Source organism: Thunnus albacares, chromosome 23, assembly GCF_914725855.1.
Source record: "Thunnus albacares chromosome 23, fThuAlb1.1, whole genome shotgun sequence".
Lineage (NCBI taxonomy): Eukaryota > Metazoa > Chordata > Actinopteri > Scombriformes > Scombridae > Thunnus > Thunnus albacares.
Genome location: NC_058128.1, coordinates 25,387,874 through 25,532,052, shown reverse-complemented (window position 1 = coordinate 25,532,052; position 144,179 = coordinate 25,387,874). Strand labels below are relative to the sequence as shown.

The 144,179-nt window shown below is 38.8% G+C and overlaps 1 protein-coding gene across 1 annotated transcript; it reads left to right on the top strand.

The window, feature by feature from the left end:
* The first annotated feature begins 27,229 nt into the window (after nt 1-27,229).
* On the top strand, nt 27,230-134,115 carry arhgef39 (Rho guanine nucleotide exchange factor (GEF) 39). The gene is made up of 12 exons (XM_044343815.1): nt 27,230-27,333; nt 33,655-33,826; nt 36,648-36,742; nt 62,090-62,210; nt 71,577-71,695; nt 86,736-86,806; nt 101,703-101,831; nt 116,953-117,182; nt 125,078-125,166; nt 131,002-131,140; nt 132,071-132,168; nt 132,358-134,115. Exons 2-12 carry the CDS (start codon nt 33,677-33,679, stop codon nt 132,392-132,394), a joined length of 1,278 nt encoding a protein of 425 aa, XP_044199750.1. The 5' UTR covers nt 27,230-27,333; nt 33,655-33,676; the 3' UTR covers nt 132,395-134,115.
* The last annotated feature ends 10,064 nt before the right edge of the window (nt 134,116-144,179 follow it).

The window sequence follows — 144,179 nt, the reverse complement described above, 5'->3', positions numbered from 1 at the left end:
TAGTTATCTTCTATCTAGCCAGCAGTCCAAGTTGCAGAAATGCTCAGTTTACAGTCACATAACAGAAATGCTAACAAATGAGAAACACCATTCTGTCTTCCGACATCTTTTTCATTGAGCCAGCAGTCCAAAATACTCAGCTTGCAGTGATATAGAAACAGGCAGCAGCACATGCTAACAAAGAGCAAATATTTGCCAGTTTTGTTTGAGGGATGACAATTATGATAAAAAGTCTATCAGTACCCTGTTTTTAGACATTGTCTTTAGTCTAGAAAGCAGTCCAAAGTCTGAATATGTTGAGTTTTCTGTGACTTAACATTAGCAAATGCTCAAAACTTAAACAGCTGTTGAAATTGCTTTTTGGTCCAAATTTTGAGTTTTTTTGCCACATTTCTAAGATGATTCACCACCTCCACCTTCTGAATTATGACACCAACTTCCTCAGGGTAAGTGTTGGCTCTGCTCTATCATGTCAAATGACAGATTCTGAAGACAATTTACTCCATTTCTCTCCTTGCACCAGGATGATTAATATCCTCAAAATGGAAGAAAAACAATGTATTAATTAAAATTTGTTTATAACAACTAGGACTGCAGCTGTCATTTTCAATATGAATTACTCTAATTGATTTCTCAAATGTCTATAAATTGTCAGACTATAGTAAAGTGGCCATAAGAATTTCCCAAAGCCCAATGAGGCATTTCGACAAAACAAAATTCGAAGACCACAATCTAAAACCCAAAGATGTTGAATTTATGATATCAAAACAAAAAAGGAGCAAATTTGAGAAGCTGTAAACAAGTAACATTTGGTATTTCTGCTTGCAAATCTGAAGAAACTTCTTTATTCTGAGATTGTGCAGGCAAAAACAAATATAGTCTGATCTGAGGAAAACAGAATACAGGATGAGCAGATCAAAATGAACAAGCGGAACAAAGGATCCAACAAAGACTGAAATGAAAACCAGGGCTAAAATACAAACTGAACTAATGAGGGAATGGGGAACAGGTGACTGGACAGGGGAACAGGGAACCAATTGGCTGGGGAAAACACAGAGAGTAGGGTAGGGCTGACGAGGTTGATACAGGGCAGGTATGGGGAAAACACAGAGCAGGGCAGGGCTAATGAGGCTAGATGCAGGGCAGATGTGTAGATAGGCAGAGGAAGGAAAATCCACAGCAGAAAACACAAAACCTCTTAATAAACCAGCATACATCAACCAGTCCAAGAATATACATGAATATAAACTTAAGTACACAACACAAGTAAGTGAAATAATCATGCAAGACAGTCCTTTAAAGATACAACTCAAATTGTATGACCAAGCAAAAAAGGACTGAACAACAGAAGTGTAAAACAGGAAACCAAGAGTCCAAAAATCATGAGTCCATGACACTTATAAACAATATTATCAAAATAGTTGCCAATTACTTTGGTCAATGGACTAATCCAATGAATCAACTTATTGTTTCATCTCTGACTAGAACATGGAAGATTTGGACTTGCACCGTCAACATTGGCCAAATCAATTGAGCACAATCTGTATAATACAATAGGGATGCATGATATTGGATTTTTGCCAATATCTGATATGCAGATATTTTCTGACTCATTTTGGCCGATTGCCAATGCCGATACCAATATATGCACATATTTTTTTCCACCTAATTGCAGAGAACGTCAAGTCTCTCCTGTAGTGGAATTAACATATTATTATGCCTCCTCTTATCGTGATGGCCCACTGGCAGATGCAGACATAAAATAGAATTACAGTTACATGTAAAATATACCATATTTATTTTTATGTAATATTTTCAAACAAAACTGTAACATTCATCCTACTTTAACAGGCTTGGATGATACTCTGCCTGAGACAATCCTGACAATAGCCACAACAAGGAAAAATCTGACCTATTTCACAAATTGCAAAACAAGTAAAGTAATGTAATCTCTGTCCACAGGGATCATGTGAAAGTAAGTACATTGTACAGCTGTACAGCAATTGGAGCCAACTGAAAGAGCAATGGTTACAATATTGTAACCCTAATTCTATAAGCACAGGTTGAGCCCTCTACTGGACTCTATGGGTAATACTCTCATCCAGTCACATGCAAGCTGAAATTTGTATGTATGTAGCCGGCCAATCGACATGTGTCTCACACAGTATATAAGGCAACACTTCACTGCTGCTCTCATCCTGAACCATTTCAGCAGATGGCATAGAACCAGCAGGGCTTCGCCTGTACTTATAGAGCTAGGGTTATATTATCGTAACCATCATTCTATCTCACACAGGCTCCACTCTCTGCTGGACTCTATGGGTACATGTCCAAGAGATAGAACCTTATGAATGGACAAGGCGTGCATATGTCCTCAACACTCGCCCCACTGAATAAGGCCATCAACACTGCTACACCATGTGTGGAATGTGCTCGGACCATAGTGGTGGGTCCTTACCCATCTGTCTGTAGGCTTGGGAGATGCACTCACAAAGCCAACTAGCTAGGTGCTTCTTGGATAGGGCTTTACCGGCCACTCCCTCTATATAGCACACAAACAGCTATTCAGTGCGCCAAAAGGGGGCTGTGCATTCAACATTACATGCCAACGCACGTACAGGGCATAATACATGCAATTTTGCCTCCCTGATGTCCCCATGGGGTGAAGGACAAAATGCTTTTAGCTGAATACTTCTCGACTTAAATTAACTCCTGATGTTCTTGGGAACAAAAAAGAGGCTCGGTCTGAGAGTGGTACCACTGTTGTCACTACGGAGCAGCAAACAGCTGGGGTGAACTAACTGGGCGTACAGCTCACTCACTCTCTTAGCTGAAGTCAGCACAAGCAGCAAAGCTGTCTTGAATGACAACACCTTCAGAGAGGAGTGCTCCAGAGGGTCATGGGAATCAATTACTAGGGCCTCAAGCACTAAAGGTAGTTCCCCCCAGGGGGCAGAGACACACGTCACCAGGCGTTGTCTCCTAACCCCCTTTAAGAAACCTTTCACGAGGGGGTGGAGAAAGACAGGTCTGTCGCAAAAACCCTCATGATAGGAGGAAATAGCTGCTGCATACACTTTAACAGTGGCATGAGACAGCCCCTTGTCCACCAAATATTGTAAAAAGAACCTCTCCCATTGCACATGTCTGGGGATCTAATCTCCTTTCCTTGCACCAGCATTGGAATACCAACCACTTTGCTTTGTAGCAGGCAATGGTGGATCCTGCTCTCAGGATCCCACCTGGATGGTCTGCACCACCTGTGCAGACAGTCAAGCCTGCATCAGCCTATCCCTCTCAGTAGCCAAGCCTGAGGAGGTTGGCCCAACATGGGCAGTGTGCCTATCAAGCCCACCTCCTGGGAAAGGGCCCCCGCAGACTTGGGGGATGGACCAGGGCCGACCGCCAATATCTGGGTCATCTGTGTAACACAGCATCAAATCACGGTCCGGGGCTATCAGGATGACCAACACTTGCTTCATTCTCTCCAACAGTAGGGCAATGAGACACAGAGGAGGAGAGGTGTAAAGCAGCTTCCTTAGCCATGACATGTGTGCAAATGCGTCCACCCCCAGGGGTGGATCGTCTAGGGAGAACCAGAGTAGGCAGTGGGTGTTGTTCCAACTAGTAAACAGGTCCACTTCTGATTTCCCAAACTGGTTCCAAATCTGCTGCACCACCTCGGGGTGCAGCCTCCACTCATCTGCCAGAGGGCTGCCTCTTATTTGAGGTCAGTGTCCCTGTTTTCCAAACCCAGAATGTGAAGAGCTCTCAGAGAGAGAAGGTGTTCTGAAGACCACTACCACAGGTTCTCCACCATCTTCAAAAGGGCTGCAGATCAGACTCTGCCCTGCCTGTTGATGTAGGCTACCATGGTGCAGTTGTCTGTTCTCACCAACACGTCTCCCCTGAACCAGAGTCAGGAACACAGGAGTCACAATTTTTGTAAATACTGGGTACCTACATGGTATTCTATCTCTGTAATATTGTGACTGGACATAAATATATTATATAGCAGTTTTCATAAGAAAGACAACAGATTTTCTGTTGGGGGCAAATTTGACTATGTAATAACAGCCATGAGCATGGGCAAAGAGCGAAAGCATTTGTTTTTATTGTTTCATCCATTACCATAAGGAAGAGGACCCACACTGTAGTAAATACAAAAAACATAAGCTGGTAGGCTACATAGTTTATGCAGTAGGCTAGCTTTTAACCTGTTAAGTCTCCTATAGGGTTTACAATGTTTTCATACAATGTTTTTCATCCATACAATGAAATTACACTGTAAATTGTGGGCTTATGTAACCGGTTGATTCTGCGTTGTGTTGTAAGGAAGAGGCTCAGATGAGTGTTTCGTTGGAGGCCACCGTTTATTCCGGCAACTGACAGGCTGAGTAAATGAAAAGAAAATATCCTCCAGTCAATCGTGACGCTAACTCAGGCTCCTCTCCCATAAAGTATGACAACAAAAGGGCAGCCATGTTGCAACAAACACACCAAAAACACAGAAAAAGTACCTGACAGAAGTAAATGAAAAGAAAATATCCTCTGGTCAATTGTGACGCTATCTCAGGCTCCTACACAAATTAAATAACAGAATTGTGTTACCATACTGTACAATAAGTCCAAACTGATAAACAAACTTCAAAAAAAAGGAGTGTACAATGTCGCTTACCTCTCCCATGAAGTATGACAACAAAAGGGGAGAGGTAAAGGCGGGGGACATCATTTATAGGGGGGGGCATCCACAAAAGTGAATGTAGGGGTACAGTGAACTGAGCCTTAAATGTTCCACAAATTTTGTGTAATTATAATACATATGCTGCACAGTTGACCCTGTTACACTTAGTGTCCAAACATTAATGGTTATTGTCTTGAACACTCGCCAGCCCTTTACAGGTGGCTCTTTTTTTGTTGTTTGTTTGTTTGTTTTTGACCCCAAACATTAGGTCAATTAGTATCTTTTCATGTTGTGAGTGGATTGATCCACCATATCTATCTTGGACAAAGGGCAAGGCTCACTTTTACTTCACATTCATGTGGTTATTTGGTGCTCATTTAAAGGAGCACAGTACAAAGAGGGCCTCCAACAGTGTGCCATAATATCCTGGAGTCTTTCTCCAGCCCACAGACCATGTCTGTGTGATAATTCAATACAAGCCAATTTTGCAGTTTGACGCTTGAACGACAGCTTTTGAGTGAGTTAGTGTCCCTGACCGTCAATTAGGAGCAGACCTCATTGACACATAAAAAAGCCTGCCATCCAGTGCTTTCAGTAATTGTGGCCATGACAGTTTATCATTACCCATAAAAACTGCTGGGTTTTGCAAACACATGGCTGTTTTGATGGTCCTCCACCATTCAAGTGTCACCTAATTTTGTGCAGCTGTTTGTTTCCATGTGATTATTTTTTTCTCTCCCAAGGCCAAATGGTCATTTTGCTTTAATGAGCTCACCGTTCTACAAAACACAAAGTAGCAGTGGGGTGTGGAGTGCCTGGTTCTAAAGGCTGATTGAGAGTTTTAACCAAGGTTACTAAAGGCAAACAATGGGCAATTACAACTAATTGCTTTTGAACAATTCTTAAAAAAAAACACTTGTTTTGTATTTGTCTTGTTTTGTATTTGTTCTCCTCACATCTTTTGTGATATTTTGTTTATTCAACATGTTGGAATTTAATTTCCATGCTAATGCTTTATTCAGGCTTCTCCAACCCAAGATTTAGCAATCATTAAATCTCTACAACTGGAAAACTCTAAGGTTTGTTTAAGATAAGACTTAGAGTTATTCTCTAAATGATTATCCTCATTTAGAGTTTTGCCTTCTCATGACAAGAGTTCTCAAAAAATTAGAGAAAAAACACAAGCACATTACAATTATGTACTTCTGAGCAGCCCAGAAGTCTGACTCAAGTGTCAACACTTGACGCCATGATTACCATTTGACAAAAACATTGTTAATTATAACTCAGAAGTTAGGTGAAGAGCCGGCGCTGAAGCATTAAAACATAAATTAAGCCTTATCCCCCCTTCAGCAAAGGTAGATAATGGGATTCCACATCAATAAACACTTAAGAGATTTTTCACATCAAGTGCCAGCATCCTGCAGAAAAAGTACTATTTGACAGTAATATTTCCCATGTATTCACTTAAGAGATTTCTGTCCAACAGTGCTCCTATTTATTTTGATGTGACTTTTATTTATTGTGGGGGTTTTTTATGTTGTTGTTTTTTTTGTTTTCATTTAGAGCCAACTCATTTCATATCTCTTGGTCTTGCAACCTTGTTTCATATAACATCTTCCAGCTAAGGTAGCCTTGCCTCCTATGTGTTGAATAATTCATGACTTGCAATCCAATACTATTGGATTGGGGAGAGGGGGACTCAAAAGTTGAATTACTAAACATCACATTCTTTCATCTCATGAAGTTTTTTTGCAAAGTGCAGAGGTCAATTATGAGTCCTCTGGCAATAGCTGGTATGAATAATACACTGAAGGGCTCCAGAACCTTGGGAGAGTTCCTCCACTTGTGTAGATTATTGACGCTTTTACTTTTTTTTCCTTCCTATCCTCAGGTAAAAAAAATGGACCCTTTGTCTGTGGTCTCCTGCACTGTTCATGCCTCCATTGCCTCGAGGCAAAAGAGGCCTAATTTACACCGGTCTGTTTTGGGGCCAATTATTATAATACCAAATGTACTGGAAACACAATAAAATTGAAAACAATAAAGGGCTGGCCTACAAATATCATGCATTTTAATAATCCTCTCATTAAAGATGCATTTTATCTGTTCAGCAATTTGCAGACTTTTGCTTTATTCTCTTTAGACTTTGCACACATTACCTGCAGAACATGGATATCCTGCTCCTGGTGTGCAGAGAGCTGCTGGGAGGCCATCATTTCTGCTTCAGTGTAAGTCCCCTTACAGAAAATTCACAATTAGAAAATACCTTGTGGAAAGGAATTGTTTTTCACAACTGACAAAATAACGTGATTAAGTAACGTGACAATAGAAATGTTAAAATTGATTACGTTCAATTTTAATAACCCAGTGACCTCCTCTCAGTCTTTCTCTGAGTGATGAATGACAGATCTTTTTGCATTTTTACATGTGAAACTGTAATAACATGTAATGATATTCCATTCAAATTCTTTTTTCATATGTAAAACTTCATAGGTGAAATGTGCATCTTTACATATGACGATGCAAATTTTCAGTGAGGAGTCTCAGACATATTTTATGTTAGCCATATCTTAAAAATTCTGAGATCATTATAATAAACATAGTATCATGTTGATTTTTTTTTTTTTACAAATCCTCCAATCAAACGTCAAAATACTATGTTAGTCCATGCACTCCAAAATGACACACTGAAGTATTTTTTCATCTGATGCCCCTATCAGAAGGAAATGGCTGATGACATTTGTCTGTGCCTTCCAAAACCATTTTATGATGTGCAACGCTATGGTTAAGATCTGGTTAGAGTTAGGCACAAAAAACACTTGGTTAGGTTGAGGGAAAGATCATGGTTTGGGTTAAATAAGTACTTTGTTAAGGTTAGGGAAACATTGTGGTTTGCATTAAAATTACTACTTCCTTATGATTAAGAGACCTTTGTTGTCATGGTTATAGTAATACTCATGTGGTTATAGTTAGGGGACGATCATGATTGTCATTTTCAAAAAAACAGAATTCAAATGAGCAGCAGTCTCCTGTGTTAAAGTCTAATGTTTTGATGACCCATCCACCCCAACCCGCTATCTGTGCTGTGCTTTGTTGCGATATAAAAATGTCAGTTGATTTCCTCCTTTGCTCCTGTCATAGTTATTACAGCTGCTGGAGGGCTTCTGTCACTTGAACATAAAAACTGTATAATAAGTGTAGGGCTGTAGTCTCCCAGTCGACTGGTCAATTAGTTGGTCGATATGCTCTCATCCAACCAAATTCTCATCGGTCGAATAATCTCTGTGTTCCTTTCCTAATCGATTAGTTGAAGATTATGTGCGATTTCAGTTGACCAAGGTTTTCTTTGGTTGAACAGCCCTTATATGTTGTTTTGGGGCACTTGCATAAACAACTGATCATGTCTCGTTTTTATATTCCCTTTACATGGCTTTGTGTCTTTGTATATGGCAATGATGGTTCACTGTCACTGCACAGGTATGGTAAAATGTGTTGTTGTTAGGTCTAGGGGATTTAATTACCATTAAGCCTTATGGCTGTACCAACTTCAAACACACCAAAACATACATTAAATACCTTCAGTTGCCAATCAACAAGAAAAGGATGCCGACCTTTCCGCTGTCTCTCCACTCATCGCATAGTTGGGACTGACCCACTCTCATCCTCCTCTCGTGTTGCCAGACTTTCACTGATCACGCTGTAGGTTTCAGTTAATCTTTTCAGACTGAAGCTACAGCTTATTGTGCCAACCCTTTTTACGACACATCCTATTTAAAATCAAGAGGTAACATCAAACAACAATAATCACACACAAAAACAACTAGGGACAAAAAACAACTTACATATCCTGTACCCTATCCTGCTATGCCAATGTTCCTTTCTGATCATCCACTTTTATATCTGTTCAGTAAAATATTTTTAAGCATTTTTGTAAATTTCCTTAGTGTTCTACATGTTTTAAGTTCTTTACTGCAGCTGCTCCAAAAAATCACCCTTTTAACTGAACTACAATGATTTTTTACATTGGTCTTCAAAATTAGTCTTTTAAATGTAAATACTTCTCGAATCATATTGGTTTTCTTTCATTTTAAACAATTTTTGGATACATTTAGAGAATAATTGATTTTTAGCTTTATAAATAATTTGAATTTTAAAGTCAACCAAATCTTTACCTTTTAGAGCTTTTAGTTTAATAAACAGTGAGTCTGTTGGTTCTTTATAAGTAGCTTTGTTTGCAATTCTCATGGCTCTCTTTTGAGAATGAAAATTGAATTTGTATTTGTTTTATATGTATTTCTCCACACTTCCATACAATTAATTACAGTATGCAGTATATGGGACTATAAGGGAACAGCGTAAGGTATATATTGTAGCTTGGTTTAGAAAATCTTAGTATTGCAATTGGCATTGAAATTTCTACTTTGATATCATTTATATGTGGCTTCCAGCATAATGTATTATGTGTTATCACTCCAAGAAATGTAATTTCAATTTCAACATCATTTATCATGAAAATCATGCTTTGTAAATTTGTTGACTGATTTCCAAAGATGATAAATTTTGTCTTACAATACTATTGAATTAAAGTTATTTATTTGGACATATTGATACCTATTCTCCAGGTAACTTGACTAGGAGTGTGCTACCCTTCTAATTATATATCTTTGTAATTTCTTCAATTATAAGTCAGAGTCATCAGTATCAAATGATTTTCTGTGATACAGCAATACTCCCATGGTATTATTTTTGTGATGAAAAATAATATAAAATAGTAACATAAAAAGTGTGTCTTTTATAGAATATTTTTTCAATATTTTAGAGATAATGCAAGAACAAAGAAAAAGGTCTGTAATTAGAGAATGCCTGTCTATCTCCAGCCTTATATGTATATAGGTATGACATAAGCTGTGTTCATTTTGCCAGCAAAAATGTCAGCTTGTAGAGACAGATTACAACTATATGTGTGTCAGTGGTTTCAACCCACACAGTGTTTTTTTTTTTTTTTAATTATTCCTCATTATCATTTTTAGCCATAGACATGTCAGCTCCACTCCAGTCTGTAGACTTTTTACTCTTTTACCTTTTTTAATCTGTTCCCTTTATAAACATGCAATATTTATTTACATCAATAGTATTGTGGGGCCTCATTCTCCATGTGCATGAGACAAAGGCAGGCCTGCATGCAGTCACAAAGCCTGATAACAAAGAAGGGTGCCCAGTAAGACAAAGGGAGTCCAAAACGGACTCCATGTCCCAACATGCTTTGCTCAGTTTGCACCTTGGTGTTAAATCTGGAAACTCTTGTCTGTCATTGGCAGAGATGCTCCAACACCAGAGGAAGTCATGGTGACACAGCCGTGACGTCACTGCCCCTGTAAGAACCAGCTGCAGACAGACATCTTTGCCTGTCCATTGTAACTGCACTGGGGGGAAGCTCTGTTCTACCGTGAGCCAATTTACTAAAGGAGGTAACCCTGTGCATGTGTACTCTTTCCCCACCGTCTGGAAGTTTGTCCTTCACTGGACGAGAAAAGACTTCACCCATGTTCGCCCGAAAACAATCACCAGATCTGAGAGAGACCGCTGCTGCTGCAACCCAGCACTCTAAATGTATGCAGAAGGAAGAAAAGGTTTTCTTCATGAAGACGCAGATAACTTCTCTGCCCCGCTTTATTTTAACTAAGTCAAATTTGCTGTTTTTCTCCGCCACGCTGCTGAGGATCAGCTTGCCATGAAACTCACCGACAGAGCGCAAGGACGGCACCATCATCATCCGAGCTGAGGAACCTAGCCGGACCAAAATACGGGCTGACGCACACACCTACTCGCTTCCTGAAGCGACCAAGTAAGCGGCTTAAGTCTGGGATGGGGATAGATTATATTGTTTGTTATTTTCAGCCTCAGTGCTGTTGTTTGTTGTGTGAATTGACAGGCCGCTGAGTCCCTTTGTTCTGCTCCACTCTGAGAAGTATTTGAAGTTTGCTGCCTGTTTAGTTGTTTTCCACACTAGACTGTTTGTGTTTGTCCCACATGGGACTGCTGTGTTTTTGCCACTGTGAGTGAGAAAGTAAGTTGCTTTGTTGATCGGAAACCAGACAACGTACGTTACAGACTGCCGTCCATACGCGCACTCTCTGTGGACAAAGCAACTGCTTCCCCCCCACCCCCCAGTCGCTTTCCTTCCTATTTCTTGTCTCTCTCATTACTAATCCACACACACATGCACACATCCAAACACACACACACGCATCTTCCTTACACATCTGACGGTCAGATAACGTGGGACATAGCGCTGCTCTGGCCCTCGCTATCCACCATCAGACACGTGTTTTACACCAAATTTGGTGAGAGCAGAGACGCCAGGCGGCGCCATCTTGCTATTGTTCTAACCAAGACACCATGGTCACATCTACCATTTGGCTCTCGCGTGATGTGACTTCCTCTCATAGTCACATCTGTAGGAGGACAACCACTTGTTCTTTAACTGTGTTAACTAATCTTTGATTCTTAAGGAAAATAAGAGTCAGACTCCTTGGATTCCTAAGTTGGTAAGAGCGAACCCTCGGCCTGCAGAACTGACCTTTGTAACCCTCTAAGTGGGGGTTGATCAGTGAGACCCAACAGACTCAGAAAGACCTCCTAAGAAACCATTTCAATAAGTTGAATTATGACACGAACTAAAAGCACAAACCGACCCTAAAGGCCACTCAGACCAGAGAAAACAACTCCCACCTTAGATGGAGCACCGACTCTTATCACCAAAGCCATAAAACTAACCCACATTCCTGAGGACTTTGTGAAGCCTCCCTGCAAACCTGAGGCAAACCTGAAATTCATGTAAATGAAATGTCTAATCATTATGCAACTTATATCATGTTATTTGTCATGTAAATACAAGAAGAATGGTATAACTTTCATAGGTGTATGACTGTCTACTAAAGAGAAATAAGACTTGATTTTATTAACCTTTTATACTACAGGTAACAATACTGCCCTCTATTGACAATAGTTAAATTCCCTTATGTGAAGAGTTAATGAATGTTTGATAACCATGTATTTTTATTTTAAAACCACCCAAGTGTTTAACTTGTCAGCAGCTGTCATTTTCCAGTCCCGCACCCACGTTGTTTAAATAGCAAATGCACTTGCGCCTATCAGAGTGCCCATGGGCATGTTGGTCTTAAAATGAGGTGTGGTCAGGCGCATTTTTTGTGCATTGCTATCTTGAGGCAGCAGAAAGGGATTGCGATATTGACCAACAAAAACCTGGTCTGATGTCAATGTTGCATTATCAAGACAGTATGCGCCTACATAGGTGGGTGCACAACGTGCATAACTCTGCTTGTTACACACACAGGACATGCAGCAGTGCACAAACATGCAAAAGATTACAAATAAAAGGATTACAATATGAAACAATATTATTGTCTATATCAGCATATTTTAAAAAATACATGTCATCATGGTTAGGCATAATATTTATCAGTAAGTAAATAAGTTTTTATTTATATAGCACTTTTTAAAATGCACAGTTACAAAGCACTTCAGACACATACACATGCAAAATTGAAACAGATAGATTAATAAAGAAGACAAACATGTAGACAAAGTAGACAAAGTAGCAAACATGACACAGAGAGAAATCAACCAGAATGAAATAAAACAGGACATGGGAACAAGAAGGGAGGTCTATAGAAAGACTTGACGATATAAATGAGTTTTGAGGCGTTGTTTAAAACATCCAAGGATTCAGCAGATCTAACAGATAGTGGAAGATGGTTCCACAGAGTTGGGGATTAGGAATGCAAATGCGTGGCCACCTTTTGATTTGCGGTTTGTGCAGAGGATAGATAGAAGGCCAAGATTTGTGGATCGGAGAAGTCGTGTAGTGGAATGAGGAACAAGGAGCTCAGGGCGAGGTCATGGGGTGCTTTATAAGTAATCAACAGGATCTTGTAGTTTATTCTGAATTTTACCAGAAGCCAGAAACCAGAAGGGATGCAAGAACGGGGGGAATGTGGGACCTACGACTAGTTCTGGTCAGAAGTCTAGCTGCTGTATTTTGGATTAACTGTAAGCATTTTAGAGAAGACTGACTGAGGCAGATGTAAAGGGAGTTACAGTAGTCTAACCGGGAGAAAATGAATGTGTGGATTAATTGTTCAAGAATAGTAGGGGGCAATATAGGTCGTATTTTAGCAATATTTCTTAACTGAAGAAAACAGGACTTGACAAGCTTATTAACATGATGGTCAAATGTCATATACTGGTCGAAGATGATACCGAGATTCTTAGCAGTGGATTTAATGTTCGGGTGAAGTGGGCCGATAAACTGAGTAGCAGCAATGACAAAGATTTCAAGACCAATTAAAAAAACTTCAGTTTTGTCAGGGTTAAGATGGAGAAAATTTCAGGTCATCCACTCTTTGGTAGCAGCTAAACACTCATGGAGGGAGGACAGTTGGTTCAAGTTATTGGGTTTGGCAGAGAAATAGATCTGAGTATCATCGGCATAACAGTGATATGACATTTCATGAAAGCGGCTGAACAAATGACCCAGAGGGAGCATGTACAATGAAAACAAGATTGGCCCAAGAACGGAACCCTGAGGAACTCCGCACCGGAGGGGAGCTAAGGAGGATACATAATTATTAACACAGACATTAAAAAACTATTTGTTAAGTAAGAATGAAACCAGTTTAAAGCTGTACCAGAAATGCCCATCAAATGCAGAATGACCAAATCAGAATGAACTAATCACAGTAATGATGGATAAAACTTATTTAAAAATTATTTGACCAAATCGTGGCAATACACGGAGGTATTTAAACGGACGGACAATGATGGATCAGACACAGATCGACTTTCCTGTTGCATCAATACATGATGACATGAGGAACACATGGGGAAATAAATGAGGTGAAAACAATGATTAAACTAACAAAGGAAATAAATCTGCACAGCTTCTAGCTGCTACCAGCAGCAGGATCAGCACCTTGTAGAGCTGATCAAGTCCTGATAACTGTGTTAATCATTCTTTACATGATTAAAATTAATGATTTAATTTTTGAACAATATTTAACAAATATTCTTTAACATTTTTGAGAGTACAGTGATCAGGTTTCCATACTTTCAGCAATTAAAACACCGCTGATTTGACCTGTTACTCCATGACTGAACAAAACGATTTTTAAGACACCAAAGCTGTAATTAAAAAAATAAACCTTTTCAAAAACCAAACGAAAATACATTTGCAACAAATGAATGAACAGGATCTAAACTGGTGGTCTGGGGCTGACCACGGGAGGGTTCAGGAGCAGCAGGGGCCAGTGTGCTCCTTATGGATTGTGCGCTTTCACTTTGTGCAGGAGCAGATCTGTTTCCTCTGCAGAGAAGTGTCCCTTCTGGCAAATGTGCCATCATAATAGCGATCTGCCAAGGTGCAAGCGCACCTGGCTCTTAAAGGAAATGGGAGATGCCACTCTGATTGAATTATTGCATGTTATGCCGAAAACACACCCATGATTAATTAGGAGACTATGGACAACCCCTTTGAACCATGCCATCAACCACCATCAACCATTTTTCCGCAATTAAAATAGCAAAAGTGGATTTGGACACACCCTAAATGCACCTACGCCATGTGCTTCAGACTGTGCGCTTTAGATCATTAAAATAGGGCCCATTATGTTTGAAGGATTTCGGTTTAAAGTTTTCTTTTATTGTTAAACAATAGTCACATTGAATGCTTTTATATTATGAAGTAAGGGTTATGTTCAACTTATATTTAAATATGTTTCTGACAGTAATCTAATCACACAAGTGTTGCCTAACTTTATTTCATTTCACTATAATTTCAAACATTATTTTAGTAGATGGTTTGAGATGTGTAAATAGTTTGAGAAAGTTGAAAAACGCAGGTTGTATGCTTAGACATCATGAAGTGTTAATATGAAGGTTAATGTTTGTTATTAGAAGAACTGACTTATCATGAATCATGTAAACTGCTTAACTGTTTCTTGAATGATTTTACAAATATGATACAAGCTGATAGAACTGTTATTAATCAGAAATATCATGAGTGCTTGGACATTATGAAAAGAATGTGTTTACAGCTTTAATGTGAAATAATAGGCAACAGTGACTTGAAGTGTGAGTTTTTGCATGTAAAAACTCAGAATTAGATTTCCCCAAATTCCTTTACTTCAGGAGGCGCAGGCTGCAAACCACCAGCCACACCTAAATCCCCTAGAACAAAGAAATTGAATATTCATCAATAATTTGGTGCAAAACCCTTTAGAACACATCCAAATTCCTCCCATTTTATCCGTTTTAACTTATAAAAACAGCCTCAAGAGATTCCTCCTCCCTTAAGACATTTACTCTTTTGTTTTTCAACCAAATATATCCATATTTAATCTTTTACTGCAACAAGTTGATTTGTTTTTGTTTTATAAGTAACATTAAGTCTTGTATTTCCACGTATAGTAATTTAATTTTGAAGTAAACACGTACAGTATTTTATTTTGAAGTAGACACCGCTGAAGACCCACACACACACACACACATACACACACACACACACACACACACACACACACACATATACATGCTCCCGCTTGTACGTGTCTTCATTGTACATAGCTGTATGTTGCTTAGGTAGAATTAGATTTTAGAAAGTGATTTATTGCTCAAAGCATTGGCTAACTTTGTTAACTTTGCTATTGTTAAATAAACACTGTTATATCTTTAAAGAGAAGTCTTTTGTCATTACTGTTTTTATATTGTGAAAAGTGGCTGATTGAGAGAGTCAGAGCTTGAATTCATACCATCTTTGTTCACCCTTGAATGTTGATATCCCTCACATATTAGCATTCTAGGTGAACTCTTTTATAAGACTACCTTATTGTTGGGTTATCGGTCCCAGATTCTGGGTAGTGCCCTATAATTATTAATTCATATTCATATTTTTTATTAATTTTATAATTGATAATTATTATATATTATATTATATTATATTATGCTTCCAAACTAAGTGTTGTCATATAACCAACAGTTGACTATTCATGTGTGAAGTGAATGTGGGGACACCACACCATATAAGAGTGAAGTTATTCCCTATGCACAGTGCATGATGCGTGTGTACGTAGCAGCAGCACTGCATTAAATTCATCTGCAACCAAATCCATATTACTAATAGTAGCTAGGGGTGTGCCCGAATACAACTACATTATTCGGCAAAGCACAAATAGTGGGTTTTATACGAATATTTGTTTCATACAAATATTTAAAAAATTATTTGTTGGGGGTATTCGCCAGATAAAGCAGAGCTACTGACACAAGCAAAGTGCTCCCAAGGGACTCTCAATAACCTGTTGTTCCCCTTCTCCTTTCCACAAAGTTAGGTTGTAAAAAATAGGCAATAAATGAAAAGTGCAAAGCAATAATTGCCTTTGAAGTTCCTCCCTACACATTACATGATTTGCTGTCTCTGATGTGGAGACCTCTATTGTAAGGTAGTTTATTCATGAACACTTATTGTAACACTTTAATTTTCTAAAACTGAAAGTGTCATAAAACAAAAACAGGATTTTTAAACCTCTTTCTACTTTTATTTGAATACAAATACAGATACAAATAATTTTGCTGCCTCAACAAATACAGATACAAATACAAATACTGGGATCTCTGCACATCCCTAATAGTAGCATTATATTTGTCAGGAAATAGGTTGAGTAACCCTCTTTTTTAGTTCCATTTTTAATAATGTCATTCACTACTCTCCATGTGTTTTTAATATGATTTCTATTGTCCTTCACTAATTTATAATAATCCTCTTTGCTGTACCTTATTTGTCAGTTTGTTTTATATGTCTAAATATGTTCTACTTCTCTTGTTCTTTTCTTTAAAAAATCTTTATAATATGTATACAGTGTATATTTTTATAATATATTTTCTTTTTACATGCATTTTGTAAGCCCTTAGTTAACCACAGCTTTTCAGCAAATTTCTGTTTTATTATTCTGGGCTGGGCTGGACTGGTCCATTGGGTCTACAGGGTGGGCACCTGGGGTGGATGGGGTCCGGGCCCCTTGTGGATGCCATGTGGCCTGAATAGCCTACAGCCTAAGCAGTGTTATTATCAGTAGTATTACAAAAGTTAAAAACAACTTGATATTTTAATTCTGTATATGATGAGCGAGATTTGCATAGCCAGTTATAACTGCAATGGTTTGGTTGATAAGAAAAGAAGAGAGGTTTTTTCAGGGCTAAAAGATAAAAACTATGACATTTATTGCCTAAAAGAAATGCATTTCACACCTGAAGTTGAAAAATAATGGGCTGATGAATGGGGAGGTGATACTTTTTACTCACATGGTCAAAGGACTGCTAAAAGGGTCATGATAATGGTTAATAATTTAAATAATACTACTTTTAACACCCTACAAGTAGACTCAGATGGGAGATGGATTATTTAGACATGAAAAACAACCACAAACAAACATTGCTAGTTAATCTTTATGCTCCTAACACAGGTTGCTTTGAGGTTTTGTTGCAAAATATACAGACATATGTTACTATGAATGATCAAGTTATTATGGTAGGAGACTTAAACATAGTTTTAGATAATAAAACGGAAAGAAAAGGATCCCACGATAAAAACTATCATCCAAAAGCTCATTGTGCTATAAAGAATCTGATGGCCTTATTAGACCTTGTAGATATATGGAGTATGAACAATCCACTAGGGATGTGCATTTGTATTTGTATCTGTATTTGTTGAGGCAGCAAATTATTTGCATTTGTATTCTAATAAAAGTGGAAAGAGGCTTAAAATCCTGTTTTTGTTTTCATTTTTATTGCACTTTTAATTTTAAAAAATTAAAGTGTTACAATAAGTGTTTATGAATAAACTACCTTACGAAGGAGGTCCCCACACTGGTTCTTGAAACTGGAGTCTCCCAGATCATAGACAACTGCGCTGACTACTGAGCTAAAACTCAACGCCTTGGTGCAAATAGACCTCTATCTATTTATACACAAATAACACAGCAGAGACAGCACACTGTGTAATGTGTAGGGAAGACCTTCAAAGGCAATTATTGGTTTGCACTTTTCATTTATTGCCTATTTATTACAACCTAACTTTGTGGAAAGGGGAGGGGGAACAACAGGTTATGGAGAGTCACTTTGGGAGCACTTTGTGTGTGTCAGTATATCAGCTTTATCTCTGGGGAACAAACCAGACTCTGGGAGTGATGTCCAAATTAGGAAATGTGCACCATGTAGCAGGTGGATGTGACTCCCCTCGTTGAGACCTGCTGATAGATGTAACAGCGGAGCAGAGGAGAGAGACTGAGATAGCGACGTAACCAACCTGCAAGCTGGTATTTGACATGTTTTTTTCCAGAAAACAAATATTTTTAAAAATATTTGTATGAAATAAATATTTGTAAAAACCCACGATTTGTGCTTTGCCGAATAATGTATTTGTATTCTGGCACACCTGGCAAAGATTAAACCACGCAAAGTTAGACTACTTTTTGGTTTCCTTTAGCTGATCACTTTAGTCACAAAAACTAGTTAGTAATAAAAATGCATTCAGATCATAACCTTACTGAAATAAATATGATTACTTCTGAACATAATAGAGGTCCTGGATATTGGAAATTTAATCAGTTATTCTTGGAAGATAAGGTTTTTATTGAGGCCACTAAGATTTTTATAGAAGATTTTTTTCGCCGAAATGTAGGAACAGCAAACCCTTTGGTTGTATGGGATCATCAAATTAAATGCATAATTTCAATGACCAGTTTTATTTTAAATGAACGATATGTTATTTCTGCCACTGGGGGTCTCTCAATCAAAAAAATAACAAAAGACGTGTGAATCAGTGTGGGATTATGGGAGTTATTGTCTTCATTGTCAAACAACCAGTTTCTCCGGCATAGAATTACTTCGTTGTTCATCATTCAAGATGTTTTTACCGGGAGGCAAATTATCCACAGTGATCCGGTGATTAAAACAGATAAAAACACTGAATAAAGCAGTTTCGTATTATAAATCAGTGTTTGTACAACACTGTTCAATGGACACAGGATGTCCAGTAGGGGCTGCGAGCCAAGCTGCTGTTAATGTTTGCTTAGCTTGTCTGATAACTTAAGATACAGACGTTCAGCAGGTTTTTACCGTGAGCTGAATTATCCGCAGAGGTCTCCTCCTCTCCAAAACAAACGTACATGGTGAATAAAACTGTAAAAACAGTGAGTAAAGCAGTTTCATGTTAAAAATTGGTGATTCTCCGCCACTGTTCAGCATAAAGAGGACGTCCGGGAGGGGCTGCTATCCAAGCTGCTGTTAACTTTTGCTCAGCTTGTTCCTCTGATAACTTAAGATCAAGATGTCCAATGATTAGAACCCTTCATCCGGTTAAAAGATACAGTTAAAAACTACAAAGATCTAAAAAGCTTATCATAAAAATGTGGCTTAAAACTGAATAAAACTCAAATTATGGCGGGCAACCACAACGCCAACATATCATCTTGTATGTATCATATACTCTTTGGTAGACGCTATTGTGGCAAATAGCCACAACACCAATGTATTATCTTGTATGCATGTATACTCTCTGGTAGACGCCAACATGACAGACAACCACAATGCTGCCAATGTATTATCTTGTATGTATATACTCTTTGGTAGAGGCCATTGTAGCAGACAACCACGAAGCATGCATCTTGTGCACGTATACTCTTTGGTAGAGGGGGTATGATGCCACTGACAGGTGACCAAATGAAACAGACTCTTACTTTGATTTAAATTACTGATTTCACTGTGTTTGAAAAAAATCTAATTTCTGTTGCCTTTCACCACCACCTATTTATGTGAGTCAGGGTTTTCCATTGTGACTGTCACAAAATCAAAGGTAAGGAACAAACTGAAAGCAACTTGGAATGTTACTCTGCATGTCAACCCCTCACCCATCCCACCATGACTTCATCTCATTTTTCCCAGAAGCAAGCCCAAGTGTCTTACTGAGGGTAAACAGAATATTTATTTTGGTCATTACAGCTGACAGGTGGCATAACACATATTTACAGCCCAGTTTTTTTTGTCATATTATTATTTTTTTTTGTTGTTTTGAAATTTTTTAACAACCAGAAATGTTAAGTTTCAAAAGGTTTGTTACAGTTGGTACAGTTTGAGGAAAAATAAAAAACACTGTCTGAAAGAACAGGATATAATACAACAAATCGAACGATTATCTGAACTTGTAGATGATAATTACAATAAAGAAACATTAAACTTTCTTAAACAAGAGGAAAAAAGAATTAGAACTTATCTATGAAGAAAAATCAAGCTAAAACTTTTTCAAAAATAAAGTGGAATGGATGGAAAAAGAAGAACAATTAACTAAAATCTTCATGAACCTACAGCACAGGAATGCAGCAAAAAAAAAAAAAAAATCACAAAACTCATAATAAATAACACCACATTTATAGGGCCCAAAGATATTATCAAAGAAAAACATAAATATTTTTCTAAAATATTTTCATTTCAAAATCCCCCAGTCCCACTTTAAAGTACCAGCACATTCTTTTTTCCCATCAATGGGCCTTATTTACTAACACATGCGTAGAAATGTTCTTCTTCTTCTTTGCTCACAAAATAAGTGCGCACACAAATTACCATCAGATTCATGACATATGCACACTGACCAATTTTGTTCTTACCATTGTGCATATGTTAGTGAAGCAGAATCATTCTAAATTGACAGGCGCATGCCCGCTATCAGTACTTACAGTACATACTATCACACCCCCATTTCTTTGTATAAGGAAAACTCTGTTGGAGTGGTGCAGCAGTGGAGAGAGCTGTCACTCTTTGCAAAGAGGGCTGTGATACTAAAACTGTAGAGAAGCTTTACTGGAAGTGAAACCAAACAACAGTTTCAGAAGTAGAAGCCAGAAAAGGCAGATATGGCTGGTAAACATGTCATTGGCATAACTGTTTGGAGCCCAATTGTGAATCCTGTATATAGCTTGCATACTTGCACCACTTCCACACAGTACGTTCTTAACAAAATAAAAACTTGGTAAATGTGTAGATCTGTGAATTGATCTAACTACATCCCATCACATCGTGTTTCATCTCTGGCCCCAAAAGGCCATGATGTACTGAAAGCTGAGCCCCCTCTCTGTGCCACTACTGAACTGTCAGGCTGTGAGGAACACTGAACATGCTGCTGGTTAACCAGCTGCATATATCACAGCCAAATCTGATGGGGGAAATGAATTGGTGTCACATTGCAATATGGAAATTCTGATATATAAGGTATTGTCATCTAAAAGAGAGAACAGGACAATTTTAATATATTAATTATATTATATTATATTAATTACATTTATAGTAATGATTTTGATGATGAATATTAGGAATTTCACACTTTTGAATGTTGTATATTTAGGCCCAATCATTTTTTAAAGAATTGTGGTTCTAATATACTGTTTACATTGAATAAATATTGACTATATCATTTTTTAAGACCATGAGACATTTATGACTTGTTTGTACACATGGTCTAAGGCGGTTCAAATTTTGTTCGCAGAGTAAGAACAAATTCAGGTAAGAATATATTGATGAATCTTGGATTTGTCCTTAAAACATTCCTATTCACAGTTGAAGCACAGATTTGTGCGTACGCACTGTTTGTGAATGAATGGATTAACATCTGAAGAGAAAGCCTTATGTGAGGGACCGATACACAGAGGATGAACTGTCCATGGCCTTTAATTCCTCTAAAGCCTTTAAGAGCTGTAGGCCTGGATAGAATACCAGTTGAATTCTATCAAACCTTTTATAACCTTTTTTAGTAGTGCATATATGGAAAGGAGACTATCAGGAACTCAACAAGAAGGGCTGATTTCACTAATTTTAAAACAAATCTCAAAAACTGATGGCCTATTACATTACTGTGTTATGGTGCAAAAATACTTGCCAAATGTCTTGCCATTTGGATAAAAATGGTATTACCTGGGATCATTCATCCAGATCAATCAGAATTCATGAAAGGGAGAAGTATAAATGATAACATTAGACAGATTTTTAGAAATAATAGAGTTTTATGATAGAGTACAAGAACCTGGTATAGTTTTTATTGCAGATCTCGAAAAGGCCTTTGATAATCTATGATTAGACTTTATGTACAAATGTCTGCATTATTTCAATTTTGGTCCATCCATAATTAATTGGATGAAAACACTCTATAGCAATTCAAAATGTAAAATAATTCATTATGATGAACTCTTAGAAACAACATATTTGAAAAGAGGTTTGAAACAAGGCCGTCCCCTGTCCCCCTACTTATTTATTTTATCTATTGAAATTTTAGGACAAAAAGTGTGAAATAGCAGTAACATAAAGGGTCTTTTTGTAAATAATATAGAATCCAAAGTAACAATGTATGCGGATGACACAAATTTTACATTAATACTGACTGTGAACTCAATGCTGGCCTTAAATGAAGACTTGGATCAGTTTTCAAAGACATCAGGCTTGAAACCAAACTTTGATAAATGCACAATCAGGTGTATGGATTCCTGGAAATTATATAATTACCTACAAATTTTACTATCAGATGGACTTATGGACTTATCTATCTATCTATCTATCTATCTATCTATCTATCTATATATGTATATATATATATATATATATATATATATATATATATATATATATATATATATATATATATATATATACATTGAGGAGCACGCAAAAATGCGTCAGCAATAACATTGTCTGTACCTTTAATATGTAAGCAAGAAACAATGCCCACCTCATTAGCCTCTGGTTTTGACACCTTAGGGAATGCAAAAAAGTCAGAGGATTGTGGTCTGTGTAGACCACCATTGGTCCTCCTGCTCCTACATATACACTAAAATGCTGTAAAGCCCAAATAAATGACAAAGCCTCTTTCTCAATAACAGAATAATTGTGCTGGTAATTATTAAACTTTTTTGAGAAGAAACTGACTGGCCTCACCACCCCTTGGTGCTCACTCTGGAGCAAGACAGCACCTGCTCCCACCTGGCTGGCATCTACTTGGAGCATGAATGCTCAATCAAAACAAGGAGCAGCTAGAACAGGAGAAGAGCACAAGACAGATTTCACACTTTCAAAAGCTGACTGACACACAGAAGACCAAACAAATTTCACCTTGGCCTTAAGCAGTTCCATGGGGGGGAAATGACAATGGAGAAGTTTTTACAGAAACTCCTATAATAACCCACTAAACCCAAGAACTTTTGAAGTTCCTTCTTTGTCTACAGCCACGACCTTGGCCTTGACTAGAGCCACACAACCTAGTCTCACCACACAGCCGAGGTATGTCACTGTAGCCATAGCAAAATCGCATTTAGCCAAATTAACAGTAAGCCACACTTCAGCCAAGTGATCAAACAGCGCCCGAATGCACTGAAGATGTGAGTGCCAAGAAAAGAGGCCAGACGGAGTGATGAATGCTTAAATTTCTTGTGCACGCTTAGACAGAGGCACTTGCCAATATCCTTTAAGCAAATCAAATTTGCTCACAAACTTCGCAGACCCCACCTGATCGATACAGTCATCCATACATGGTAATGGAAATGAGTCAGATTTTGTGACAGCATTTACTTTCTGTAAATCGATGCAAAACCTCCCGGATACATCCCGCTTGACATGCGGCCAAAAGTAGTGTTTAAGGATGTTAAGGTATGTTTTGCGCACACCAAAATGTCCATACTCGTCATGTGCCACTTTCAAGACAAGAGGATAGAACTTAGCTGGCACCACTATCTGGAAAACATCAGCATTCACACAGTTTTCACCCACAGGAATCCACTTTCTGAACAGCAAACCATTATGCAAGAAGTATTCGTTGGCAGCACTATTTATCTCAGAGGCCGACAAAACCCGCTCAAATATGTCTGTCAGAGAAGAATCATTACTTTCCTCCTGCACTACCTCACTGTGCGACAGCAACACAGGAAACTCAGACAGCGACGGGACCTCCAACACCACATCACTGTTACTGTCAGGTGATTACTTTTGTTTATGGTTCATTTTACCCACTGGCTCGATTTACCCCGTTCTCCCCTACTTATGCACTAAAGACCCGCTGGATCAGGAGAGCAACTTGTGGACTAGCAACCCTCCCGAAACCACGGACATGCTCCCAAGCAAAGCTTCACCCATGTTCGCATCAGAGGGGTGTTCCATCAACGCAGCTGAAGAAAGCTGCGCTTACTTTAAAAAGCCTGGCTAGAATTAACATCAACTTTCACTTGAGGCTCAAGCCATTCCACTAACGCAGTTTAGCTGCCTCTAGTCAGCGCTAAATCTAGCTAGGCTGGAATAAGCTTGAAATGCACAGAGTACATAAGCAGCCCAGAACAGTCGATTATAGAAAAGACGATACTATGTCGCAAAAAGAAGAGAAAACTAGAGCGGTGTTCTTCTCCGCAGCAAAGCAAACCTGCTAATGAAATTATATGAAGAATATAAAGGGGTTTTCATCAAAAAGGCCAATACTGCTACAATTAAAAAGGTGAAGGAGATGGCTTGGCACAAAATTGATGACAGATTAAATGCATACCTGTAGGTAAGTAGTGATAGCCTAAAGGCTAGCGGAGTGAACTTATCTCCAGAATGGTTGACACAATCCCTGCATCCGGCTTGATGAGTCTGTGTGGGAAAGCGAAGAGCAGCGCTTGTCCCTGTTTATGGTTTCATCTTTATTTGTTAATAAATGAGCATTCAGTAGTATTGCCCTTCAGATCAGTGTGGTTATATTATCACTGGCTAGATAATATCAGATGTATAATTAAAATGACAGTGTCAGCAACTTAAGAGAACCAACTTCCCAACATTATCATACTCTTTGACACATTTTCACTTCCACAAAATGTCCATTAACAAGCGTCAATGAAAGTTAAAAATTAAGTTGCAGTTGGAGATAAGGAAACTGGAGTGGGATATAAGTACAGGGGAAACCGCTTAGTGATCACGTCTGTTCGGGTCAAATATCACTATAATATCATAACCTTTTTTTTTTCTTTATTTCTTATGCAGAATACCATCTTATTGATGTTTGTATATTTATTGCCCTACATGAATATAGAGTTACTGAATTTTATTGACTGTTTCAAAACACAGTACAGCTGTTTCAAACGCATTGTGAGCATTTTTGAAGCAGCAGGTTCTGACTTTTGCCAGTGACAAGTTCCTTCTTTTCCTCGGCGGCAGAAAAGGCGAAGAGAGCGGTGAATTTTGCTTACTATAAGCAGTTAATACTGTATAGCCTACATTTAAACACAGCAGAAGGACATGTTTTGACCTTTATTTAATTTTCTTTTTGTCTTCACAGCTTGAACAAAATGAGTGAATGAATAAATAAATAAATAACTTCTTAACTAAACGCTAAGCTTTTAAATAAAAGAGTTCAGTCCAATACAGGAGTGACCATGAATAAAATGGGGATTTACTTCAGTATTTTTTGTAAAAGTCCCTCACAGTTCTGCTATTTTATGTTTCCTGAACACATACAAGTGATGCGAGTGTGAAAAGACACTTGATGGAACCGTCTTTTGAGAGTCTGTTTCCGTCTGTTGGACATTCTTTGACATGCAGCTGAGTTAAGCTTGACAGTTAGCCTGCCATGGAGCAGGCTAGTTCTGCTGACTACGTTACCATGGTTACTGAGCTGGGACTCATATAAGCCGCAGTGATAGAACGGAACTCTCACTTAAATTAGCGAGGTTTAACGAAATAAGCCAGACTACCCCGTTAGCCAGCTTGATGGAACACCCCCCAACAACCAGCAAACAAGCTAGACTCTCCGTAAAATCCAGGTAAGAAATAACACAACAAAACGTTTCACAAAAGTAAAACCATGCACAAATTGTTCAATTTACCCTGCAAAGCCATCCCAAATGTATTGTCCTTTCCCTCAAATCCACATACAGTCACACGAGCAGACGATAGTTTACCTGCACAGGTAAACAAAGGAACAAAGGCTCAGAGCGCGCCACAAGCGCTCCAAACTTTACACATATGGCATTAATAAGGTTCAAAATTATCTTACACTGACTTAAATAAACATGTAATAATGTCCAAAACATATACATTTTAATTAAGATACAAGACTGACTTTAGCAACATGATAAATTCACTTGGCATGACAAAAATCTTTTTTTTTTTGCTCTGGTTTGCTTACTCTCTCTCCATGTGCATGAGTCCAAGATGGATTGAGTAATGTGAACTATAGTTTCTTAATTGTGGTCACGTGATTACTTTTGTTTATGGTTACCTAGATAAAAGGGGTGGCTCATTTTACCCACTGGTTCGACTTACCCTGTCCTCCCTTACTGTAACTCAGTTACAGTAAAATACAGTGTATCGTGTGATTTGATTATATGAGTGGATGTGGTATTCATATTACATATATTGAATCAACTGAGATACCACAGGCTATCCAGTGCCACATGTACATCTCTACAAGTAGAGATGAGATATTGGATTCCAGCAGTCCTCCTCCTGACTTGTATCCTGTCTTGCAGCAGGACTTGACCTCTATCAGCACTAGATGTCAGTGTTCTCACTGCTCTGTAGAGCTGCAAGCAACATGAACTGCAGCCTGGGATACACTCCAGAAAAATGCATCTTATTTTTTCACTTGAAAGTCTTCTGTCCTTGTGGATTTCATGCTATAGCCTCTTGCATCACGGCCTGATTACTGAGGGCATCACTTTTATCTCATAATGAGCTGCAAACTGCTGTGCAGCGTTTTCTTATATCAACCAGTGCACCATTTCTAACCACTTGTTGCCAGTTCTGTTGTATCTTTAATTAGTAGTAAAGAGTAAAATTTATTGAAGAATAAGTTAGAGAAGGAAACAGAAAGAAAACAACAAAAAATGAAAAACAAAAGGTTATTCAACTGTTTTAATCTCAAGCAGAGCTGATTTACCAGAATCCAAGGGCCCCCAAAAGATCCACTGTGTCTGTGAATCAACTGGGTCGTGCTGATTTAATTGAAAATTGGACAAAATATAAGGAACAATGCACTCCAGTACAACCAACACCCACTGTGACCTCAATAATAAACATAAAGTAGAATTATCACCTTTCTGACCATGTCAACAAAAACTAAAATATACGAGCTTTGTAAAAGTAGAATTTATGGCAGAGCTGTTGTATTGGATTCCATTAGATTGCACAGGAGTTCCTAATAAAGTGCGCTGCTCACTGAGTGTACATGGCAAATAAAACAACTATAGTGGGTGGGGTTGTGCTGGGGAATATGGACTCTATCTGGACTATTTCCAAACTCCTGTCTGACAAAGAACTTTGCTGAAGGAAATGTAACATAGTTGAGTGTCTGTTACTGAGAGGTTTATTCCAGTTATCAATAGGCTATCTGCTGTGTATGTCGGCATGTTAAACGGAGGTCAGGGTGTCGCTGTATCAGTCCAGGGAGGTATTTCCTGTTAATGTTTTGGTGTGGAGCAGCCAATCAGCCTGCGCGTCAACATCGCAGCCCGGAAGAAGGAAGCTGAATCCGAAAAGAGCGCCTTGATTAAAAGTGGAGACGTTACCTGAAGGTAAGCTTCTTATCACAGCAACACACGGTTTAAAACATTTTATGTAAATACAAGAGCGCTTTCCTTCTTACAGGGAAAAGCGTTACTGTAACTTTTCAGAGGTTTTGTTAGTGTAGGATTCAAGCGACAAAAATATAACGTTAATAGTTACTTTTTGCTGCGACATTGTTACATACACTATGTAGCATGAAAGTATTTTATTAAAAGTTTTTTATTCTCTTAACGTTAGTAGTGCTGCAGCTGTAGCCTTATTCTGGGCATGATAAGCGGGTTAGACAGATAAATGTTACTGGAAAATGTCAGTAACCTAATGTTAAAATGTCGACGTAAACAGTTACTAGCAGGTTGTGGGACTGTAGCGTAACTATAACCTGGGACCGTCCTGTCATGAAAAATATGATGGCTACAGTGTACACTGGAAGGACCCTGAACGTTTTACCTGAACATTAAAGTGAAACGTAGAAGTAAGCCTAATCAATGGCAAAACAACTGAATATGATCCCTAATTTACCAAAGCCACGCCTTAAATGCTGCTCATGCTTTTTGAACTGTCCCTGCATTCATTGTTACGGTGTTTAACCCCTGAATGAAGTAGGCTATGTAAAACTGTTTTTTAAAAATATTTTCCATGTTACCTTAAAATTCTGTCAGACCTGTCAATCAATTTGTGAGAGTGACAGAAGTTCCAAGTCTGTGATTCAAGTTAAATTGCTGGAGGATTCCATAACTGTATTATGGCTTGTGCTTTTAAGTATGCTTATAATCAATGGTGGCAAAATTACTAATATCTTTGACTTAAGTAAATGTAGCAATACCATAATGAACATGAATACTCATTATTGTGGACACGTAAGCATAATTTTAATGTGGTCAAGGTGGAGCTAATTTTAACAATTTATGTCTGCTAGTCTAATCTATAACAATGCATATTTTATAAATTGATCATATGTTTTACATATAAAATATTGATCAGAAAAATAAGTTGCACTATAGCTGTGCAATAAATGTAGTGGTGTAAGGACAATATTTATCTCTGAAATGTAGTGGAAAAGAAGCACAAGGTAGCATAAAATGGAAATACTAAAGTGAAGAATCAAATCTAATCTAATACAGTATATAGTAATGATAATAATAATAAAGACTATAAATATATCATGAAAAGTGACCCTAATGGTGTAATATTTGCAAGACAAACTCAACGCAAGATTTATTTAGTAGCTATTCTGGACCTTTTGATCATCCTCCTCCAGTTTAGTTTTAATAAATATCAACCAGAGCGAAGTAGCTATGTTTCCAGCTAAATGTTAGTCCTGTATCCGACAAGGATGAATTCCACACTCAAATCCTGCAATTGAAACAGAGTATCTTAGTATCTAGTTGTATTAGCTTAAACAACCACTCCACACCATCTTGTTTTTAGTTCATCTTAAAATGACACTTTATGAGAATGGTGTTAAATCATGGAAGCAGTAACATGTTTCCATGCTACAGTAACCTGTGTTTAATATGGGAGTCAGCCAGGCATCTTAGGAAGGTTTCTATTGATTGAATGAGTATGGCATGCCTGCCGTAACCCAGATGTAATGTTTACACATGTTGAACAAAAGCCATTGAGTTGAGGTGAAGAATTCTTTCAGCATACACACAGGGGCAGTGGAGTTTTCATCTTAAGACACAGGCTTTATGTGAAACTCCAGCAGTGTGTAGTTTGTTGGGTGGTAGCTCAGCCCATCATCCAGTCACAGTCAGGCTCATCCTGTGAGTGTGTCCCTGTGGGAGAGGTGTACCCTGGTTGCCCACTATAGGGGTTAATTGCTGATAAAGCTCTGCTCTCTGCCCACTCCTCACTCCGTTAATGCAAAGGAGATAACACCAATGAGGGACTGCAGGGAGGACACTTTATGACCGTAGGCCAGCTGGGGGAGGGTTTGATGATAGTAGTAGGGAGTGACCAGTGACTGGTGTAAGACTGCATCTAATGGTTATTTTCATTATGGATTTTATTTTATATAAAGATAGACATAAAGCTGTAGAATTGGAAAAAAGACAAATGTTTATCAAACTTTACCAGAGCCCAAAGTGACATCTTTTGCTTATTTTGTCTGACCAACAGTCCAAAACCCCAAACATATTCAATCAAGAATCAGATTCTGTAGGGCTGTAGTCTCCTGGTCGACTGGTTGATTAGTTGGTCGATATGCCCTTGTCTGACCAATTTCTGATTGGTCGGACGAGAGCATATGCCCCCCCCATAAATCGATTAGTTGACGATTATGTACGATTTCAGTCGACCAAGATTTTCTTTGGTTGACTACAGCCCTAAAATTCTCACATTTGAGTGTTCCAGTTTTGAAGAGCTACAAACACTTTTATCTTCCGATGCAGTCAGGCAACATGACATACAAACAAATTCTTATGTCCAGAAAGAATAACTAAAAGTTATAATTTAATCACTGATTTATCGGATCACAACCTAACCCTACATGTGAGAAAACTGACTAAAAATAGATTTAAGCTAGTGATCCTCCAGTGCATACCCCAAGCTAAGCAAGAAGAATTTGTCAGTGAAATTAACATCTTGACATATTATAATGCTCTGTTCCCTTCTTGAAACTAAACTTTGTGCTTATAAAAGAGTCAAAACAAGTGCTATAGTGGAGTAGCAGTTCATATAAAAAGTAAATCACAGCAAACTATTTATATTTACATAATTTCTAGGGCTGTAGTCTCCTGGTCGACTGGTCGATTAGTTGGTCGATATGCTCTCATCCGACTAAATTCTCATTGATTGAATAACTGCTGTGTTACTTTCATAAGGAGAAAAGTGCTACATCAGCAGCCTTCCAGGATTAATCCATTATGTCCTGCAGCAGGAGGAACAGACTAACAATTACCTGTGAAAACGGGTGTGTATTCAGAACATCCCGCGACTAATCGATTAGTTGATGATTATGTACGATTTCAGTCGACCAAGATTTTCTTTGGTTGACTACAGACCTAGAAATTAACAGCTTGAACTGGGATGATGCACTGTCCTCTGATGATCTGGACTATGGCTGTGATACTTTCACTCACAGAATCAACTCTGTGAGGGAAATATTTAATGTTAGGATACAGATAAAATCTAAAAATAAAAACCACTGTGGTTTAATGGTTTACCATGGTTTAATGAAAATTTGTGGGAACTAATGAAATCTAGAGATGCTGCACTAAGGAAGGCAGTTAAAACTAGAAGAGACACTGACATGCTGAATGGTTTAAGGAACAAAGTTATCCAAGAGCTAAGAGAAGCTAAATCTTGTTTTTATCTCAAGATACTGTATGAGGCAAAAGGCAACAGTAAATTGATCTGGAAAAACACTGATAATCTCATAGGTATGGAGCCAAAATTTTTATATTTTTATATTTTAAACTCAAAGTACAGGGAAAGTTAATTGAAGATCATCTTACTGTTGCTTCTGTTTTTAATATTTTTTTCTTGAGTCTGTACATGAGCTAGGAAAAAAATGACGAAAAAGAAACCGCATATTGTTCCTATAGATGCTACAGTCCAGGTTTTTGAGCTGGTAGAGGCTAATGAGTTACAAGTAAACAAAATCATCAGCTCTTTAAAAAGCTCCAAAAGTAGAGATGCTTTCCAATTCGACACCATGTTTGTCAAATCACACAAAGATATTTTAACTCCCCCCATTGCTCATTTAATTAACTTAATTAACTTGTCTTTTAAATACAGCTCCTTTGCTGATGACTGGACATGTGCCATTGTCACGTCTGTTTTTAAATCTGGAGACCGCGTTGAAGCCAGTAACTACAGACCAATAAGTACACTGCCAGTTCTCTCAAAGGTTGCTGAGAAAGTTGTCATTGAACAACTGACAGCATTTCTTAATACAAGCAATTTTGGTCTACATTAGGCTTGCCACGGTGGTCGATGTTACCGGTGTTGGGACATACACCGATTACATTACTTGCCCACCGCCCATACCATAGTTTTGCTTTTTTCTATAGAAACAAACCCATTTATATAATTTTTGCTTATCAGCGCCCACGTTCATCAAATAAAAAAACTCCAATTTGAAAAGTATCAAGTGTGTTATCAATACTTAGTCAGACGAGGGAAGCTACAATTGTAAACTGACAGTGTCTTCTCCAGGAGCATCTGCAGCAGCAGCAGAGTCGCGGGACAGAGTGTTCTCCGTCCCGCTGATGTAAACAAATGTAACATTAGCTGTTAGCGAGCAGCTGCTCTCATGTCTCTCTGGGTCTCGGTGCTTGTTTTTGGCAGCAACTCTTCTGCTCTCTGCCTGCTCAGCCTGCTCTTGGTGTGTCTCTCTCCGGCTGGCAGGCGACTTGCTCTGGTTCTGGTTCTGGTTCTAAGTGGTAGTCGTCCTCTGGCTTGTCCCTGTCTGGGTGCACCGCAGCCCGGCTGTACACGGAGGACAGAGGACAACCTGCTGACAGCAGCCTGAAGCCAGCTGTCACTAACTCACAAACAAAGGACAGCAGCTACACTGAACAAAAAATCTAATGTTAAAGATCAAAGTAAGGGCTCTACAGATGAGCGTCATTGACGAATATCTTATTTTGTAAAGTGTCTGATGTAACTGATAACACTGGTGTTGTCACGAATTTCTTAGTCGGTGGGAAAATTTCCTCAATGTGGCATCCCTAGTCTACACTGTATGCAATTTGGCTTCAGAGCAAATCATTCCACTGAAACTGCTACCTTGCACTTAATAGAGCAAATTAAATCAAGACTTGATAAAGGAGGAGTAGTTGGTGCTGTATTTTTAGATCTGCATAAAGCATTCGACACAATCATGATGTTAATATCGAAACTCTATAAATGTAACTTCTCATCTAGAGCACTGGCATGGATGTCTTCATATTTATCTAATAGGAGACAATGTGTTAAAGTTTGTGACGCACTGTCCAATAACAGGAAGTGCACAATGGGTGTTCCACAAGGGTCAGTGTTAGGTCCCCTGTTATTTAGCCTAAATATTAATGATCTCCCTCAGCAGTGTGATGATATAGAACTGCAAATGTATGCAGATGGCACTGTTGTGTACACACATGCAAAAGCTGCAACAGCTGAGTTAGCAGCAGGTAAGCTAACAATTAGCCTACGTTGGAAAGCATCACACATCAGCTTCATCAACCATGTCTGAGTGCAAATGTAAACAAGACAAAAGGTATGTTTTTCTCTAAAATCATGGTACAACCTTCTAAAGTGGATATTCTCAACATAGTCACTGGTTAAATATCTTGGTGTGACACTGGATCCAAATTAGAACTTTAAGAACACACTTTTAAGCACACTGCATAAAAGCCACAACTCAGGGGAATGCCCTACCTGATGATATGAGGAGCTGCAGTTCCATCAGTACATTTAAAACCAAATTAAAAAGTCTGCTAAAAGCTACTCAGCTCTGTAACCACTGACTCTACATTTATCTCATGGTCTTCTCATGAACACAAATAATCTTGCTTTTAATTTGACAAACTTACATTATCAATTTATAGTTGACATTGTGGTGTATGTGATGTGCTATTGTGTGTAGCTTTGTATTTTGTATTATGTGTCCCGTGTGTTTTTTGCTTTGTACTGTTTATATGTTTTAATTGTGACCTGCCGAAGGGACTGTAGATGAAAATTAGCTAACTCTGGTACAGTACATCAAATGATAACATTTATGTTTAACACTGTACATGGTCCCAATAAATAAATAAGACATTATCTTACATAATCTGACCCTTAGTGTAAACCATAGGCTGTTTAAAAATATGGACATAATTACTGACGTCACTCGTTGGTTTCTGAGGAGCGGTTTTGAAGCTCAAAGTGAGCCGCTCCGGCCTTCGCCATCTTAGCAGTGCATGACGCTGCCTAACTCCCAGCCAATCAAAAATGGGCAAAGAGGCGGGCCGAATGGCTGAAACAAGTCACCTAGCGGCTGGTGGACCTGTCACTCAAAGCAGCCACGTCTTTCATTATGCATAACTTTACGGCTTAATAAAACTTAAATGGGTGAGTTATATAAAAATTCACCCCCCGCACAGTTGTCATGAAAGGGAAAATTATCTATAGAGACCAAAACCGTTTTTTGTACCAGGCTGTAAACATGTTTATCTCTGCTGTAAAGTTGGGCATTTTAACATGGGGGTCTATGGGGAATGACTTGCTTTTGGAGCCTCAAGTGGGTATTCAAGGAACTGCAGTTTTTGGCACTTCTTCCTCGGCTTCATTTTACAGCCCCAGAGGTTGCCGCTTGGTGTAAACCTGTCTGTAACCTGGTCTGTTTGCTTATGTCTCTGCAGTGATCTCCTCGATACTTTGACCATGAGTTTCTCCCCTTGTCCATCCGGCCCACTTGGGTGTAGCAGTATCCAGGAGCAGAGGGAACGCTGGGAGAGAAAACGCAGCCGAACTGCAAGAGAGTTGGTGCAGACGGAACAACGTTACTGCCAACAGCTGGAGCTAGTCACCACTGTACGTACTGTAGCAGTCAGGAACACTGATTTAACCTGGTGGACACTCAAAGAAGTTACAATGTATGAACTAAAGGCCTAAAAAGTGTCAGTGTCATAAATCCAACACTGAGAGACAGTGTTAATGGCATGCAGTGTTTCCCCTATGATTTTTTTTCAGCAGCGGTGCTGTTGTGCAAACGCAGAGCCCACGGTGCCAGGAACTGTATGTGCACACACCACCAGTGGCTACCGTAGAATTGTTCCACATAGGTTTATTCTTGTTCAGAGAGTCATGTGTGTTAATTTATGAGGAGCTTTTGACACCAGAAAGGCTCTGGAGGCCCAGATAGCTTTAATTGTAATAAATAGAATTAAAAAAAAAATAGAATAAATAAACAGAATGAAATGGCTCAACACATGAAGTGTACACTATTTTTATTGAATATAGATATAAATAGATAATATCACTAACTAACACATTAGATAACAAAACATAGAATATAATAACTGTCACTACACTACAACAACACTAAGAAGCCTCAGTGGCATAGGTAACATCCTAGTTTCCGTTTGTCATGATTATTATGTACAGTGAAATTTCACCAGCAGGCGTTCATCATTAAGCAGCGCCGCTATTGAAAACATATAGGGATAACACTGGCATGCCTTCCCCTCCTCTGGCTAGAAGTGATTGAGAATAAATGTAGACTAGGCAGGGTTAACAGTGACACTCTCTGTCATTCCATCACTACTGCTATTGCTGGGTTTCAGACATTAGTCTGCTTGTCTTTGGATATTAAATTAATCCCTAAATGTTACATCCTGCAGCTAGAAGAACCATTCCTTGTGGTCTGGGTTTACCTCTTCTGAAGGGCTTGGTTCATTACAAAAAAATTTCTCACACCATTTACATCTAGCCATGCAGATAACTGTGGCTCTATTTGTCCAGGTTTTCACATATCTGTAGAGATTGCCACAATGTATTGTGGCATACACATGGTGTACAGGCTTGCTTGAAATAAAGAGTGTCACTAGTAACACCAGAAGAATTTATTACACTTTTATGGAATGAAACATTCAGCTTCAAGAAAAACAACTAGTGCTGTGACATCAAACAAAAGTCCATGTATTTAATGTGTTAGGAAATTGCTTAAGCTCAGTGTTTCCCCTATAATAGTACAGGCCTGATGGGCCGCCAGGCCAACGAGAACCTCTGCCAGGCCAAAAAATATTTTTTTAAATGCCAAAAATAACGCCAAGTATCCATTCATTCGGAAATCAATAGTGTTTGGGAGCCTCTGAGCAGCGCTGTTTCGAAATGCGAGTCAACGTCTGTGTCGTTGCCATGGAAACCGTAGCTCCTTTTAAGTAAAAGGGCAGTACGTAAGCGAGTGAGTGGTTAAGCAAGAGAGCGAGCGTCAGAAAAGTGACGGTGAATGTGAGCGGAGCAGAGGAAAAAGTTAGCAGTGAGGCTGTATTCATACCAAATCTTGTGGTGCGGCGTTCAGCCGCGGGGTCAAGTGGAGGTGTGTGGAGGTGTGGGCGTGTTTATTTGTCCTCCGGAACGTAACTGCTGTGAAACAATCAGAAAATAATGTTTTATTGATCTGATTCACCGGCATTCTCGCTACCAGCTCTCCCTCTCTTCATTCATTCTCTAGCTTGCTCGACCACTGCTCTCTCTCTCTCTCTCTCTCTCTCTCTCTCTCTCTCTCTCTCTCTCTCTCTCTCTCTCTCTCTCTCTATATATATATATATATATATATATATATATATATATATATATATATATATATATATATATATATATAATAAAAAAAGCTGCAGACCATTTATCTTATATATCAGTTATGTTTCATATTGTATTTCAGTGGAGTAAGGACAACAGTGAATAGTCTGGCACACAGTACAGTGTTTCCCCTAGGTTGACTGCTTTGGCCTGTTTCACACATTTTTCCGTTCTCTATCTCTCTGTTTAGTGTCTGCAGGTTAGGCATTCACCATAACTGCCCCCCTATGCACTGCCCCCTAGGCAACGACACAAAAGTTAACTCACGTTTCAGAACAGTGCTACACAGAGGCTCCCAATGCTGTTGATTTCCGAATGAATGGATATTTGGTGTTATTTTTGGCATTAAAAAAATATTTTTTTGGCCTGGTGGGGTTTCTCGTTGGCCTGATGGCCCGCCAAGCTTGTACAATTATAGGTGCAAAAATATAGTGCAGTATATTGGAGCAAGAGACTGAAAATTGTACCCCTTTTTCTATTCATTCAATCTAGAATTGGGTCTGAATCAAGAATTGATTCTCAATCAAATTGGACACCAAAGAATCCAAATTGAATTTTGAAATCCCCAAAGATTCCACCTCCAACTGCAGCCCAATTTCTGCACAGTTACTCACCCTCCACCCGTTCACTCCAATTAGGAGACATTTTAGGCCTAATGCACATTCAATTTGCTAATCCCATTTTCACTTCAAATAACTTGAGACCAGCACAGCTGTTGCTTTATTGTGATAACAACATCCCTCTGTACTTGTGTCTCATGTGAGCCATGCAGAGCTACAGTGCCATGTAATGCTTACAGTCAGTCTGGGCTGTACGGCAAAAACCATCAACCTCTGTCCCTGATGTGTGATCTTGTATGTTTAGTACAGTCTGGTGTTGGTATTTCAATTGCCATCAGTGTTGGAGAATAATTTAGATGTCAGTAGTAAAAGCACTTCCACTTTGCATTCATCAAAGGCATATCCAATCAGAGACAGAACAGATTTAGCTTGATTATATATGCTAAGAAAAAATTTAATTTTGTCTCCTTCTGCTCTCTTGTTTCTCATAGTACTTTGTGGAGATCTTGAAGGCCAAAGCAACCCTGAGGCAGGACATTAGAGAAAGCATCTTCAGTTCAATTAAAGCCATTCATTCAGTAAACCAGTAAGTATCCTCTGAATAATTGAAAGAATATCTGTGCTTTGAAGAGGATGGTGAGAGACTGTAAAAGGGATGAGGATTGGTAGTTTGTCTCTTACATAAGAATGCAGTCAAGATAAACTCCTAGTTTATTTAAGTCTAGTCCTTATCTTCACCATTAGCGGGAGTCAACGATTTTGTGTTGCAGTGTAGATGTTCTGTTTCCCTCATGGAAACAGAACAGAACATTGTATATCAAGTATAATTACTCCAGGTGATATTGCCCATGAATAGCATTCTTTTTACCATGGAAAATTCATGAATTCTCATTGCCTACCTGAGCTGCTGTTTATGAGCTCAGGGAACACGGTGAAGTCAGGGCTGAGAGAAGCTGATCTCTCCACATGTCTATATGTCAGATTAGGGCTGTGCGATTAATTGAATTTTACGTTACATTATGATTTTGGCTTCCAACGATTATGACAATAAGATAATTGAGATAAAACGATTATTGTTTATTATTGTCATTTTGTAATGATGCTCTCGTTTTGTCTTGTGTTGCAAACCTAGCCAACCTCTTTCCTTACCAGCGGTGCGCTTTCGCCCCTAAATGTGTCCGACAGGTGTTGAGCATCTCTGTCCACAGACTAACCTGCCTTCACCAGGCTAACTGACAGCTGAAATTTACTGAACCAAAATAGTTTGCATGTTGGCTCCACGTGAAGAAACCAACAGCGTTTGTACTTATTGATTCATTGGTTTTATTTCCTCGCCCACTGTAGTGAGTGAATCTGCCTGTAGTGAAACTGGGACTAAGCGGTGCTTCATCCGCATGCTCCACTTCACTCAGCTGCCTGACAGACCTGCTGCTTCTTCCCACATTAACCTGACTAACAAACCGGGGCTTGGTGCTCCGGTTGGATCCAAACGGAGAGCCGGGGCTAACGTTACCTGGGAGGCTAGCAGAGGCTAACTTGCTGTGCTTTCCTCTGGTCATGCTGCTGCTAACGCTCCGCTAGCCTTCCAGGTAGCCCTGGCCCTCCGTTTGGTTCCAACTGGTGCACCGAGCCCCAGTTTGTTTTTCAGTTTAAAGTGGGAAGAAGCAGCGAGTCTGTCGTTCAGCTGAGTGAAGCGAAGCCTGCGGAGGAAACACTGAGACCGTCAGCATGTAATAGTCCGTGGAGGTGCTGCGGTGTTCAGCTGCACAGATAGGAAACCTTTCGGCTGACTGGATGTACCACTCTGTTTGAAAAAAACCTTTTCTTCTTCTTCTTTTTGGTTTATAACAGTGGTTGGAAACCAGTGTATTAGGTGCATTACTGCCACCCTCTTCTTTGGACTGTGGACCAAAGATTAAATCCTACACATTAAACCTATCTGTCTAATAAACTCTAGGGCTGTAGTCTCCTGGTTGCCTGGTCGATTAGTTGGTCGATATGCTCTTGTCCGACCAAATCCTCATTGGTCGAATAATTGCCATGTTACTTTCATAAGGAGAAAAGTGCTACATCAACAGCCTTCCAGGATTAATCCATTATTTCCTGCGGCAGGAGGGACAGACTAACAAATTACCTGTGTATTCAAAACACCCACGTTGTTTTCAGAACTTTGAGCTCGCCCAACCTAACGGAGACTGCTAGGTCTAACTGTACTCAATGTTTACCGCGCGTTTACTGAATGTACTGAACGTTTTCTGAATCAGTGTTTCTCCTAAAGAAGAACAAGAACAACAAGAACTCCTGCCAGGCCAAAAAATAATTTTTTATGTCAAAAATAAAGCCAAATATGCATTCGGAAATCAATAGCCTTTGGGAGTCTCTATGCGGCGCTGTTCCGGTACATGAGTCAACCTCTGTGTCGTTGCCTGGGAAACTATTGGTAGCGTAACTCTGTTAAGGAGTAAGGCATTGTATAGTATGTTTGCGTAGCATGTGGAAAAGAGTGAGCTGCAGGAAAGTGACTATGGATGCGAGTGAAGCAGAGGAAAAGGTTAGTAGTAAGTTGTCAGTCTGGCAGTAAATGTACAGTACTCCAGTGTAACAGTTAATAAATTCTAAAAAGTCAAGTCTGTTGTTTCCCCAAGTGCTGGAAAACTAATCAATTAGTTGATGATTATGTACGATTTCAGTCGACCAAGATTTTCTTTGGTTGACTATAGCCCTAATAAACTACTGCTGCACCCACTTGGCAGGTTCATTAAAGTTTTAATGCTGAGCTCCTGAACTCCAGTCTTCCTAAGTTTTTCCCTCAAATATTTTCTTTCTTGATCATTAGCACAATCTATGATTGCATGTGTAATAGTCTCCTCAGCCAGGTGGAAAAAAATATGTGCAAATATTGGCATTGGCATTCAGCAAAAATGAGTCAAAAAGTAATCATGTTAAATAATTGTGATCTCAATATTGACAAAAATAATCTTGATAATGATTTTTGCCATAATCGAGCAGCCCTATGTCAGATTGATCTGGCTGTTGAGATGCTACAAAATCTCAACTGATTGTTTTTTTTTAAAGCTGATACCAAAACTGATACTTCTGTTTTTGAGTGTTAAGTGTGTTTAAGTGTCCAAACTTTGATTATTTCTGTGTTAAAAACAACTATATTTAGTCCTCCCTGGATTATGTTCTGGCAAATTTAAATCCTCATTGACATCCACTATTCTGTCACTCTGCATTGTCTCCACTGCATTGCTTAACTAGTATATCAAATTACTGTGAGGTACCATCTGGCATGTCAGTGAACGTGGACTTTTGGGGGAGACTGAAGTCACTGTTAGCGGAGATTCAGACTGAAAACAGCCCTGCGTTAAAATAATGCAAATGGTGGGGGCACTAGTGAGCCAGCAGTGGAGTAGGACTCGTTGTGCCAAGCTCCTGCCTAACTTTCCTAAAACTATATTTTCATTGCAAATATAATTTTTTAACATAAATGAGATACCCTGGAGCAAGTAAATTGAACTATATATGGTACTTCAGTGGTGACGAAGATCCTTAAATATAAGTACAATGTTCCCTCAAGCATTAGGCCTAATGCCTCCATGGCATAACAGTTTGCTGTGACCAGCCGCCCATTCCATGGCTAGAGTTGAACTTAAAATAGAGGTGGCTAATTTGAGAGAGACGAATGAAGACATGAAAGGGAGGATGTGGAAATGCAGTGTTCATATTGTGGGTGTCGCAGAAGAACCCACTTCAAGCTCCACAGCTTCAATCTCTAAACTACTACTACGGGTCATTGTTGGCAAACACTCCCCAATGTTTTATATTATTACTGTTAGGCCAACATCAGGGCATTGGCATAATGGATGAGTGACATAGACAACTCCGATACCCCTAAATGGCTAATCCTGAAGAATACATCCTGTGGGTCTACCTCCTTACCAACTCTATTGTGCTTTGAACTCCAACTGGTAAAGGCCATTTCCCATTGTACACTAACCCTAATGTTGCATGGTCGATTTGGAACCAATTTAGGAGGACATTTGCTGTCTGTAGTGTCTCCCATTCTGCTCCGATAGTTAAAGGCCACAAGTTTACCCCTTCAATACTAGAGGGAGCCTTTGGCATCTGGCTTGAGAGTGGGATCAAATCATTGCAGGACCTCCATGTAGATAATAATTTTGCATCTTTTGAGCAACTGATAAACAAATTTGGTATCCCAAGGTCTCATTTTTATAGATATCTACAACTGCGGAACCTTATAGCCTCACACTCCGATTGCTTGCCTTTATATCCTCCTACATCTCTGTTAGATTCTATTCAATTCAATTCAATTTCATGACAGACAAAAAGACAAAAACAAATTATAGGTAGGATATATAACCTTCTCAATCTACATTATTTGATGACTTTAGGTCATCTTAAAAACAAATGCGAGGAATCCATTTTCCCAATGGCATGCTGTTGTACAATTCAAGATAGTACACCGACTTCATTGGTGGAAAGCTAGGCTGTGCAGAATTAGACCAGACCTGGACCCTACATGTCATAGATGCAAGCAAGCTCCTGCAGATCTACTACATATGTTCTGGACATGTCCAAGATTACATAATTTCTGGCAGTCTATCTTAGATACTTTCTCTAAAATGTTAGAGGATCCAATGAATCCATCTTCTTTCATTGCTTAATTTGGTGTTGCACAATGGGATGTGCATCTGAGAAATTACAAGTGCTACATGCTGACCTTTTGCACTTTGTTAGCCAGGCGACTTATACTTTCCAGGAGGAAAGACCCTCTCCCCCCTACGCATTCTCATTGGGTCAAAGAGGTTATACAATATCTCAAGCTAGATAAGATAAGATACTTTCTCCAAGGATCTGTTCTGAGATGTTGACAGCCTTTCCTGACATTTGTAGAAAAAAAAGGATGCAGAGAATGTAACCCGAAAATATGTAAGAATTTCTGACTCGTTCTGTTGGTGTGTGTCTTTTTTTGCTTGTATGTTTCTTCTCTTAGGCAAGTGAGTAAAATGACTGACTTTAAGTTAGTGGCGCAGGTCTGGTGGGTGGGTATTTAGGCGGGTGGGCTGGATGGATACTTGGGATTAGACTGGTTACAGTGTACTGTTTGTACTTTGTATACTGTGAAAATTTGCAATAAAAAGACTGATCAAAAAAAAATTGCAAAGGGTGAGAGTGGTTTAAGGTACTGATGGGACAATAAAATATGATACAGGAAGTCCAGTCGGAGGTACAGATTCATGGATTTAAAGGCTTATCATGCGTCAAAGTACTACACAGAGGTTTGTAACACACATAGACAGGATTTTACAAGTCTGAAAAGTTATCACAGCGTCAAGTATGTATTTTTGCATTTTTGCTGGACAACCCTGCGTTTGCACCCTCGCTTTGTCGATGGACTCCCCTCATTCAAATGAATGAGAAGGCCGCGTTTTTTCACCCAGGGCTAATGCTGGTCTGAAAGCTGCCTTGCACTAAAAAAGACTCTTCACGTCATGTGAGTGAAATGCTAGCCATTACAAGGTAATAGATGTTAAAACAAGAGTTACATATGTAACAACAGTTCTATGAATTCTGGATGACCTCCAGATGTACTGTATATTAATTATATTATATTAAATATATTATATTCCACAGTGCATGGTAGTGCTCTGACTTTTTGATGGATGAAACATAATTTTAAACACATAGTGTAATGATATTCACATTTTACATAATTGGGAGAAATTAAGTTGAAGATAGAAATTGTAACAATGGAACATTCTGGCTTAATTTTGTAAGTTGTAGTCCTCCAAATGTTGTCATGTCACCTTCATTTGGTCATTGTGTGGTTCATTTGCCAAGAGTCAGTTCACCATTCGGAGACATTCATTCATACATTCTAGTTATTCTTTCCTAAACTGTTACAAAATTGATTTATCATAATATATATATTGACATTGTGATATGAAATTACATATACCATGATAAAACATTTTATCCATATTGTCCACTCCTATATCCAACCGTACAGGTAGTCCTTTTGCTCTGTATGAGTCTGCATTTATTATGTTTCTCCATTCATTTATTCATCCTTTTCAATATCAGAAAAATATTCTATTATGATGCTAATTTCAGCCATATAGGTTTGTTGTAACTGTAGAAATGCAGTTCAAACACAATCAGTCTGGACAGTTGTCCTCAAGATTTGATGAACCCCTCAGATTTGCAATCTACAGTTTGAACACAGTGTAAAAGACTTAAACAGTTCAGTATCAGACTGCACAGCCAACCCAGTCTCACATCAAAATGTGTTATAGCTACATTGGACCATAGTGCAAAACATTAGTCTCACAATAACAGCTCTAAATTGTGAGATGCCTATGTTTTTTTTGTTTGTTTTTTGGCCTATTCTTTTCTATTGGCCTGCGTCCACAACATTTTATTTTATTTTATTTTTTTATTTGATAGGGACGATGCAATTTAACATAGTTCCGACACAGAGCATGAAACTGATGTACTGCACAGAGAGTTTATAGCTATTGCTAATTTTCAACTCTTGCCCCTAGTTTGGCTTTACATATATAGTGTAATTAAAATATACAGCTTTCATCATCATAAAAACCACAGTGCACTACAGATATGGGAGTACAATAAAATACACTTACTGAATTACATTGATTGTGATGTACAGTTTGAAAAAAAAAGAACAATACAATACAATTACCCTAAAAATGCTACAGCTCTGGTTTGCTTTTAGCCAGCACTTAACCTTTGTTGTAAAAGATATTATATCTTAAATTAATTTGATTTCAGTTGGTAATGTGTTCCAGAGTTGACAGCCCTGTATGGAGAAGGCTGATTGTCCAAATTTAGATCTACGATATGGTATTTTACAGTTGCCATTCACCTTGCTCCTAGTTACTCTGGTACTGTCTTGTCTTTGGATATATCTAGAAAGAGGCTCGGGGGCTAAACTATTGATACATTTGAAAACTAATTTAAGAAAACAAAAATGAGTAAAGCTCTCAAAACTAAGTAGATTGTGTTTTTTCAGTATGTGACAGTGATGCCACAGCACAGGCTTTTTGTCCATTATTTTTAGTGCCTGATTGTATCAGGATGTGAGGTGTCTGATTGTGGATGGTGATGTTTGAGTCCATACTGTCATACAATACAAAAAATGAGAGAAAATCACAGCGTCCATAAATAACTGAGCTGCCTGAGTTGGTATGTAGTGCCCGATTAGTTTGAAACAATTGTCAACTGTCAAGTTTCAGTCTGCGAAAACCATGGATGTATAAAGAGAACTGGATACAAGAACAGCACCAGGCTTTGAAGCAAATTTGACACAGCAGCCAAACTGTCTAATTGCAACATCCCGTGATGCACACTGAGACTTTTTCCCATAGCCTTACATTGTGAAAGAGACGATAGTAAATTAGCAGATTAATTTTTTTGAGCGTCACAACCCCCGCGAAATGACTGGTCTCACTATAAGATCAATTTAGTCCAATCACATTTCAAAAATCTAGAAAAGCCGCACAATTGAATTGTTTTATCCTCATTCAAGTTAGCTGCAGGGCTAAACTGGAAGTTAGCTGATTAAGTTGGCAGAAGTCTCTAGTGAGCATGAGTGATGGGCGTAATAGAACATGCACAGTATTTTCATCCGGGTAATTTCTTTACAGCGGGAAGTGGCTTTTTTGGTTTCATGTGCCACTGAGCACCTTTCATAGGAATAAACCGAACCATGCCTCCAATGCTGTATCCAGTTCTCTTTATACAGCCATGGTGAAAACAAAAAAAAAAGCTGACATTCCTTTTATTCTCAGCGGAAAATGCAATATTTTACCGTAGTTTGGGCATTAACATGCTTTTTGATAACATGTCTAGCAAGAAATGTGCATTTTATTTTCATAATCTTCGTTCAGTGATTGTGTATGAATTTTAGTTTGTCAGTTATTATGGCGATTTATTCAGGCATCGTTGCTATGGTGGTTGCTATGGACACTGATATCGCTGAAACCACGTAGTGTCGTGGTGTTTGAATCATTTCTTTGGGTTGTGTCAGTATCTGAGCTGTTAAATAAAATGAAATGAAATAGTGACCAAAACGAGTCATCTTCAGAGATTACAATAGTGCTGACAATCCAGGGCGTTACTACAGGCTTTGAGGAAGGCTTGAAGTGCTTGGGTTAGGGTTAGGATTAGGGCTGAAAAGACAAACCCGTTCTCATTCCCAGGTTATCAAATACAGATGTTTTTTTGTATCTTTATGATTCGTGGTTTTGGGATTTTATGTCAGCACGACAGCCCATCAATCAGAATCTGTTTTATGACCCAATGCAAGCGTACAAAGAATGTGTCCTGGTGTGTGCTCCCAAAAAATGCATCACAGAAGAATCAAAATGTACAAAAATAAAGTAATAATTAAAGCTGCAAACAGTTATGATCGGGCCCTTGCACCTTCGTGCATGCAGGGGCGTGCTGCAGTTGAAGGGCTTTTATTGCGGGCATGTCTTCAGGCCTGGACTCTTATGTTTGTCACATAAGGCTGACTTCCGGTTGTCAGTAGGTGGTGCTATGACTATGACTCAGTATTGACATGTAGATATGTTCAGGCCTGGAAATTAGAAATTTGGCAGAGATTGGACAATGTTCATTAGAGTTACAACAGTTTCGTGTTTCATGGCGAAACATCAAAATTCACTGTGTCGCCACGGCAACAGTGTTCCATGAAAACTCCAAAGCTTTGCAATTTAGCATTGCAAAGGTCTTTAGATGACACATTTGAAGTTGCTCTGGTTAATTCTTTTGGAGGAATTTGTTAGACTACGACAACTGTAAACGGCAATAACTGCACAAAAATTGCACAGTAAATTCAAAATGGCTGACTTCCCGTTGGACTTTGGTTCGCTTTTCTGTACATCTGCAGATGTTACATCTGCCTACCAAATTTCTTCAATCTACATCAAATTTAAAGGTGGGGGCTTTGACTCTGAAAATTGTTAGGGGGTGCTATCCAGCCAACTTGCCACGCCCAAGCCCAAGACCAAGACCAGACTGTAAAAAATAATGGACATAGGCACCGTGACGCCACCCGTTTGTTTGTGGACTCCTGTTTTGAAGCCTCGAGTTTGACATTTTGACGATCGCCATCTTGGATTTTTGGAGCCAGAAGTGAGCATATTTGGACGAGAGGATGGAGCTGACCCTAACGCTATCTGCTACCTGCTATCTGCTATCTGCTAGCTTGGTTGGCATGGTGCATTTACAGTCTATGGTTTACTGTGATAAAACTAATGCTAATGCTAATTTTTGCTACAAAAAAACATTAAAACAAATATACCTACTGGAAAAAACTGAACATCTGACTCCTTAGAGCAGTGGTTCCGGTGGAATGTAAACAGCAACAACAAACAAAATGTCGACCATATTATCTAGTCAGAGAATTCACCAGCGTAATATCAAAAACTCAACATCTGGTAAACATTGTCCATCCACTCTGACTGCGTTTGAGCACCAAGCATCATTGATGTAAACACAGAGTCTGCCTCCTCTTCTCTCACAAGAGTCTTGTGTTCTGTTGGTCCTCCCATCAAGTGCAATAGCTTGATCCGGGATGTCGGGATGGAGCCAGGTCTCTGTAAAGATGTGAACACAACAATCTCTGATTTCCCGTTGCTGAGTTAGCCTGAGTCTTATTTCATCCATTTATTTTCCTGTGAGCGGACATTAGCTAGAAGTAGGTTGGGTAGAGGAATCGCCTTAGGTTAAAGCTATATTAGCTTGGCTCTGATCCCAGCTCTCTTCCCGGCTCTCTTCCCTCTCTTCCTGGGGTGATCACACTGCTTGTGGTGACATTTGGTGTGGCTGATCCAGCTGGGTGTTCGGGAGAAGCCAATGGCACTGATCATTTAAGTCCAATCCCCACACTTCCTTTTCCAACACTGATGAGTGTATTTCTGGCTAAGTAATACATGCTTCAGTAATAAAGGCGAAAAAAAGGAAATTAAAACAAAAATGTAGCAAAGTTTTAGGGAGCTACTGGCTGCTGCATCTGCATGCGCCACCATTGACATGGTATTTTTTGACTAAAAACTATGCATTTTCACATAATTTTGGACTATTATCATTACAATTATTTATTAAAAAAACGCACTGTGTGCCATTAAAAAAAAAAATTTAAAAAATCACGAAACAAGCTTATAGTGAATGGATTTGAACTGTGATTTTTCTCATCCTCCCATAGTCAGGCTGTAGCCACTAGCCAGCTCTAGGGACAGGTATAGTTTACCTGTTTACCTTTACCTTAATCCATAGGCCTGCACTTATCAGTCTGGTTCTTTATCAAAACTCTTAACAGTTCTTTTCAATTACTAAAGATTGTTTTCTTTAAAATTATATATACATATACATATATCTTTTTTTTAAAGAATAAATTCAGAATAGGATTAGAATAGATTTCTATTTTAAATATGACAAAATATTGTTTCTACAGCAGCAACAACAGTAATGTTTCCATCAGCTGGTCACTATATAAATCCAATAATATCTCACTGGAAAGAAATAAAAAATCTTAGTAAAATAGAAAATATTCCTGACATGAAAATACTGAATGAAGTTCAGAAAGAATGAAGAACACAGATATCAGTCACTGTCAGTCTTTCCTCCTGTTTTTCTCCCTCTGCTGCTGATTGAGAGAAAAGGCTGGTTTGAGCCAGTAGCTAAGTCTAGGCAGTAGCTAAGTTTACAAGAATTTGCCGAATTTTAATACGTTACCAACTAAGCTAAACACAAACACTGACAAATAGAGCAGAGTAGAGGACAGAGAAGAGCTAGCGCGACCATAAATGACAGCAAAATGTGGTAGAGGCTCAGCATAGTTTCCCTGCATCTACACAGAAAGTAGAGCATGTTTAGCAGAGCAGCATCAGCGAGAGCTCTCGGCGTCTACACAGGAGGTGTTCAGATACAGTGTTAAACGTAGGTCACCTGCATTTTGGAATCAGTCAGAGCCAAATACACAAATTTGACTGTAGTTATGTGTGTAAAACAGAGGAAAATACACTGGACAGCACTGTGAAAAAAGGGAAAACCCTGAAGTCTGATGATAAAATTGTGAAAATGTGCATTTGAATGTAGGACTAAACTGACATTAAAAACAGACACATACAAACGCCCCCCAAGAACACCTCAACACTCCCCTTTCAAAAATATGGCTTCCAGCTCCCCCCAATGTTCTCTGAACGCTTGCCCTCAGAAAGGAAGTAGACGTCCAGTTTCAAGTGTTGTTGTTGTTCTTCAGGAGTTTAAGTTGAGGATTCAGGCTTTTGGTTGGCTTGTAGTAACTTGAGTTGCGTGCCAAATAAAGTTTAATCTGACTACGCTAAAATCTTCAGCGGCGTCTACTTCAAAATAAAATACTATACATTTTCATTTCAAAATTAAATGACTGTACGTGGAAATACGAGACTTAATGTTACTAATAAAACAAAAACAAACTAACTTGTTGCAATAAAATTAAATATGGATATATTTGGTTGAAAAACAAATAAAAGTAAGTAAATGAGTAAGTAAACTTTATTTATAAAGCGCCTTTCAAAACCAGAGTTACAAGGTGCTGTACAATGCAACAACTGAGAAAAAATAAAAACAGAGACCTTTTAAGAATTTTCTCTCTATATATAAAGAAAACCTTAACACAATGACAGTGTGGAAAATACTTGCGGGTGGATCCTCTGGTCAGCCCATCACAAAAATTCAAATTCTGGATTTCAATTTCAATTTTCCTTCTAAGAGTGCTCTAAAATCCACACTTATTATTGAAAGAACATCAAACAGTTAAAACATCATCACACAGTTGCATAAAATAACAAATAACATAACAGCTCAGATAACTACACAATGCAAAAACAATGATTCAAACAGCATGCAACTATGTGGTTTCGGCGATAGCATCGTCCATAGCAACCATCATAGCAACGACAGAAAGAATGAAAAAATCTTTGTAATGACTGACAAACTAAACATCACAGTCACTGAATGAAGATTATAAAAATAAAATGCACATCTCTCGCTAAAAATGTTATCAAAACACTTTTTAATAGAGAAACTATCTTTTCCTCTGTGAATAAAAGGAATGTCAGCCTTTTTTTTTTTTTTTTTTTTTCCTTTTTTTGCAGACAGAAGCCTGGCAGTCACATGACATGGACACAGGTCAATAGAAAGGAATAGGCCAACAAAAACATAGGCATCACAATTTTAGAGCCGTTATTGTGAAACCAATACGTTTTGCGCTGTGGACCAACATAGCTATTACACATTTTGATGTGAGACTGGGTTGGCACAGCATGACAAACAGTGCAGTGAGTGTGTGGGATACCTTTGATTGGGGATTCCATTTCCAGACTAAATAATGAGTGGTGTGAGTTCCCTCAGGCCCTCATCCTCAGCAGAGTGACAAGCTTTCTTGTTGAGAGTGCTACAATGAAGACTGAAGTATGAATTACACAGCCTGATGTATTGGATAAATGGTTCCGTGGTTCCCATACATCTTCATTATGAGCCCCTTATTGAATCAATGGTTGAAACATAATGGCAAGCACTCCATTTAAGAAACAGTCCATGGAGAGACAGTTTGTTAGTGCTAGACTGATTTACCACTGCTAAGGGATTGATTCTATATTTTCCCATAGTGTCTTCACTTTCTTTCACTCTGACATTTGGTATATCTGTGTGAAGGTGCCAAGAATAATTGATATCAACAGCGGTGATAATTAGCTCTCGTAGATGGATATATGAGTGACTTTCTCATCTGTCTGTCACACATGAAACATCAAGTATTATACTGTCAGTATCTTAATGTATCAAACAGGTTCTATGTGATAAGTGGGCCTGTAAAGAGCTTGCTGCTGCTTCTGTCAACGAGTTCACTGTCTCTGTCAAATAGAGGGCTGGGTACTGGGTCAGTACTTTTTTGGTACCAACCCAAATGTGTTCGTAGCAATGGGTATTGAATGGCTGGTCAGATTCTAAATCTTGTTTTCATATTCTTTAATCAGATTGCTCCTGATTAAAATAAAAAGTTCATATGCTTTTTATATTTAGCCAAAGTTCTTGTAGCTGTATGTGTTTAGACAATATTTAACATTTGACACTAGGGCTGTCATGATATCAGATTTTCACAACATGATTATCGTGGCCAAAAGAATTCACAATCATGATATTTTCGTGATATCTATCGAAAAATTGAAAAAAAATGCTATCAGTCAAATCATCTTTAACTTTGTTTATTGTGTGTTTTGCCTCTTCTCTGGTAAAAGAATTACATTCAAATTTTGAGTGTAGGGAGGTGGAAGGAGAGTCGGTAACCATAACTGTACATACTAAAGAAAATGAATATTTTACATGTTTTTCTAAGGGTATGTCAAGCCATCTTCCAAAAAAAGGCCATTGAGAGGCACCAAATAACCCCTGCTTCAGAGTAACTGAAGCATAAACATATTGTAGTGCTCTGTTCCCTTCTTGAAACTAAACTTTGTGCATATAAAAGAGTCAAAACAAGTGCTATGGTGGAGTAGCAGTTCATATAAAAAGTAAATGACAGCAAACTATTTATATTTACATAATTTCTAGGGCTGTAGTCTCCTGGTCGACTGGTCGATTAGTGGGTCAATATTGCTCTCATCCGACCAAATTCTCATTGGTTGAATAACTGCTGTGTTACTTTCACAAGGAGAAAAGTGCTACATCATCATTATTTCCTGCGGCAGGAGGAACAGACTAACAAATTACCTGTGAAAACAAGGGTGTATTCAAAACATCCCACAACTAATCGATTAGTTGATGATTATGTAAGATTTCAGTCGACCAAGATTTTCTTTGGTTGACTACAGCCCTAATAATTTCCATGTTGTGCCTTTATAAAAAGCAATAAAGCAGCATATGATAATTTTTGGAATTTCATTAGCTATTTGAAGTGCCAGTCCATCGGCAGAATCTCTTCCTATTGGCTCAGTCCTTACATGAAAGAAGAGGGGCAGGCACCTCCTTTCAGCATGGACTCTTGTTGGCTATTGTAGGCTGTGGACAGGACATGGAAATTCCTATTAGGTCAAGTGAGGTGTCAGTCGAAAGGTCAAGGAAGGAAAGGTCAGAGTGCAGGTGCCATTTTGATACTGAGATGTGGCTCATGTTTACATGCAAATGCGAGTTATGACGGAGAATATGCGAGAAGATTAGGAAATTGCCTACTAATTTAAAATTAGATGTGATATTAATTGATGTAATAATATGTTTTGGACTGTTTTTGTCCGAGTTGTATCAGTCAGTGGAATAATATGAGGCTTCATAGGTGAATAGCGTGAATTTTATAGTTGTTGGCATTGATTGTACCATGCTGAAATGGTTTGCATCAATCGAATCACAAGAATCTTAGCTTTCCAAAAGTGTGTCAAATGAGTACCCTTCTAAAGACAAGAGTTGTGTATATAGCATAGTTGTGCACTTAACAGTGTGACAGCCTGTGGACGGGCCGTTGGAACATTAAGGGGTTTTAAGAGGTACCGGATTATTTACACGATATTATCATATGTGTATTATTAACATGATATCAATATTTCATTATCTAAATATCACGGTTATCATCAATACCAGTATATTGCGACACTGCTATTTGACCCTTTGGTTTCTTTTGTCAAATGCAAAAAAAAGGAAAACAAATTATAATTGTACTGTTTTTCTTTCATTAGCATGAAAAAAATTCAAACAGTTCCCGGCCCTGGTAAAATGTAAATCATTCATTTTACTTTGGATGGTAAACCTAGGACACAATGGTCAATACAGTACATCATAAAAGTAACACAACTTTTTTTTGTAGTTGTTGGTAGGTGTGTTTTTATGTTTGACAGAGCAAGGTTTGCAGGCTTCCCCCTGCTTCCAGTCTTTGTGTTCAGCTTGGCTAAAATCGTCTGGGACATGATGGTTGTTCATATTACCCTGGCTCCAAAAACTCTTAATTTATAAAATATTACGTGTTATCAATACTTACTCAGATGACGGATGCCATGATTATAAACAGAAAGTCCAGTGTTTCCCCTGGGGGTGGGGGGTTGGATTAGCAGCTGCACATTTCTTCATTCTCTGTTTAGTGTTGTCAGGTTAGGCTAACTCATTGTTGCTAACTTCGGAGCTAACGCCCGTCACTTTTCCAGCGGTTGAGGAAACAACAGATGTGATTTTTCATGGTCTTGACAAGCTGCAGCATTTATTAACTGGCACACTGTAGTCTGTACTGTACATTTACTGTCAGATTGACAACTTACTGCTAACCTTTTCCTCTGCTCCGCTCACATTCACAGTCATTTTTCTGACGCTCGCTCGCTCACTGAACCTCTCACTCGCTAATGCACTGCCCTATTCCTTGAAAGAAGTTATGCTACCTGGAGTTTCCCAGGGAACGACTCAGACGTTGACTCACGTTTCAAAACAGCGCTGCTCAGATGCTCCCAACAGCTATTGATTTCCGAATAAATGGATATTTGGTGTTATTTTTGGCATTTAAAAAATTTTTCTTTGGCCTTTATAGGGGAAACACTGAAGTGTCTGCTTCATGACTGTCAGCAGCAGCAGAGTCGCAGCACAGAGTACTGGAGTGAGACGTATATCCTCCCTCCTGCTCTCTGCTGTAAACACACCTAGCTGTTAGCGAGCAGCTACTCTCATGTCTTACTGGGTGTCGGTGCTTGTTTTTGGCACAAACAAGCAAGACACGGGAACTTGGCTTGGGTCTTGAGGAGTTGTAATATTTATTCACTGACAAATAGCCTAAACTGTACACACATTGCACTGTTCACAGCTATACTGCTAACTTCATCTTGTCTGCTCCGGTTGCTGCAAGCCTCTTTGTCACAGACATGCGCTCTCTTGCTCTCTCTCTCGACCACACACTCACTCCGTGTGAAGCTATTCCTTAAAGGAGCTATGCTACAGTTCAGAAAACATCTTTAAATACTTTTTTTTTTTAAATTCCCTGATGCTTGGGCCCAGCAGCATGGAAACCCTGGCTCACATTTATTTAGAGGTGGACATTGCATGGAGCATAGAACTGAAGGATCCTACAATGGCTTGTGAATCCACACAGGTTCTTATGAGAATTGCTAAGAGAAATATTTTTACTGACCTTGTCAGTTGTTGATCTTCACAAAGACAGGGACATCATTTTCATGTGATGTCCCTGTCTTCATTTACTTAACTCCAGAGTGCAGTGGGAATAGTTAATGAATTCTGCCTTTATTAAGTATCGGCAAATTACATAAGAAAAGGAGATGTGAATATATTGATATGCCATGCCATTCATTCTGCTTCTGACTGTTTATGGAGAAAAGAGAGCAGGCAGCACAAGCAGCAAACTAAGCTGCTAACATGACACACATGAATAAGCAACTTGAAAGAGCTGTCAGTGGATCTGCTAATGCAGAGATCACACTACATGATTATAACCCTGATTTTCCACTCGCCAACAGTTTTTGGAGATTGCTGGTGAAAGCTTCAAACCAGAGGCAAAAAGGTGTTCGCTTGGTGCTCGATGTGTGGGATGATGTGGGAACTGTTTAAAGACACGGTCCGTGAGACCGCTGATGCACCGCAGACGCCTGAAAGATATCAAGCAGGCTAAATATCTGGACCTGTCTGTGAGTCCAAATCCTTTAGTTTGAAATGTGTTGTGACTGGCAATGTGGGTGGTGACAAGGTATAGCCAATCGCAAGACACGGGGTGAGGGGAAACCAGGGGGAGGAGTTGTAACACCTGCAACACGACAACATCAACAAGCATGGCTACAAGAAAAGTTTTGTGATCTGCTTGGACCTGAGAAGTGGAGAAAAATTTAGTTGAACTTTGGCAGGAGCACTAATGCCTTTTCAGTGTGTCCAATGAGCTGTACCACCTCCGGGTTGAGAAGGAAAAGAGTTGGAAAGAAATTGCCAATTCTCTTCAACAGTCAGGTGAGCAAAATAGGTTGATTTTTCATTAGTCCAGTAGGAACTAGTTTATGATACTGTAATGACGAGAGATAGACTGCATGATGACTACATGATGTGGGAAGAAACTCTTGAAACCTAGGCAAATGTGGCTCCTCAGGCTCATGGATTTCATAAAACAACACATTGTTCACCATCCATGTGAGACCAGTAAGTTATACAGTCTACGAACATATGTAGCAACAGACTACAAACACTACTATTATTTTAATTTCTTGTCTTCTTCGCTAGGTTTTTAATATATTTCTAATATATCTCTCAATTCTGCTTTATTCAGTTTTTTACATTGAGAAAGAATCTAATAAACTCAATCTCACTGTGCATCATCTACAGTACGAGTATACAGTACTATAAAATACATACTGTATATGTAATGGTGGGGTGCACTCCTGACTTTTGCATATAGCTTTTATGCAAAGTACTATAGAAATGAATTAGTATGAGGTACACAAAGTATAAAATGTAAGTGCACATGTGAGGAGGATGACACAGAAGATCAGGTCAATCTTTCAGAATCACTTGAACAGTCGCAGATACCACTGTCGAGACCTGTCACATCATCAGCTAGTATATTATGTACATCCCCCTTTGAATGGTTAGATGAAGGAGTCAAGTACAGGGGGAGTCAAGCGCAAGGGGAGGTCAGAATCTGACATTGGGCTGCAGAAGCTTGTTGTTTTAAAGCAAATGCCAGCAAAAGTTGGTGCTGACCCAACTCCTGATGCATTCAATACATTTGAAAACCAGTTAGCATCTGAATTAGGACAAATACGAGACCCAGTCAATCTAACTAGATTGAAAAGGAACATCGTGAATATGGTATATGGTATAAGATGCTGAAAGGAATAGATCCTCCTCCTCATAGGCACCACCAGCACCGTAAACATTCCACCTTCGCTACCAATACAGTCCCATCCTCAGTACATGTCAAATGAGGGTTCTCGACCTCAAAGCTTTTTGCAAACACCGCAAAATTACAATCCGAGTGAAAGCCTGTGAAAAGCTATGCTCCTTCAATTTTGTTTACATTAACAATCTTTGATTTACTTGGTTTTATACAGCTATTTTTTATACTATATGTGGATTGTTCTTTATTTTTCAGTTTTTACCTTGTGGCGAAATTGCTATACTGTTGCTTTTTTGATTGTGTGAACACAATTTTGTATTTATTTTACTGTTGTAAAAGAAATAAAAGCAATGTTGACATTGCAGTGTTAAAAAACAGTTTTGACACTGGTTGGAACCTGTAAAGTAATGTGCAGATTGTTATTTTATACACTTTATGTTATTTTATATACCTTTTCAATAAATGTTTGAAACAAAGGTTACAAAATAGTCTGTCTAAACATGCAATTGAAACAGTTACATCAATAAATATATGCAACTTGTATATATATATCTTTAAACTATACAAGACATTCTGTATCAAGGGTGTTGAATCAATAACAGAACCACAATAATACTAATAATAATAATATTTATTTGTATAGTACTTTTCAAAATACAAACTCCTTAGAAGGTAATGCAGTAAAAAATGTGAAAAATGTATATAAACACACACATAACAAGAAAAACATACTTAATTTACAAAAATAACTACTGTGACATCCCTACAATACTAAATGTGTTCCTCCTGCCGAGGAATGCAACCTGTAGGTGAGACAAAATAATCACACAGTAGGTTTCATGTTTGGTTTCACTCCCCTCTATGTTGACTGTAAAGCCCACATCCCTTGATTCCTCCAGGCTTCATCAGCTATGTTGTGGTCAGCATTTTCCCAGTCTGCAAAGGCTGGAGGTGTATATGCTTCAGACCTGCGCTTGTGGAGGAAATTATGAATGCATAGAAAGGCTATAGTTATCTTAATCACATTGTCTGGCTTCAAGCATATGGTGGACCTGAAAACCCTCAACCTGTTTGCAAGAATGCCAAATGCATTTTCTACAACTCTCTGTTCCCTAGAGAGACGGTAGTTTAGTACCCTTTGACTATGGTCCATTTGCCTGATATGGCTTCATGAGGTCATGCCTTAAAGGATATGCATCATCACCCACAAACATGCATGGCGTTATTATGTTGGGCAAAGGCTCAGGCAGGGGAAAGTTCAGCGGGCCCTAGTCCATCACTCGCCCTTGTCTGCCCTTGCATGCGGTCCAGTCCTCTCCACATGACTGACTGTTTACACTTCACACACCTCCCCTGGAACCTCCCTCTTTTTCTCCGGTTTTGTCTCAGGCCACTCTTTCTAGCGCTAGCCCCCCTACTGTCCTCTCCTGGGATTAACAACTTCACTGGTCCAATTCCTGGCGGATCAGAGCCTAGTTACCTGCACCCCTTGGCTTGGGCCTCTGCTGTTGCCAGCTTTGGGTCTGTTCCCCTTAGAATGGCGCTGATAAATACTTGCTCCATTGCAAATAAGTCCTTCTTATTGAATGATTTTTTTTTCATCTCAAGGAGCTTGGATTTTCTGTTTCTGACCGAGACTTGGCAGAGGAGCTTGGATACAGCCCTCAAATTGAACTGTGCCCACCAGACTGTATTTTATCAGCACTACTAGGACCTCAGGTGGGGGTGGAGGACTTGTCGTGGTTTTCAGGAAATGCTTTCAAAGTCAAGTCAAATCAATTTATTTATATAGCACCAAATCATAACAGAAGTTATGTCAGGGCACTTTTCACATAGAGCAGGTCTAGACTGTACTCTAGAACTGCCTGACGGTGAGCACTGGGACTTTCTCCTTGTTTGAACTGCAGATGACCAAAGTAGGGAGTTCAAATCCATTTTATTGTATTTTACTTTACTGACTCCCTGGTTATAATAGTTCTTTTATGTCTGAATTCAGTGACTTTTTGTCATTTATCATTAGTGATCATTAGTAGTTGATTTTAATATTCATTTATTTCATTCATTTTCTTAATGTTACTGAGTCTTTTAATTTTATTCAACATGTCTCTAGTTCTACACACATTAGGGGTCACACCCTGGACCTGGTTTTTACATTTGGTTTAAATATTGATTCTATTTGCTTTGAGCAGCTGCATGTTACTGACCATGAATGTGTTATGTTCAACCTGTCTTGTAATTTAGATTCTCTGCCCAGTAAATGTGTAAAGTGCTCTCACATCTTAAATTACCTCTCAGCTGAGAAATTTTCTGTAGTTTTTGACCCAGGACCAGTGTTGTCTTCTCATGATGATGGTCCTTGTCTGGTCCAAGTAAATGACAATATTTGTTATTTCCAGTATAAACGTTGGAGGGTGTGACTATGGAAATCCACCAAGCTCCATGTGCACCGTCTCCATCACAAAGACCTTTTAACTGAGTTTAACAACATGGTTAAAGATGTGAGGGCTACTTTGCCAACCTAATTTCCTCCAGTAAACGCAACCCTAAAGTCCTGTTTGATACCATCAGCAACACTGTCACTCCTGCACCTCCTGATGTGCCTGTTTTTTCAAATAAGGATCGCAGCAACTTTCTCTCTTTCTTTGTGGATAAGATTAGAGGTTTCAGTGCTAGCATCATCTCCTCCTCTACCCCCTTTTATGCCTATCCAACCCAACTGTCAATTTTGGATTTCTTCTCTCCTATTTCCCTGCCAGACCGTACTGATTTGGTGGGCAGCATGAAACCTTCCTCCAGTCCTGTAGATCTTTTATCAACATCCATGTTTAAAAATGTACTTGGGTCTATTGGTCCATGCTTGGTCTCTATTATAAACAGCTCCCTGCAATCTGGTTGTGTCCCAGTTTATTTTAAACATGTGGTTGTTCAGCCTCTTCTAAAAAAACTAACCTTGACCCATCCCTTCCCAAAAACTACAGGCCTTTATCTAAGCTGCCTTTTATCTCAAAAGTTTTAGAAAAAGTTGTTGCCAAACAGCTCACCGCTGTCTTGACTGCACACAACATTTTAGATAAATTCCAATCTGGTTTCTGTCAGAAGCTTTCCACTGAAACAGCTCTTCTCAGTGCCTCCAATGACATAATGATGTCTTGTGATGTGGGTGTATGCTCTGTTTTGGTACTGCTGGATCTTAGTGCAGCTTTTGATACTGTAGATCACAGCATCCTGATTGAAAGGCTTAGGTAGTGGGTGGTTGTCTCTGGGAGCGCCCTGGACTGGTTCTTGGACTAGACTGGTTTTTGGTCCCTACATATCTGAAACTGCTGCGCCAGAGTTCTCTCTTGAGTCCTATAATATTAGCAAATTTAAACGCATTTCATATCACCGTTATGCTGATGATATTCAGCTGCATGTATCTCTTAAGCCTGGTGAGACTGACAATCTGTTTTGCGCAATTGTCTGACTGCTATAAAGGATTGGATGGCTAACAAGTTCTAACAACTAAACACAGATAAGACTGAGGTCCTTATCATTGCCTCAGATAGCATAGCTTCCAAGGTTGCTCAGTATATTGGGTCCCTTTCTTCAGCTGTGCTCTAATCTTAGAAATCTCTGTGTTATATTTGATCAGCCTATGCACTTCAATCAACACACCGTATCGTTAACCTGTTCATGTTTCTTCCATTTAAGAAATGCTGCCAAACCCAGGTCTGTTGTATCATAATCTAAACTAGAGATGATTATTCAGGCTTTTATATCATCCCGGCTGTAAGGCTGTTGACCAGGCTCAACAGGACAACTTGCATCACATCCATCTTACCATCTTTACATTGACTTCCCATCAAGTTAAGGATTCATTTTAAAGTTCTTGTTTTCACATATAGAGCCATGAATGGTCAGGCACCTGTATATATCTCTGACCTGCTTCACCCTTACATCACCAGTAGGTCACTTAGGTCTTCTCAGCAGAGCTTACTGGTTGTCCCTACCACTGGAGGTGCTCGTGCCTTTGAAGTGGTGGCTCCAACACTCTGGAATGCTCTTCCTATAGATATATGTTCTGCAGTCTGATACCTGTTGATACCAAGCTAGCCTTTGTCTTGCCTCAATATCTAGTGCTTGCTTTTTTTGTGTGTTTTTAAGTTATGTTGTTGCTTATGTTTTATTGTCTGTTTCTTTTATTATATCTTATACTATCTTTATGGTCTTATTTATTAATTAATAATTTTACTCTTGTGAAGCACTTTGTGACCTTGCTCTGTGAAAGGTGCTATATTAAATAAACATAACTTACTTACTTACTTACTTGTAATTATGGTAAAAGCTGCCACTTTTTGCTGAAGGTTGTATGTGGATTTGTTTTCCATCAAGCACACCAAGGAAATGTGGAATTCAATTCAAAGTCTTGGGCTATGGTTGATGGTGTCTAGCAATGTAAGAAAAGAACAGTTAAGGCTAAGAGTTAAACTTCATTTAGTACACTGATTCTTATATTTGCCAAAGATGGTAAAAGTAATACATTTCTGCAGTACTGTTAATATTAATTCATGACTTAAGACTGTGACTCTTACATTACAATTTAAATACATAAAAAAATCAATAATAGCAGTATCCTGTCAAAATACAAATATTGTGGGATGAGATTTTAGCCATATTACTTAACAGAGCATATTATCTTTCTGTCTACAGTAGTCTAATATGTGGCTGTAACCAGAGCCTACCTTCCGGATGTCTTTTTTTCATGACCTGGTACAGAGCGGCACGTCTCCATAACCATCTGTGAAACAGTACTAGTCCTAATCCTGTACTGGGACCTGAAAGAGTTGAATGTTTCACCTACATGAGAAATTAGATAATTACAAAATATACAGAAACAGACATATAAAATGAATAATAGCTAAATCAGTGTGATATTACTTTGATATGGCTCTGGCAGACCCATCTGTTGCCAAAAAACGTGCGGTCAAAGATAGATACTCTCTCAGGGATATTGCCAGTCAGGTCGCTGTGAACAGTACAGTGATATGACAACTTTGAAAGCCATGTAGTGTGTGCTTGGCATAAGGAGAATATAATATTCAATGTATTTGAAAGTGAGGGGTGAGGGGGTCATAACGAGAAGAGGTATAGTATGAGAGGTAAGTCAGACATGGAGTGACACGAGTCACTCTGTCTCAACATGTGATCAGGAAAATGCTGCTTTATTGCTTTCTTATTATTGATTCTTGGGTATATATGTTTTTTTCATTAATTAGTCATTTATGTTTGCTCACATTGTGGCCTAACAGTTAGTTTCCCTCTGTTCAAGCCCTCCCCAAATGAAGGTGCCTCAGTGTGAATTGTTTGGTCGAGGCAGTATCCACCCCAGATGTCGCAACTGCTTGGAATTAATGTGGATTAACATGACACACATGGAATGCTAATGTTATCTCCATCCTGCTGCTGATGGCCAGACAATTTAATTGCTGTAAAAAAAAAGTATAAAAAATGTAATCCATAATTTCATATTTATCATAATAGCCTCTGGCAGTAAGAGTGGAAAAAAACGGAAACACAGTTTTTCCCGCCCTTTGCCCTCGTTAGAACTCTCTCGGCTGCTCCTGCATCTTCTTATTATGAACAGAGGCTACCTTGGTGTGTAACTTCATTAAAATCTATTTAAATCAACTTCAACGGCAAAGTGCTCCTTCTTACAGCATGTACGAACAGAAGTCTCTGGCAACATCATTAGAGAGTAGGATTCTGTGTGTTTGTGTGTTTGTGTGTATGTGTGCATGTGTGGTACTACCTCTAAGTTTGGATAACAAGCTCCTTCACAAGTGTCAACACCCCCAACCAATTGCATCCGTGTTACTGTAATATGCCTGACAGGGTGAACGACTGCTTTGCCTCTGCCTTGATCCCCTTCTTTTGTTCCTGAGTTCAGCGGGCGTATTCTCACTACAAAGTGGCCCTTGGTGCCCTGAAGGGAGACCCAATGTCTGAGTCCCAGTAAATACGTCACCCACTGGGAGAGGCCTTCAAATGACACACAGAGCCTCCTTTGCTAAACCTCCCATTAACGGGGAATCAATCCTCTGAACTTTGCTCAACCGCCACACTTTCTCTAAACATGTTTGCCTTTGCTGAAAATGATGCTTCAGATGTGATCTCGCCTTATTTGAGCTCCTCCTTTCCACTGATGCAGAGCAGCAGTGCATTCTCAGGCAGTAATGTGCACTAACTCAAAGTCCAATATTGTTTGACTGGAGGCTAAATGCGCACTAGGGGAGCACTTTGAAATGAATGCGTCAAAGGTCTGTGATGCACAAAATATATGCAGCACATATTGAAATAGTTACTTCCGCCATGTCCTGTGTTGGAGGTAAGGATGTTGTTGTGACTCAGTAATGATGTCTGCCTGCTTGTTTGTGTATCCTAAAAAATGAGTGACAGAGACCTGATAAATTATGTTGGCTAGAGTAGCATGATATACAAGTGTATGGTATATTTGATTTAGGGCTGAACCATTTGAGGAAAATATCTAATAAATTTTTTTCTGCCTAACATTGAAAATTAAATTGCAATCATTTTCAGTATTTTAAACAGGCCTCTGTTTGTAGCTAAGATACTGGGGCTGCAACTACCAGTTATTTTCATTATCAGTGAATCTGTTCATAATTCTTTAGACTGTGAAATGTCAGAAAATAGTTTTAAAATCTAGCCAGTCACAATTTCCCATAGCCTGAGGTGATGTTCAAATTAGATTTTTTAATTAAATTAGATTTTCTGTTAGCACAACAGTCCAAAATACAAAAGTTTTCAATCTACTGCTATACAAGACAACGAAAACCTGATCCACTGAACAAATAGCTCCATATGTTGTTGTTTCGACCGTTTTTTAGCGCCGCTAACAAAGCTCTGCTAACTCAGTGAGGAACATGTTTTTACTTCCTGTAAATTCTTCACAATAAAACTTAATTTATTTATAGAGACTGTTAGTCATTTAAAAACTTTTAATTTGAAACAGTAAAGCAGGAAATGTTTGTTTTACATTGGGCTCATCGGGAGGGGGCCTTAAAGAGACAGGAGCTAAAACGAGTGTAAGAGAAACTGTGTATATTGAGGGGCTGCATAAAGGGCCAGTATAAGATAAATAAAGAGTTTTTTGAACTGTAAACCATGCAGAGCTACTCTAGTGGAGTCCAAAAATAAAAATTTAGAGCTGAAATGAGCATAATAGGTCCTCTTTAACTAAGACTTACTAACAACCTGCTAGATACCTAAAATTGACACTGAGTGATCACCAAGATTGTTGTGTGGAAAAAGACTCCAGGTCGACTAAAGGTAATTTTGTCAAAAAACATGTCATCAAAATTCATCAAAGCCATCTTTGGTCAAGCTTAAACAGTACAATGGTAATGGGCAGAGAGCATATTAAAACAACAGCCTTATATAATCTTTTAATTTTTTGGCCAACTCACACAGTTAAGTACAGCTGTGTAAATTTGCCTGCCACTGTTGTCAGTGCCAGTAGCCAGTGAAATCAACGGTTGCTGACTTTTTGCTGTTTAATATGTAAGTCATAATTAAAATCATGGCACTTGCAGTTTTGAAAATTTCACTATTTGTGCTAAAATTATTAATCGGTAAGTCCATCAACAACAACAACAAAAAATTAACCAGCAACTATTTTTTATAAGCAATTAAATGTCTGAATAATTTTTCTAATAATAGTGTCACATATTTGCAGCTTCTCTAACTGTGACAAATTCCTGCTTTTCCTTGTTTGGTGTGTTTGTTATATCTGTGGGTTTTTGGGAAAAAATGACATTTGAAAATATTACTCATTGGCAAAATTTTGGAAATTTTGATGGGCATATTTTATTATTGTCTTACATTTATAGAAAAACAATGAATCGAGTATTTAGGGATCTAACCAGCAGATAAATCAATAATGAAAAATGTTTGATGAAATGAAAAATGATTCATTGTACTGCTCTTATTTGATTATATGTATGGTGTATTTGATTATATAACAATTAACTTTTGTTTTTTTAGATCTCTTCTGGTCCATTTAGAGAATGGATACTTCGGCCGAGGCTTTGACCAGTTCTGTCCACATCTGCACCACTACAACATGTATGTGGACAACATCTACAATGCCAGCAAAGTGCTCAGGGTAGGACTGCACACCCAGTACTTCAAAGGTTTACCACATGTCTGTGTCCTACTGCACTTAGGAATGTTTTATAAGCTGTTCATTATATTAGATTTTAATCATCCCTCTGGGGAAATTGACCAATATATGCCTGAGTTATTGGGCTGAATACATAACAAATGCGTATGTGGTTATTGGAATCTTTGTTTCCGACATCCCACTGCTCAATTCCACCGCTGCCAGTGATGCAAGTGTTGCCATGGAAATACCTTCATTGATATATAGCATGACAAAACTAGTATTTCAACAGGCAAATGCAAATTAATTGCTTATGTGGTTTTATTATGAACTGCAAATGACTTCTGATTTTATCCATGTTAGAAGTGGCCATTTATACATGCAGTGAGCATGAATCTTTATCTGGTAGCAGATGTTTCTGTGGATGAACCATTCCAACTGAACTTCCACATATTCCTCAGAGAAAGGTATATAAACAAGAGTTGTGTTTCCATTTACCTGTTCTTATTCGCTTTAACAGTATGTGCACTGAAAAAAAAAACCTGAGTTGCAACACAAATTTGAAAAAATCTCAAAAATATCTGTTATCTAAGTTTTGACATTTGGTTGAGGAGGAAAGATTAGTGTATTAATACAAGCATGCAACTAGGTGCAATGGAAATTTAGTGAATAAATCAAGATAAAAAAAATAAATAAATCACTACTGTTACTACTACTTACTTCTGTACAGGTTATGTAACCTGAGGAGAATGTATCTATAAATGCTCCCTGCCAGTCAAAAGCCAGAGTTTCAACCTCTGTTTTTTTTGGACCTTTGCTGACAAGCCCATTCTGTAGCCTTGGTTGCTAAAGTTTGATGCTAAGGTTTTTCCACGTGTTGTTTGCATTTTTCACTCTCAAATTTTGGATCAGACATCGGCTCCAACATAAACATACACCATTAGACATCGGTTAGCCTTTTGGCATTTTGCCTTTATTTGATAGTGATAGCTAGGGATGTGCAGGTATCAAATTTTCATGCTACGATTATGATAGGTAAAAATATCATGATAAACAGTATTATCATGATAATCATTAAAGTTTCCTGAAATCCATCTATTACTGCTAAAATATAGTTTAATTACAGCATGATCACCTTGGATTGTATTCTCTAAATACTGATCTGTATATTGCACATTTGTTGGACTTTGTTGAAGAAATTACATCAAAAAATACAATACAATACAAAAAAGGTCCCTGGATGCCACATTCACATAACATGCTTCACAACCACTTGGTTACTGGACGCCTCGTCTAAGATTTTAAAAACGATACCCTCCACAAATTCCACATTTAGTTGACCTTTTTGATCCAGTGTCAATGATCCTAGTCCACAGGCACATGATTCTATGTCAACATGTTTTTCAGGAAATAAATTTCTGACTGGAGGCTAAAAGGGTCTAACTATGTCAGAGAAGTGGTTCTGGACTGGCCTGCTGGGAGATAGCAGCATTGACATACCTTTACTAGTTTTGCTATCTGCAAAGATAATATTATTTTAATTAAGAGTAAGAACGTGTCTGCAGAACATTGACTAATGGCATTGATTATGGACTGAGCACTGTAAGTTTGCATTGATTTTCCTCCAGATCACATCCCTTATAATTGACTGAACAGTGGAGCGTGTCCTAGTGTCAGATGTGCAGGTTTACTCAGGTGATTGGTGATCAGTCTCCTAAACAGTATAATTAATGAGAGTAACCTGTAAACCACATCTGTCTTATTATGTTTTCAAAATAACTTGAATATTAAATGCTTCTGCATGAATGCTGTGTAGACCAATTCTGACTAGAAAATGCATTTCTGAAAGCTGAAATAAAGCAAAGCAGTGCTGAAAATGCTACAGACTTGTTCAGCATCCCCATTTGTACAACTTTGGTTACCATGGAATATTACATTTATGACATATAGCAGTAAATAAGTAGTATAGTGGTGTTTCACTAATGGCCAGAAGGTGGGGCTGTTGATGCAGTGAATCATTATGTTGTGCAGATTTTCATGGAGAACTTGTTTACCAAGTTTCATTTTATTAAAGACAACAAAATTGCAGAAATATCATGTTAGAATGTTACTTTAGCGCCCCCTGTGGGTAGAATTGTATGAAATGTAGCACACTTGTGCAATGGGACTGTATGTACAACATTTGGTTGCAATCCAATGTAGAATTGAATAGTTATGGCGCGTTAAGTGCATCAGGCCATGCCTTCAAAATTTTGGTAACCAATTTCAGACAAACAGTAAGTGATACCCAAAAACGAACTCTTAAGTTTTTTGGGGGGTAATCTAAATATGGTATGTACCAAGATTGGTCAAGATTAAGTTGAATTGACTGTGCAAATATTGTTTTGATAGGCCTCACTGTTCATGAGTGATGTTTGGCTAATAACTCATGAACGTGATTAGTGTTTTACATTAGATGTAAACACGTAAAAACTGACCACATGGTGGCGCTATAGGTATCATGTTTTAATATGTTGAGCATTTCCACATGGGACACCTGTCCATGAAGTGTGATTACTTCAGCACTTTTAGTTTTTGAGATATCAACCTTCAAACAGTCCTCCCATAGACTTTCCATTATATATTTTAATACTTTAAAAATTATATTAAAAAAGAATGAAAGTTATAACAAAAACTGAATGACAACAGCTGAACGTTTTGATATTTGAATGGTTTCTGTTGCTGAAAGTATGCAGAAGTAGTTAGCAACCGAAAAACATACAGGAGAATGATAATAAAGAGCAAAGATAAGAGTGTGAGAGCTGTGTTCCAGCACTCACACTAATTAGACTAGAGCATTTGCATTTTCAATTGCCATCTGCTGCCAACTGCTGCTGCCACTGCAAGCTGCTGATCCAGCAGCAATTTTTTAAAATCTTATAGCACCACCTACAGGTGAAATTGTATCAAATTCTACAGACTTGTTCAGCATCGCCATCTGTACAACTTTGCTTAACTTTGGTTACCATGGAATATTGCAAGACATATGGCAGTTAATAAGTAGTATGGTGGTGTTTCACTAATGACCACTGTTGGATTTGTGAAGAGCACAGCTGATTATTAGCAATAATTCATAATTATCAGAAATAATTATCAATTATTAAAGTGAATACAATAATTAATATTAATTAATGATAATGCACCACCCGGAAACTGGGACCAATAACCAGACAATAAGGTAGTCTCATAAAAGAGTTCACCAAGAATGCTAATATCTGAGGGATATCAACATTCATGGGTGCACAAAGAAGGTTTTAGTTCAAGCTCTGACTCTCTCAATCAGCCACTTTTCACAATATATAAACAAAATAATGACAAATGACTTCTCTTTAAATATATTATAGCGTTTATTAAACAATAACAAAGTTAACAAAGTTAGCCTATGCCTTGATCAATAAATCACCATCCTAAAATCTAAGTCTACCTAAGGAAACATACACAATAGCCATGTACAGTGAAAACACATGTAAGCGGGAGTGTGTGTGTGTTTGGGAGTGTAGATGGGTAGGGGTCTGTCTGTCTGTGGGTAAGATGACGTCGCGTAAGATGGAGGACGTATCTTGTGACATCTCGGGAGATGACGTCATGTCACGTGAGAACCAAATGGCGGAAGTGACCGCGGTGTCTTAGTTAGAACATGGCAAGATGGTGCTTCCTCTCCGCACTCACCCAATTCAGTGTATCAAACAAACGTGTCTGATGGTAGCTAATTTATCGTTATCTAACTGTCAGATGTGTAAGAGAGGTGTGTGTGTGTTATGTACACGTGATTGTGTGTCTGTGTGTGGGTTAGTAGCAAGAGAGGGAAAGAAAGAGGAGGGAAAGTGACCGTGTGGGGGAGAGAAGTGGTTGCTTTGTCCACAGAGAGTGCGCGTATGGTTGGCAGTCTGTAATGCATTTTGTCTGATTTTCAATCGACAACTTACTTTCTTACTCATGGTGGCACAAACACAGCAGTTCTGAGTGGGACAAACACAAGACAGTCTAGCGTGGTGAACAGAAACTAAACAGGCAGGAAACTTTAACTACTCTTCAGAGTATAGCAGGTAAAAGGACTCAGCAGTCCATTAATTCAAACAACAAAAACACAAGCAATAAAGCTTAATAAGTTAAAAGCTAATAACACTATATAACACTGCCTCTGCACAGACTCAAGCCTCTTACTTGGTTGCTTCAGAAAGCGAGGAGCATGTGTGTTTCAGTACGTCCTTCGGATCCGGTTGACTCCTCCATCCATGGTCACTTGGACGCTGTCAAGCCGTCTTCACACTGTCGGCGGTTTTGACGGCAAGCTGATCCTCAGCGGCGTGGCGGAGAAAACAGCGGAGTTGACGTACTTGAAGAAGAGTGGGGCAGAAAAGTTATCCATGTCTTCGTGAGGAAATCCTTTTTCTTCCTTCTGCAGACAGTGAGAGCGCTGGGTTGCAGCAGTGGTCTGTCTCTCTCTTGGATCCACTGATTATGTTCAGGCAAACATGGGCGAAGTCTTGTCTCGTCCAGTGAGGGGAGAATCTTCCCGTTGGTGGGGGAAAAGCACACGTGCACGGGGTTACCTCCTTTAGTAAGGTGGCTCATGGAGAAAAGAAAGCTTCCTCCAAGGCAGTTACAATGGACAGGCGATGGGTGTTGGTATGCAGCCAGTATTTAAAGCTGCAGTGATACTACAGCTGCATTGCCATGACTCCCGGTGGTATTGGTGCATCTCTGCAAATGGGAGTCTCAGGCTTCCCACAAAATTCACACCAAGGTGCGAACTGAGCAAAGCCTTCTGGGAGATTGTTTGACTTGGTGCCCTTCCTTGTTATAAGCTTTGTGACTGCATACAGGCCTGCCTTTGTCTCATGCACATGGAGTATGAGGCACAACACCACAAGGTGTGGTTATTGGTGCCATGCTTCAATATGTCATGCACATTATCATGGAGAACTTGTGTACCAAGTTTCATTTCATCAAAGACAACACAGTTGTAGAAATATCATGTTATAATATTACAGTAGTTCTCCCTGTGGGTAGAATTGTATCAAATGTTACATACTTGTGCAGTGTGGTTATATGTACAACATTTCCAAATTTGGTTGCAGTCCAATTTAGCATTTAAGAGTTATGGCCTGTTAAGTGCATCAGGCCACGCCTTTAAAAGTTTGGTAACCGATTACAGTCAATATAAGTCACAAGTTTTGTTTGGGGTCATCTAAATATGGTATGTAGCAAGTTTGGTGAAGATTAGATGAAATATGTGCCAAAAGAAGCAAAACATGTTTTACCAAAAAAAAAAAAAATCAAAAATGGCACAAAATTTTTCTAGGTGCAAATGGGTGTGGCCTATATACACTGAGGAACACACTGTGCAAATATTGTTCTGCCACGCCTCACGTTTCATGTGTTATTGCGGAATTGCAGAAATATCATGTTTTAATATTACTCTAGCGCCCCCTGGAAGCTCATAGTATAGAAAATCTACCAAAAGTAATTGCACACTTTGGAAATATCGAACCTGCAACCTCATGTTTGCAAAACAGCCATGCCAAGCACTTAGCAAACATGTCACACAGCAAATAGAAAACAAAATAGTTTGACTTTTAATTGCATAAACATATTCTCACTTTCAACTCTACTGAGGACTGACCTTACACAAGTTCGAACTCACAAGCTTTGGATCTAAAAGCGGCACAGACGTGACAAGATCTTGAACCACTGGACCATTCAGATATAGTGTTACCTCATGACAAAAGATGACAGTTTTTTAACATGCATATCAATCTATATATTAAATATTAAAGAGCGCTGGAGTTGCATAGAATGATGGTACATGATAAACATCTAAAACAGCTTTGTTCATAAGAGCAATGTTATGAGGAGTACTACCATGAGTTGGTATCAAATCCTGAATGTTGTAATCTAACATGAAAGCTGACCATGACCAGGGCTTAACCACAGAGCCAGCGGAGGATCCCTGAAACACAGAGAACGGCAAATCTCCTACTTAGCTGTTTTCATGGCTAATGAAAATTAATATTCTACTAATGTTCCTGTTTACATGCGGAGGGTTTCTCTCTGCTCCAGTGGGAACAGGAATCACAAGATCTCCGCAGGCAGAGAAGTAAAGCAGCAAGGTGGAAAACATTAGTGAGCTGCTGCCTGATATTTATAAGTGATATTGATATGACTGAGATTTTAAATTTATAGTGTTTAGTGTTTTTTGGTGCATCACACCGAGTTGTCACCGTCAGTCAAGATAATAACCAAACCCCTCCGTCCCCGTCATTGGAGAAGGTGCATTCTGCTTTATCAGCCCACCCTGAACAGTTCTCCACTAGGGGACTGCATGGGGATTAACGCAAATCTTGAAAGAGCGGGCGATCAAAAAATAAATTGCGGGTCCCAGGATTTAGCCAGCGCTGCAGGCCGACTCTCACAGAGCTGGGCTGAGTGCTGAGTGCTCAGTCAGCGCTCCTTCTGGTGCCACTCCTCCTCACAGACACGAACGCACACCACCGGCTGCTGCAACCTGCCAATTTCACATGAACAAGCAAAGAACAGCATATTGCATTATGAGATACAGCAGGTTATTACTACATTTGTGCTCATTTGAGGTAACGGAGGAGTTGTAAGGTTGCATCAAGTTGCATACCATCATCATTAGGAGCGCTACTCCTGATTAGTGTGTTGAAAGACAAAGGGAAACTAAACAATCACAGCCAGCAACATGTTCTAAAATAATAAATAGACTAAAATTAATAAAGACAAAGTAATTTTGCCCTAGAACAAGTGTACTTACTGCACTAGAATAAATGTAATTATTGCACTAGTCTGAATGTTATTATGCACTAGAACGTAATTTTGCTCTGTTATTATCGACAGGAATGTATCTCTTTATTAGTATTATACAGTAAAATAATGTGTTTTCCCTGCGGGACTGGAGTAGACACAAAGTCAATGCAACTATATTGTGCGGCCGTGAATGGTCAGAATGTTTGCAGGTGTGGGTGGGAGTGGACACACACATTGCAGGAGCGGGCAGTAATGGTCAGAAATCTGGCGGGAGCGGAATTAAGAAAACAGTCCTGCGCAGGGCTCTACTCTCCACTCTCCTCTCAATCCTCTCGTCTGTCTGCCTTCCTGCTCTAGTATATGTCATTTTGCTTGCGCAGGGTAAACAGGCCAGAGGGCCATGTGTCGCAAACTGCTGCGGCAAAAAACCCCGATTGAAACACGTATTCCGAATGCGCTGTATACATGTCAAAGAATGCTCCTGAAACCAGAATAATACCAGCATCTCCCACATGTCTTAATCGGAAGATGCTACACTTGGAATGAGGCCTAATTCGGAATAACCAAATGGAATATGCTGTTTACATGAACTGTATCAAATTCAGAATATTGTCATATTCGGAACAATAATGGAATATTAGTGTTGAAGAAGAATACCTTTTGGGAGCAGACTTAATCATCAAAGGAGAACACACATTTAGTTTGGAGACCTGATAATCAAATGACGTCTGAGACAACTCTTTGATTAAACATATGCCAATTTTGTGTCCTTTCCACCTCCTGACCCCTGCTGATGTGACCTCTCCTGTATTGCCCCTGGATTTGATGTAAATGCCCTCCCCTTCTACCTCTTTGTTTACCATTTGTTAGTCACCCTCCTGACCTCTACTGATCTGACCCCTCCCGACTTGCCCCTGGCAAACCTTGATCTTGTATGTAAATGCCCTCACCTCCTATCTTTGGTTCACCAATTGTTGGTCACTACTTTGATCCATACTGTAGCTTTTGTTCACCATTTGGTGCTTTGATCTTTACTGTATAAAGTCTCTCCACTTCTTCTGCTCTGGGTCAGTCTACTGTATCAGACCAGCTCTGTGTCAGTATGCTCACCGCATTTCCGGAATGCTATTAAACCACTTCCACCACAGCAAACTTTGAACAAGGACTTAAGTGAATTTTCTTCAACAGTGTGCATGTAAATGTACCCAGTGTTCCTACACCTGTAGTGGCCACTGGAAGTCTTCTAATGGTAGGGAATACATTGTTCATGATAATGAAGGAACATGTCACTCAGTGCAACATTGTGGCTCATTGGTGTGTTTTTAATAGTTTTTGGACAACAACAGAGCTCTATATCACAGAGTAATAAGATATATCAGGCTTTGGAAATACAGACGATACTGTTTTAGCAGAATCCATTGATTATTGGTTTGTGTCTGCCCACAAGATTTGTTAACAATAAAAAAAATGAATTGAATTTAACCAGATTTATTATTCAATACACATTTTTTTCATGTTACAATTTCAGATTTTTTTTTATTGTTGGCCTCTTGCCTTTATTTGAGAGTCAGTGTAGACAGACAAGAAACATAGAGAGAGAGAGAGAGAGAGGGTTTCAACACTAAATCCAAACTGTCACCTCTTTAAGGTGTCTGATTTCCTTCAACTACACCTCTTCAACTTAATAAGTGATTCCTCTCACATTGCCCCCATCATTTTACTGACTCACCACTTGACTGCTACACTGTGTGCAACTCCAGCTGCCATAGGCATAATGACCAGCTAAACTAAGCTGTATGTGTTAGCGGCACATACACACACATATACACACACACCAGAGATGGCATCTGAAGTCAAGTGGCATACAGTGATATTTTTAAAGCTATGAAATAGGATAGAGCTGTTCTCAGGTCTATTTAAATATAGCAGCTATGTTTATTTTAATGATTGACGAGAATGACAAGATAAGGCTTTTTGTCATCCAAATGTTGACACATACTCATGCTGACATGATGTGCAAATGCATATTTAATGACATCTACAGCCTCCCTCCTCCCTCCACCTGCTCATACCTCAGCCGCTGCAGCCCAGCATAATGAGTGACAACAAGATGATTTTTGGGGTTTGTCAGGGGGAGTGTGCACATGAGACATGACATGAGATTCAGGGATCGTCACTGCTTGTGTCATGTCCATCACTGGTTTTACAAGCTGCATGCAAATGCTATTAGCAGAAAAAACATATAGATGGATAGCTGACAGTGAAGTCAGATGCAGAGTACAAGATACAAAGAACATTAAATGTTGTCCAGACTACAGAGAGGTGTAGAGGATGTTTTCCTTTTATATTTGTATGGTGGGAACAGGGCAAATGTATCATCCGGAGCCTTCTTGGATAGGGAGGGTAGTTTTAATATTGCATGTGCTAATCATGCCCCGATAAAAACACGCTTTACTGCACCTTTATAAAATATCACTTTGCAAAGCACAAAGCTGTGTCTTGTAAATGTGCATGTGTGGCTCTGAGAATAACTTAACAGTGTCTTGTCTGTTGTCCTAGATCCAGCTGAAGAAAAACAAGGCCTTCAGACGTTTTAAGAAACTCCAGGAAGCCCGATCAGAGTTCAACAACCATAAGCTTGAGGACTTACTTCATCTTCCCATCCAGCGGATTGATCAGTAAGATTTCTGCCTTCTGTTGAAATGAAAATGCTAGGTGTTACTTTTCTTTTTCTCAGGCTACATAAACTTTGTGTTACACCAAAAGTTGGGTCATGAGTTAATTTCACTGTGGAATACTCCCTGACATTGACTAACAGAGTGGTACAAGGCATTTTGCTGCCCTCTACTACCCAGTACCCTTGTCTGAGACGTATGTGCACCGACAAACAAAATTAGCTGTGTTCTGTGTTGAAGCGGGCATCTGTTTCTTGTTGCTGCTATAGAAAGATGACTGGGCTCTTGCACAGGGAAGGATGGCTCTGCTGGAATAGTATGAGCCTCTAGCACATTACGCTTTCCCAATGAACACTGGGAGGTGGAAAAAAAGAAATGAAACCACGTGCCACATGTAGCCCATGATGTTCTACAGTCTGCTCAGGCCAACAGTGGAGTTAGTAAATTCAATGTACTTATTCACTCATAGTGCTGAGGGGATGCTAGACTATTGTAAGTGTGAAACTGTATTAAGTAAGGATGGGGAAATGCAGAACACCAATTTGAAATGACACAGATCCACATAAGATCAAAACATGGTCACATTAACGTGATGCATCGATGGATTATTAAATGGGTGGTGAAATTGTAAACGGACTGCATTTGCTTAGCACTTTTATCCAAAGCGCTTTACAATTTGCTGCTCATTCACCTACTCACACACTGGTGACAGTTAGCTACCATGCAAGGTGCTGGCCTGATCATCAGGAGCAACATAGGGTTCAGTGTCTTGCTCAAGGACGCTTTGACGTGAGGACAGTAGGAGCCGGGGATCAAAATACCGGCCATGTGATTAATGGATGACCCACAGGAGAAGGACATTACTCAATTTAAGTATCTAACAAGAGAGTGGGATTACTTGCGTACATGTAAAATAAGGGATATGTACATTTCCTTCTACAAAGTCATGTCATGCGTTTTTCTAAATTTATCAAGACAAGAAGAAAACATGGAGGAATTTTGGGGTTTGCATTAACAAACAGCATCAACAGCAAATTAAAACTGGAGCAAATCAGAACACAGGGAAATGTCTTACTAAAATGCAGAACTTCAGACGCACTCCCTAATAAACAGGGAAGAAACAGAATATTACTAACTGATATCTGACAGTGTAAGAGACAGTTTTCACTTAACTGCCAGAAAATGTTTCCTGTTATTCTTTAAATGTCTGTGTGTACTTGATGCTCAAGTTATATAAAATGTTTCTGATTTTACTCACAGTTTAGGGAAATCACCGAACTAAATGTTTGTGAATGTGTTACGGTGGTGCTGTTCCACCGTCGCGTGAGCATTACTGTAGATGGGTCACAGATTTCACGCTTCAGTTCTTTTGCTATTTAGTTGTTTTCCTTTCACCAATCACCCGCTGCATTGCGCAATGTATAGTCTCTGTGACAGATGTAATTATTATTATTTGATGTAGTGCCCATGTAAGCACTCAGACTGTCCAGAAACTGTCAAAATCTCTTTTGTTAAGCACCCATTTTGTTGGCTGTAATTCCATGAGGTCTTGATCTTTCTTGTTAATTAGTGGAACAAGATGAGAAATGGACTGAAACGTGCTTTCCAATGCAGGAGATATCATGACACTGGTTTATCAAGCTGCTTGCTTGTATCTTAATTAGGCCCTTCTCATCTTCTCATCTCTCCAGATGTACAATTGAGCACTCGAAATGTTACATCCATCCATCATGCAAGAGAGAAGTTGTCTGTAAGATGAGCTGACCCTTCACCTTAACATCTGAGACACTTTACTGTATATTTCATTTAAGTTCACTTTCTCCTACAGCTACGGCTTGCCTTCCCTTTATTTGCTCACTTTTCCCATGCATTCTGGATAATTTGGAAGTCTTTGTGATGCAGCTTACAGTCAGGGAAAAGCCTTGGAAAATGACAAGGATGCACCAATCCAACCTTTTCTCTTCCGATACCGATACCTCAACTCAAGGTATTGCCAGTACCAGTTGTATTGTATATTGTATAATCTGTATGCCTTATTGCATGGACTTCATGGGAGTCACTTTTATGTAAGGTAAAGGTGAGTCCAGGGATTGCTGTAGCAGTAAAACTTGTGTGTGCCTGCCATTATCAACATAACTTAGAATGTAATGTGTAAGTGCCATTTTGAACCAGTAGGAGCCTTTAAAGGCGAGGTACACCTGTAAAACATCAAAAATTCCAAGAATTAACCAGAAAACCATAGACAATTAAACCAAAATGACTGAATAAAAGGGGCTATAAGCACCATAGCAGGTGCAGCAAAGCATTATTAAGCTACATAAATTCAATAGCCTTCCACTCCATAGAACAACAGAATAAAGCATTTTTGCACACCATGCGGTACACACACACACACACACAAAACGCTCTGGTGCCATGCAAGGCAATGGTTGTTGACATTTTCCTCTGGAGAGTTACAACCATCATCATTTGTTGTTGTACTCATCTGTCTGAATAATGAATGTCTGAATGTCATGATATAACCAGACCAGACTGTTGAACAGCAGAAAGTTACTGCACACAACACTGAAGGTAGAAGCTCATTGAATGAGGAAGTCATCGCCGGATGATCCACCATGAGCATTTTTGTCAGACCCAGCAAACAGCATTGTGGCTGCGTACAATTCGTGTCTTAGGGTCAATTTATGGTTGCTTATGGTTGCGTTCTTACAACGTGAAATCAAATGTGTTTATAGTTGTTCTGAACAGCTTAACTCAAAGGCGGAGTGAAAAGCCGACTATCAGAGAGAGGGAGGGGGGCGGGGGAGACACAATATAGTTTAAATATGAGGATAACAGCTCATATTATCAGACAGTCTCTCCTGGAAGGCAGTCATAGTGTCGCACTCGGTTGTTCCATGGATGTATCATAAGAACTCTTACCACCGTCCGACAAGCATGTCTGAAGGAGTGTACAGCCACCTTCAGCTTGTTCACAGATGGTGCATTTAATCAGTCATTAATTAAGGCACGCCAAGGTAAGGCAAGTTTATTTGTATAACACCTTTCAACAAAAAGGCAATTCAACATGATTTATATAAAACATAAAAGGCATTGAGACAACATGTAAAAGAAGACTTTATAAACACATTAAAATAGAATTTAAAAGAGTTCAACAAAACAGAGAACTTTGCCATGGGAGAGCACTGCTCATTTCCTGTTTCCAACTATGAGTCAAGACTGTTTTTAAAAAACCAGGACTATGATTGTTCCCTTACCTTAACCGCATGGATATTACTGTAACCATGATGACGGAGGTCCCCTAACCTTAAGGAAGTAGTAAGTTCAACAACGACAACACTTATTTCTCTAACCTTAACAAAGTGATCATTTTAACCCAAACTATGATCTTTCCCTAAACCTAACTAAGTGGTTTTTGTGCCTAAACTTAACCAGACCTTAACCACAGCTTTGTTACATCATGAAACATCATTATTTTTTAACAGTGACTTGCAACAGTTTTGTAAAGCACAGACAAATGATGTTTTGCAGATTACTAGGTTGTTGTGCATTTTTTGTACTGTTCACAAACAGCTTGGCCTCGGCCTGGCCCTGGGACGACTTCACCCCTTACACCTCCTGACACTCTGCCAGTGAACATATACACTAAGAACATGTATCTTTCACAGAATATCAGCTGAGGACTGTGTGGCTTTTCACTGGATATCCTCCTGTGGTCGTAGACACATAGGCAGCTTCTTTGCTGCAGTTGCTGATTTGACACCTTTCTTCTGCTCCAATCACACACGTTTAATATTTTCATGTGACTTTTGTTCTTTCTCTTTAATTGATGTAGCTCGAAATGTAGCGAAGTACAATACAATACGAAGTACAAAAAACCTCAAACCAAACCAAACTGTTCTTCACATGTGCAGGCATGTATGTATTAGTGTCTGGATCACTAAAAATGACCTGGAAATGATTTCTTTATAAGAGTGGGAGTCCTGTTTACTTTCAATGTGACCAATAGGGGAATGAACCCTCTTTTCACACATATGAGTATGCTGACCACTGTATTTAACTCTGACACATAATCACTCAGCCTCATTCTCTCCAGCTCAACCCTTTCTCGCTCTGCTTTTTTCTTTGCTCTTCCCATCATCATCATTGATTCGTCTGTCGTTCCTGGTCAAACTCAGGAGACTCAAGGGATGTGTCTAATTGTATGATGATTTCAAGTGGCATGGCTAGATAATCGTCCACGGCTGGCGCCTTACCTTGGTCTTGCTCCGTGGCTGGGAATAGCAGGAAATTGTTGTCACTTATCACCATTCAAGGATGATGGATGGCGAGCAGGACCTGGAGTGTGGATACTTATGTTGCTGCTGGGGGAGGAATAAAATCATTGCCTTCATTAAGTGGCATTCACTAGAGCTGGCTGGAGCAGTCATTGTCATCCTCCCCACTGAGCTCACCATTATGACAGTGATGGGGTCTTGAGTTGATTGTGGCAGTGAATGGCAGCCCTCTCCGCCTGTATTGGTTGCGCTTGTGTCGATAATAGAGATGTGGCTCTCATAAAGATGGCAGCAATTGGAGGCCTTGGGATGTATCCGCTCTAAGCTGAGCACCATTTAGTGTAACAAGGGAATGACCCAGTGGCCGACTCACTGTAGAGACCAAGCATGCTCTGTGTAAGGCCGTGCAACTCCTGGGGTCTCTGGGTCAATGTCATGGTTGCTAAGCATGGAGAAGTGTGTTTCTGTGTGCTGTACTGGCCATGCTTGATTTTGTCTTTCAATTGTCAAGGTGGGATTTCAAATTGACTGCTTTATGTGCTCAGGTGGTTCCATCATCTCGTACAGCTGAACACAGTAGGATACTCCAAGACAAGGTCAGAGTTTTGATTAATTTCTTTTGAAAGAATTCTGAAAGATGGAGCCTTTAAGTGGCTCCTCTCTGTGGGCTGCAGGTACCAAGTTGTATTTCAGTTAATAATTTGTGTTCCATTGTCTGTCTATTGACCCTGTAGTTCATTGCCAATTTTGAAGCGAGGCTCGCAATGAAACAAAGTGCCTCAATTATGGTGTGAGACAGTGTTTTGTTGTAAATCATTAGTTGATTCTGTTGACCCTGAACATAGAGACCATACTTCACAGATGAAAAGAAAAGTTCAAGATTCGGATTATTGAATATGAGCTATTCATATTCAGCTTACACATACAAACATAAATGGTTATTTTCTCTTGGGTTGTGCCTTAATCAGAACTCAGGGGACATTGCTGGTTAGTAATTTTGAGACAAGATTCAGTTAAAGGTTTATAGGCTGCCACGACCACTTTCCTATGTTGCTCTGTGTGCAATGACGCAGGGAAATAACTGACCTGAGATTCGAACTGGGGGCTCCACCAGTGATGATTCCAATCATTGAAGTTTATGGGGCAGCCCTAATTTTTTCTCTGCAATATTTTCACTTAAAACTCTGTTCTTACTGAATCAAGTTGTCTCACGCAGCAGTACAAAGTAATGAAAGCTCCGGTCATTCTGAAATGTGATTGAACAATGTCTCCTAATGTCCACATTTACAGTTCCATTCTCTTTGAGTAAATCCCTGTTAGTCACCCTTTCAGAGGAAGATAAGACACTCCTCACAATCACTTCATAGTACATTTTAATTGCTGAAGTTTGGTCAGTGGAGTATTTCTAGTCCTCCTGCGTTTACCAGGGATGTGCATTTCTTTCCTTTTAAGCTATTAAAGTTGAGTAATTACTCACAAGTCCATGCCATGTTCACTAACCCATGCAGAAGCCTGCGAGTGCCTCTTGTCTCTTAATTACAAATTTGAATCCTTAATGCATGTATGGGAAGCAAAATGATTAGACAGATATTTCCTCTTTCTCTTTTTTCTTTACTGACTTGTGTGCAAATACCAAAATGACCTGACATGTCTGCCAGGAGAGAGTGAGGAAAAAAAAAAAAAAATCCTGTATATCATCTGCATATTACAAAGGAATTAACAGCTCCTGCCGCGGTGGCGGTGGGCACATCCCGTCATCAGTGCATACTGTCTGAAGCTGCATTCTTCATTAGAATATCTGAAATGTTATAAATATGGTTCAGATAACGTTATTGTCTCATTATCTTTTCTTTGCTTTGCTGCTAATGAGCGGGACAGGGCAGCTAAACGAGTGAGTTCCGTTTACATTATTTGAAATGTGCCGTAATAATGCTCATTAGAGTGTTCCCTTTTTGTTACACAGTTGCTTTAATTAGATTTTCATCTCCCCTCTTTTAATAGGAACGAGGACATCCATTGCCAATAATGCCCGTAATGTATTTGTATTACAAGATGAGACATGAAGAGAAGGAAGTGAAATTATTTCTCTTTTTAAGTGTCTCTTAATTGAAAGAGGCTTAATTGGAGCTTGTTAGGCTTCCATTTCATTTACAATGAGTAATCGACTACAAAAGCAATGCCGTCATCGTCGTCGTCCTCATCCTCCTCCTCCTCCTCCTCCTCCACCTCCACCCAAAGACCCATCAGTGTGGTAACCTGCTGTTCTGTGGTTCAGCTCCTGCAAATACATGCACAGCACTCACACACTTGATGAGCTGAGTTTCAGGCCAAGCTTTCAACCACATCACATGGCCTTCCTCAGTGGGTGGAGTTGCTCAGTGGTCATGGAGATGGTTTAGATGTATTCACGAGTATGAAACCTCAATCACAGGTGGCTGTATATGGGTGGTGATGGTAAATCCTGTCTCTGTTTAAAGATGTTCTCTGACACCAGATGTGAATGTCCTCCTTGATCTTTCCACGACCACGACTTTCAACGACCTTTGACCTCTTTTCTCTTCTTCACTGACAAGATGTTCTCTGTGTAGGAGGGTCTTCACCACTGATATTTTATGTTGTAAGTGGTGGTTAGTGTTCTAATTTGGAGATTTACTCAGATTAGTGAGAGGATAATGATGAATTTCCATCCCTCTGATAAATATTCCACTTTTGTGAGCATAATGCTTTTGTATAGTATGACAATAGTTGGTGTAGTCTGATGGAGGCTCACTGTCCATGTGCATATGACCTAGTGCTTTGTGCCAGGGTTTACATTAGCCGGCATCATGTGTAGTTGTCCGGCAGATGAAAATATCATAAGCCAAAATATACAGGAAATATGCAGATTGCCAAATAAATAAATACATTCATTAATAGCATATTAAATAGTCTAATATTGTGTGACCTATAAGATATGTTGCCAAGACAACTTAAATATAAACTTGTATTATGCAAAAGTTTGGTTTTGCCTCCATTGTAAAGACACTGAGAGATTCTGAGTATTTGATCAGATGTGACTAAGCGTGGTATGAGATTCAAAAGCCAGCGCACACTCAAGCAACAGCCCTGCACTTTTGCTGGACAGCAGTCAACAACTCCAAAAAGTCTTACCATTTTCTCTCTGGTAACGTTACATCCCTCACTTGCACAGTGAAACAAACGAAGCAGCCCGGAGCTCCATGGTTAAATAACATGTTATTGATCAGTAGGAGGTTTAACTTTTCCCCAGTCCTGGTGACAAGTGGGCTCTTGGAGACTGTGGCAGGCTGCCCACATGGCTGCATTTAATTAACAACAGCAAGGCTATTTGTTTTATTTTATTGTTGTAGCCTATATGCTCAGTTTGCAAAGTTTGTGAAGAGTTCATTCTGCTGACTAAAATCCATTTGTTCGATCATAGCGTTTGTGTTTTTGTGTTTCATTGCTGTTTAAATATAGGCTATTATATGGCTATTTAAACATATATCCGTTAATTGTTTATATGGCCGTAATTCTGGAATATTAACAGCCATATTGGCCGTCAAAAAAAAGTTAAGTGTAAACTCTGCTTTGTGCTGGTCTTTGCTATTATACTATTAAAACAGAACCCCAAATTGAGCCTGACAGTTTATTCTTGATACTAGAAACAGCTATTCATATAACAAAGTCAAAATCTCATTGCTTGTTCTGGAACTTTCGACTGTATCACACTCTTTTCACAAACTGAGTTTTCTCAGTCTCCATGGAAATGTAAATTAAAATGTTCCATAATTTTGAGCATCTCTAGGACTTTTTATGATGCCACAACATCACTCAGGTGGTTATTTTAACAACGATATATACATCATTGTTAAAATAACCACCTGAGTGAGAGTGTACATGTCCCAACCTGTTTGAAAATATTGTAAGCATACGTACGTATGAATACATATTAATACTAGGAAAACCAAAATTTTCTGTATGCACTACCTCCTCCAAACCCTAAAAATTCAGTAAGATAATAAAATTCTAACAGTTCCCCATTTAGTGAACTGGTCCCACCTCACAAGATTACTATGTAGTTAAATCCTAATTCAATCTAGCTAGCAGTTTTCCAAGTGTAGTTTAAAGAATCACCATTCTGTTGTTATTTTATACATACAAACAGTCTATCACACCGCACTGTTTTTACATTCTCGGATGTCTCATCCCACCCATGCCACCAATTGGACCAGTAGCAGGTGGTCTGCTAGCATCACTAATGGCCTCTCTCAGCGGCACCACTATGTCTCTAAAACAAGCCCAGACTGCACAAAGACAGGGCTGCAAAGGCAGAGACAGACACAGTGGAAATCAATGTCAGTTGTCAATGCACTTCAAGGTCACATCATCCCAGTAAAAAGGATAAAGATTTCTGAGGAAGCCAATGCTCTTTACAACTGTTACTTCAGATGAAGACTGAAATTGGGGCAATAAGTTACAGCATTTCACCACAAATGGATGGCATTTTCTCAAGTATACACTTAAAGTAAGGCTAATATGTTTTGCTTTTTTGCCTCACTTTATTATTCACTCTGACATGTGATCATGTTAGCTGTTAGCCTATTGTGAAGCGGGTTTCTTTTGCTCTAACCAATTAGCAATGACTGACATATCCACTCCATTGACAATGGTAGTGCTGCTAAGAGCAGTTAACATTTCTCACATGGTCTGACTAGGAATCCACATAGAAAGCAAGAAGTGAGCAGCAAGTGTGCATTCAGTCCATGCCAACACGACCTGTGTTCAGCGTCTCTGTCCACAGAACCAGCCGTCTGTCAGCAGCAGGTCCTGGGGAGCTTAGAGGACAGCAGCCAAACTGTCTTCACCAGGCTGACTGACAGCAGAAATTTACTGAACCAAAATAATTTTATTGTCGGCTCCATGTGAGCCAGCTAGTGTTTGTATTTATTGATTCATTGATTCATTTCCCCGCCCGCCATAGCAGGCAAATCTGCCTGTAGTAAAACTGGCAAGCTCACAGGCAGACTGGGAGCAGATCGATCAATATAGATACCATTAATAAGTATAAAACATATAAACAGTGGGAGATTTCTGTGATTTTAAACAGTTGTCTATGGAGATTATGCTTCACTAAATGCGTTGGAGGACAAAAAAATAGACTCAGAGCTTCAAAAAAGCAGGTGAGGTCTTGGGTGATGTGCGTCTCTCAGGGACAGTGTGGATTGATACATTTAATAAAGGGGAAGTCTATGTGTTCCATGGACATGCAGGTGACAGACGTCAAACATGCTTCTAAAAACACTTTTTATGTGGATTGGACGTAATATACTGATTTTAGAGTTATTTGTGTTATAAGAATCTGTATAATACGCATCAGTCTCATCCATGCCTGTCGCCAGGCAATGGACTTCATCTCAAATTCCTGCTCCAAGAAGACTATGTTCACTGTAGTTTAGAGGACTGTTTGTGAGTCTTATGCAGTTTCGTATGTATTTTATTGTTGAGTTTTTTTGTATATTAGAAGCCCATCTAGGGACGGGCATTGCAAACTAGCTTACGCTATAAATGCTGCGGTATGTGGCATACATTCATGCAATATACTTGTCGCTATACAAATAAACATTAAATAAATAAGTCTTAATGTGATACAAAATTGTCATATGATGTTGCGATGTTTTTGTATTTACTTCATCATTATTTACAGCAGCAACACACAGTAAGTCATGTTGCTGCTGGCTCACTGTGGGGGAGTTAGTTCCAAAAAAGAACAACTTCAATAGAGTGGGAGAGATTTGATAATATTAACCTGCAGAGGTGCTACATCACACAACAAAGGCCACATACGTCATAAATATTGTTATCTCATAAACACCTTGCAATATCATGATATTATTTTAAGGCCACCCTATTCAGCAGTAAATATTTGGTTCGTAGGGCGTGCCGGAAGGTGAGATGAGATGAATACATGTACAGTTACACCCATAGTGAACAAGGTCTTTTGAATATACTTGTGGTAATAGAACATGTCGAGAAAATGGGGAGACACATGAATGAGCTGCTGATTATCCATCGAAGTAATTCATAAGCATATGTTATTCAATGACAGTGTTGTATGTTGAATTGCATTTTGAAAATGCAGTTTTCAACCCTGTGTAAGTTTTATTGGTTTCATTAGATGTTTAATTTTTTTTTTTTGATGATGTCCATTTTCTCAATGGTTGTTTCGCTCATATTTTCATCAGTCAATGTTTAATTTGTTTCTGTGCGGGGAGGACTCAAGTAAAACCAGTGCAGATCTTCATCTCATCATATTACTGCTATATCTGTCAGAGGTTGTCACAATCAACACTGCTTCAAAGAAAATCCTGCCCCCTCCATGTGCATCATTCAGGACCTTAAAAACAAACTGCATGTACATTCTCTGGCCTGTTAGATGCCCTTGCGAAGCATTTTGTGAGACACTGCTGCTGTTTCGCTGTATCCAGTTTACAGTGACAGGACAAAGAATGTACTGAGAAGGGTATGGACTTTGAGTTAAATGGATATGAACTGACTTATATGAACAGAAAGAACAAGAATGTAGGGGGTGTGGCTTTGTACGTGGATAAAAGCTTCAATTATAAGGTGGTGGAAAGCATGACAACAACTGTTGATGACCTGCTAGAATGTATTACAATAGATATCTGTATGGAGAACAAGAAAAAGGTAATTGTAAGCTGTATATACAGTTGTATGCAAAAGTGTGGGCACCCCTTGACAAATAACATTTTGGTGATTTTTTTTCATTGGAAAGATGTAAACATAGCCTCTCTACGATATGAGAAAAAACATCTTCAGCAAACATTAATGCACAGATACTGTCTATGTCATAAATTAAACAAAAAAATAAATAAATAAAAACATCATTGTGGCATGTGCAAAAGTTTGGGCACCCTAGATAGTCACTACTTGGTAACACTCCCTCTGGCAGATATTGTAGCTTTTTGTAGCCAGCTAAGTCTTTCAGTTTTTGTATTTGGATCTTCTCCCATTCTTCCTTGCAAAAGGCTTCTAGTTCTGCAATATGTTTTGGCTGTTTTGCATGCACAGCTCTGTTAAAATCTACCCACAGATTTTTAATTATGGTTAAGTTAGGCGACTGCGATGGCAATACCAATCATTATCCTGTTATAGAAGCCATCCTCTTTTCAGCTTCAGCTTTTTTACAGATGGTGTGATGTTTGCTTCCATAATTTGCTGGTATTTAGTGGAATTCATTCTTCCCTCCACCCGTGCAATGTTTCCTGTGCTACTGGCTGCAACACAACCCCAAAGTATGAAAGATCCACCCCAATGCTTAACAACTGGCAAGGTGTTCTTTTCATGAAATGCTGCTCCTTTTTTCCTCCAAACATACCTTTGCTGATTGTGGCCCAAAGAGTTTTATTTTAACTTCATCAGTCCATAGCACTTATTTCCAAAATGCATCAGGCTTCTGTAGATGTTCTGTTGCATACTTCTGATGTTGGATTTTATGATGAGGATGCAGGTAAGGTTTTCTTCTACTGACTCGTCCATGAAGGTCCTATTTGTGCATGCATCACTGCAAAGTGGGACGGTGCACCACCACTCCTGAGTCTGCTAAATCTTCCTGCAGGTTTTTTGCAGTCAAATGGGGGTTTTGATTCACCTTTCTGTGATGTGACAGTGTTTATGTCAAACAGCTCCCGCTGCACTCAGTCATGGAGCTGAGCAGCTCGCTGTTCACTTGTTTATTCAAAACTTATTATCATTAAACGTTTCTCCTGTCCAAATTGCACTAAATTCGACAGTGCACGTCCTTGAGTCCCCAGCAATACACCTACCAAGTATAAAGTTCAATAATAGAGCTTAAGTCTTTTCACTACGGATGTAATTCCACCTCTGACCACAGTGTGAGTTGTAATGGCAGAGTGGTGCTGTCTGTATTTTCGCTTGGTGACTCCACAGGCAAAAGAAGAAGCAAATCAAAATTGTTTATGAGGTATTTCTATATATTTCTCAAGAACTGCTCATCCAAAGAACTTCACACTCGACACTGCACTTCTTTGGGTCCCCAGTAGTACATCTGCCAAATATGAAGTAGATCGGATGAACAGTTCTCAAGATATGTGAAGGACAAACGTACCAACAGACAGATCCCTTGCTTTATATAGAGAGAGATCCTAGAGAGGTTCTGTTTTCTTTTCAATGAAAAAATCACCAAAATATGTTATTTGTCAAGGAGTGCCCAAACTTTTGCATACAACTGTATAGAGCACCTGGATCTAATATTGATTAAGGTTTGGATGGAAAAAAGTTTGGAAAAACAATTCGAAAGGTTATGTTCATATGTAGGGATTTCAATATAAATCTGTTGAATCCAAATAAGCACAAAATGACTGAAGACTTTATTAATGCAATGTATAGTATGAGCTTATATCCAAAAATGAATAGACCTAGCAGAATAACATCACATTGTACCACGCTAATAGATAATATATTGACAAACAGTATAGTGAGCGGGCTATTATTAAATGACATCAGTGACCATTTACCAGTTTTTGTAGTCTATGACTAATTATAGGAAGGTTAAGGATGCCAGTAACTTTAAATATAAAAGAGTAAGAACAGAGGAATCCACGAATGCATTCAAAAATGAATTACAAACACAAAATTGGAAAATAGTGTATGAAGAAGATATCAACAAAGCATATGAAACAATCCTAAAAATATTCAAATCATTGTATGACAAAAATTGTCCAATAAAACAATACGGAAGAAAACAAAATATACGCATAGTCTGTGGATCCCAAAGGGACTACAAAATACCTGCAAAAAGAAAAGTACTTTATATATAGAATTCATAAAGTACAGATCTATAGAGGCAGAAAAGAAATATAAATAATATAAAAACAGGTTAAGTAATATTATGAGGATATGGAGGAAGGAATACTATAATAAAATATTAGAGAATAACAAACATAACATACAACATAAAATGTATATAGAGTGTGTTAAACAGCATTATTAGAAATCGATCCAGAAACTCAAGGTACCCTCAGTATTTTATTGATAACAATAAGACCATATATAATATAAATAATGTGGTCAGTGGTTTTAATAAATTCTTTGTAAATATTTGACCAAAATTGGCAGAAAAAATCAATGACCCTGAAACAACCAAAGAGGGGACTGATTATGACTATGGGGATAGAAATTGAGTTCAATTTTTCTCAGAGCAGTAGAAAAAAAGGAAATCATGGACATTGTAAGCAGGTGTAAGAACAAAAATTCTACTGACTGGAATGAAATTGATATGACAATAGTCAAGAAAGTCATCAAAGGAACTGCAAAATCACTAACTCAAATCTGTAACTTGTCCTTTCAAAACTTGTAAATTAATTGAAGAAATTACTAATTGTATAGACAAAAACTATGTAGTGGAAATTTTTTATAGATATAAAAAAAGCTTTTTGATACCATTGACCTTACCAGCGAGCGAAGTTGATAAGGATCATTGCAACACTAGGGGAAAAAAAGGCACATTCTGGATCACAAAGCACTGTACACCTTATGTATATATATAGAACCGATCAAAGCACATGGCCACCCATCAAGAGCCGGGTTGTGCTTGATGTTTCTACCTGTTAAAGGGGAGTTTTTCCTTAACGCTGTCACCAAGTGCTGCTCATGGGGGAATTGTTGGGTCTCTGTAAATGAAAGAGTACGGTCTAGACCTGCTCTATGTGAAAATGTGAAAAGAGATGACTTTTGTTGTGATTTGGCGCTACATGAATAAAAATTGATTGATTGATAGATATTGTTTTCTTGTATTGCTGTATCTGAGTTACTGTGTGGAGGCATGGGGTAAAACCTACGAAAGCACCCCACAGCCATTATGCATACTACAAAAATGAGCCAAAAGGATAGCATACAATGTAGGATAGCAAATACACCAACACGCTGTTTTTAAAGTCGTATACCATGAAGTTCAAGGATCTGGTAGAATTTAACGCCGCACAAATAATGTAGAAAGCAAGAAATAATAATATATAATAATAACTACCAGGTAATATACAAAAAATGTTCTCAACATAGAGGGTGGTTATAATCTGAGAGGAAAGTTCAATTTAAAGTATCTCTGTGTTCGCACCACTATGAAGAGTATGTGTATTTCAATCTGTGAGGTGAATCTGTGGAATGGTCTGGATGTGGAGTCAAGTATAAACATAAATCAATTCAAGAAAAAAATGATTTTGAAGAGGTATATGCATGAGGAAGGGTTGACTTACCTGTTTAAGTTTTATTTTATTGACACGGGGTGGATATTTCGGTTGTACATAGAATTGGGATAGTTTGTTTATAAATTGTATGTATGAGTTTATGGATGAGTAGTTGAGAAAGGGGCAGGAATAAATACATGCATACATCTTTCTGCTCCTTTTTGAACATGTTATATTTAATTTGTGTTTATGAGAATTTGTTTATTGAGTTTGTTGTATAGGTTTATTGTTTATTTCATTTTATTGTTATTCTTGTTTTGTTTTTATCTGTTTTTTTATTTTTACATGTTCAAAATAAATATAGACTAACTAAGTAATTAACTGTTGGCTCTGACAGTGGTTGGTTTACATGAATAACTGATGGAAATGACAATGTCTGCTTTACTCACTGTTTTAATTTACCTTTAACACCTTTTCCTTCCTACAGTGATACTTTTAGACAGTGAACACACCTTGACCTTGTTATTTTCTGTTTCCTCACAGGTATAAGCACTATCTACAAGACATGACTGCCAACACAACTCCAGACAACCCGGAGTTCCAACAGCTTTCAAGTAAGTGTCTTTTCTGATAGCGCTGCTGCTTCAATGATCATTTTGCTGCATTTCAAGGAAAATATGTCTGGTTTAACCCTGAGTTTTTATTGTGGAGCAATGTGTCTATAGCTGCACGCTCACATTTGCACATGTGTGAAGCTCAGGTTGATGTTGTTGTCACCTCTTCCTCTTCCACTCTGTCAGGATTCTTGGGTTTTGTCAGCAGCAGCAACCTAACAACAAGTGATGAGTGTGTGATGATGTGCTTTGCATCACTAGTCACAAAGACTCCTGGCTCACTCACAGTGGAACTCTTCCTACCGTTGACAAGCCATTTGGAGCACAGGAGATTTAAACAAAGCTGTACAATTATAGAATGTAAGGCTAGTCCTCCAAAAGCAAGAAAACAAACAAAAAAAAAATAACAACAGCCCGTGAAGACTTTCATCGCACCAGTCAGACACTGTCATAGTGAAAGACAGCCCTCATTATCTTCATTTGAGGAACAAAGGAAAGTGCTCTCTCTCCTTTCATTTCTCATTTGTTGTTATTGTCACAGCAGCGCTTGGCTAGTAGAGAAATGAAAGTGAGGCAAAGCTCGATGTGCGTGTAAGTTCTAGTTTGATGTGGATTTTGACATAATTAATTGGGAGCGGATCAGAGGATATTAAGCGGGAGCTATATTAATAAATAAAATCTTCAACATCAACACGAATCCCGATAATGACTAATTTCAGTCGTCAAATAAACAGCGAATCTGACTCAAGTGCGAATGTACACAAGGAATTATTTATGTGTATCAATTAAAATCTCATTGCTGGTGTGCTGCCTTTGCTTACAAATTAAAACAGCCTCTGACTCTAAGATGAAGGTACATATCTAAATGTGCTCCACCATTGCCTCTTCCTCTTCTCATTAGTGATCCTTTTTTTAAACTCTGCTGCTTTTTATTGGGGGTTGGGGTGTGTGTATGTGTGGAAGAAACTTCCTGTAGTCAGCCTGGTTGTATTGTAAAGGGAATTATTTAAAAAAGAAATTCCAGACAAATCACATTGTATCTGATTAAGAAAACTAGCAGATAGAATCACAAGAGGCTTTGTTTTTGTTTTCTCCTGTTGTGCTGCTCTGTGTCGGTTTGCTTTTCCTCTTCTTTGTCTCTTTTCTTTTTTCCCCCAAGCTTCCCTCTTTCCCTTGCAGTGCATTCAGGCTGGATTTAATTGTTGTAATTGAAGCGCTTCAGGAGTTTTCATCAGCCTGCTTTCATATGACACACAAATGCCTGACTCTGCTGCAGTAACCATAACCAAGTCTGACCTGACTAGAAGCAAGTCTTCAATTCTGTCAGAGATTCAACAGAAAAAGTTCACAGTCATTGTCCTGTGGTCAAACAGTCTAAATAGTGAATAAATGGAATAAAGAGCTATAAGAAGTGGAAGATGTCTTCAGAATGTCTAATGGGCTAGATGTATTATTAATGCCGTGGCCAGAAGTCAGCCCAAAAATACTGTAATTAGGAGTTGTTGTTTTTCTAAAGCAGGCAATAGAAAATATTCCAAACACATACAACAAAGGGAAAAAGTCTACACGGATGCCTTGTTTGGTTTACAACGTAATTGTTGTGAAGTTAAGTGAGCCAATTAGTCTGTGATTATTTTAGTGTAGCCAAGCCGAGTTTCAGTGCTAAGAACAAGAACAGGAAAGTTGAGCTTGAAATTAGAATCCATCTGTTTGTTGTCAATTTGGATGCGTTAATGATGTAGTTCTAAATGTTTACAGCAATTATTATTGCTGGTACACCTAACTGGATGCCTCTGTATATTTTGATGATTTACCTTTTTGTTCTGGGGCAAATATTGGAAAGCTTTCTACAAAAATGTAAGTAAGGTAGTTTGTGAAAGAGTTTTCCAGTTAGTCTACCAACAGCAAATTTGATTAAATTATGCTGAAAGTTAAGTTTTGATATTCAGCTGGTATGGCTGGTTATTGTTACTTAGAACTTTGTGATAATGGCTTAACTGTGTGCTTGAATTTCATTAATCAAATTTTTGTTTTTGCTTAATATGTAAAAATCAGGTTATTACAACTAGCACAAAAATTGTTTTTAGTCAAAAAGTAATGTGGATGATAGCTGCCTACATTAGCTGTCAGTCCAGTAAACTGCGACGTGAATGTTTACACTATCACAGTTTACGAGACTGACGCTAGTAGTTGCACTATTTGTGCACCTGTCACAGATTATTGCGCCATTGTGACTCCAGGTGGCTAGCTGGCTTTGGCTACCTCATAATGGATTTGAGAGGAATAAACTAAAGCTTTCAGTTTGTGTTAGTTGGTGAGATGTTTTCTCTTGTTACGAGAGATAAAGACATGGGAGTTGACTGATGTGTGGATTCTAGCTCATTCACTCTGTTCCTGCCTGCTGGGGAACTACTGCTGGAGACGCGGTTGTCTGCAGATATAGAGCTGGTCTTTTTAAAACACAAATGACAGGAGTTGTAGATGAATTAATACGCTAACTTTCTTCACTATCTGCCCTGAAAGTGATTATTAAAGGGTTGTACTTATTTAAAGCATCTGTTACTGACAGTACATAGTGGAATAACAACTATATGTATTGTACATGGCATAAAGTCTACTTTTATGAAGTTTATACATTTTCATTTTTTGTTGACATTGTCAGAATGGTGATAATTCTACTTTATGTTTATTATCAAGGTCAGAGTGGGTACTGGAATGCATAATAATAATAATAATAATAATAATAATAATAATGACTTTATTTGTATAGCACCTTTCCTACAAAAAATGCAGCTCAAAGTGCTTCACAACAAAAGAAATTACATGCAAGTGCTGCACATCAAAAAAAGACATAAAATGAACATTAAAAATGTGTGATTGTACATAAGATGGAAATAAAACCCACTTGATAATATTAATAAACACAAGTTAAAATAAAATAAAAATGCAATACATAGAATACTTCAGTGGTTATAATTTGAGACTTAATAAGTGAAAACTCAGAAAGTATTTCACCATGGGTACACAATCTGTAAATCAGTGCCTAGGTCTCTGGATGCATAAGCATAACAGAACCTCCCTTTTCCAAACGGACACAGACTCACCACCAGTTTTGATTAACCGAAATAAGCCTCTTTTAGCTTACCCCAGAACATCTTCCCACGGCTTTAACCTCACTGTGGGTCTTATCTGTGTCAGGCGCAAACCAAAGCTGCCCTGGAAAAAACACCCTTAGTGGCACTGTAGGGGTTAAAAACACACACTACAGTCTTTTTTCTCAAACTCACCAACCACTGACCTCGCCACCTGTGTAACATAAGATGGAAAATAAAACTCACTTGATAATAATAAAAATAAGATAAAAATCAAATAAAGTGAAACTAGAACACATAGAATGCATAACATAAGAGGGAAGATAAAACCCACTGACACATAAAATAGAATGCATACTGAATAATAATAAAAATAGAAAAATAGCAATGTAGCTTGGTCCTAGCCCATTAAAGGCTTTGTATATAAGGAGGAGGACCTTAAAGTCAATTCTAAATGTTACAGGAAGCCAGAGCTGCAGAGTTTTGAATGAGTTGAAGTCTCTTAGTGCATTTTTTCGGGAGCCCAGTAAAAAGTGCATTACAGTAATCAAGTGCACTCTTTTTGATTTATAAATGGTTGTTCTTCAGCTATGTGTCTAAGGTGGAAAAATTATGTTTTCATCACCTTGTTAATGTGTGACTCTAACACCAAGACTTGTAAACTCAGATTTAATCCAAGGAGTTCAATTCCCCAGATTATTAAACAGCATTTCCCTTTTTGTTTTGGGGCTGACCGGTAGGATTTCAATTTTGTCCTTGTTTAACTGTAAGAAATTATTGCTCATCCATTTATTTATTGCCAGAAGATGTACTTATGCAGTTTATAGCTGCAGCATCATTTGGTTCAGCAGAGATGTACAGTTGTGTGTCATCTGCATAACTGTGGAAACATTAGGGGTGCACGATTCAGGAAATCTCACGATTCGATTCACAATCGATTCGCAATTCAAAATTCTCAATTCAGTACATTCAAAGATTTGATTCTAGATTGATGTTTTGAGTTACTCTTTCCATTTGCCTGCAGTAGACACTTGTATAGGTCTCAAATAAAAAACTTCACTCTGAATCAAATGTAAACATTTGCTACTCAATGTAAGATTTATGTTCCTTTAGTCCACTTAGTCAGTAGGAAACCAAAGCGGCCTTGAGACAAAGGATAATATGAATACTTAATACAAAAATAAAAATGATTGCAAAGATAAACTGCTAAGTGTTAAACCTCAAATAACTTAAATTCCTCCTTCAATTCACAAAATCAAACAAACAATAGCTGCCTGCTACATTTAGCTGCAAAGTGCATACAAGAAAATTGATCACTATTAGTGAGTGATTATTACAGGCTAACCAATTTTGTTTCTTTTTCTTAATTTCTCATGCAGATTACCATCTAATTGATATTTGTATATTTACTACATGAATATAAAGTAATGATCGGGCAGCTTCGCTATATACTGAATTTTATTGACTGTTTCAAAATACAGAACAGCTGTTTAAATGCTTGTTTTGGCAGTTTGTCATAAGCCTCAAGGAGACTACGTTTTTCATTGAGAGAAAATGAATTTCTCATTCCTGTCCTCAGATAACCAGCTGGCAGCAGACCTGCTGTGCATTGTGTGTTAAGCTGCGGGGGAGGGCGCTGCAGGGGCCACAGCGAGAAAGTTGAACGAGAATCAACTTCTGGGGAAACACAACCTGTAACGTTGTACAACCCTGACATATGCCAAAAACATTACTAGGAAGAGGGGAGGACATTTCTCTTCGTTTGATAACGTTAAAAGTAAAGTTAGGCTTTGCTGACGGCTTCCCGACTCATTTCAAAAAGAGGAGAGAGAGAAGCAGTGGTCGAGGGAGCTAGAGAGTGAATGAGGAGAGGGAGCGCTGGTAACGTTGGTGAGGAAGCTGGTGAATCAGATCAATAAAATGTTATTTTCTGACTGTTTCACAGTGGTTACAAATAAACAAGCCCACAATGGCACAAGCCTGCGGAAGTGCGTTGCAGTGCCTGATAATAGCTCCTTCTTCCCTTTGAGATAAGAAAATCCAAAATACGTCCAAATGATCGCCTTCATAGCCGATGGACCAGGTTGTATTTGTTTTTCTGTCAGGTACTCCATTGCTCACGGCCTCTCCATGACACACACTTCACTTCCTTCTTGCCCCCAGATTTGGGTCCGGGGTGGCGTCATTGTGACATCTATGGGATTTAGCGAGCTAATTCATGTCAGGAAAAAATGGAAAACAGCGTTGTGGCAAGACTGAAAAATGTGAATCGATTCTTGGAATTTCTGAATCAATTCTGAATCGGCAGGGATAGAATCGTGATTCTTAAATGAATTGATTTTTTTCCACACCCCTAGGAAACATACATACATTGTGCTCTCTGATGATGTCACTAAGTGGCAGCATGTATAGTGAGAATAATAACAATGAACTTCTTACAAGGTTGAGTAAACAGCAGAAACCTCAATGAAATCAATATTTGCTGTGAGCAGCTTTGCCTTTAAAACAGCAGCAGTTCTCCTCGGTTCACTTTAATACAGTTTCTCATGGTAACTTGCAGGTAGGTTGTTGTAACCATCCTGGAGAAAGAATGTTCTTCTGTGGATTTATTATTTAGGCCATCTCAGGTGCTTCTTCATGTAATCCCAGATTGACTCCATGATGTTGAGATCAGGGCTCTGTGGGGGTCATACCATACCATCTGTTGCAGGACTCGTCATTCTTCTTGTTGCTGAAAATAGTTCTTTATGATTCTAGCTGTATGCTTGGGGTCATTGTCATATCATGAATAAATTTGGGACCGATCAGACACCTCCCTGATGGTATTGCATAATGGATAAGAATCTAAATATCTCGGGTGCCTAAAACTTTTGCACGGTACTGTATGTTTTGAACCAGTTTAACACACAATCAGAAAGACCAACCCACTTCTCAAGACGATTGATTAGGATATCAAGGTCATTCGTATCAAACGCTGTGCTTAGGTCTGAGAGGATAAGAGTTGATTATTTTCATCAGAGTTTAGTCTAAGGTTGCTGATTATTTTAGTAAGAGTGGTTTCAGTGCTGTGGTATGTTCTATAGGCTGACTGAAATTTCTCCAGGATATTATTTGCACTGAAACTATCTTTTCAAATATCTTACTAATGATTGGAATGGACATTGACCTATAACTGATCAGTGCATTACCAGCTATAGGTTGGGTTTTTTTGGTAAGGGTTTAACAACAGCTGTTTTGAAGGCACCTGAGAAGATGCCTGTTTGAGGACATAACTTGAAAAAACTGTGGAACAGTAAATTTTGTGCTGTACCTACAGCAAAAAATGCTGGGGGGGACGGGGAGGGGGGGTTAGTGTTGAGTAGCTGGTCAATAATGGCCAATATTCTTAAGTTCCATTCTCTGTAAAAATCTTAGAAAAGAAATCCTTTCTTGCCAGTAATGCTTTGTTATATGCAGTCATGGCTCCTTTGTATATATTTCTGTGACCTGTGAGCCTAGTTTTTCTCCATTATCTGCAGACATGATTGAAAATGCATTGCATGCAATGTCATTTAAAGAGCAGTCATAACTGTATGGCTCAAATGATCTCATAATATTAGAAAACATTGTTTCAGCCTTGTCATCTTGGAATCTCTTTTGAACTAATAGGGAATGTTTGTTTCAAAAGAGATTCTTAGATGACCTTCTTCATAGCTAGCCACAAAGGTTTCAGTTTCTTCAGGCGAGGAGAGCCATTTTCGAGTGCAACTTGTTGGCGAGCTGGATATAGCAGGGATGGCTTAAGGCCTAAACCATACAGCTTCGACATAATTTTTTTTTTCTTTACTCGCTGCTCCAACACCTCCAGGGTATAATCCTCAAAGATTTGTACAGATGACCAACGATATTTGAGCTTTCCTTGTCGTTTGCAAGCCTCCCTGATGATTTGGTCTTTGATCTGGTAGCAGTGTAGGCAAATTATCACAGGCCATGGCCTCTCTCTGTTTTGCGACCTGTGCGCTCTGTCCATCTCTGGAGGTGAGGCAGGAGCAGTTTCACCAGGAGTTCTGAGAAGAATTCAGTGGGTCGGGACCCCTCAATGGACTATGGGAGGCCAATGATTCCGATATCATTTTGATGGCTCTGTCCTTCTAAATCAGTTATTTTGGCCATTAGCCTAGCGTTGCTTTTGGCCAGGGCTTCCCATCACTCCTACAGCTTACTTATGCGCTGGTCTTGGAGGTCTACATCTGATTCCAAAGACTCGATGTGCTGACTGTGTTCCATCACTGTGGATTGTATTTTATCCAGTTTCGTCTTCAGGGCTGCAAAACTTGTCTTAATCTCTGCTCTGAGGTCTGCTAACATGCTAACAATACTAGCCTCAGAGGAGCCACTGTTCATGGACCAGGTGTCTGGTTCATTCCTCTTATATTTAGACTGGTTTGACATCATCCCAATGTGTTAGAAAACAGTTAGCCATTCACAAATCTGCTTCGAGAGTATCAGGGCTGATGAAAAGAGTAAGATTTTAATTGATTTGGCGGGACAGCCTGAGGCTTTGCCTCCACTCACATGCTCACCAAACCGGAAGTCTTGTCTTCATATTCAGATCTTAAATTTTCAGTTAAGAGTTTTCTAATTGAAGAAAATGGCGTAGTAGAGGGATGATGATTGATGATCATTCTGTCAACATTAGAGGCCTTGCCGGATGTCGCCTCATTGCAGCCAGATGACCCTGTGTTGTTTTTCCAGAACCCTCTGTGTTGGCACCTCTGCTACATGTACTGTCAGCACTGGATTTATTCACATGAATGAGGCTGTGTTCTTTCATGCAGGGGTAATGTTGGTCTGACCGCTGCCTTAATGGTAACTTACAAAAGCAACTCAATTGAGTAGAATTCTTGTACTGTATGTGCAGACTTTGCCAAAAAAAAAAAAAACAAGTCTGATTCTGAAAACCAAGGTTAAACAATATGAAAAAATATATTACAATTAGAAATGAGTTTAAGGTCCTCTGAGTAGTATTAATCAGTATGTAATGAAAAAACTGCTCACTATTGAGGTGGATGTCACACGTGCTTATTGTCAAACTATTGTTTTCTCTAACCTAAAATCATATACCCTGGTTGTGTGTGTGCATCTCAGTGGAATCATGGGTAAATGACAAGCATGCATCCAGAGAGTGAGGCTGTGGTCACAGGTGGAAGGGGGGACAGAAAGGCGAGTGAATTCCCTGGTGATCCCTGTTCATTTCTCCTCCACACTACACTCAATAACATGATGCCACACAGCGACTCTTCTTTGACTAATGTATTCAGCCAGTTCTCATCCCAATGATGTGTGTATATATGCATGCATGTGTAGGGTAAATAAGCTTATGTTTGTTTAAAGGGGTTTAAAGAATTATTACTCTTAATGCAGTATAACCACTTGTCCACTAATGTAGTTTCATAAGGTCATTACAATAACTCTAAAAGGGAAGCTCTCTTTGATTGCCTGTCAAGGAGAGTTTCTGAACTCTGTAGATAATTTTCTGGGGTTAAATTAACTGAATAGCTAAGTGGCAGATGATCTATACGATTTAGGGACTGATAAGTGAGCAAGAAAACACAAAACAATTGCTTTTATAGGAGTATCCATTTATTTCTACAAACTACAACCACAATACAACTATTCTATTAAACCATAACTCAAACAATAAAACACACAAACAAAGACCTACACGTAAACCCAAACAATGCAGTAATGGATGAATAATGAGAATAAATTAAAAATAAAGGCTGTCACCTGAAAGCAGCTAATACTGTGGGGTAATTTGGAATGGACCTAATCTTTTGAAAGCCAATTATGAATAGCACAATATTTAGAAACTAGAAAGTAGGGCTGTAGTCTGCTGGTCGACTCGTTGATTAGTTGGTTGATATGCTCTCGTCTGACCAAATTCTCATTGGTCGAATAATTGCTGTGTTACTTTCATAAGGAGATAAGTGCTACATCAACAGCCTTCCAGGATTAATACATTATTTCCTGCGGCGGGAAGCACAGACTAACAAATTACCTGTGAAAACGGGTGGTGTATTCAAAATACCCCAGTTGTTTTCAGAACTTTGAACTTACCCAACCTAATGGAGACTGCTGGGTCTAACTGTACTCAACGTTTACCGAGCGTTTACTGAACGTACTGAACATTTAATGAATCAGTGTTTGTCCTATAATTATAACAACAAGAACTACCGCCATGCCAAATATTTTTTTGTGAAAAATAAAGCCAAATATCCATTCATTTCGAAATCAAAAGCGTTGGGGAGTCTGTGCGGCGCTGTTCCGGTACGTGAGTCAACCTCTGTGTCGTTGCCTGGGAAACTATTGGTAGCGTAACTCTGTTAAGGAATACGGCAGGAAAATGACTGTGGGAGCAAGTGGAGCGGAGGAAAAGGTTAGTAGTAAGTTGTCAGTCTTACTGACCCAAAGTCACATTTGATTGGATTAACTTTTGTAAACGCCTGAGTGCATGATGAGACATCAAACATTTGAAACAATTTTACAAGAAGAGAAAAAACAGGGATTTTGATGTAAAAATACTGTGATACTGATTTTTTTTTTTTTTTTTTTACATATTTGGCATATAACAATGAACAATTAATACAGAGACACAGGATTAAAACTGGGAAAATATATTTTTCATTTCACTGGGTCTCTGAGAGAATATAATGCCACAAGGATAGAATAATAAAACCTCTATTCTCTCTGTTTGTCCTCCATTAATGTACGATAACAATTCTAGAAATTATTTTATTATAAAGAATGACTTGAAGCAAATATACAAAGTGGTTGACAAATGGTAGAGATAATTAAGGAAATTTTAATTAATTAATTAATTAATTAATTAGTAGAATATATAAACAACAGGCACAGTCATATGGATGAATAACACCCAAATGTCATGAAAATGCTTAATGGTGAAAGCTAATTGTGAAGGATATGAAAGACAATGCTGACTCCATCATGGTTGAAGGCTTCACCCTGATGGCTGAAGTCCAGCTGTCTCCAGTCTTTAACCTGGACACAAAGAAACAGAAGATACTGTGGCACCTGCCTGTGATAAAGGCTTATATACAGTAAACAAATGGATCTCAACTTAGGCGCAATTTAGATGCAGAGGCATGTAAAACCTGAACAGAAAAAATCACTAGGATCATCAGCGTGATGGCTTTACGCTTGTTTTGTTTGTTAAGTTATATAGGCCTACCTGTAGCCTCACTGCTCTGGTACTGATCCGATGCCCATCACTCGGCCAGCTTGCTCTCCTTGGTCCAACACTGTGTAGCGTAGGTGCTTCATTGACAGTTCATTTTTAGACATCAAACAAGTGTGCTGTGACATTTCCTCCTCCCATAAACATAAAAATCCAAAAAAGAAACAAAACAAAACTTAACACTAGACTAACATGTAATAACCCTCATTTACAAGATGTTGTTTTTTCAGAAATCATATCACATTTTCCTTGTTTAAGATAAAACTTACTAAGCTTAAAGCTACAGGAGAAGATCCTCACAGGGGTTCAATGTAATCATTTAACCCTAAACTCTCTTCTTAATTAAAACAGGCTGATATTCTCATTGACTTTTTCTGAGTAACTCTCCTCAACCCCTGGATAAGGAATCAGCTACAACATTGTTCTTGCCTGAAAGGTTCTTGATCACAAGATCATATGGTTGTAGTACAAGACTCCAGCGAAACACCCAAGCATTGGCATTTCGGAGTATAAAATAACCTTCTCACTGCTGGCAACAAAGGCTTTAAAATGCTTCACTGCTAGAACCAAAGGTAGGGCCTCTTTCTTGATGATTGAATATGCTTGCTGATGTTTATTAAGCTTCTTTGAGAAGTAGGCCACTGGTTTCTCACAACCATCCTCCATCCTACTCCCACATCACAAGCATCAACTGTGAGCAGAAACAGCAGGCGCAAATTTGGAGCTCTGAGTACTTTGGTACTAGATAACATGGCTTTGACCTGAGCGACGCCCCCTGACATCTCTCTGACCAAAACTATTTCACACTTTTCCTCAAGAAACTCAAGTAAGAAAAGTAAGAAACACATGATATATAGCAACATGTCGTATAATTAGTGGGTGTTCTCTAGCACCACATTGTGGACACAGGAAGTGATAGTTGTCCTCTGCATGCAATGTGCAATACTCATGAAAATGTTTATCCATTTCAGTTGCCCTCTTGTAAATGTTTTGCTGAATTAATATTTTACTTATATAGTATTGACTACAGGCAACAGGAAATTAAAGCCAAATGACACAGTTATTCTAATGTATACACAATTTCCAACATGTCATCTCCAGCCCCAACTACTGTATTGCATACAGGAAATAATATATTACCCATTGACAGTGTCTGATATTCCTGAAAATTCAGAGCCATGTCAACCTACCTCCAGTAGCAATACCACAGTTACTGCTCCCTCTGACGCGTGCGAGGTGCGAGGGTCCAAGGGTCCGAGGCTTTAATTAGGGCCTGAGCACCAAACGGTGCGAATTATTATTATTCTCATACATCTATACATCTGTCCAAGCTACCCCAAATTTCTCATGCTTGATTGGAGTCCCGGCCTGAACACATGTACGTGCCAATATTGAGTCATAGTCATAGTGACACCTACTGGCAACTGGAAGTTAAAGGTGCTGTACTTTTATGAGCTCTGCCTAGCAGGTTGAATAGATCCATATCAAATTTGGCCAGAAAAGCCTTAAGACCTTGATCATGCCATATTGTGAAGCTTGTGAGTTTTCATTGAACGCCATGGCAAATTTCAACGTTTTTCCGTGGAAAAACAAATTGACTCCACATCGTCATATCTTTCCCAAATTTCACATGCTCAATAAGTATCCCAGTCTGAAGACATGTACAGGCCAATTCCAAATCATACTCGTAGCGCCACCTACTGGCAACAGGAAGTTATAGGCCCCACTCTTTTACTAACAACTCCTAGCAGCTTAACCTGATCCACCTTTGCGATGATAAGTTATCAAAATCTTGAGTTTTCATTGAATACTGTTGGTGTTCATAAACATGAAGTTGTTGTAACGTGAATGTACATCATCCAACCTGCACCAAATTTCTCATGCTTGATAAGAGTCCTGGCCTGAGCACATCTACATGTCAAAATTTAGTCATAGTCATAGGGCCACCTCATCCAATTTACATGGAATTGACATGGTGTGGTGTACATGTGATATACAGCAACATGCTGTATATTTAATGTGTGTTCTCTAGTGCCACATAGTGGACACAGGAAATCATATTTATCTCCTTTGTGCATCATCTAAGAAGAGTCCAGGCCTGAACACAGCTACATACCTACAATAAAACCCTTCAACTGCAGTGTAACCCAACATGCATGAAGGTGCGAGGGCCTGATCATCACTGCTTGCAGCTTCTTCTTCTTCTTCTTCTTCTTCTTTTTATTTTTCTCCACTAAAAGTGTTTGTGCCGCAAAAACTAACACCAAAAGTCCCAGGCTTACAACAGCTAGATGGGTTAGCGTTCTGTGTTTTTTTTGCATGCATTACACACACTTCATTCATCCAAGTTATTCTCTCTCATTCACTTCAATGCAGTAATTCAGTAATTGTATGCAGAAATAAGTTCATGTTTAGCATCAACTGCTTTTAGAGACAGTTGTTGGTCTAGTGGTCTAAACACATGCTTTGCAATGGTAAAGTCACCTGTTTGAATTCAGCCTGGCACAAAGGTGTTTGTATTTTTGCCCATTTGTTCTGAACACTTGTGGTTTAAGAGTTGTGCAATACATGTATGTCAAATTATGTGCTTGTGATATTCAATATCTTGCTGTAATTTGTACCGTAAGCACAACATTTTCTATTGTAATTGTTTGACTATACACCCAAAACCAGCAGAATGATGTGTGATTTTTTTTCAGAATTTTATCACCAACATTTTGACTGTTGTAAGTGTTTTAAATAGACAAAAATACTCGTTTTGCACGTGATGTCATTGCATTAACTTGTGAGAAGGTGTGTGGACACAAGTCATCAAGTCACCTTCTCTGATGATACAAAGATCAATAGTTCGAATCCCCAGGTGGTCAAGTTCTATTTCCTTGCATAGTAGCAATTCATACATGTCGTATGTTTTCAAGTGCTTATTGAGATCCTATTAAATTGAAGGTTGCCTTTTGTGACCCCGTGAAAATGTCTTATTATTTTTCTCTGCTAAAAATGTTTGTGCAGCAAAAATCATACGACCTGGATGCACCAAAACTGGCGGGTGTGTTGCAAATTCCATCCACTACTGAGGCACATATAATGGCACTCACTGACCACAAGGTGGCGCTGTAATAATAAAGTTTACATTTTTGCAATTATCTTGAAAACAACTTAGTGTTGAGTCAAAATTGTTTAATCATTTTAATATCTCAAGTCATCTGAATTGGGTCTTCTGTTCTCAAAATGTCAAACTGCGATTTTTGGCAATTTGCTTGGACCCCGATTATTGCCGCTTGCGGCTATATTTTACTTTTATTTTTTATTCTAACCACCTACAACTCTGCAATGGTACTCAGACTGAGCAGCTTGGCCACCCATAAGCTGTACGCACCTCTATCTAAAAGCCTCACCGTGCATACTTTTTAATGAGCTGAATATCAACTATATAGAAAATGATGCTTGATGAAGCTAATAAAACTAGCGGGCCACAATAACTATTGGGGAACTAGTGGCCTGACTAGCAGGATAATTGCTAATGGCTACAAACAAATTTTTGAAAACTGTCATCGTTTTTTTTTCATATCCAGGATGAGCCACCCATTTATATGTCATGGCAAACACAACCCTTGGAACTTGATGCTATTACTTGGCATATTCACACTTGTGTCTGGGGCTTTCAGGGCTTGGCCGCCTATGCATAAAAAGAATGGAAATGTAGAACTAATGAATCTCCAGAAATGAGCGTTCAGCTGTCAGGCTAAAGGTAAGGTATATGGGCCTACCTGTTAAATCTACATTTCCATTCTTTTTATCTGTGTTAAAAGCTTTTGAGCACTAGTAGTGTTATGTAGCAGTGTTTTTATAAGCAGGCCCCATTTTGCCTGTGTTATGGATGCAATTCCGGATGCACATGCACGCCCAAACATGTGGAAGTTGGTTTCACGCTATCACATCATGGGCAGTTGGTGGTGGCATGTGCTAAGAAGCATAGCAGCGTGCCAACAAGCACAATGAAGAAGAAAACTGCATCTGTGAACAATACAGATTTGAAATATTAAAAAATCTGCTTTGTAAATTTTTTACAAGGAAGGAAACGCAACATGTATGTTAGACTATTGAAATGCCTTTTGGGGAGAAATGCTGGATGTAAACTTTCAAGAAGGCTACACAATAAAGAGCCTACTGGGAAGAGGGGAGGATTATGCCGTGTGGGACATACTAGAAGACTTTTAAATTGAAACATCTGCAGGAAGTTTGAGTTTCATTAAAAGTAGCTAACAGTGATTGAAGAAATGGCAATGTGGAAATGATTCGATTTAATTAGTGAGTGAGAATAGTATTTCTGTTTAGGAAGAGAGACTCAAAGGAGGGGAGTGATAAGTATGGCATCACTCTGTTGTTGTATCGATACTACTACTCAGTGCTGTGGAAACTTGCGCTTTACGCCCATAACCGCAACCACATGTATTCTTCAAGTGTATGAATGTGGGTTACAGTTGTGATTTGTGGTCCGAAAGGATTTCATCAATAAGTGTCCTAACATGTATGGTAATATGAATGTTCATTTGTGTGTTTGCTGTAGGAGCAGTGGCTGCAGTGTGTGAGGTGTCCCAGCGTATCCAGAACAATACCCGGCGCCATGAGAACCACCTGCAGCTTTGTCGGGTGCAGAAACTTCTGAAAGGGCGAAAGACAAAGGTGTTGGCTGCAGGTTAGAGCCTCTGATCACATATTCTTTTCATCTTATCCAAGAATCACCTCCAACCCTCTCTCTCTGCATGTATAGATCTGTGCCCTTTGGGACACATTGGGGGGTGGGGGGCTGGGAGGAAGCAAGAGGAGTATAGATAAACTGAAGGGAAATTAGTTAAGTACAGAGACATTCTGAAGGCACATCTCTGGATTGCTTTTAATCGATGGAATTCGTTAGAAGTCCTGCAGGGAACTGAAGTATTTTGCACATCACACTGTGCCGATTTTATTAATAGAGCATTACTGCTAACTGGTGGGGAGTGAATGTGCTTTTCCCCTTCATCCTACCTTCCCTCTCGCTCATTTATTTCCCCTCTACCATTGTGGTTCCCTCTCTACTTGTGGAGTGGTGTCCTTTTTCTTCCTGCCACTCCCCCTCCTGTTGTTTGTCTCTAGAGAATCTGGCCTCCTCGTTGCTCCACTCACAGTGCCAATCTCCCCCAGGACCTATTAGAGCCCAACCTTATCTCGCAGACCAGCAGATAAAAAGGAAGCCTAAGTGTGTTTGTGTGTGCATGTTTACTAGCTGTGAATGAATTCATGTGTTCATGAAGTCATGTGTGTGTGTGTTTGTTTGCTAGGATATGCAGGCTTGTTTTATGTGTGTTGGTGTAAGCTGGGAGTGAGCACTGAATAGCAGCTCATCTCTCTAATGCCGATGTGGGAAGTTTCAAAAGCTTCCTCTCATCCAAGTTCTCAGGCCCTTGCAACTCTGCCGGCTTCCTTTCCAGCCAATAAAGCTGCGGTCCCACCAGGCAGACTTCAGAGCAGCAGCAGCACCTCCCCACCCCACAACCCCACACCGACCCATTCTCCTTCCACCCCTCCAACACCACCTCTAATGTGGGTAAAAGAAAAGCTCTGCCTTTTACAGATGAGAGTCAGAGCCCCTCAAACATATTAAGTAGCTCTGTAGGAGATGAGGGGAGCGATTGTGAGACACAAAGCCTCAATCAATGGGACATTGATACAGCAGACAGGACGATTCCCTGGGAGGCCACAGATTTGTGTCTGCCTGCCTGTTCCTTCAATTTAAAACAAAGATACCTCACATTTTATATCATATTTCACATTGAGTTTTTTCCAATTTGTGTCACTTTCTCTACCTGACTGTCGCACATAATTGTTATGTATTTTTGTAATTTTTATGTGTTTTATGTATCTGGTGTCTCTTGAAGAGATCTTAAACTCAACAAGGTTAGCTGATTAAATAAAGCATTATAGTAAGTTGTAAAAAAAACTGAAATGATGAAGTGTTTCCTCTGAAAATGCTCCTCCTACACAGATTCTTTCTTTTTAGTGCTGAAACAATCAGTTGATTTATCAGTTAGTCAATCCACAGAAAATTAACTGACAGCAATTTCAAATTTGACAAACAAATCATAATTTAAACTTATCAAACAAAAATACCGACCATTCTCTGGCTTCTCCATTGCGAGGACTTTTTTCTGTTTTACATCATTGTAAACTGAATATTTTTGGGGTTTAGACTGTTATCAGACCAAACAAATATTTTGGAGGTGTCATCTGGCTCTGGGAATTTGCAATAGTTATTTTTTACATTGTGCTGACATTTCATAGATTAAATGTTTAACTAGGGGTGTGTATCCCTCCCTCTTGGATGATTCAATACATATCTACATACATGATCTATAATCTGATAAAAATCGATCCAGATACATTTGTAACGATACATCAAAGTTGATTTGATACAATTCTATCCAGCTGCAATTTAATATTGGCTGACATTCAGTATTTTTATGAATTTGTATATTAGTTGTTAGTAACTTAATTTAAAAAGACTCACTTATAGTACTGAATCAGAAAGGCATTACATCAACTGCCACACAGACAATGGTAAACTTCCTGGCCACTCACCAAGGAGGATGCATTTCTCACTAAAATCCTGCTGACTGAATATTGTTCACCTCAGTTCTGGAGTCAGTGTCATCCCTCTGAATTTTGTATTTTCAATAACTTGTATGTGGGTGCATGTTCTTGTAAATAAAACAGCACATACGACAGTGCTAGCATTACTCTCCTTTGGTAGACGGTTCTTCTCGGTAACCATCAGCGCACATGTTGCTTTCATCAATAACAGTATCAAGGGTTGTGTTGCCAGGGGCATATTTTATAACACACACTTGTTTATGGTCACACACACATATAGAGATTTACGTGGAAAGGTTGTTTTTACATACATTTATTTTTGTCAAATTTTATACAGATTTTGAGTCTGACCTGTGGTTGTTTATAACTGTAGCCCAGTTTATGACTTAGTGGGCTGGGCAATTAATCGCATTTACTAAAACCAACATTATGCCTCTCTAACTGACCTGATTTCTCGTCACATCAATGTATTCAATAAATTAAATCCTTCATACAAGCTGCCACCTACACTTTGAAATTACAGCAACCAATCTAACCCTATAGTCCTAAGAACACAACCTCCACTCCTGAGTTCCTTAGTTCACCTGTTAGCTTGTATCCATAGCTTACATATTTTAGTTTCCATTGGAGCTTATCTCTGACCTACAGTACAATGACTCCAGTATTACTGGTACTAGTTTAGACCTAAACAATGTGTAAGAAGCCTGTTGAGAGGTTGAGAACTCTCCTAACTCAATGCCAAATCTGACCTGTCCTCATTCTGCCATTCTGGCTACCTCTGTTAATCCTCTGGCCTTGGACACATTAGGAGGAACAGGACCTTTTGTAGATGAACCTTTATTTCCTGCCCCACCTTCCTCAGCCCCCCCTCAGCCCCCCCCGGCCCAGCCCAAAAGACTTTGTAGTAGAGCAGAGGTGCTCTTTGACAAGGAAAACTGAAAGGCCTGTACATGGAGAGGAGTGCTTGGCACTTCCTGCTCTTTGAACCTGCTGCTGCCTCAAAGCACTGTGGATGGTCAGAAGTAGGCAGGGGGTCTGCGAAGTACCTGGTCCACAAAGAGACTCCTCTTCACACATCATATCCAACCTGTCTGACTGTCAACTTTGTCCATCAGGGGGCCTGACAGGGCATATCTGAAAAAAGCCATAACGGTCATGAAAACCACAGTTTGTTTTCCAAAGTAGCACTAAATTTAGTGTTGATGAATAATAAAAGTACTGGAATTAATTTATGGTTATTGTGTCAACAGATAATAGCTGTCACGCATTTAGACACTTGGTCATTTTCCATGTCATTTCACCCAGTGAACTAGTGTCAGCACCTTACCATCCTGAAATCATCCTTGAAACCACAGGACAGGCAATGTAGATGGAGAGTTTTAGCACTCATTTCTGGTCAGGCATACACGTAGTTTGAATAGTGAAAGGAACATAAGGAGATCTCAGCATGTCTGGATAATCAACACACTTGATGTCTACTGAAATGCATCAGTTTCAGCACACTGGACACTGGCAGCATTCTGATGCTTGAGCAAACATGTAACACATTGCTGCCCATGCATGAATTAAAAGTGATAACATATTCAGTTATCACAGAATGATGCTACTTCTACATTTATTAAGAATGTGAACCCATACAATGAGATGTGGCCTCAACATGATTCCTATTGCCATTGTAAATTCAGTATTAGTGTCAGGCTACTAATCTAATATCCATGTTTATAATCAATTTGCAAAATTAATCCATCAATAGTTTTTGACTCTCACTGTCTCACAGTGATGTGGTATGTGCAATGTTATACAAACTTAGAGGTATTTTGGTCACATTTTCAATATTTGGAGTGAGGTTATAAAGTACCAGAATCAGTTTCTGGAAACAGATGCATGATGCTTGAGAGTACTCACTTATAACAATATTCATAAGAGAGAGCAGTTACAGTCTGTCGGCATGCAGTTTGAAAGATGTGGGCATTTGCCAGGCATTGAAGGTCTAATGAAATGATGCTTGTTTAGGGGGAGGAGCTGCTGGGTGGAAGTGTTTTTCTCCTTTCTATATTCCCATTTCAAAATGTTCTTTAAATTATATCCTCATTGTTACTTAATATAGACCCATGGGACTCTCCTGGATGATGTAACGTTCATGTAGATTTATGTTCTGAAAGCCATTTTTTATTATTTCAACTTTGCGTCTGAGAAATATTTTTTTTGTCCAGCAGTTTGGCAGGGTGCACGGGTCTAAATTTTATAAAGCCTTGACCACCATGGAAAAAGCCACCCAGAGCCGCAGATCAAAGCAGTAGTGAATTCAAAACATTTTGTTTCTGAATTTATGAACAAAACATGGCATCATAGTTGTTGACCCAGATTTCAAAAGTTAAGTGATTTAAGATGCAGATTACACTGTCAGCTCTCTGATAGTTGGCTTCTACTGTGAAGTTTTTAATTTGCACAGGCCTGTATTTTTGACTTTTTATCAAATGACCAGATATTTTACAACACAGTTGTTAATCTTTTGGAATGATGATTTCATGCTGATACAAGCTGTGGAAGAGCTCCAACTGTGAGTCATGTAACATTGGACAAATTATTGAAACTCTTACATCCGGAACCAACCAACTACAATATTTGATATCAATAAATAATCTCATTCTCAATTCATCAGCAGCACCAAGAAAAGTGCTAATATTTACCACTCATGTTTCAGATATAACATTATGGCAGTAAGAATCAGTATATGCAGCTGGACAGTGCTTTCTGACAGAGGAACACAAGGAACATGTTGTTTATAAAAAGTGTAACGTTACAGCAGGAAAATCATAACCAGCACACCAGAATTGGTTTATTCCACTAAAACAACAGTAATTTGCTATTTTCCAAATTAATGCAGACAGGCAAACTTTGTCTGCTCCACCAGCACTCTTTGATGTTACTTCTAAACTCTTTTTCAGGACAATACTGTTAGTATGAGAATCCCGCATCAGAGATATGTTACTCTGCGACTAATATCATTAGCTTAATGCTAATAGAGTCAGCTGTGGGAGGCTACTGTCAGCAATGAGCGGAAGGAGAGAGGGAGGCCTTGCCTCTGTTTAACATTGTAAAAAGACTGAGAGAAGCTGATAAAAGCTGATACATGTTGTGAAGTTGTTTGTGAAGACTAAAATACACCATCTCACCAGCAAGGTAGCTCCAAACATACCAACTTAAAGAGAGTTAGATTCGGTAAGCTATCATCTCTGCTGGCACATTTCAGTATAAACACAAATCCAGAATCTGCAAAGCAGTCTGGTAAAATTCAAAAACTAGACATAAATGCTGTGAAAAATACAAATTGTAGAATGTTCCTTCCACCACAGTGTAGGGATCATGGGGTTATTCAGATTAATTTTGGTTATCAGAAATATTTAATAATTGACTATTAAGAATAGGATTTAATTCACATTTAATCCACCTCAGGGGCACTGCCCTGGAAGACAGGGAAATGATAACCAATTCACTGACTGAGTCTCAAAAATAATTCATCCTAAATGTTTGTATCCCAATTAATAATTAGATAATCAAAATAAACAGTGAAATCTGGTTAAATGGTTAATACCCAAATTCTGTCATAAGATCGTTGTAGCTGAGTTTGTAGCATCAATGAAATAAAACAATGAAGGGAGTTTGGAGTACTTTGCAGAGGTTGACTTCAACAATATTCAGGCACTTTGGGAAACAACAGACATGACTTTTATGGTCTTGACAAGCTGCAGCATTTATTACCTGACTCACTGTAGTCTGTACTGTACATTTACTGCTAACCTTTTCCTCTGCACATTCACCGTCACTTTTCTGATGCTTGCTCTCTCACTCAACCACTAACTCACCCGCTACGCACACATATTATGTACTGCTCTATTCCTTAAAAGCAGCAACACTACCAAGAGTCCAGTGGTGAAGCGGAGCTGGGGGTCCCATTACCCTCAGTTTGTCTGCAGGTCAGGATCCGTCTCTGCTCAGGTCCATGTGTGCAGCAGTAGAGGGAAGGAGGAGCAAAGATGTCGACGTTGGAGAAGTAATAGGGATTTTATTGCTTATTACCACTTAAAGAAAATAAACTGCGTGGCTTGCAGTAAGAAATCTACCAATTGTAAATTAGTAATTTCTTGAGTATTGAACAAAGCTTAAATTAAATCTTACTCTAAACCATGGCCAAAGGGTAAGAAACACATGGAGGCCTTGTCCTTTGTTCTTGTCTGATCAATTTGTCTCTATCAGCTTTGCACACTGCAGCCCAGAGAGCCCATGTGAATGGTGTCAATGTCAGGTGTTGTAACATAACACTTTTATTAATATAAAATATAACCTGTGGGAACCACCTCTCTTTTTGGTTAGAATTTGTTAGTGCCAGGAGGAAGCACTAACCCTTTTTCAAATGAATCAATGAATCAGTCTCATAACCGTAAGTTCTTGTCTCGACAGTGACCTGTGTTTACTGTGGTCAAAGACAAAAACCAACACCTTCTTAGGATAAATGAAGACATTTAACAATAGCTAAGCATCTTGAGGATAGATGATAAAGCATAGGATATAAAATAAAAAGAATAATAAGGCCTATAAATTATACCAAAATAAAATAAAGAAAAATGTTCAGCAATAGTGTCTCGGAGCATATGGCTCAAGGCTAACGTATGCAATGGGTAATGTTAAGGGAAAATCTGATTCAACTTCTCTAAAGAAATTATGCTTTTAATTTTAACGTCATTCAACCTCAACCCTTGATCACAAATCCATGTTATGCCTTACTGTTGAGGAGTTTCGTTGCAGAGATGTCATCTCAGCAGGTCCAGGTTTGCGTTGATTCAGCTGTAGTTAGCTGCGGTGTCAGCCTGGTGCTGCAGGCCCAACCTAGGCCAGGTTGAGTCTTTGCAGTACAGCAGTGTTGAACACCGGAGAAGAGGAGTCAAGCCGTTTTAGCCCTGAAAAGAGTCTTTCACAGGCCGAGTTCCAGTTTCAAGCGTCGTTATGTGTTTCCAAGCGTTGTTTCAGGCTTCAGCTGGCTCCTTGTAATCTTTAGTTGAATGCCAAATAAAGTTTAATCTGATTACACTCAAATCTCCAGTGGCAATTACTTCAAAAATAAAATACATGGAAACATGACACTTAATGTTACAAATAAACAAAAACAAACTGAACTTGTCTCAATAAAAGATTAAAATACGTATATACTTAGTCAAAAAAAAAAACAAAGAAAAGAGACGTCTTCGTAAGAATTTGTCTTGTAGTCTTGGAGGCCAACTCAGAGAAAAATTCCTCTAAGATTGTTTTTATAATTTTGAACAAGACAGGCAGAGTCTTGAGTGTGTTTTTAATGTTTTTGCGCCAAATTACTGATGAATATTCAATTTCTTTGTTTCAGGGACTTTTAAGATATGGTTTGGTTCGACTTGAGATAGCAAATAGATTTTACACTGAGGAATTAAGTTTTGAGTCTTAAATGCAAATTCACACTTCAGTCACTATCTGAATATTTCATGCACCATATATTGTAAAACCACTCAGAAAAACCACTTCAAAATTATACATTCATTTTGTAATAAGTCCATTCTTCTATCCACATATCAATCATTAAGCTTCATATTACCGCTTCTCAAGATGTCTTGACATCCAGCTTTCATTGACTCAACTTTTTCAAACCATCTACACTGAAATAAAAGTTTAATACTATAGCTAATGAAATAAATCAAACCACAAGCCATTCAGAGCAGTGTGAGAGCTGAATTTTTTTGACTTATTGGGCTCATTTCTCCAGAAGTACACCTCAAGTTTTACACCTTGGACAATGTTTAACATGTATGTCTGACACTATAACACATTAATGAGGTAAAATCACAAACAGGATAATATGTGCTCTTTAAACTGGTTGTGTGAGGTTTTATTTATATAATATTTAATAGAACGATCACAACCACTGCTCCAATCTCCACATAACACCTGAGAGAGTCATGGCGTGTCTCTTGACTGTTTTTTCCGTTTCAGACCCATGGCATTTTAAAAGCAATTTGACCCCCGCCTGGCCCTGGCACTTAATCTCAGTGGGCTTTTCTGTAGCTGAAAATGTCCTCTGTGAGCCCCAGAGGCGCAGCTCAGGCCACTCAGGCTAGCTGCAATCACAGACTACTGGCTGAGGCAATTACAAAAACACCCTGGACCCAGGCTGAATTTTCATTTTATCTATCCAAATGTCAGCCTCTTGCTTATTAGCTATCATCATGCTGCTGTCAATCACGGTGAAAGAGATGAGAGCTTTCCTCAGCAGCCACACCCCTACATGCCTACCTCCCACTGAGTCTGTCTTAGATTTTCTCTAGTCTTCTTTGCTCCCTTCAAACAGCCCTCATTTATCTTCTCAATTCAGCATGACTTAGTCTCATTATTTTTGTTGTCTTGAGTTCTTCAATTTGATGGTGAAGAGATGTTGATTATTAACACTTTTACACTGACATAATGATGTCTGTTAAACCTACATTTGTGGTCAGTCTGAATGGATTAATAGTTATCTAGGGTTGGAGTTCAGTAGATTTTATTAAATCCAAATCTGTTTATCGAATCTTAATCAGGTTCAGCTTTCAACATTTGCAAGTACCTTAAGTTATAAATAGCTAAAATTCAAAGGCCTCTAAACACAGTTTGTTTTCTGAGAAGGCAGAAAAACTTTTGAGTGTCAGCCTAATCAGTGTTGACTAAGTGTAGCTACAACCTGAAAATAAGATGAGCAGCAGAAGATATGAAATCTTGATTAGATGCATTTGACACATCCATCTATCTAATATAGTTTTCCAACGAAAAAGTTTAGTTACCTCATTAAAATCCTTAAAATTACATCTCCTCCTATGAATATGCAAATTATTTTTCATTTGAAAAGTTTCCCTGCTGGACACAAGATATCTCTTACTGCACTATGAAGTCCATTCTCACTCTATGTACACTGGCGGCTTCAAGTTTCCACATCACACTTGTGTTAGTTGCATACTTTACCAGGACTGGCTCCAAACTACGGTCACAAATCCTGCTGGCAAGTAGATGAGATTTTATCTGTACACAGAAACTTTCCTCTGTCAGCAGATGAATGTGAAAAACTCTGCACATGGAGAGGCTTTTACTCTGTCATATCTAAGTGAAATAATAATAAGCAATAATAGCTTTAAGTTAAGCATAAATGTTGATGTGATAAGCATAAAAATTTAACTGGGAGATTCTCCTGAAAATGACCTGACGCTAAAAGTTTATCATTTCTCCAAGGAGTTGTCACTGCTTGGTTTTGTTGAGTACAGATACCGGCTTGCAAAAAGCACAATGACCAGATAACAGTCAAATGTGTAATTTTAGCCATTACAGGATTAAAGAGGCCATATTATGAAAAACTCACTTTTTCAGTGCTTGTGTGTATATATTTGGGTCTCTGATGTGCCTACTACCACACAAACTGTGAAATAAGATCACCCAGTCAATTTGGTGTGGGCTGGCTTGCTCTGTATTTGTGATTCAACATGCCATTCAGATTTGATGCCCCTTCTTACATCACATGGGGTGAAGCTAGGCTAAGCTAAGCTAAGGGCGAAAAATTTGCTTCTATGGCAGGGCTGGACTCAGGGACAGAGCCGCTGTTTGCTGTTTGAGCTGAAGAGTCTTGCGTCACAGCAGCTGCTGTTCCTGCTGTCTTGTCTTCTGATTCTGCTCTGATCCGGAGCAGTTTATTGGCGGGAGCAGTTTATGTTGCTTGTCATCTTGCGGACAGACCTGACAAAGTATGAATTCAGGCTTTTTACAAATTGACATCATGATGTACTTATTTTGGCATGATTGGTTTATTGCAATTAAGTCACGGCAAAATCTAAGTTTATTTACACTCAAACCAGCTGTTCTGACCAGGGCTGTTTAGACAGGCTGTTGTGGTTCTTGATCCTTGTGGTATTTTGACCAAAGCATGTCAGATACATTTTATTACGACGCCAGGGAACTGTGTTAATTTGTGGAAAAAGGGTATAATATGGCCCCTTTAATGTTAATTTGCTGCAGCTGATGTAATCAGCTGCTGGTGATGTCATTGTAAACTGGTGAAAGCAATGCTCAGCAGTAAAAAACCTTGAATGTCTTGAACGTTTCTCTTTGCTTAGAAAAGAGAACCTGGAGAGATATAAAAAAAGAATAAATAGTTAGCATTGGAGCTTTAAGGCATGTTCAAACCAACTTGAGCTTTGTGTGAGAAACCATAGCCTTTTCATTTGTGTGACTAGAGTCGGGTGAATCTGGTTCAATTTTTGCTGCAACACAACTTGACATCATCCGGCGTGGTTTTGCGTTGACCAATCACATTCATGCAAGCGTACATTACTGGTGGATTACTTTGTAAATACCATGATAACTTTCCAGAGTAGAAAAATCCTGTCTGTGTGTATTACAAAGCATCTGATAAGCCTTCAAATGCAATAATACGGATCATATTTCACTCTCACACCTACCTTAAACAACATGCCCCCACCATTGCAGCCCCCTGCAGCCAGGCTTTTTTTAGTGTGAATATGGCTAATGAATTTGGGTTGTTTGCCAACCTTGAAACTGGCATTGAACCTAACTGTAGCATTGTCTGACCTGACTTTTTGACTCTGATCAGGATTTAGCATAGAGCAGCATAACAGAAGTTTTTCGCTTTGGAGAGAATTTATTCTGTTATTGATATTTAAAGGTAAAGTCAGCGATTTTAATCCAATACACTTTTTCTCAAATTCAGTGAATATCTCCTCATGGTCCGCTAGCTGTCCCTTTTGTGTGCGTGTTTAAAAAAAAATCCGGTGTTCATACACAGCTCTGGCGCTGTAAATGGGCATGTAAACAAAGTGGCATGGAGTGAGCCACATAACACCATTACAGCCAATCACGAGCACGAGCACAGGACATGGGGAAGTCATCAGAGCAAGCTGTCTCTGTGAGGACATGACAGTCTCCCATCTCCAGCACACATTGAAGGGTGGGGGAGGGCTGGTGAACTGGAGAAAGAGAGGCCGTGGTCAATTCACATAGAAAGTGTTTTCTCACAGAACAGATACACTGTTATTTTATTAAATGTATCAATCCACACTGAATCCGAGACAGTCTCACAGAGACCCACTGCGTTTTTCTACACTTCAAGTCTGTTTCTGTCGCGTTTAGTGAAGCATAATCTGAGCAGTTAGCTGTTTAAATCACACAAATATCCATATTATTGAATCAATACATACAAACACTGTGGATTTCTTCCAGTGGAGCTGACATGCAAACTATTTTGGTTCAGTAAATGAACTGCTGTCAGTCAGCCTGGTGAAGGCAGTTAGTCTGGTAGTTGTCCTCTCAGCTCTCCAGGAGCTGCAGTTGACAGATGGCTGCTTCTGTGGACAGAGACACTGAATGCAGGTCGAGTGAGAGGTGGGGAGGCCACGGAGACACAGAGAGCATTGATGGACTGTTGTGCTCACATGAGACAAATCTTTTTTTTCCTGCTTGTGATAATGTGTGAGAGGAACAGAAGTGACTCTACAGCTGAGGCATCGCTCTTGATTCCACCATATATTTTTTTTGGTTGTTGCTTTGGCAAATTTGGGGGGGTGGAGCCAGGACTGGCAATGGGGAGCACAGGGACTTTTCCTGGTGGCCTGGCCTGCTAAATGGCCCAGCAGACCCACTGCAGGCCGTAGATTTTTTTTTTTATTTAATTTTTTGACCCTGAACGTAACACTGCCCTGCGCATGGTGACAGCCAGGAGAGAGACAGACAGACAAACACAGAGAGAGTAGTTGGCAGTTACATGTTTTGTTTGGCAGCAAGTGCATTTAGAGCTGATAAATGACTTAGCAGCAAGATGGACGGTGGAAAAAAGAGGAAGGGTGGAGCAGAGAAGGAGAGAGAGAAAAAAAGAAAGGTAGATAAATGTGCTAGCTAGCTAATGTTCCCGATACGTCATAATCGTCCCCTGTCAATGTTAAAGCAGCCAAGAAACTGGATCAACAATAAAAGCGGAGGTTCCCTTTCTAATGTCCTCAAAAACATTGATGGCATAATTGGCATATCTAGTCTAGTTAATGTGGTCAATATTATTTGAAAATCCATGTGTTTTAGTGAAAATTTCAGTCAGTGAGTTCATACTTTGAGCCCATAATTTAAAATCAAAAAAGCTGCTGTGTTCGGCTGCACAGACAGGAAACACCTCGGCTGACAGGATGTACCACTCTGGAAAAAAAAAAAAATCTTTTTGATTTATAACGGCAGTTGGCAACCAACGTATTAGGTGCTTTACCACCTTCTGCTCCGGAGTGTGGACCAAAGATTAATCCTACACATTAATCCTGTCTGTCTAATAAACTCAAAGAAAACTACTGCTCCACCCACTTGGCAGGTTCATTAAAGTTTTAACGCTGAGCTCCTGAACTCCAGTCTTCCGAAGTTCTTCCTTCATATATTGTCTTTGTTGATCATACTTAGTACAATCTATGATTGCACGTGTAATAGTCTCCTCAGCCAGCATATATGTGCATATATCGGTATTGGCATCAGCAATCGGCCACAATGAGTTGGAAATATCGGCATATCAGATATCGGCAAAAAATCCAATATCGTGCATTCCTAGTTTTTAGGCTTATCTCGGACTTTCAGCTACTTAAAAATAAAAACATTCTGGCAGCGCCGATGGAGCTCAGAATACATCCATAAGGGCTGCTTTATTACAAACAATTCCACTGTATAAACCTGGAATCTGTGTGCAACCGCAGACCTGTGTAGATGTGGACCAAACAATAATTACCGCCAGATCCTCACCAATCCGGTATCAATGAAGTTACCGCTGCTGTGCCACGTGTGTAAGTGCACACAGCCTCTTTGTCAGTTTGGAGACACACTTATCGTTTCAGCTGCGGCTGTGGTGACACACAGCCAGCTGTGCACAACAAACAGAACATCAGTACTGATGTTTCTGCGAAATCCTGGATACATTAAGTGACACCTAAACAACATTATTGTAAGATTCAGATATTGATCTAACACATTTCAGACCTGCCTGATTCACATTAATAGCTGTATCCTATTCTGACGGACATTTCAGTAGATTATGTTAAAGAAATACTAGAGAAGTAAAAGAAGCAAAATACATGAAAGTTGGTTTGTGATGTTGCAGAGCTCTGTGTGTGTGCACCTCTGCTAATTAAAGACACACAATTTGAGGCTTTTGTGCTCTCTGTAGTTTTCATTATGGACCAATCTGTGTGCTGAAATGTGGAAAAAAGCCTGAAACACTGGAAACAGCTCTGCTTACTCATTCAAATGCAAAACAAGGGTAAATTGCACTCAGCTGCAAAACTTTATGGGTGTGTTAGCGCAAAATCTTTTGTGAATAGGACCTTAAAACGAGGCAGATTGCGGTGCAAATTCTGCACAATTCACTGTGCTAATAGCGGGCACAATCCATCCTTTGTGGATTTAGCCCTTTGTCTCTGTTCATATGATCCAACACCAGTAGCCTGCTTGGTGAATTTCTGAAAATGTTCCTATTTTCTTCATTCTAATAATACAAAACTAGTTACATACATTTAAAAAGAGTATGATGAGAGGATGATTATATGTGATTTCATTTGAACTTTAAAAACTAAACTCTTGTATTGATTCATTTATACAGTCGATATAGAAGTTGTGAGGGGGGGGTTCTGGGCATACACAGGACTTTGACTCTGGAGACTGGGGTTCCCATACTATGCATGGTAAAGTTTAGGATTATGGTTAATTATTTTGATAGATGAGCTACAGAATATTTAGTGAAATGTATGGGGGGGGTTTCACGTTTTATAACAGCGCTGCACAGAGACTCCCAAACGCTGTTGATTTCTGAATGGTTACTTGGCGTTATTTTTGGCATTAAAAAATATATTTTTGGTCTGGCGGGGGTTCTCGTTGTCATAATTATAGCAGAAACACTGATTCAGTAAACGTTGAGTACATTCATTAATTATTTAATTAATTAATAACGTTTATTGATCTGATTCACCGGCTTTCTCGCTACCAGCGCTCCCTCTCTTCATTTACTCTCTGCTGCTCTCTCTCTCTCTCTCTCTCTCTCGCTGGTGCTCTCTCTCTTTTTTTCTCTGGTCTTTTTTTAAAGTGAGTCGGGAAGCCAACAGCACAGTTTACTTTTAATATTATCAGACGAAGAGAAACGTCCTCCCCTCGTCCTAGTAACGTCTTTGTCCTCCATCATGGCAGAGTTTACAACTCTGATCAGTCTGATCTCCAGCTGAGTAAAAGAGAGAGAGAGAGCAGCTGTGGTCGAGCAAGCTAGAGAGTGAATGAAGAGAGCGAGAGAGCCGGTGAATCACATCAATAAAACGTTATTTTCTGATTGTTTCACAGCGGTTACGTTCTAAAGCACAATTAAACACATCCACAACCCCCCCCCAACCTCTGCTCGACCCTGTGGCTGAATGCCGCACCGCATGATTTGGTCTGAATAGGCCTTAGACCCAGCAGTCTCCATTAGGTAGGGCGAGTTCAAAGTTGTGAAAACAACGGGGGTGTTTTGAATACACCCCCGGTTTTCACAGGTAATTTGTTAGTCTGTCCCTTCCACCGCAGGAAATAATGGATTCATCCTGGAAAGCTGTTGATGTAGCACTTTTCTCCTTATGAAAGTAACACAACGATTATTCGACCAATGAGAATTTAGTTGGACAAGAGCATATCGACCAACTAATCGACCAGGAGACTACAGCCCTACTTGAAACATTCTTGTTCTGAATGGCCATACTCAAAGGCAGAGTGAAAAGCCTGATTTCATAGAGAGGGGTGTGAAGTGATGAATCACACCAGGAAGGATAATAGTGCATACTTTGACAAAGTCTGTCCTCTAAGACATCCATAGTAGTAAGATAATATCACGTTTAAGTTTTGGGAAACAGTGTGAACAGATGAAGCAAACAGCCACTCATTGTTTCCACCTCGTCTTTGCATGTTCTCTTTGTTCTCCTGGTGGACTGGAAACTTCAAATTGCCAATGAGCACAAACAGCAGCATTAGTTTCTGTTAGGCTGTCTCATTGCATGCTGGGACAGACACCAGCTCCCCTACAACCCAGACAAAGAAGTGAGCAGCTAAAGAGAATGTTTGTTTGTGTCTCTTCCTCCCCTGTCCTGCAGAGAGGTGGTACATCCGTGAGGGTTGGCTGAAGATGGTTCCTCCTAAAGGTGCAGAAGCCAAACCCAAGATGTTCTTCTTGTTCTCTGACATGCTGCTGCAGGCCAAGCGCTGCAGCCCACTACATCCCACCAATGGAGACAAGTTCACAGGCCAGTTCACCTACCCCTTGCAGGACTGCACTGTGGAGAAGGTGTTTGGCCACACCAGGAGCCAAGGAGGCCTGCTCAGTGTAAGTGTCAGCAAACTAGGCACATGCCTGCCTGCCTGAGTAGTTCTCATGTGACAAGTTTTTCTCCAAAACATTTGAAGGGTGAGGAAGTTTCAGGAATATTGTGGAATATTGACTAAATGTTAAGACAAGACATTTCTACATGGGCTACCATACAGCAAAATAGAAAAGTGTATTTTCCAACGTGTTTCATGCTTGTATTGTATTAAATATCATGTTCAGCTCAATCGGAGTGGGAACCAGACTGAAAGACAACATTAACCAACTGGAAAAAAAATGAATGGAAGTACTGACTCAGGGGCGGCTGTGGCTCAGGAGGTAGAGCGGGTCGTCCACTAATTGGAAGATTGGCGGTTCGATTCCCAGCTCCTCTAGTCCACATGCCGATGTGTCCTTGGGCAAGACACTTAACCCCAAAATTGCCCCTGATGGCTGTGCCATCAGTGCGTGAATGTGTGTGAATGGTTAGCTTCCTCTGATGGGTAGGTTGGGACCTTGCATGGTAGCCCCTGTACCCATTCAGCGTATGAATGTGTGTGAATGGGTGAATGTGATTCGTAGTGTAAAAAGCGCTTTGAGTGGTCGGAAGACTAGAAAGGCGCTATACAAGTACAGTCCATTTACAGTCCATTTACCATTTAATAAAAAAGTAGCAATTATATCAGCAAAAGGAGCCATATACAAGGGAAATGGCAGGAAAAGCAAGTTTTCTCAAAATTGTTCTCCAAATAAATTTATTTTTTTCAAAACTAGTATAATACTCACATGCAACATATACATTGAAAGAGTTCTTGGTCAATGTAGTCATTCCTCCTGTCCATAGTGGCTCATCCACAGTTATAGTTTTTTCAGTACAGAATTTGTAATTGTTTTTCTGGGACAAAACATCAGCATTGAAGTTACAACTGTCAGGATGAATATAAGCACTTGATTTTGGTGAAGTCCTCGTACGGTGGATTTTGTCCCTCATCTCGGCGTTATACAGAACTTCTTATGATTTATGTTGGCAAGCTACTATTTCCCTGGTTTATCTTACAGCCCTGGCCAACTTGTTTTTATTTGCCACAGTCAGGTTATCATACCAGATGCCATTACAGTACAGTTGTTTCCCACTCTCACTTTCCTTTACCACATATTAATTTGCCTCTTCAGGTCAATGTAAGGAAACTTGGAAAAGTTGAACATGGGAATGAAATGCTCAGTGTTTGTTGGGCAGCAGGTGGGAAGACATCTGTTCATTGATTTGAGTGTACACATGAGTGATTCCTTCACAGAGGCATTATTTAATTCCCACTTTTGATGCATGTTGCTTTGATTTGTCTTACTTATGGCCTTGACGGCTGCTGCTGAATAATCTGCTAAACAGAGGTTTCTGAATGTTTTCCAGCCTCACCATATGAAAATGTCATTTAGTTCTGCTTGTCAGATGAGACCCGTGTTCCCTCGCCTCTTCTTCTCCCTAATCACTTCAAACCCTTGTTGAAGTAGCCTAAAAGTTGAACTTTTAATGTGTCTTCTCTCAGTCTCATCCGCCTCCCAGGTCTCAGTACAGCTGCTGGCTGACAAATTGTGATTAAATGATGAAGTTGCTGTCATGAAACATTCAAAGGAATGAGTCGCGCGTCATTGAGCAAGTAACCAAAGCGTTTATGCAGCGAGTGTTTAGTGCCAATGCTGCATGGTATCAATATTCATTTCAGCTGATACACTCTTGCTCAAAAAGCTCTTTATGTTCTGCTGCTAATGTGCTGCCCTGTAATGCACAGTGGCTATATAGAGCTTTAATAACTCTAAAGGTTTGCAGCATTTGATTTGATTCCTCTACACTGGAGTGGTAGCATACAGTAGAAATGAAGTGTTTTTTTTAAAAATCTGGTCATTTATTAAATGGAAAAGACATCTTGATATAAAACTGATAAATATACTGTAGCACATTTGTTACCTTTGATATTTTTTATCAAATTGTCACAGTAAGTGAGTCATTTTAAGTAGCAAATAACCATTGTTTTCATTATTGACTAATCTATAAACCTTTTTTTTTTTTTGGTCAATCAATTAATTGTTAAGTTTATGAAATGTCAGAAGAAAATTGTGAAAAATGCACAGTACTAACAACCCTTCTTCTTACTTTGATATCAAACCAAGAAAAGCATCTTCTCCTCACACTGGAGAGGATGAAACCAGAGAATATTTGCCATTTTTGCTTGACAGTTTTGAACAACTGTAATAATTAATAGACAGTCCAAAATGTTGCTGCTTAATTTTCTGTCAGTCAACCATGAAAGCAATCCATTGTTGCAGCCATAAATTGTTTTCTTAATAAGAATTCAAAACAATGAAATTCCACCCAAATCACCTGCTATACCTGCTTTTCTCAGTCTCCTGGTTTAAAATTATGGAGGCTGCTTAAGAAATTAGTGCTGAAATGTTTCCATACTAATGAAAATAAGATACTTGTCTTATTCTCATTATTGAGACACAGATACCTGAGTAAAATTACAGCTGTAAGTGACAGTCGTTGATTCATCTGTCAATTATTTTTACTAATAATTAACTAATCATTTGGTCTATTAAATGAAGTAAAATAGTGCAGAAAGCCCCTCACAATTTTCTAGAGACTAAGGTGATGTCCTCTGGTGACCAAAATGGTCCAAAACCCAAAGATATTCAGTTTACAATGGTAAAAAACAGAAACTGGAAACAGCAGATTTCTGGTACTTTTGTTTGATAAATTACTGATTACTAAACAATTAATTGTTTGTCAAAATTGTCGATTAATTTTCTGTTGATTGACAAATCAAATAATCAAGTTATTGTTTCAGCCCTAAATATAATACAGTTTAAAGAAAAGCTTCACATTTTTCATGTTTAAATCAAAACAATACGCACATTCCCTTCTGTACACTGAAACCGAGTATGGTTGATGTAGTTCTACATTCTGTACATGCTGACTACTAAGAGATCACTTCCTAACACAGTTCCAATTTATGTGATGTATAATAGAAGTATTGAGATTCAATACACAGCCCTAAAAATGATCAGAAAGAGCTATGATAGCATGTAGGTATAGATTTAGCCAGTTTACCTCAGCCATTATCATCTGTTACACCGGTAGTGTCACTACGTTCAGTAGTGTCTAGAGAAAAAATGGGTTCTGTCACTAGAATGTGGATGAAACAACAGTTTATTTATTTTGTGAGAATACAGAGCACAAAACACAGATGAGAGGGTAAATTCAGTAGTGTGTGTGTGACTACACCAAGTGTCTGGTATGTGTGTTGCATTATGATGTTCTTGACAGGTCCAGTGACATATTGTTATGACCAGGCCTATGTGACTTCATTTGTTGAAGGCAGTGTGAATTAAAAGAATCCTTCAAGTGACTAATGAAAAGGCTGCTGTGTGTGTGTGTGTGTGTGTGTGTGTGTGTGTGTGTGTGTGTGTGTGTTTTAACAGCTGAGGAGTGTAGTGATGGCTGCCTGCTGTAACAGAATCTCTCAGTTGCTGGATCAGATTAGGCTGCAGATCTATCTCTTCAGGCCCTCCAGTAAATACATCTTCCTCAAGCCTGTCGCCGCTCTCCACCAGCCCGCTGCACGTTATCTAATGGCAGAAATGGCATTTCATTAGCCTCTTATCCCACCGAGGCCCAAATGCATACTCAATAGCATTACACGTAATTTCTCATAAGGACACATTATTGATCTCGGGCCCCTACCTGAGCTCAAGGAAAAGGGCTATCAGCACTCCAGGGCCCTCCTCATCCAGGGCCATGAAGAATTAAAGCCAAATTAAATTTGACAGCTGTAAATGCCATGGCAATCTATATGCAAAGTTTAAAAAAAATCGCTTTTATTAAAATTTCTGGTGTGTGTGTGTGTTTTTTTTTTTTTTTTTCTGGGCACACCTGTTTGTTGAGAGCTGGCTTTTATTTGTGGCTCACACATTGTTTTTCTCTTCATCTTCTGTCTTCTCCTCTCCTTCCGTCTGTCTCGACCTTCCTTATTCTCTCCTCTCTGTCTGCAGTCTTCATCCTCCTAATATCCCCTCGCTACTTGAATATTTTCCCACATCCCTGACAGATTCTCTTTGATGTATAAATAATCAAGCTAAATTATGTGCAGCAATGAGGCTCTGTGCTCTGCCGTTCTTATTATACAAAGTAATTTCTACCTAAGAGGGTCAGATTTCCTGACAAATCCCTAATTACCGCATTGCAATAGAAGTGGAATCTATTTGTGCATAAATCAACCGCCGTCCCCCAAGTGGCGAGAGCCTAATATCATGCGCCACTCAGTTCGGCCCCACTAACTGAACTCTATAATTAGATAATACTTGTGATGATGGTACATTTGAAATCTTGATCTATTTAATGTATAATGAGAGACACTTCCCTCCCCCTGTGTAAAAACATCATTATGTTGGATGGGGTATATGCTCCTGTGTACCAGCATAAAGTTCTATCCAAATACTCCTGGAAATAATCGATATGTCACTGCTCAACAAACTAGTTTCCTGTGTGGAGGCTGCAGCTGCAGGTAAATGTGAAAGGTCATTTAATATGGTGAAGGCCTAATTTTGATCCTCTGCTTTCCCAGTGTAATTATGCTGCTCTAAAAGCCCCTTTTTTGTTTGGGCTTGGACATCTCCAATTGGTTTGTTTGACAAGTAAAATCTGAGGCTGGTTTTAGCAATGTGAATGAGAGAGCTGATAATTACTGTTGACTCAAAGGACGAGGACCCTGTCACTCTGTAGACCTGAAAGGACAAGAGATTTGAGGACACATTTCTGCCAAGCTGCTTAGAGAACAGAATACAGTTTCCCTGTAAATGTGACCTGAATGCAACAGTTCTGTTACTTCACTTGAATTTACTTTCTCCATCTTCTTTACCTGCAAATTTCAGTCAGAGTTTTCAGGCCGATGAATGCCTGTGAAGAGCAGCAGTAGGTTTTGCTGTATGACGAGCTGACAGAGTGGAAGCTTTTTACTTGATATGGCCTGCCTTCTACTGTTTTTATAATGTTATTACAGTTTCAGCCCTCCATTGGTGAGGCCTCTGATGACAAATGATGAGCCTACTGAAATACAACCAGAGGTGAATAAATATATAGTTTTATGGTAACACTAGTACATCCTGGAAAGCCTGGAAAGTTTTAATGCATCTCTTAAGTCATAGAATTGTCCTGAACAATGACAAAATAGACCAAAATGTCCTGGAAAATGTTTAATGTACAACAAACATAGTTATGTACATGATGAGATGTCTTAAACCTTCGTAATCTTAAATTTCCTTGTAACAATTGGCAGCTGAAATCTGATGTCAGTTTGCAGTCAGATTACAGTGAAGAGATATTTTTTCCCACCAAAAATATCTATTTGTTACATCTTTTCTTTCAACTGCCTATTTGTGAACAAAGCTGAAAGTGCACATCAGTCTGCCAAAATGCAGATACAGATACATTACAATGCAGATACAAATGCATAAACAGGTTTAGTTTCCCCCAAACACTTGATCTTATTATCACTGTTTGACTGACAGTGACTGTTAAAGGTTGCTGTGTAGTTGCACAATTTTTTCAACATAGGAGATTGCACTGAACCTAACGTTTAAAATCAATAATAAATCTGAAAATCAGCAATTGCCATATCTGGCTGATGAAGTCAGACTTTGTCTTAAGGTTCAGAATAGCTTGAGCCACTGTGTCTCTGGGTTGTTTAAAACATCCTGGAAAATGATTTCCTTCTAAAGGACCCCAGTGTGGAGTACTGAGTAAGTAAAACATGAACATGGACCCTCTGAAATAAAACTTTTTGTCTTTAATAATGCAACACATAGAACAAAATGAAGAAGTGTATTTCATTTCAGTGTCAGTTTGTACAGCTTTCTGCAGCACAATGTCATGGCTGCCATCAGCTTGTTACATAGACTACGGCTGTGCCTGAAATGTATTTATTTATTTTATTTATTTAACCTTTATTCAACCAGGAGTAAAAGACTTATTGAGATTACAAAATCTCTTTTTCAAGAGCATCCTGGCCAAGACAGGCAGAAGCACTAATGACAAGGTTGCAGACTTAAAACAAACATATAACAATTGAAAATGAAAACAAAGAACAAATTACAATACACAATTATAAAATGTCCAAAAAAACATTAATGACCATCAACATCTCCATCTACAGCCAGATATTCCTGCTTCTAAGTCTTTATGAGTCACATTAAATGCGTCCAATGAGACCAACTCCCGAAGATTCAGGTAATTTTGCAACAGATTCCAATCCAAGGGAGCAGCATACTTAAACAGCGTTTTTCCCAGTTCAGTATAGACTTTAGAAACGGTTAGTAGGAGTAAGTCCTGGGAGCGAAGACAATAACTTCCCATACTTTTTTGTAGAATGTAGGTCTGTAAGTAGGAAGGAAGCAGTCCAAGAATAACCTTATAAATAAGAATATGCCAATGGTTAAGTCTATTGGTGGAAAAGGCAGACTATCCAACCTGAGTATACAAAGAGCAATGGTGAGTAAGGGCTTTAAGATTTGTAATAAACCTCAGTACTCCATGGTAGACAGTAGCGTGTGTAGGCATTGTGAAGATGCATGCATGTATAAAACATCACCATAGTCCAGCACAGACATAAATGTAGCAGCAACAAGTCTCCTTTTGGCCTTGAAGGAAAAGCAAGACTTGTTTCTAAAATAGAAACTCAACTTCAGTTTTTTTCACCAGTTGCTGAATGTGAGGCTTAAATGAGAGAGAATCATCAATTATAATTCCAAGATACTTGTATTGAGAAACAGACTCAGTCTCAGAGCCCTGAAAAGTGGTGATAGACTGAAAGTTTGGTGGCTTAGATTTTGCATTTGAAAACATCAGTTTCGTTTATGGTGTAGACGCAGAGCAGTATATCACAGTATCATCAGCATAAAAGTGGAAATTTGAGTTGGAAACATTTTGATTGAGACTGTTGATGTACATAACACTACCCTTTATAGTGCACTACATTTACCCTATGCCATTTTGAGCAAATACTGATTGTGTAAATGTATCCACAATATAGAGCCTCAAAAATTCCACAATGGAATGAAAAAAGTAGTGTGCATGGGATGTACACCACTTTCTGCTAACAGTCCCACAAAATGCAATGCTCCACATTTTATAAGTGAAAGTTATCATTGTATGACTTTACAGCTGATGGTGATGACGCAAAATGATGACAATCAGTGAAGTCCAAAATCTCAATTTGCTGCTCACTACTGAATAAACTATTTAGTGTCTATTATATAGGGAGTAGAGAATGAGTAAATGAGTGATTTCAGACACAGCCTGTGTCTCTAACTCAAAAAAAGACATTCATTCAATTATTAAAGACAAAAATCCAAATAATTGTCTTTTTACATTTAATTATTACAGTAAATGCATACATAAACATGAAATACATATTACATAATGAATTGTATATATATGTTTCTTGATTAATTTTTCTTGTGGCATTTTAAATTTTCCATCGACTGTACAGCTATGGAAAGTCAATCACAGCACCAGTCATTTTCTTCTCTGATTAGGTAAACAGTATTGTGCACACTTCAAGGTATCTTACTTGCTCTTGTGTATATTTGATTGATGGACACAGTATGTACCTGGATGATGTTCCATTGTACAGCTGAAATGGAATATTTTTGCTTGAGTGATAGAACCCACATCATACCGACTTAGTGATCTCATTTAAAATTTAAGAGGAAGCTTTATTTATAGAGCAATTCTAAGCAAAATGCTAAAATTACAAAATACATTACAACATAAAATAGCCATCCAAACAGCCATCATGACACCTCACGCCCATCCATGCTGCGGACAATAATCCTAACTACTGTCTTCTACCTCCTTCTTCCAGCTGACTTTCCCCAAAGCCAAACTCCTGCTGATGTCCAGCAACCAGGAGGATCTCAATGACTGGTACCAAAGCCTGAGCTCAGCTGTCAGGTACCTGCAACACACAAACACACACAGAGTGATGGTGAGACTTCAAGAAGTCATGAAATGAATTGCTGGTATGTCAGTTTCAAATCTTAATTAAAATAATGTATAAAATTAAAGCTGCAAGCAGCATTGGTGGGGACCTCGCACTCTGGCCTGTCGGGATCAGATCATTTTGCTTTTTAAAAATGAGGGATATTTCTTACAAGTGTGGTGTGCTTTTATTATGAAAGTTTGATTGACAGGATGAGAATTTTGTGCAGGGTGAGACATGTCTGTCTTGCTCACACCTGTGTCATCAAAATTATGCAAGTTTTTGGCCCATTCACTTGAATTTCAATTAGTAAATTGAAAACTCTTGATAAGTTTGTGTGTAAAACAAATTAATTTCCTAATTTTTATCAATTCTATTTTTAGAAAAGGAAAGACTTTTAACCCACATAACCTTGTCAAAGTTTGATTGACATGTGTACTGTCAGGTGTGTAGAGACAATAAGTAACTGCAGCTGGACACAGAAAAATACTCATATTTGAATGGAGAGTGTGAGTGAACCCACACCTTTTTGAACATTTACTGCTTCCACATAGTTTTAGATACAAACTTCATTTGACCTTTAAATGAGTCACGAGAATTTGACCTACAAATCTTGAATTTACATGTTTTTTCTATCTTTTATTTTTTTTGAGATATTAGTGTGTGAGTTTTAAAGTCTTTTCTTGCTCCTCCTGTGATTTTATAATGAGTGTGCATTGCTGAATGTTTCACAGCATTTTTTAGTAGGAAATTTCGTCGCGAATCTATTGATACAAGTTTGAAAGTGGTCAGACTTATAGTTTAGATGTCAGAAGCCTCAGTTTGACACAAAGTTCATGCCCATAGATTGCCTCCCCATTGTTTTACATTGTAAGGTGTGATGTGGCACTGCAACTTTCAAGGCTTATAAAATCCAAACCGTTCTAGGTATTACAAAGTTTTTAACAACTTTTTTTCAGCATAGTGTCATAAGTCACCTACTAAAGTTTGAAGCCGATACCATTGACGCTCTCAGAGGAAATAGCATTTGTTCGGGGGCCAAAGTTGGGGCAAAGTCTTATTTTGAAAGGCTAATTGTGGACTTCCTGTTGGATTTAGGTCAGGGGTGTCACTGTATGATTTGTAGGTCTTGATGAGATGAATAATTGAGTTTTGGTTTGATCTCTCTACGACACTCCTATGGGCTGTGGCAGCCATTTTAGTTACGTAGGTGGTGCTAGAGAGCACATTTTGGCACTTTAGGAGTTAATTTTTACATTTTATCAAGTTTTTCACCAGACCTGATGTGTGTGCCAAATTTGATGGGTTTTTGAGCATGTTTAGGCGATCAAATTTAGGTGTGATGTCCCATAATAATAAAGAAAGAAACAAACAAACAAACAAACACACAAAAAACTTTTACAGTAGTCCTCTGCCTTTTGGGATCGGTCCCTAATAAATGTTAATACAGTATAAAAGAACACTTCTCCATGGGGTCTGCTTTAACAGAAAATACTGATTTGACTGCTTTCAGCTGACAGAACCCATGTGGCAGGTCCTCAACTCAGGAAACACCACCTAAGAAAAGAAGTACTCTAAAAATAACCTCCTGATCTACGTAAAATCCCCCTGAAGTTTCTTTAAACTGTTTGCACACAGTATGGCAGCAGCACACTGCAGACCAGTTAATTGTATACACAATGTTATCTTCACTCTTTCTTTATGTATTTATTATTTTGCAGTTTTTCGGCGTCTAAGTAGTCCTACACAATTTGTCATATCACCTTTGTTTCGATGTCAAATTGTACATCCCCATAAGGAGATGCGTGCTATTATTTTTCTCATCTCTAACATATTCCATTGACTTGATAGAATTTTTTAAATCATTAAAATTTATAATGGAAAGTCAATGGGAGCAGTGTTTGAAAGCTCATATCTCAAAAACTAAAAGTGCTAAAGTGTTCAAACTTGATTGACAGGTGGCCTATGTGGAAATGCTTAACATATTTTAAAATGGGACCTATAGCGCCACCATGTGGTCAGTTATTACGTGTTTTATGTTTTGGCTTATAACTCATGAACCGTGAGGCCTATCCAAACAATTTTTGCACAGTGTATTCCTTTGATAGTACCAAGTAGACTGGTATAAGCCACGCCCATTTGTGCATAGAAAATTTTTCCGCCATTTTGATTTTTTTTTCAAAAATACGTTTTTTGCTTCTTTTGGCACATTTTTCATTAAATCTTCACCAAACTTGATACGTACCATATTTAGATGATCCCGAACAGAGCTTATATCTGGCCTAATGCATTTAACGAGTCATAACTCTTCAATGCTGATTCGGATCAACACCAAATTTGAGAACCTTGTACATATTGTGACAGTGCACCATTATGTAAAATTTGATACTATTCTACCCACAGGGGACGCTACTGTAATATTATAACATGATATTTCTACAGTTCTGTTGTCTTCAGTGAAATGAAACTTGGTACAAAAGTTCTCCAAGTCAATGTGCACGACATAGTGAAACATGGTGACCATAGCCCCACCTTGTGGCCATTAGTGAAACACCACCATACTACTTATTAAGTTCCATATCTCTTAAATTCAACATTCCATAGTGACCAAATTCAGCAAAATTGTACAGGTGGAGATGCTGAACAAGTGTGTGATATTCGATACAATTTCACCCGTAGGTGGCGCTACAAAATTTTGAATAATTGCTGCTGAAGCAGGAATTTGCAGCGACAGGAGCAATAACAGCAGTGGCAGCAGCCAGCAGTGGCAGCAGCCAGCAGTGGCAGCGGCTGAATCTGGCAGTTTGCAGCTCTCACACGCAATTTCTTCAGAAATTGCAGAATTTTCTAGTTTGGTATTAGTGTCTGCATTGACAGTATATTCTTTATATTGTGTATTCTGTAGATTCTGTTTGAACACTGAACTTAAAGTATTTAATGCTGATCCCGAAGGAAGTATTAAAACTCAAGATGCTTTAAAAATGGCCCACAAATATATAGTTCAACAGTAACAATAAAACAGCTGGTCACTGTCGTTATTAACAAACGCGACTCACACGGGGGAATTTGTGGGGGTCTCTTTTCAGCAGCAGATGAATCCACATTTGGTGCTCTAGTGGGTATTTCTGGCAGCAGGACAGTGTGTGTGAGGGATTGAGTCAAATTAAACTACAGTGTGTGCTCATGGTAATGAAGGAACATGTCAGCCAGTGCAACAGTGTGACTTATTGATGTATTTTAATAGTTTTTGGACAGTAATGGAGGTCTATGGCACAAAGGAATAAGATATATCAGGCTTTGATACACATTCACAACACTTAAGTGGATCACTTCATTGTTGGTGAGGGTCTGTACATGAGATGTGCTGACAATAAGAAGAATATTAAGAAGAATATTACCAGACATTTTCTTTAAAATGAATTTATGCTGGTTTGATCACTATTTAGCTGCAGAAAAGTTAGTGATAACAGTGAGATGAGTGCCAACTGATGAGTACTTGAGAGGTTAATTGATTTATTATTTATGATCTATTTTTAGGTAATGTGCTACATTGTGTATATTTTATTGTTTGCATTTTTTACATAGATATTGTCTTCCTTAAATTATATGTCCTTTATCTAATGAGTGAGTATTTCACATCTCTCATTATCTGATGAAAAGCATGTGGCTCAAAGTCTCATCTGTATGTGTTCTAAATACAAATATTACAGTTTGGGAGTATTAAAAGTGTGAGGACAGTGATTTGATTGTCCAAACACAAGGAAGCTCTTCAATGAGTCTTAGTATAAGTTTGACACAGGCTGATGGTGAACCTCTGGTCTGTCTGTCTCTCAGACAGCCCCTCAGCGTTGATCAGCTAGACCTCAGGAACTGCACTCCCAGCTCCCCGGAGGAAGGTCCTGGTCAGCCCCGTTATGTGGAGGGGCCGGCTATGCTGAGGGCCTTGACCCCAGTGTGACCGGCCAGGCTAATTAGTTTATCACTTTGTCAGAGAAGAGAGAGAGGAGGCTGTCAAAGATCTCAGACCACCCAGCAGGTGGGGGCTAAGGCTGCAGGCTGACAGCTCTAAACTCCAGAGAGTGTAATTAGCTGTAGTGGAGGACCGAGGAGAGGACAGGCTGAGAGGACCAGGGGTCAGCAGCACTCACACCACTGGGGAGGGGTGCAGGGCTGAAGGGTGTGTGCGTGTGTCCACACATAGCTGAATTATTGATTTAACAAAGAATACACACTGCCCGGACTGACATCTCTGAATCTATTGGATGTTGCTTTCACAGTGATTACCAAAAAATGTTTTCCATTGATAGGTCGTATCAGATTGATGTTATTTCATCACTTTCATGTTTCTGATAGCAATATACACACATATGCCACACACACAATACCAGTTATACACAATTATCTTTTGTTGCACTTAAAGTGAAACACTAACACTTTTTTCTGTTCATGTTTCCTTTTGTTAAAAACTACACACTCATACACACACACACACACAACTCCTAGCCAAGGAACTTAATTATATGTCAATCAATGCTTTGTGACACTAAGTGAACAGTGAGGTAGGCTGGGCTGGTGGCCTGACCAGCAGAACACAATGGATCTCTTACTTACCTTTTCATTTGCAACTTATGACCCTTTCCACCTTTTAAGGCTGACCTGATATGATACATGTATAATATATGTAGTATGCAGGGCTTGAAAGCATTTACATGCCGTCATTTATCATCTCTCAATGAAATCATAATCTATGTTTTATATCATGTTATTGTTTTACAGAATCCTCCTTTTCATATAAGAGGCTATTTGTAGAAAAATATACAATCCAGAAAAAAATGGTCCCAAGTTCACATCTGGAAACTCAGATAAATATGTGTTAAATATGTGTAGAGTTTTGTCAGATGTAATGCATTAAGGCTGAACACAGTTTATTACACTGAACATCAGTTTATTTTAAATGTGATTATGCATTTTCCATATTTTGATTTATATTGATAGTGGAAAATATTCTCATAATATTGTGATATTGATTTCAACCAGTAACACATAAAACCTAAATATACATAGATTTATAGAATGTCAAATAGGTTGTAATTATGGGGATGGAATCCTGTAAAGTGCTAATCAAGAGGACTCTCCCCCTCCTTTAAAATGTCTTAAATATCTGGAAGTTTAGAGAGGCAGGTTTAGATTTTGTTTAGCTCTATTGTAAATGTACTAAGAATAACCATATCCATAGCTTTATTTTTACTCATGTTGGAAATGTTTGGCACATGTCCCTCAGCACCTCCATTTTTCTCAGAGACTCAGGCCTCTAGTTTCACTGCACTAAACTGCCGGTGATGGCCAATAACACAGCAGCAGTGTGTGTTTGATTGTTTGCACTGGCACACACCGCTGGGTATTGTGAGCCTGATGTCTTCTACTGTCCTCTATTATTTGAAGAGAGGCTGAACAGGACGCACAGAATGACAGTCCCTATAATATCATACTGATATTCTGGCTAAGACAAGAATATCATAAACTCACTGTTGAGTAGCTACAACAGAACATGTGTTACTATGATAAGGTATAAATACAATACTGATGACAGAAAAATATAAGAATATTCTAAAATATAATGATAATCTATTGCCTTCAATAAATATATGAAGCATAATCAATAACATATTCCATATTTAGCCTTGGTTTTATACACAGAATTGAATTGAATGAAATAAGACAATAAAGTGACACATTTCCTTATTCTCAGTTGATGGATTATATTGTATAGGTGAACCTGATTAACTGAGTGTGTGTTGTGTTTGCAGGAAGCTGCAGCCTAAGCAGACAGTTGTCCATCAAAGAGACGAGTTGAGCCGGAGACCTCTCCGCTCAGCCGCCAACAGCCACAACGCACCAAGCAGCAGCAGCAGCAGTAACAACAATCCCAGCAGGAAGAGGAACATGGTGAGCTGCATACACACATACACACTGTCATACAAAATTGTAAAACATACACACACTTCACTTTCAGCTTTCACATTTGCCACTCCCAGACAAATAGGAAAAGCAAATGAGCATAAAATGACTGATTCAAGCTTGTTCTGTAGATATCAGAGTGCTATGTGTCTGTGGAATTAGTGCTTTTCCCCAAGTTCCAAGCTGAATATAAAATACTGACTTTAAAATGTGTTTGTTATGACACAACATTTTCTGAAAATCAGTTATTCATTTCCAGTTCTAAAAATACATAACTCAGTACCTGCTGGAACAATTATCTGTCTATATTGTGCAGCCTTTATAACATTAAATGACTATATGTAATGTAACATGTGTCTCTCATAGTGAAGAACCTACAGAATAATCACAGTTCCCCTCAGCTGTAGCTCTGTGTTTTGGTTTTGGTTTTACCGCCCACAAATTTGGCTCTCATCAGCCTCAGTTCCTGCAGCAGCAGGCAGCTGTTTTCAGTGAAAAAGCTCCGATAAACTGTGGAACATTTAGCAGCTAAAGAACCAGCTATATTTCTCAGGAGTTGGTGGAGACCAAAGTGAATATTAGTCTTAATTTCATCAGGACACAAACACAAGTATGGATTTGTAAATAGAAAATTGTGTGTTCACCAGAAAGCATGTTAACCACAATATGTCAGATGTTGTTTACAGCTTGTTCAACTGCCTCCAACTGGCTAAAATCAATTAATGCAGCTTAAAAAACAGCTACTAAGTAAAATATGTCTGGTTTCAATAACAACAGCCCATAGTGCCACCTTCTTTCTTAAGTTTGTCCACACTTGGAACAAAACACAGGAGTGCTTCAAGAATTCAGAACCACTTTAATACTCATCACAGAGGAATGTTTCTATCTATTTGCCATCATCTCTGCCCCTCTCTTCAGGAGAACACTGAGCCAAGTGAGCATGCTCAGATGCCTGCAGTCGAGTGGGAGAGCAGTGCCCCCAAAAGGATGAAGCAGTCTGGTGCTTCAGGGCAGAGGTGGGGTCATTTGGTCTTGAGACTTTCTATCAGCAGCAGATATTCAGAGCGATGGCTGTTGACTGTTTGATTTCTTTTCAATATTATTTGACACCTTTTATGGTTAATTTGAAGTGTTGATTAAATGAATATGTTTCCAATTTGAGGTGTTGCTTTAAAATGTTGTTGATGTATGTGTGTGTCCATCAGTTCAGAAGTGTCCACGTCCAGCTGTGTCATCCTCTGATGGATTTCTCCACACTCTCTGAAAGGAAGTCAGTTTGAGACGACGGTGGATCCTGCATGGTGTGTCTGAGTTTCATTCATATTGACTTTTGTGTTCCAGTTAATTTTGACAAACAGGACACACATGTGACTGTACCACTGTGTTATCTTCTTTTTTTTATTTTTTAACTAACATGTGTTAACTAACAGCAGCTCCAGCTTCTGCTCATCCTGTCTAATATAAACTATCCTGATGTGCTGCTTTAAAGACCAAATATCTGCTGAATGTTAAATGTGAGCATTATGTTCCTGCTGGTCTCCAGCTGAGATTAATATATTTACACCAATACTGCAACAATAGTATATTCACTGCATACTGTTAACTGTATCACCGGTGGACCAGTGTAGGTGGGTACATCCCATTAAAAACCTATTTTAGAAAAAGGAAAGGTAATGGTGGAGCAATAACACAGTTCAGGCCTCATATTTGTAAAGCCGTTTACTTTCAAAGTATCCTGTAACATAAGAGGAACTTTCAAATCTCTGATTCTATTCAGTCACTCACTGGGAGAAACAGAAAGCTGTGGTGACAGTGTTTTTAAATTGTATGCAATCAAACAGTCATGTACATCATATGGAATTTTTCCGTAATTACCAGGCTCAGTTTTGTGATAATCAGTGTAACATCTAAGCATTAATTATGACTGAATATTGTGTTTTTGCAACTTGATGCTAGAAATGTGTGAAAAGATACAAACATGGATACATCAAACTCCACCATTCAAGCTAACGAAACCTTTGAGCATTAAAGTTCATTTTTGACCTTGTAAATAGTAATTTGACAAAATAATCTTAACACACAGGTCCATTTACTAGCTTTTTCAGAAGCGTTCAACCTCATGTTTGCATTTGAGCAGAGTCAGTTGCTGAGAGTACAGCACCCCTGCACCTGCTAATGAAATAATGTTCCTGTCGCTATGGAGGGAACCAACCAAGTTGTTTGGGTCTTTTTAATGGGATTTGTTTATAATAAGAGAAATATATAATATCTCTAGATTTATGCTTTAAATTGATTATCATCACACTTTTGATTACTAACTCTGCCAACAGCAGCACACTGCACACAGCACTTTTCACTGTACACGCCTTATTACTAACACTGCCAACTGCCATCATAATTATGTTTTAATTTTCTGTTGCTCAGCAAGTTACATTACACTCCTTCAAACAGCTTTACTGCCTCACACAATCATGATATTCAGTTTAAAGTCAAAATTCTTGGAATGTCTGATTTTATTGTTGATTTATTGCCAGATATAGTGACTACTAGTTTTTGTATGTGAGACATATTATGGTGAATTGTGTTTTATGTTGCATCATAATTGAATATGTGCATTTAAGCATCTGCACTGTATTCTACAAATGTCTGTGTTTATGTAGATTTCTATAAAATACCTGCATCCAGGCAAGAAAACCTGGTTAACAGATATGACTTTCTATACACTGACTGTCTACGTTTTTATTATCATATCTTTTATCCTTTATTATCCTTTATCGACAAATCATGCTACTCTTCTGTATAATGCTCACCATATTTTATTGACACTATTTTGCATTTTTAAGCTTGTGATGTGTTTTATAAATTATATTTCAGTTTTACTACTAAGATGCTTAAGCTGTTACCCTGGTTACAAATCATATCCAGAGATGGAAATAATGAATTTTAAAATAAAACTCTGAAAGTTATCTGTGTATTTTTCAGCTCTTGTATTTACCAAACATATCCACTAGGTGGAGACACAGATGTGCTTTAACAGGAGGCTGTAGAAATGGTTTTACTTCTATACTTATGTACACATCTGTTGTAGTTGCTGCAAAGACTACACAACTAAAACCAGCATCAATGGTCAACAAGGCATCAACAGAATAATGTATACAGAGTATAGTGTACAGACATCTGAAATGCATACAGAGTATATTACATTTTGAATGAAACCGTCATCTTATATTAACTTGTTCATTTTGCGTGACAAGGCCTGTGTACACAGCGTGATTTTGGGCTGCCCCAGACAAAAGTTGATCATCATGAGAGAAACACAAAAATCTTTGACTTGTAATTTAAAACTGTGTTCCTAGATCTCACTGTTACATGTCTACCTTCTGCTTCCAAATTCTGACAATGTCCAATGTGAGAATTGTGTTTTTATGACCCATGTCTACATACCAACCAATCTAAAATGAAATGATCCAAAATCACTGGCCGACACAACCCTTTTTGGTTTTTCTATTTACATCATAATGCGATTCAGCAGACATTCATTGCTCAGTGTGGTTTATTTTGTACAGTCTGACACAGTTTGCAGTCAACATTTTATTAAACCCAATAGAGCTGCATTGATAAGTCTATTAGTCGATTAATCAATTAGCGGCGAGCTATAAGATTTACTTTCACCAACTATTTTGATAATCGATTGATTTTCATGTCCAAATTCTCTGATTCCAGCTTCTTAGATGTGAATATTTTCTGGTTTCTTAAGTTCTCCAAGACAGTAAACAGAATATTTTTGGGTTGTGGACTCAGCTGTATCTTTTCCTGACTCTGACAGAGATTTGGATTTTCACTCTCTCTGCAGTAGCAGGGCCAGTGTAATGCTGATGAAGACATTTTAAATATTCAACACTTCTATATGTGGTCTGCAGAGAGAGTGAGAGTGATTAGGTTTCTATTTTAGAAAGCAGATGATGGGTGGTCACTGCAAAATCTACATTAAAGCTCCATCACGCTGGTCTGTTTCCCTTCATCAGTAGATGATGATACAGACTAACAGCAGATTAAATCTAACATCAGAGTTTAGTCACTGCTAGTTTTCAAAGTGCAGTTCTGCATTATTACCACAAGATAGAGTTAAAGACACGTGAACTATCCTTTTCACGTCATAGTAGCAGCTCTGGCCGTCCAACTGAAATATTTGTCCCCCTAATGAAAGCCTAAATTTCCCCTTTTGTAGCTTACAGCAAATCTTTTCTATGACTCTTCACAATCTACAGTAGAATACAATGTAAACACAAGGCTTATCGAAATCCCAATAAATATATTGAAACCTCTTAAAAACTTACAAGATGAGGAACACAGGCAGATAACATAATTTGGCTTTTCTGACCAGAACTGATCTGTGTCAATAATGGCGCTTTGCCTCAGCCATACATGAAGCAACCCATTGTTAACTGTATGTGCATAATATGTCAATTACATTTCTCGTCTCATGTATTTTCATGTTTATGAGTTCACCAAATGAGTGTTGAAATAAGCTGCTGTGACTCTGCCCTCACTTACTGATCTGCCCTCAGATAAAACCCTAAAACTTTTATAAATCATGTTATTATTTAATGAATAAAAGAAATAATCTTCAATTCGATTTCATTTTTCTTCATATAGCGCCAAATCACAACAAAAGTCATCTCAGGGCACTTTTCACATAGAGCAGGTCTAGACCACACTCTTTAATTTACAGAGACCCAACAATTCCCCATGAGCAGCACTTGGCAACAAGGAAAAACTCACCTTTAACGGGAAGAAACCTCAAGCAGAACCGAGCTATAGGTGGACGGCCATCTGCCTTGACCGGTTGGGGTTGAGAGAGAAAGAAAGAGGGAGGGGGAGAGGGGGGAGAGAGACACAGAGAAGCATTATAACAACTATAACAATAATAATAATGATAGAGATATGACTAGTAATAATAATAGCAGTAATAGCCGGAGAAGATTTCAGGGTAGGACACCAACAGGAACACTCCACCATCCCTGCACTATCCCCATGGCCAAGGCCCACAGTTCGGATCCCGGAGTTTCCTGCGAGATGAGAAAGCACAAAAAACTCCAGGGAAGAAGCCAAGTTAGTAATATGCATTAATGGTATATGAATACATACAGATGGAGAGGAGGAGGAGAGAGAGGAGCTCAGTGCATCATAGGAAGTCCCCCGGCAGTCTAGGCCTATAGCAGGGCTTATCCAAGGCGAGCCTGGTCAGCCCTAACGACAAGCTTTATCAAAAAGGAAAATTTTAAGCCTACTCTTAAACGTAGCGAGGGTGTCTGCCTCCTGGACCGAATCTGGAAGATTTTGCCACAGGAGAGGAGCCTGATAACTGAAGGCTCTGCCTCCCATTGTACTTTTGGAGACTGTAGGACTGTAGCAAAACATATTAAACATAAACTTAGCATAACTGTGGATCTGAGCCACTGTGTGAAACAGTTTTGTCAAAATGGAGGTTGTGGGATAAAACTTGCCAGTGATGTTGGGGCAAGTTGAGGCAATGAGTCAATTTACCCCCAAAAGTTTAAATAGGCTACATATGCACAGATTAACCTGTGTATTTAAGTATTATTTTCTGATATTCTAGAGACTAGAGACACTGTTCATGTTAATATCTGATGACTGTTACAAGTGTTAAAATGTTGATGAATCAATACCTCGTTACTGACTAATATTAAATTTAAGCCACACACAAACATGTTGTACATACAGCTGGGTAATAAGGAAAAACTAACATAAAGTGTCTTAGTAAGGTGTTGGGTCACCATGTGCTGCCAGAACAGCTTCAATTCACCTTGGCATTGATTCTACAGTCTCTGAACTCTTCTGGAGGGATGAACACCATTCTTCAAAAAGATATTCCCTCATTTGGTGTTTTGATGATGGTGGTGGAAAGTGCTGTCTAACACGTCAGTCCAAAATCTGCCATAAGTGTTCAATTGGGTTTAGATCTGGTGATTGTGAAGACCATAGCATATGATTGACATCATTTTCATACTCATCAAACCATTCAGTGACCCCTCATGCCCTATGAATTGGGGCGTTGTCATCCTGGAAGAGACCACTCCCATCAGAATAGAAATGTTTCATCGTAGGATAAAGGTCATCATTCAGAACAACTTTGTATTAATTTGCAGTGACTCTTCCCTCTAAGGGGACAAGTGGACCCAAACCATGCCAGCAAAATGCTCCCCACAGCATAACAGAGCCACCAGATCCCCTCATTGTAGGGGTCAAGCATTCAGACCTGGACCTGTTTTTCCTTTAATTTGTCTGTATACACAAAAGCACATTTACACACACATTCTTTCTGTAGCTAACAGACACAGATCACAGTTTAATCTTCACTGAAAATGTTTAGGTAACATATTGAACAACAGAGCAAAAAAAAAAAAAAGTTTTACTTAACAGTATTAGATTTGCCTTTATTAAACTGATGGCAATCATGAAGTTCATAATCATCTCAACATTGCTCATTTTTACATCAGTATTTAATGGTGGCACTATTTACCCATAGAGTGCTGAATTTACTCCATCCCCATGCTCATTTTACCCCTACCTTTGGGTAAGTTGTGCCATAGGACTAACTTTTGTCGATGGGTCATTGTTCTAAAACCACAATAATTAGCTAACTTGTTTTAATTTCCATGGGTAGACAACAACCTGAGGTGTATATAGTAACTATTATTTGAAACAAATACACTTTGTAAAAAGTGGCTGGTGTTACCCCGTTCTCCCCCAATAACTAATAACTTTAGCTTATAGACTTCTCAATGGACTTCACTTACCTTAAGCATCACAATGCCACAACACAAAAAAAACAATGCTCAAATACCCAGATGTATAAGCAGCAGAAGTTGCAGAACACACTTTCATTGATGCAGGAATGTTGTTAAAAGTAACATAGTTCCAACTCACCAACAGGAAGGAAGCAGGATCCTCGCAACATGGCGCATACCCAAAATTCAACACGGTGTTGACATTGACGCCCAGAGCCGTGGCCCCACTAGTTCCCAAGCTAATGTTGCAGATCAAAATGCTTACATTAACATTTCAAAGGCACAGGCACTGCATAAATTAACCAGCTTCAGTTTTCCTGGAAGGTCGTTTGGAAAAGAAAACCTTTTGTCGTTCATTTAATTCAAGCTGGTTCAACAAATGGAGATGGCTGATGTCTTAACTTCATTCACAAACAAAGACTATTTTGTAAGGATCTGAAAACCTCAAACTATGCCTATGTCTCCCCATCTCAACTGCTTTATTGAAGAGAACATTTTCCACTCTGCACCGTCTGAAGACATGGGTACGCACAGCTATGACACAAAAAAAGACTGCATGTTCATGGTGATATTTTGGACAGTCTGGACATTGATGCCCTAATGAGAACCTTCATCAGTGCCAACCTGGAGAGAAAGGCCATATTTGGAGTTCTGTGATGCAGGCGGTAAGACAGTTTTCTTTTCTTTTTTTAATGCTGCAGCCACACAGCATGCATTTTTTGCTGTGACACTGTTGGCTGTTGCCATGGTATTGATCACCACAGACAGTTGTATACAGCCGCTGTGACACATTGTTTGTGTTTATAATAACATTTATATCATGCAAATCATTTGAAATTGAGGCCTGTAAGCCCCACAGCTTAGTAAGAATTTGTATACATAGCATGTTGTTTTCAGCACCGTGTTCTGTAGGCGTTCCAGGACCTGCCTCATCACCCCTCTGCTCTCATATGCACTTCGCATTTGCATTAAGCACTGCTTAGGAGTATGCGTTTATTCTTTTGACTGGCAAAATCAGACAGAAATGTGATAGAAAATAATGTCAAAAATGTGTGTGTCATTATGGATATTCTCGCAGTAGAATGATGGAAGAGAAAGCTTCTGTGACTGATAAAAGCATCAGAGTTGTTCAGTATAAAGACAAATTGAGTAAAATACAACCTTCAATGACTTTTGCATAGTGTTCTTGCATACAGCACGACACATAACTCTGTTTTGTACTTCTAGTTGTATCCTCGCCTATCACATTTATGATTGATGTGACCAACCATCTGTGCATGGCCACTGAGATCACCCTCTTATCTGTCATGATTAAACTTGTGTTCAACCTTATTTTTTATTTGTCTGCATGTACTGGAGGCACTGTATGCACCCATGCTGTCTATGTTATATATGCCCATTAATAAGGAATTACATAAACAGGTAAGAAGGATGTGGGAGGTGATAGGAAATATCTTGTGCTTGAAGCAGCTTCTATTCATTCCCCACATCACAGACATAAAAAGTTCAGTTATCCAAACTGAAAGCATGGAAACCTTGTAAATACAGGTCTGTAGGTCTTATGTCTTGCAAGTTAGTTTTTTGTTTCATTTATGGTGCTACTAAAATTAGACTGAGGCACTGACAGATTCTTTATATTCAGTCATGTATGAATTCAAGGCAGAGATGGAATGCAGCTTTATTACAGATGTAAACAGGAGATGCAGGTAGTTAGCTGTGGTTTGATTCTCTTTTATGTTACTATGGGACTAAGACAACTCACAATATTACTGACAGAACTACCATACAAGGCACTGACCTCATAAGGAGGAAATCAGATTCAGTGCTTTGGTCAAGGACAGTTTGACATGTGGACAAGATTAATGGACAACCTGCTCTATGCTGAGCTACAGCCTTCCTCTGATATCACTTGCAACTATTACTATTAAAGTACTTGAGTAAAATTTTGAGGTATTTGTTCTTTAATGAGTATTTCCATTTTAATCTTTTAGTCTTGGGAGTGTGTAGTTGTGTTGCTTTTATAAAATCAGTGTGTGGTTGTGTCTTTTGTATGAAATCAGTGTGGAGTTGTGTGTCTTCAATAAAATCTGTCTGTAGTGTTTTCTCTGTTTACTTGTATCTCATATAAAAATTGGTGTGTATTTGTGTATATTGTATAAAATCAGTTTGTAATTGCATCTCCTGAATAAAACTGGTATGTAGTTGTCTCTTGTATAAAATCAGTGTGTATTTTCATGTCATCTGTAACATCCGTCTGTGGTTGCACATGTTTTATATCAATGTGTAGTTGCGTCTCTTGTGTAAAGTCAGTGTATAGTTGTGTGTCTTGAATAAAATCCATCTACAGTGTTTTCTGTTGTATAAAATCAGTATCTGCTGAATGTGCTCTCTTGGACCATAAAAGTCATGATGGATTTTTTGCTAATTTGCATGAAATGAAAAAAGTAGTATGAATAGAACATTTTGGATTTTGACTAGCTTAGCCTAACCTAGGCTAGCAAAGCATAGCATAGAGCATAGCATAGCACGGCTAAGAACAGGAGGAGTTTTACTGTTGTAATGTCTGTTAACAGTTTCTGAACCAGTCCAACTCATTGTAGTGAGTTTCACTCAGGTTAGACTTACATGCACCTTTATCTTACACTCTTTCTTCAACAAAGCCACACTCTGTTGGTCTGACCTAACATGTTCTTGCTCAAACACACACTCTCTTTCCTCTTTGTCCCCTCAGACGCCACGCGGTCCTGGGGCCATCTTTGATTCTGCCATCTTTGTGGTTTTCCTTTGTCTCAGCAAACACATGGTCTGACTTCCACCATTTTGTTTTTGTCTTCTTTTTGTGCAATACACACACACACACACACACACACACACGTACAGCCTCATTTTAGTCAGACTACATATTGTGTGTTTTACTCTCTTTTGTTCTTTAGTTGAGTATATTTAGACAGATTACATATTGTGTGTTTTACCTTTTATCTTCTTTTAAATAAACGCTTTTGAATACACATGCTGTCTATTTAATGTCGTACAAAACTGAATACTACCAACCTCTGCTCTGCAAGACCTCCAAAATCCTTCAACCTGTACTATCTATTGATATGGTTCATTTATGATTATTGATTATCATTTCCCTGTCTTTCAGGGTGGTGTCCTAAGGTGATTAGATGTAAATGAAATCCTATTATTTAATATAATTATTAGTTTCTTCTGATAGCCAGAATTAATCTAAATGCCCTACATAAAATGGTGCCGCAGTGATGGCAATGACCTACATCATGGCGATGCTAGAAGAAATGTCAGGGAGTCCAAATCTTTAGGAATCATGCTCTGGTCATGAATATTCAGTAAATGCTACATTTCATAGCAAAGTTAAGTAGTTGTCAGGATATCTTGCTTTGAAGTGGCAAAATAACACAGCAGTTATCTCTGCTGTATTCCCTGCACTGAGAAATATTGCTCCATTTGCTCCATTCTATGTTCAGGAGATCCTTTGGGACACTCTCTATAGATGACATTGTCTATGAAAATGGAAACAGGAATGTCTGCTGATCCTGCCTTTTCCAGAGACAGGTGACATAATCTTGGTCATCTTTATGCTGGGGTCTGGTTCTCTGCTCTGGCTCACATGACACTCAAACATGACATAAGAAGGTATTGCATTTCCTGAAGTTCCCAAGAAGAGTGGGTTTTTAAAGCTTTTTCTCTGAAAATGACACTATGAGAACACTGAGAGTGAACCAAAAGAGTAAAGTTAGCTAAACAATGAGCTGAAACTCGCTAAAAAGCTCTGTAAAGCCGAGGGGAGCTGCAGAGTCACTGATAATTCTTTGTAGGTTCATCTTTATGAGCCATGACCAACACATAACACACTGACAGCTCAGACATTGTTATTATAAATATATCAATTATAGTTGCTCTAATGAAATGGTTTTTATCATCACATCAGTTACAAAATTGTGTCACATGGAGGTGAGGTTTTAAACTTTCATACCACAGAGTGACATGTTTGAAGGATTTGTAGATACCGTCATGTTTTCATGCTAGTTAAATCACATTGTGGATTTAATGTACAGTACTGTACCCTGCTACAGAGAACAATGGATCAATGTACGATAAGCTCAAGATGTTTTTCATCCAGCTGTCAGTCAGGCTGATCTGCAGAGTAATGTGAGAGAAAGATAGAGGGATTTTTAATGGGTGTAATCCATGTATTAGGAGCCACCATTCACTGCGCTGATGATAACTCCACTGTCATAACAAAGAGGGATCAGGCTGTCGGCTGGTGGACCCGCCTGTCCTCAACAAGCCCTAACCAGAGCCATGTGTTGGCCATCATGCTGCTCACTACATCAAACAGATTCCAGGCCTCTGAAGCAGGCAGAGCCCTCTGACCTTCTCCTGGATCCAGCCAGGATTTGGATATGCTCTGCTGCATGTACAGCCCTCCCAGACCTCTCCCACACACAAACATGGAAAACACCAGTGACAGACAATCTCTGATGCTTTCTGCCTGTTTGATAGTTGAATGTCAGTGGAAAACTGTGAGCCTGGAAATAAGCCTTTGGTCATTGATTGTGACACCAGAAACTTATATTTCTACAGCAGTTTTTCTCTGCTATCAAATACCACAGCTATGGTTTGAAGTACTTGAGAATAAAAGTAAGGCACAAGTTCCATATTCTCAGATTTTACAAGTTTAAAGCTTCAAACATTGTTTGCAGATCAGAAATGAAGTAATGCAGTCAACCATAAAACACATTTCACCCTCATCTGATCACTCAGCTACAATGATGAGCTGACTCACAACAGGTTGACAGACCAGTGCTGCTAATCACCAGTTTTAATAAAAAGTATATGTTTTAGTTTTAGGAAGTTCACTCCCTTTACCTCGCTGTGATCCAGGTAGCTGTTTCCCTGTAAAATGTGTTCTGGAGGCTGTAGCTGAAATAGTTTGCCTTTTCTGTCCATCACAGTGATTCATGTGTCTCTCAGTCCCTCCATGCTGGAAGAACAGTTCTAAAGAGGAGGTGTGACAAACAACATCAGGCCCAAGGGCTTCTTCCAGGAAGCAGGTTAAGTGAGTTATCTAACTTTAAATGTTGAACTGGTCTGACCTGCATGTTTTCCTCAGCAAAGTTATCCAGATAACTTAGTAAACCTTCTTTGAACTCCAGATTTACAGATGAGTCTACAGGCTGATGCTGGGAGCAGATGGAAGGTCTAACAGTCCCACTGAAGTGATGACAGTGATGCTCAGAAAATGACACGTTTAATTAAGTTTTGGGGATAATAGGACTCTTTGCTTTAAAACACATCTGAGCCAAACAGTGAGTTATTAAAGCCAGCAGCCAGATCTCTGTATCCATCCAAGTATGACTGAGTCACTGATGAGGATCAACAATTTTGTCAATCCTCACACACATATTATCAGATAATTTTCTATTATTGGGCAGTAAAATTGTAGTAATTGAAATGATTCTAATACATGACACAATGATGTATATGTGCCATTATCTTCTGTCACAGACCCCCACCCCCCCACCCCCCTCTTACCTACTGCCTGTTTGTTTACTCAGTTTGTTTCATCACTAGATTTCAAGACACAAAGTAAACTGCTACCCGAGAATGGAATGTGAAATTAATTAAAAATGAAGAAATGTTCAGCTCAGATTAGATAACCCTTACCGAGAGGAAGAGCTCTAATCTGCTGAGACCAAGCAGCAAATCAGGTTAACCAAAATTAAATTTGCTCTTGCAAATCACTAGTATATAGACAGAATTTCTAGGACAGGGTTGCAGGTTATCTATGCAACCAACTTCTCAAAAAATGCAGTGTTGTTGTTAACCAACCGAAGGAAAATTTTTATTGTTTTCTAGTTGGTGTGGATGGAAAGCTTTCAGGAAACAACATGAAACTGCTTCTATGATCATTTTTTCTTAATGACTTAACAACACAGTCAGGAGCTTTTAGAAAAGTCCCCAGTTCGATTATATTATCTATGTGAGAACAAAAGCTAACTGTCTGTAATTGTCTTGATTGTCTATGAGTAAAACCCTGTCTCCTAGAAATTACATTTACATACAACTACATTGCAACAGCAAATATTTTTTGCAATATGTTTTATGCTGGCTGGATTGTGTTTTTGTCAACATAATAAGAAAACATTTGATACAATACTGCTATGCCACATATGTATGTGGAAAAAGATCTG

Excerpts from the sequence above, each read along its gene's own strand:
- arhgef39 (XM_044343815.1), top strand. The coding sequence starts at position 33,677 with ATGAGTTTCTCCCCTTGTCCATCCGGCCCACTTGGGTGTAGCAGTATC. Across the intron at positions 101,832-116,952 it reads GACAAAGGTGTTGGCTGCAG|AGAGGTGGTACATCCGTGAG; the intron begins GTTAGAGCCTCT and ends CCTGTCCTGCAG. Across the intron at positions 125,167-131,001 it reads AGCCTGAGCTCAGCTGTCAG|GAAGCTGCAGCCTAAGCAGA; the intron begins GTACCTGCAACA and ends TTGTGTTTGCAG.